Source organism: Salvia splendens, chromosome 3, assembly GCF_004379255.2.
Source record: "Salvia splendens isolate huo1 chromosome 3, SspV2, whole genome shotgun sequence".
In the NCBI taxonomy this organism is placed as follows: Eukaryota; Viridiplantae; Streptophyta; class Magnoliopsida; order Lamiales; family Lamiaceae; genus Salvia; species Salvia splendens.
The window spans coordinates 41,431,193-41,571,571 of NC_056034.1; the positions used below are offsets into that span (position 1 = coordinate 41,431,193).

The 140,379-nt window shown below is 38.1% G+C and overlaps 21 protein-coding genes and 3 pseudogenes across 23 annotated transcripts; 16 read left to right on the forward strand and 8 right to left on the reverse strand.

Moving 5' to 3' along the window:
• The first annotated feature begins 3,086 nt into the window (after positions 1-3,086).
• On the forward strand, positions 3,087-7,866 carry LOC121796416 (dihydrolipoyl dehydrogenase 2, chloroplastic-like). Of its 2 annotated transcripts, XM_042195282.1 has the most exons (5): positions 3,087-3,732; positions 3,828-4,288; positions 4,555-4,668; positions 4,744-4,806; positions 7,765-7,866. In XM_042195282.1, exons 2-5 carry the CDS (start codon positions 4,259-4,261, stop codon positions 7,792-7,794), a joined length of 237 nt encoding a protein of 78 aa, XP_042051216.1. In that variant the 5' UTR covers positions 3,087-3,732; positions 3,828-4,258; the 3' UTR covers positions 7,795-7,866. The 2 variants fall into 2 exon arrangements, with proteins under 2 accessions (XP_042051216.1, XP_042051215.1); XM_042195281.1 differs by lacking the exons at positions 4,555-4,668; positions 4,744-4,806; positions 7,765-7,866 and having other exon boundaries at positions 3,828-4,423.
• Positions 4,822-8,637, reverse strand: LOC121796415 (putative late blight resistance protein homolog R1B-16). The gene is made up of 2 exons (XM_042195280.1): positions 5,712-8,637; positions 4,822-5,200 (listed from the first exon to the last, which is right to left on the reverse strand). Exon 1 carries the CDS (start codon positions 8,450-8,452, stop codon positions 5,729-5,731), a length of 2,724 nt encoding a protein of 907 aa, XP_042051214.1. The 5' UTR covers positions 8,453-8,637; the 3' UTR covers positions 4,822-5,200; positions 5,712-5,728.
• A 31,592-nt stretch (positions 8,638-40,229) lies between these two features.
• LOC121796453 lies at positions 40,230-40,815 on the forward strand (annotated as a pseudogene).
• Positions 40,816-56,531: 15,716 nt separating this feature from the next.
• On the forward strand, positions 56,532-66,376 carry LOC121794025 (annotated as a pseudogene).
• A 3,287-nt stretch (positions 66,377-69,663) lies between these two features.
• On the forward strand, positions 69,664-70,495 carry LOC121794048 (major allergen Pru ar 1-like). The gene is made up of 2 exons (XM_042192056.1): positions 69,664-69,894; positions 69,984-70,495. Exons 1-2 carry the CDS (start codon positions 69,711-69,713, stop codon positions 70,283-70,285), a joined length of 486 nt encoding a protein of 161 aa, XP_042047990.1. The 5' UTR covers positions 69,664-69,710; the 3' UTR covers positions 70,286-70,495.
• A 699-nt stretch (positions 70,496-71,194) lies between these two features.
• LOC121795356 lies at positions 71,195-71,989 on the forward strand (annotated as a pseudogene).
• A 1,989-nt stretch (positions 71,990-73,978) lies between these two features.
• LOC121797476 (major allergen Pru ar 1-like) lies at positions 73,979-74,818 on the forward strand. Its single transcript, XM_042196238.1, has 2 exons — positions 73,979-74,230; positions 74,360-74,818. The coding sequence occupies exons 1-2, from the start codon at positions 74,044-74,046 to the stop codon at positions 74,659-74,661; spliced, it is 489 nt and encodes a 162-aa protein (XP_042052172.1). The 5' UTR covers positions 73,979-74,043; the 3' UTR covers positions 74,662-74,818.
• Positions 74,819-76,843: 2,025 nt separating this feature from the next.
• LOC121797477 (major allergen Pru ar 1-like) lies at positions 76,844-77,907 on the forward strand. Its single transcript, XM_042196239.1, has 2 exons — positions 76,844-77,090; positions 77,404-77,907. The coding sequence occupies exons 1-2, from the start codon at positions 76,904-76,906 to the stop codon at positions 77,703-77,705; spliced, it is 489 nt and encodes a 162-aa protein (XP_042052173.1). The 5' UTR covers positions 76,844-76,903; the 3' UTR covers positions 77,706-77,907.
• A 1,141-nt stretch (positions 77,908-79,048) lies between these two features.
• On the forward strand, positions 79,049-84,595 carry LOC121797478 (signal peptide peptidase-like). Of its 2 annotated transcripts, none has more exons than XM_042196241.1 (12): positions 79,049-79,123; positions 80,381-80,475; positions 80,989-81,104; positions 81,196-81,347; positions 81,458-81,543; positions 81,909-82,036; positions 82,213-82,263; positions 82,427-82,513; positions 82,608-82,677; positions 83,131-83,267; positions 83,382-83,459; positions 84,326-84,595. In XM_042196241.1, exons 2-12 carry the CDS (start codon positions 80,436-80,438, stop codon positions 84,395-84,397), a joined length of 1,017 nt encoding a protein of 338 aa, XP_042052175.1. In that variant the 5' UTR covers positions 79,049-79,123; positions 80,381-80,435; the 3' UTR covers positions 84,398-84,595. The 2 variants fall into 2 exon arrangements, with proteins under 2 accessions (XP_042052175.1, XP_042052174.1); XM_042196240.1 differs by lacking the exon at positions 79,049-79,123 and adding an exon at positions 79,613-79,748.
• Positions 84,596-85,341: 746 nt separating this feature from the next.
• Positions 85,342-88,620, forward strand: LOC121797044. The gene is made up of 8 exons (XM_042195780.1): positions 85,342-85,578; positions 85,920-86,041; positions 86,491-86,565; positions 86,629-86,696; positions 86,880-87,005; positions 87,474-87,518; positions 87,999-88,240; positions 88,309-88,620. Exons 1-8 carry the CDS (start codon positions 85,342-85,344, stop codon positions 88,441-88,443), a joined length of 1,050 nt encoding a protein of 349 aa, XP_042051714.1. The 3' UTR covers positions 88,444-88,620.
• On the reverse strand, positions 88,603-89,512 carry LOC121796096 (major allergen Pru ar 1-like). Its single transcript, XM_042194832.1, has 2 exons — positions 89,252-89,512; positions 88,603-89,115 (listed from the first exon to the last, which is right to left on the reverse strand). Exons 1-2 carry the CDS (start codon positions 89,433-89,435, stop codon positions 88,814-88,816), a joined length of 486 nt encoding a protein of 161 aa, XP_042050766.1. The 5' UTR covers positions 89,436-89,512; the 3' UTR covers positions 88,603-88,813.
• Positions 89,513-93,609: 4,097 nt separating this feature from the next.
• On the forward strand, positions 93,610-94,776 carry LOC121793709 (major allergen Pru ar 1-like). Its single transcript, XM_042191751.1, has 2 exons — positions 93,610-93,870; positions 94,286-94,776. The coding sequence occupies exons 1-2, from the start codon at positions 93,687-93,689 to the stop codon at positions 94,582-94,584; spliced, it is 483 nt and encodes a 160-aa protein (XP_042047685.1). The 5' UTR covers positions 93,610-93,686; the 3' UTR covers positions 94,585-94,776.
• Positions 94,777-95,558: 782 nt separating this feature from the next.
• On the forward strand, positions 95,559-96,684 carry LOC121796098 (major allergen Pyr c 1-like). The gene is made up of 2 exons (XM_042194834.1): positions 95,559-95,865; positions 96,113-96,684. The coding sequence occupies exons 1-2, from the start codon at positions 95,684-95,686 to the stop codon at positions 96,396-96,398; spliced, it is 468 nt and encodes a 155-aa protein (XP_042050768.1). The 5' UTR covers positions 95,559-95,683; the 3' UTR covers positions 96,399-96,684.
• Positions 96,685-96,809: 125 nt separating this feature from the next.
• LOC121796097 lies at positions 96,810-98,845 on the forward strand. Its single transcript, XM_042194833.1, has 2 exons — positions 96,810-97,918; positions 98,467-98,845. Exons 1-2 carry the CDS (start codon positions 97,450-97,452, stop codon positions 98,502-98,504), a joined length of 507 nt encoding a protein of 168 aa, XP_042050767.1. The 5' UTR covers positions 96,810-97,449; the 3' UTR covers positions 98,505-98,845.
• A 4,053-nt stretch (positions 98,846-102,898) lies between these two features.
• On the forward strand, positions 102,899-103,725 carry LOC121793457 (major allergen Pru ar 1-like). The gene is made up of 2 exons (XM_042191461.1): positions 102,899-103,230; positions 103,306-103,725. Exons 1-2 carry the CDS (start codon positions 103,047-103,049, stop codon positions 103,602-103,604), a joined length of 483 nt encoding a protein of 160 aa, XP_042047395.1. The 5' UTR covers positions 102,899-103,046; the 3' UTR covers positions 103,605-103,725.
• Positions 103,726-104,672: 947 nt separating this feature from the next.
• On the forward strand, positions 104,673-105,584 carry LOC121793458 (major strawberry allergen Fra a 1-2-like). Its single transcript, XM_042191462.1, has 2 exons — positions 104,673-104,925; positions 105,058-105,584. The coding sequence occupies exons 1-2, from the start codon at positions 104,742-104,744 to the stop codon at positions 105,354-105,356; spliced, it is 483 nt and encodes a 160-aa protein (XP_042047396.1). The 5' UTR covers positions 104,673-104,741; the 3' UTR covers positions 105,357-105,584.
• A 90-nt stretch (positions 105,585-105,674) lies between these two features.
• LOC121797479 (WD repeat-containing protein 43-like) lies at positions 105,675-110,279 on the reverse strand. The gene is made up of 12 exons (XM_042196242.1): positions 109,993-110,279; positions 109,341-109,484; positions 109,108-109,223; positions 108,524-108,678; positions 108,233-108,321; positions 107,545-108,091; positions 107,238-107,342; positions 106,635-106,786; positions 106,472-106,551; positions 106,203-106,308; positions 106,013-106,087; positions 105,675-105,936 (listed from the first exon to the last, which is right to left on the reverse strand). The coding sequence occupies exons 1-12, from the start codon at positions 110,080-110,082 to the stop codon at positions 105,796-105,798; spliced, it is 1,800 nt and encodes a 599-aa protein (XP_042052176.1). The 5' UTR covers positions 110,083-110,279; the 3' UTR covers positions 105,675-105,795.
• Positions 110,280-114,019: 3,740 nt separating this feature from the next.
• Positions 114,020-114,745, reverse strand: LOC121797045 (putative B3 domain-containing protein REM4). The gene is made up of 2 exons (XM_042195782.1): positions 114,544-114,745; positions 114,020-114,459 (listed from the first exon to the last, which is right to left on the reverse strand). Exons 1-2 carry the CDS (start codon positions 114,743-114,745, stop codon positions 114,020-114,022), a joined length of 642 nt encoding a protein of 213 aa, XP_042051716.1.
• Positions 114,746-116,900: 2,155 nt separating this feature from the next.
• Positions 116,901-118,389, reverse strand: LOC121797046. Its single transcript, XM_042195783.1, has 3 exons — positions 118,090-118,389; positions 117,652-118,004; positions 116,901-117,404 (listed from the first exon to the last, which is right to left on the reverse strand). The coding sequence occupies exons 1-3, from the start codon at positions 118,136-118,138 to the stop codon at positions 116,901-116,903; spliced, it is 906 nt and encodes a 301-aa protein (XP_042051717.1). The 5' UTR covers positions 118,139-118,389.
• Positions 118,390-120,090: 1,701 nt separating this feature from the next.
• Positions 120,091-123,265, forward strand: LOC121797480. The gene is made up of 7 exons (XM_042196243.1): positions 120,091-120,579; positions 120,988-121,185; positions 121,276-121,548; positions 121,652-121,754; positions 121,854-121,972; positions 122,085-122,261; positions 122,362-123,265. The coding sequence occupies exons 1-7, from the start codon at positions 120,283-120,285 to the stop codon at positions 123,109-123,111; spliced, it is 1,917 nt and encodes a 638-aa protein (XP_042052177.1). The 5' UTR covers positions 120,091-120,282; the 3' UTR covers positions 123,112-123,265.
• Positions 123,266-123,551: 286 nt separating this feature from the next.
• Positions 123,552-126,243, reverse strand: LOC121793710 (probable protein phosphatase 2C 34). Its single transcript, XM_042191752.1, has 6 exons — positions 126,057-126,243; positions 125,500-125,774; positions 125,070-125,378; positions 124,587-124,704; positions 124,278-124,510; positions 123,552-123,948 (listed from the first exon to the last, which is right to left on the reverse strand). The coding sequence occupies exons 2-6, from the start codon at positions 125,740-125,742 to the stop codon at positions 123,751-123,753; spliced, it is 1,101 nt and encodes a 366-aa protein (XP_042047686.1). The 5' UTR covers positions 125,743-125,774; positions 126,057-126,243; the 3' UTR covers positions 123,552-123,750.
• Positions 126,244-129,392: 3,149 nt separating this feature from the next.
• On the reverse strand, positions 129,393-131,069 carry LOC121794000 (CST complex subunit TEN1-like). Its single transcript, XM_042192012.1, has 3 exons — positions 130,877-131,069; positions 129,890-130,040; positions 129,393-129,702 (listed from the first exon to the last, which is right to left on the reverse strand). The coding sequence occupies exons 1-3, from the start codon at positions 130,978-130,980 to the stop codon at positions 129,583-129,585; spliced, it is 375 nt and encodes a 124-aa protein (XP_042047946.1). The 5' UTR covers positions 130,981-131,069; the 3' UTR covers positions 129,393-129,582.
• A 1,883-nt stretch (positions 131,070-132,952) lies between these two features.
• Positions 132,953-133,519, forward strand: LOC121797047. The gene has a single exon (XM_042195784.1). The coding sequence runs from the start codon at positions 132,953-132,955 to the stop codon at positions 133,517-133,519; it is 567 nt and encodes a 188-aa protein (XP_042051718.1).
• A 3,341-nt stretch (positions 133,520-136,860) lies between these two features.
• Positions 136,861-138,018, reverse strand: LOC121797481 (ethylene-responsive transcription factor RAP2-3-like). Its single transcript, XM_042196244.1, has 2 exons — positions 137,796-138,018; positions 136,861-137,535 (listed from the first exon to the last, which is right to left on the reverse strand). Exons 1-2 carry the CDS (start codon positions 137,959-137,961, stop codon positions 137,018-137,020), a joined length of 684 nt encoding a protein of 227 aa, XP_042052178.1. The 5' UTR covers positions 137,962-138,018; the 3' UTR covers positions 136,861-137,017.
• Positions 138,019-140,379: the final 2,361 nt, after the last annotated feature.

Consider the following 140,379-nt stretch of genomic DNA (forward strand, 5'->3'; position numbering starts at 1 on the left):
GAGAATCATCAATAGAGTGGCTCTGATACCACTTGTTGGAATAATTGAATGAACAATTACATAAAGCTCTCTATGATGATTAACCAAGAACGACGGAGAAGGAGCATAAACTGTAGAGCGGAAGCGTACCTTGATCCATAACGAATTAAACGGTGGAATTGCTTTGCAGCGGCTATGGATCTTCCAAACGATCAGAGACGTCCTTCACAATAGTCTGCCGAGAGAATACAGAGATATTGAACGTTCTTCTGACGTCTGGGGACCATAACCTAATCTTATATTTATATAAATATAAGAACCTTTATTTTCTATTCGGTCCCTCATCAAATAGAAAATCACAAAATGGTATCTACACTTATTTCCATAACAAATAAATACACTTTAGCCCAAACTTTAATCCTTAATAGATCACTTTAATTGGGCAACTAAAAAGATAGCCATACACATTAAATTAGTCATGTGGAAGCCCAAAAATTCCAACAATTGCATGTATTTCCCTTGTCGTTGGTCACCTACTACACACACAAAAATAACTCAAAATTATACCAATCTCAGTCTTTTAACTTTTGAAATAATACATGTATTAATGTATAATTGGTAAATTAAAAAATAAAATGAAAGAAAAAGTGATCGGAGCATATTAGTGGAAAAGGGGTTCCCTTTCATTGTAAAAATTTCCAAAATGAAAAATATTTAATTTTAAGAGACTCACCAAAATAAAAATAGTTTCTATTTTTTAAAGAACGAAAGTAGTAAGATCTAATTCATAAATACTTAGTATAAAAAGAGAAAGAAAATGTCTAACTAATCAAACCGACCCAGAGACGACTATCAATAAAAAAATACAAACAAATTATTCTCGTAAAAAAGATGATGACAAAATATGATTCCAATTCTTCACTTATAAATAGATACTGATGTAAATCAAATAGTGCTAATTATACTCAAAGATTTCTCCTGATTTTTATATGAAAATCATCTATTAATTAATTATTGAAGTTTAATTATTTTATATTAATTGACATATTTTCATGTAGAATGATTTACGTGTGGGTGGATAGCAAATTTTGGATGAACACAACTCCTCCTGCATGGACAACAACAAGCACACTTCAATTTATGATCTAAATGAATTTGTTATGTAGCTGGACGCGCATCGAATGTGTTGCAATTATGTGAGAACGTAGTTAGGCACAGAGATTTATGAAAATTTGTATGTGTATATGCAATGCATCACGTGGAGCAACCATGTTTATTGGCAAAATTATATAAAGGGGGGCCCATCAATTATTTGCAAAATGAAAGAAGCCCAATACTGTGTGACCTATTTTGAGGAAAGGAAATAAAAACGTTCATATAAAAAGGGGGAGTAAGAAGGCAGCACCAGTGACGCCACTTTTTTTGAGCAGACGACACAGAGAGAAACAGAGCATTGAGCAATTGAGGAGAAAAAGAAAACCGCAGAAGCTCTAGATTTAGCGTGAGGAAATTAAGAGAGAAGAGAAAGGAGAAAATTTCCGCTATCATCTACTCCAAATTTACTCCATGGTTTCTAGGGTTTTATCTCCATTTATCATTGTTCCTGGTTTAATTATGTTAGGCTAAGAATCTTGTGTTACTCCAAACACGTAATATGACATTTTGATATCGTGATTTATTCTATGCTCGTTTTTATCTCATGTTCGTTATTATTACTTATTTGATTGAATGAATTTATTACTTTAGGTGCATCCTTAGTGATAATGATGAAGTCTTGATTTAATGCCTCTTTAGCTTGAATTGAGATGGATTGTGGTGGTAATTCTGTACTTTGAATCTCGCGCTTTCGTAAGGTTCTTAGGATTATTGAATTTGGTTTAAAGAATAAGGACTTGTTTGATAGCCCATGGAGGATAAAAGGGGCCCAGTTAGTAATCAAGGAATGGAGGGCCCGTTGGCCAATATTTGTTATCACTAACAGCCGTTTGATAGGCAAGATATATTGCCTACTTATTCTTTTGTCATTGTTTGATACATATTATCGAAAAATCATGATATGCTACAACCATATACTACAAATCAATAAATTAGAAAATGTTGTCTATAAAAAAACCAAAAATGTAACCATATAATTTTTTCCATCATAAAATAATGAAAACAGTCTAAACTTTACGATTTTTCAGACATATTTTTATAATTATGAATTTCATACCTTTTTTTTACTATTTGATATAAACTTAAAAAATAAAGATTTTGATCAAACTAATAAAATAAATAAAAAGAAAAAACCTTCATTAATAATCTTATTACTTGGGTTGGATTGTTGGATTTCACCCTCTAGCGATTATAAACATTTTCAAATACTAGTATTTTATTTAAATTTTATATTTAATCAGAAACAAAGAATTATAGTCCGACATCTTCCAATCCAAATCCCAATTTGAAAGGATCCATAACCCTCGGATGAATTGCAAATCAGAATTCAATATTTATCGAATTCCGATCATTCGATTCCCAATTCAAAGGCGCTGAATCTCCGCTTCTCGCCATGAACCCTACGCTGTCGCCGCCGTTCATGGCGGACACCGCCTTCTCGCCCTCCGACGACGGAGACGGGAGCATCGAGGACGCGTGGCACGACAACATCCAATACCTCCTCAACATCTCTGCCATCGGAGCCCTCCCTGCTCCTCATCTTCATCTTCGTCAAGCTGCGGAGCGACCACCGCCGCGTTCCCGGCCCCACCGCCATCGCCTCCAACCTGAGATGCAACTGAGATGCACAATTGAATTTGAAGCTAGGGTTTGAGAGCAAATGAACTCAAAAATGGCGTATGTGGGAAGATTTGAGAAACCACCAAGTGGAAGAATGAAATTTGCGTGCCTTTTGTGGGTCCAATAATTGATGCAGCTTATTTATCCAAAAAAACAGCCCAAGATAATAATCTGTGCATTTGTTGCTCAATCTGCGGGCCTATGCGGGCCAGAGTACAAAAACGGGCTGATATGGTGGCCCAACAAGGGTATCAAATGAACGAAAATAACTAGATACTAATCTATTTCTTGGCTATGCAGGCTATCAAACGACCCCTAAGTGTTTAGCTATTCTTTGACTAGTTGATGTTTAGCATGATTAGTGCTTGCATGTTGATTTATGTTAAATTGTCCCGAACGTATGAGATAGAATTGAATGCATATGATTAATCCATGTCTTGTTTACAAGTGTTTGGAGTAACAATTGTCTCACTTGTGTTAATTTAAATTCAACTTTATTTTTCATTATTTTCAGAAAACAAACTTCAAACAAAAATATTCATCTTTACTGTTATTTTTATTTATTTGGAGTTAAACGAACTTACCTTCCATGTGGATCGACACCTTAAATTACTACACACAAAGCTGTACTCTTGCAGTGAAGTGGTAATATTAGGGATAATTTTGTGAACTTAAGTGCATATCTATTCTGATTTAAAAAGACCTAAAATTACACATCAGATACTCCCTTGCCGCACAAAACACAACTAATTTAGCTAGCTACTTATTCATAATTTCATCAATTTTTATTAATCATGGCACCAATTACGGTTGATCAAGAAATCAGCTGCTCACTCCCACCACAAAAATTGTTTAAAGCTTTTGTGGTTGATGCAGACAAACTCATGCCCAAAGTTATACCCAATTTCTTTAAAAGCTTTGAAACTATAGAGGGAGATGGAGGAGTTGGGAGTGTCACGCTTGTTACTTTTGCAGAAGGTAAAATAATTGTTTTTTCTATGATAAAAACGATTTTTTTTATGTAGTAATGGTAAACATTTTTTTCTAAAAGAAATTTGAATTGTAATTGGAAGGAAGTGATATGAAGCCGGCAAAGCACAAGATTGTAGAATTGGACGAGGAAAATCATGTGTTCAAGTACAATTTGATCGAAGGTGGTATTTTAGGAGAAGATCTCGAATCAGTATCCTATATTTTAAAATTCGATAAGGGTGGTGATGGTGGTTGTGTCATCAAGATTGCCTCAACATGCCACCCCAAAAAGGATGACCACGACCATGGCATAAAAGAGATCATCGAGAAAGGCAAAGAGACAAACTCAAAAGTCTTGCTAAGACACGATCCCTACCGGAGATCGTATTATGGTTCAGTTTCTCATAGACTGTGCATTGCACTGTTTACAGTACACTGAATGAATTTTCACTTTATCAGTCTGAAAGTATAAAAGACGGTCTGTCTTGACAATGTGGAGACACAAAGGGGATTTGTTCGTGTTGATGAGCGCATGAGAGTGATTGATGCAGATGGAAACCTGGTTAGTTGGTCATGTATTTGTCACTGGAAACTGTTTACAACAACCTCTATTGTGTTTTACACAACACTTGATCTCACACCTGTACTGCATTGCATTGGTGATGCAAATGCTAAATTGATGCTCGCCCAGCGCTCAAGGAATCGGAATGCTGTTATCCCTCATATTTTCCTTATCCCTCATATACCATGAACAGGAATCGGAATGTTCACGATTTTTATTTTTCAATTTTTTAGCATTTCATGGATAAACCTTTTCTTTTTATGCAGCTGATATACAGACCTGACACCGGTGAAATTCTTGGCGTTCACATTTTCGGGATGCACGCTGCAGACCTCATACACGAAGCATCTAATGCTATTGCACTAGGAACCAGAGTCCAGGTATGGGAATGCTCAAAGTTAGCAATCTTGAAAAGTCTGGAATATCACTTATGCTTGTATATTGGTACCTCACAGGACATAAAGTTTGCCGTTCATGCACACCCAACTTTATCCCAAGAGCTATATAAATCAGCAAAGGTAAGCTTCTGAGATATTGGGATCCAATTATTATCACTCAACACACACCAAATCACAAAATATTGCATATATATGTACTGAAAAACTCTCTTCACTGAAATCCCATGGTACAAGTAATACTAAGTTAAAGTAATACTAACATCTAAGCTAAACTTAAACTTAAGAGAATATTCTCCACTCACTTATTTTTATACTTATTTTATTTAAATTACTATCTCTCTTATTTTATAACAACCAAAAAACAAAAACAATCACAAACTAAAATCCCAAAAATAGTTATGGAATGAGAGGTACAACTAAAATCCCACAAATAGCTAGCATATCACCCTTTGCATCTTCTCCCTCTGATCGCTTTCTCGCTCACAAACACCACCAAAACTTGCAGCAATAAAACCTAAATCAATTCAATTTTTGCATTAATTCAAGCTTTCTGACACAAGATGAAAAATCACCCACAAAATTATAACACAAGCTGAAAATAGTACTAGTAACAAGCAAGAAACATTGGCAGGGACCAGGAGATGTTTAGGAGCATATTGCAAGCAATGTAACAATGGCAGAAACTGAAAAACACAGGCCGTTTGCTATCAGATTTGAGGAAAAACTACATACTAATACATAGCTAGACAAGTCTAACAATTATAAATCTATACACATTTCATTACACAACATACATTCAGCTCAAACTATTAGAAATGGACCACATAGATTGACAAAATTTAAGAGATTTTAACACAAACAAAGAGTGATTTCTTGCGTGTGGTTGAAAATATTCGAATCGTTACACCATACGAACGACAGTACATCACAAGTTGTAATCAAAAAAATAAATAAACCAACTATGCAAGGGGGAAAAGAATAGTAAGGAACAAATAGTATAGTCACAAATTGAGCACCATATTTACCTTTTGGGGTCGAACTTCTAACGTATATTCAATTTGAGGTCGAAGTTGCCGTACTCTTCTTGCTGCACCTTTAGAATTTGTTGTGCCGAGGCCACTATAGAAGCGCCGCATTCATAAATACTAATTTCTTGGAGAGTCGGGATATCTCCAATGGCGCTGGGGATTTCCTCTAGCCTATAGCATTCGAGTACAAACAGCTCCCGGAGTTTAGGGAAGTTGGTCTCATCAGCTTTCCAGTGCACCAGATTTAAGGATTCTAACTGTAGGAATAACAGTGAGCGGAATTCACTTCCTTCTGTCGCCTCCCACTCTTCCTCTGCCTCTTCTTCTTCCTCTTTCTCTGCCTCTTCTTCTTTCTCTGCCTCTTCTTCTTTCTCTTCCTCTGCCGCTGCCTCTTCTTCCTCTTCCTCTTCCTCTTGCTCTTCCTCTGCCTCTTCCTCTTCCTCTTCCTCTCTTTCAAATACACATTTATATATTCTCAGCACTTCCAGATTTGGTAGTGTACACAGAGTTGTCAACAAACTCCTAAATACTACACAACTACAAAGACTTAACTTTCTAAGATTAGATGGAAATCTAAGTTTGTGCAGAAAACGGCTACCATCTTTATCCAATCGAGATTGGCAATGCAATATTTCGAGCTTGTGAAGATGGCTAAGATCAACTTCAATGTTTGGTGAGTCTTCATAATAGATTCCCAACTTAATGATATTTGGTATTCCTTCAAAAAAGCCACAACTAATCAACTTAGGAGTTATCAACACAGTGCTAAGAGTCTGCAGCTTCTTGATCTCAAATTTTATCTTCCTGATTTGGATTATTTTCCCCTTCATCTTAATATGTATTAGCTCATACATATCCCATAATTCAGATGTCACATAGCGCATAAAGTGTGGACAAATCAAGGTTTGCAGATTGTGCAATCTTGATATTCCCTTAGGTAACCTCGAAGAGCAGTTGATAGCTAAGTAGCGTAGGTTCACAAGTTGTAAAATTTCTTGTGGGAACTCCTCCAATAACATACCCATTATATCCAACACCCTAACTAATCTTAATAAGCCAAAAACAGGAGATATATTAATCTTATCATTAGTGCATATAAAAGATCGGGCAAGTGACATTAATTGTGGTGAAGCACACACATCATCCATTTCATATGATGACTCAACACTTACACGCCGCATGGAATCCTTAACGTGTAAAAACTTCTCCTCATTAGCTTTCCTTATGCATAAATCCCTCAAAAGATCATGCATTGAGTAACTCATTGGTTCCCCATTAGACCTTTCTCGTGTAACCACAAGTAGATTCCTCTGCACGAGTGCATTTAAGTAATCCTTAGCCACTTCCTCCAAACTCTTATCACCATTAGATTTCACAAATCCTTCAGCTATCCATAGTCTCGTAAGTCTAGATCCCTTAATCTCGTTATCTTCTGGAAAAGCTCCCATATATAAGAAACACGGTTTCAAGTAAATGGGTAAGTGGTTATAACTCAAGGAGAGTATATTGGAGAACCGCTCATCTGATTTAACTATGGAAGCTTTTACATCTGTTGAAATCTGCTCCCACACATCTTTTGATCTTTCGACCTTTGACCATAGCCCTCCTATCACATGAATGGCAAGAGGAAGCCCACCGCATTCACTCGCAATCATAGTTCCTATCTCTTGTAATTCAAGAGGGCAATCCTCTTCTCCAAATACAGTTTGGCGAAGTAGATCCCAACTTGCATCCTTATTAAGCAGTTGCATGTCATGATGTAAACTCTTGGAGTTTACAACATATTGGGCTACATGAGATTCCCTGGTCGTGATCACAACTCGACTCCCGTTATTGTTGTTTGGGAGATACATCCTTATCTCATCCCAGAACTTGGTGCTCCATATATCATCTAACACAATCATGTATTTGCGCCCAAACAACCTCTTATACAGTATATCTTTCAACTCATCTTCATTACATCCATTTAGTTCATCATCAATCTTTTCATTTGGGCGACGAAGAAGACTTAACAGAATATCTCGCATATTGGGGAGTTGTGAAATTGCAGCCCAACCACGATAATCAAAGTGGGAAATAACGAGTGGATCATCATAAAGATTTCGAGCAAGAGTGGACTTACCTATGCCACCCATCCCAGTAATAGGGATGATCTCCAGCTTGGTCTGCATATTTGTAAGTCGATCCTTCAACTGCAACATATCTGCATCAACTCCAACCAAATTGTTCTTGGAGCTCGACAAAGGTACAGCAACCGGCATCTTAATTTCGTCCACCTCCTCAAGCTTAACAGATTGAAGTTGTTGCATTGTTTGCTGCACATTTGGTGATAGATCATGCGAAGAAGAAGCGCCACTCGATGATGAAAGGCCAGTAGAGTGTGCCTTGCCCTCGACATGCTTCACAACTTGTTCCGTTGCAGAATCAAGCTGTTGTAATACTCTCTGTAGATATGGTGTGGAGAAAGTAAGCCTTGTGCCTCGAGTGGTGGAAAGCATTTTTCGAACAATGTGTGATTCAATAATATCTTCAGCTTTATATGAAACATCTCTGATTCGGCTCTCCAAATTAATTGGTATATTGGCGAGGGAAGACTTTTCAAGAATGTGAAGCAGAGATTCAGCTTTTTGGAGAAGGGATTGGAGTTGTGGTGTGTTGCCATCAACAATCCAAAGTGATTCTTCAGGATTAAGGATTCGTTGGATGATGGTGATGAGTGATTGAAGATTGTATGCCATTTTTTAGATCTGTTTCTCACAAGCAAAACACAGCAAGGAACAAAGCTTGTTGCAAATAAAAAATGATCACAGTTTGTTGATCATTTGAAATTTCTTAGTGATGACCTTGAGGTCAATAATACTTATTTTATTGAATAATTAATTGGGTAGTTGGCTATAATTTTATAAGGGTGGTTGTAGTTTGAAGTATATCCATATTGCTTGAATATAACAAAAAACATTGTTCCTGAAACTCATTTGAGAAATCCGTATTAGTTTTGTAGAGTAAAATTACTCACTTTTATAATATTAACTGATAAAATATGTTTCACAATATAACTAGGACGGTTTGTCATTATTACAAACTCCATAATCCATAATATATTAGGTGCATTTGGTTGTTTCGTGTGAACAAACAATAAAATATTGTGGTGGCTAAATTATCTTTTTCCCGGTAGTTGGGTTAATGTCTAACTAAAATATTGTGGTGGCTAAATTATCTTTTGCCGGGTAGTTTGGTTAATGTCTAACTAAAATTCCAAAATAATAACTTACGAACAGTCATTAAACCAGGGATTTTATGTTTGGGGACCTAAGTCTTAGATATTTTTCTATGTTAGTTTTGCCGAAAGATGTTAGCAGTAGGGAGTTGTAAGAAATATAGTAAATGAATAACGAGAGAGAAAAATTAAAGGGTGTATGTGAAATGAAAAATATTAAAGGGTTTTGATTCATTGGTGGTACAACACGTGCACAGAGAAGGGAGTTTTCCTGCTGACTTTATGTCACATTATGCTTATAGGATTGATAGATGAATGCATGTGTTAGAAACAGTCCCTATGGAGCTCCGTAGTTGGTTGTTGCATGATAGAATATGCGTTTCTTATATTTGGTAGTTTTGTTTTGTTTTCGGGCTCTGCCTGCGTTTAGTTAAAAAAAAATAATTAATCAAATACATATTTCTTAAGAACAAAAAGAATAGTTTAAATTAAATTTATTTACATTATATGATATATTTACATATTTAATCTTCTCAAAGTCCATAATAAAAACATAGAGAAATTTTAGTAAATAAGCCAATATGCAGAATATGTTATTTCAATACAAAAACTACTATAAATATATAACATAGTAGAATTTTGTAATTATACTACTAAAAAGAATATTTTGCAAAAATAGAAAATGTAAAACTGAAAAACAGGGAAAAGAAAACAAACTATTAAATAGTGTATGAAACATTTGCTTTTTGGCATGAGATTTTATGTAGTATCGTTTTGTGAGTTAATAAAGAGAAATAAAGTAGTAATGATGTCATTTCTGTTTTAAGAACCGTTTCATTTTTAATATGACAACCAAAAAAGAAAACGTTTCATTTCTAACGGAACAGAGCATGTATATTGAATAAAATAGAAAAACCATAGAAAAATTTATGAAGAAGCTGCTAGAAAATAATACCAATGATGCAAGGGCAGTAACAATATTTATGAGTATACTGCATATAAACAAATGGAGCATGCTTTTTTGATTTTTTGGAACATTATTAACGTATACACACTTTGAGGTCGTCGTTCCCGGACTCTTCCATCTGCACCTTCTTAATTTGATGCGCTGACTCTGCTACTGAAGCGCCACATTCATGTATTTCAATTTCTTGGATAGTTGCGATATCTCCGATGGCACTGGGGATTTCCTCTAGCTCATGACATTTTTTTACAATAAGGTGCTCAAGTTTAGGGAAGTTGCTCTCATCAGCTGTTATGATTAAAATTCCGGAACGATACGAAATCGCGTCGAACGTCGCGGGAGCTTTGCCCGTCGATCAATCCGGCGTCAAATTCTAGGGTTCGTGCTTTGTGCACGAAGGAAAGAACGATAAATTGCAAAAAGGTATTTTATTTCTTGAGGAAAAGAATGAAATAGACGCCCTATTTATAACTAATTTCCTAAGCTAATTACGGTAACTAAAATATTCTAACTAATAAAAAGATTCTAACTAATCAAAAAAGGATTCTAACTAATTAAGGATCCTAACTAATGAAGGACACCTACTTAACGAGGGACAAAATCGCCATACCGCACGGGTCTCCTCGTCATCCTCCGTTCCGATCGGTCTCGACGCGACGGTGCCGCTTGTCGATGCTCCGTCGCCACGTTTGTGTCGACGTCAAGTTCTGCCTCGTGTGACGCCTCGCTCTCCTTTAGTCTCGCCGACGGGGGCTCGTAACAACTCCCCCCTCCTTAGAATGCTCCTTGTCCTCAAGGAGAGTAGGGAACTTCCGTTGCACCAATTCGACAGGCTCCCACGTCGGGCTATCTCCCGAATCATCTGACCATTCTAGCTGAACCTCCTCGACAGTCGTCCCCTCACGCCAAACCGTCCTCCTATCCGTAACCCGCACCGGTCGCGCAACAGGCTTACCTTTCGCGAATACTAGTGGTAGCTCCGAGTAGACCCCACTGTCACTCTCCAAAAATGACTTCAATAACCACACATGGAACACATTATGGACACGGCTTCCCTCGGGCAGTTTCAAGCGGTAGGCCACCTGGCCAATCGTTCCAGTACCTCGAAAGGACCATAGAAGTGTCGAGATAACTTTGATGATAATGGCTTCGCCACCGAATGCTGTCTGCATTGCTGCAGTTTGAGTAACACCTTATCCCCCACGCCAAACTCCACGTCGCGACGATGCAGATTAGCCGCCTTGCGCATTCGCTGCTGCCCCCGTTCCAAATTCTGCCTAAGCAATGCAAGCGTCTCGCGGCGCTGCTGGATTTGTGCCACCACATCTGGCGGTGTCGTCGCCGACGGTTGCGCCATGATCAATGGTGGGGGCTCGCGCCCGTACAGAGCCTCGAAGGGCGACCTTCCAAGTCCCTCGTGATGGAAACAGTTCAAGGCGAGCTCAGCCCATGGCCAAAAATTCGCCCATTTAGTCGGTCTATCTGCGGTTAACGCCCTGAGATACTGCTCCAGTCCTCTATTCCTAACCTCAGTCTGTCCGTCCGTTTGCGGGTGATATGCCGTGGAAAAATGAAGCTTAGTGCCGCTCAGACGCAACATTTCCTCCCAAACATCATTTAGGAAAACAGGATCGCGATCCGACACCAAAGTCTTAGGAAACCCATGGTGTTTGACCACCGTTTCGATGAACAAGTTTGCAATCTTCAATGCATTGTAGCGAACTGGTAGCAAGGCGAAGTGAGCGTACTTCGAAAGACGATCTACCACAACCATGATGCCCATGTAACCTCGAGATGGTGGAAGCCCCGTAATGAAGTCCATTGACACATCCTCCCAAACTTGTAAAGGAATCGGGAGTGGCTGTAATAGACCTGCGGGTTTTTGAGTAGAATATTTTGTAGTCTGGTAATCGTAACAGGAACCGACAAACTTTTTAGCATCTTTACGCATTCCTTTCCAATAGAACGAGGATGCCGGGCGCTTAAACGTCCTGTCCACACCCAGATGACCAGCTGCTGGGGATGAGTGATGTTCGTGCAGTAGTGCTGTTTTGGCCTCGGAATCACGGCTCACATAAACGCGACGTTTATAGTACAGTAATCCGTCTACTAAGGAAATTGCTCGGTCCGCCTTTCCGTGCTGTAGAGCCGTCTGTAACTCGATTAAGTCCGGCGTGCTTTGTGTTTCTTGTCGAAGAAGTGCCCAAATATCCGGAATCGGATGCGCAATTGCCAGCAAAGCTTGCCCCATTTCTTCTGCCGAGGTCGCAGGTTCGCTGTTCACCCCTGTTGTCACTGTCGATCCCTCGTCAACTGGGGTCGTGGTATCACCATTAGAAACGTCGACCTCCCGCCTAGACAACGCATCCGCCACTTTATTAGAAGCCCCGGTTTTATACTCAATGCGGAATTTGTAACCCATCAATTTTCGGGCGTAAAACTGTTGATCCGGAGTCTGAATTATCTGCTGCAGCAACTCTTTTAGGCTCTTCTGATCGCTGCGAATGACAAATTCCCTGCCCAACAAATATTGTCGCCATTTCTGTACTGCTTCTACGATGGCATATAATTCCTTAAGATAGGTCGACGAGACTCGTCGCCTCGGTCTCATCTTCTTACTGAAGAATGCCAACGGATGTCCTTCTTGGAGCAAAACGGCCCTGATTCAAAAATCCGATGCGTCAGTCTCTAAGTAATAAGTCCGCTCAAAATTCAGAAGCCGTAGGACAGGGGCAGATGTCATTGCCTGTTTTAGTGCCGCGAAACTGTCAGCCGCTGCTGGAGTCCACACAAAATTATCCTTCTTCAATAGTTCTGTCAACGGTCCAGCGATGGAAGCATAATGAGCAACGAAACGACGGTAGTACCCTGTCATGCCGAGGAACCCCCGCAATTGCTTCACTGTCGTTGGCGCTGGCCATGCCACCATTGCTTCGATCTTGGACGGGTCGGCTTTCAGTGTACCCTCCGTAAGAAGATGGCCTAAGTACTCCACCGTGGTGCACACAAAAGTGCACTTTGACATCTTCACAAAATATTGGTGAGTCTTGAGGATAGCCAGAGCCTCATGAATGTGACGGGCATGTGCCAGCAGCGAGGGGCTATAAATAAGTATATCGTCAAAAAACACTATCACCGATTTACGCAAGAGAGGTCTGAAGACTTCATTCATCGCTACCTGAAATGTCGAGGGTGAGTTAGTCAACCCGAATGGCATCACTAAAAACTCACAATGTCCGTCATGAGTATGAAACGCGGTTTTGAAAATATCCTCGTCGTTCATGCGAATCTGGTGGTAGCCAGACCGTAAGTCTAACTTTGTAAAAAACCTTGTTGTCCCTAATTCATCGAGCAACTCGTCCGTCGTTGGGATGGGAAAATGATCGGGGACGGTCGCGGCATTCAGTGCTCTATAATCGATGCAAAACCTAAAGGACCCATCCTTTTTCCTAATTAACAGTACCGGTGAAGAGAACGGGCTTTGGCTCGGGCGGATCAATCCGGACTCTAACATCTCCATCACCTGCTTCTCTATTTCATTTTTCTGGAAATAGGGATAACGGTACGGCCTCACATTAACCAGTTTGGTGTTCGGTAATAGGTGGATTTTATGGTCGAAGCGCCGTCTGGGAAGCATGCCCGTCGGCAGACCAAAAACCTCGCCGTGTGCTTCTAGCACGCTCCAAACCTCGTCTGGCAGATCCCGTGGAAAAGACAGGTTGTTGTAGGCCTCTCTCGCCTGCTGATCCGCCGTCGGTGCTTGTATCAACTCATACATCGCCGCTCCACCTTGCAGCGTTAGGAGAGTCGAGAGTGTCCTCAAGGAAACTTCTTCCGCTGAAGGCGGAACGAGCTTAAGGCACACCTACTTCCCATTCCAGGTGAACTCTAATGTGCCATCGACATAGTCGCTTGTCACTCTGCGCATTTGTTTGAGCCAAATCCTACCCAAAATCATATCTGGACCATGCACGGGGAGGATGTGTAGGTCGACCAAGAAAACATGCTTCTGAATCACCACTCTGGTCTGGATGCTGGCGAAGGAACACAGCAAGGACTCGTCGTTCCCTACGTACACTCGGAAGGGCCGGATCTGCCGGAGGGGAATGGCTAGTTTCTCCGAGATGTTGGGGTGCAAAAAATTGTGGGAGCTCCCCGTGTCCACCAAAATCCTTACGGGTCTGTCGCCAATCTGCCCCCGCAATCGATGTCGTCTTCCTGTTGCCGCCCATCCAGTGCATAGATGTGGGACAAATCCGCTGATATTACAGGCGGCTCATCTTGCCCCTCCTGTAGGTCCTCGGACTCCTCGTCTGACTCCCTATCCGTCCCCATGTATACCAAAAAACGGCCCCTGCAGGAGTGGCCCGCGACCCACTTTTCAAGGCAGTACCAACAGAGACCGAGCCTAGAACGTTCGGCTCGCTCAGCTGCCATCAAACGCACCACAGGTAACTTGCCATACTCCGATCCCTTGGACAGAGGGGGTCGATTCTGTTGATCGAGGGTCGCCGGCAATGCTAATTGTTGCTGGGGATGGACCTGCGGTCGCGGGTCACGGTTCTGCCAATTACGACGTTGTCCCCCCGATGCCGGCGGAGGGCGCTCCACGCAACTGTCGTACTTGGTTGCTAGAGCCATTGCTGCCGCCACCGTTGACGGGTGCTGATGTTTAACCTGATTCTTAACTGGTTGCTGAAGACCCTCGACATAAATCGGCAGCAGGATATATTTCGGTACCCCGCGAACCCGGTTAAGCATTGTCTCGAAAGCCGTGTGATATTCCGCCAAGGATACCGATTGACATAACTTGGCAATCAGGCCAATGAAGTTCTGAAAGTATTGAGCATCAAAGCGTCGGCGCACGTCCTCCAAAAAATCCGGCCACCGAACCATCGGGTTATTCTCGCAATAGTTGAAAACCCATTCCGATGCAGGTGGGTCGAACAACATCACCACATAGTGTAATCGCTGATCGTCGGGCATCAATAAATGCTCGAAATAGTACTGTACTCTTGAAATCCAATTCGCCACATTCGAGCCATCAGAGCGTGGTTGTTGCATCTTGAATTGCTTCGTGAACTCGGGCTGCTGACCATAAGTTTGTCGCAACGCAGGATTATCCCAACTCGTCGGTTGACGTTGGAGATGCCCATCCGGACTCAGCCTCGGAAGGTCCCACGACGTAGTGTGCGGACCTGTCCAAGAAGTCAATCCAGGGTTCGGAGTAGGCTGCGGCTGCCACCCTGGGAACCCCCCGAGGCTGTCGCTTGTTGCCCAAGATTGAGGCTAGTGTTCGGCTGAACCCCAAGATGAGCTCCGGTCAACGCCGGCTGAACTCCAAGAATTTGGCTAGGGTTCGAAGGAAACCCTAGAAAGCCACCCGCGGTTGAGTTGCCCAGCATGGATAACGAAGCTCCGGTCTAAGACGCGCCGGTCGCCGGTGGGTGGAGAGGCTGTGCGAATCTGCCAGACGGAGGTTATGGATCTGGGCGCTGGGGCGCGCTCGTCGCGACGGGGCCGCGGTCACGCTGGTCCTTCAGTTTCAACTCTTTCAATTCAGCCTCCATGTGCGCTAACGACGCGAGCACGTGCTCCATCGCAAGAGACCCCCGTCCAACGACGTCGTGGCCGGCGGTAGCGGTTCCAGACCGCGGATAGTCATCGGTTTGGTGCGTTTCGACATACTTCCGTGAGTTCAGGATGAAAGCACCACTTGTTATGATTAAAATTCCGGAACGATACGAAATCACGTCGAACGTCGCGGGAGCTTTGCCCGTCGGTCAATCCGGTGTTGAATTCTAAGGTTCGTGCTTTGTGCACGAAGGAAAGAACGATAAATTGCAAAAAGGTATTTTATTTCTTGAGGAAAAGAATGAAATAGACGCCCTATTTATAACTAATTTCCTAAGCTAATTACGGTAACTAAAAGATTCTAACTAATCCAAAAAGATTCTAACTAATCAAAAAAGGATTCTAACTAATTAAGGACCCTAACTAATGAAGGACTCCTACTTAGAGCTCGGACGTCGGCGACGGGCGACCGGACGTCCGCCATTGTGGCAAAAGGGGTCGGATACGCCCATCAAGGTAGGACGTCGGACGTCCTCTGATATCCGAGAGACGTCCGAGTGGACGGGCTCCATTGTGGGGTGGGGGTAGGACGTCCGGTATTTTTGATTTTTGATTTTTTTAACTCTATATATACGGCCCGTTGAACTTCATTTCATTCGCACCACTTGTGTTAACAAGTTTCTCTCTCTACATCTCTATTTTCAAGTATATCTAGAATGGCTAGTGACAGTGATAGCGAGGATGAAATCGAGGTCGCTGTGGAAGGTGCGATAGATAGGCTGCTACAGCAGATGGAGCAGCGGCGACAGCAGGCGGCGGTACCTCGTCCGATCTATCGTCGAACTACAGTACCCCGTGACCGCATTGCTGCACATATTCGGTTGTATCAGGACTACTTTGCCCCGCAGCCGCGTTTTGGGGATGCCTTATTCCGGCAGCGTTTTAGGATGCATCGCCCGCTGTTTATGCATATCGTGGGTGCTTTAGAGAGAAGCTACCTGTATTTTAGGATCAGGGAGGATGCAGCGGGCAAACCCGGACTCACGCCCTTACAGAAGTGCACTGTCGCAATCAGACAACTGGCGTACTGCGGCGCGGCCGACATGTTCGACGAGTACCTCCACAGTGGCGAGTCGACAGCCATCGAGTGTCTGCATAATTTTTGCGCGGGCGTGAGAGCGATATTCGGGGAGCTGTATCTTCGTAGTCCGAGCCCCGAAGACTGCCAGAGCCTGATAGATGTGCACGGGTTCCCTGGGATGTTGGGCAGCATAGATTGTATGCATTGGGAGTGGAAGAACTGCCCCGCCGCCTGGAAGGGGATATACACTACCGGCTTCAAAGCCATGCATCCCACGATGATCCTTGAAGCTGTAGCTGACTACTGGCTGTGGATATGGCATGCTTATTTCGGAGTCGCCGGGTCAAACAACGACATCAATGTTCTCCAGTCGTCGCCCCTGTTCAACGATCAGTGCAATGGCGTTGGTCCCGCTATCAGTTTCATCGCCAACGGCAACCAGCACAATATGGGATACTATTTGGCGGATGGGATATACCCAAACTGGCCCGTCTTTGTGAAGTCAATCAAGCATCCGCTCGAAGAAAAGAAGACATACTTTGCGAGCCGTCAGGAAGCAGCGCGCAAGGATGTGGAGCGGGCATTTGGTGTGCTCCAGAGTCGATGGGCGGTAGTGAAGGGCCCTGCACGACAGTGGTATATTCCCAATATCGGCGATGTCATGTACGCATGTATCATAATGCACAAGATGATTGTCGAAAACGAAGCTGAGGAACTGACTCAGTGAACCAATGAAGATAATACGGGTACAGGTCCAAGTCACGGCGTGGCCACCGCGAATGTGAATATGGGGGTACCTCATGGAGAGAGGTTCAGCGGTTGCGTGCATTTGCCGACATGCGGCAAACAGATGCCCATGTTCGACTTCAGCACGATATTATCGAAGAGGTTTGGGCGCGGAGGGGTTGACGTTGATGTATGTTTTCTTTAAATCATGTATGTTTTTTTAGTTAAGTTGTTAAATTGTTTTGTTTAATGAAGTTGTTAAATTTTCCCGTTCTTATTCGTGTTGAAATTTTTAGTTCCGTAAACGTAAATTGCATAATAATTTGTGAATTTGTGATTTATTTTATTGCGGGAAGTCCTAGTGAGAAGGGCGATGGGAAGGGCGAATTGTGCACGGGAAGTCCTAGTGACGTGGCAGTGGGATGGGAAGTCCTAGTGACGTGGCAGGAGGTATTTTTGGGAAGTCCTAGTGGATGTCCGAGTGGGACGGGCAACCACTGGAGATGCTCTTAACGAGGGACAAAATTGCCATACCGTGCGGGTCTCCTCGTCATCCTTCGTTCCGATCGGTCTCGACGCGACGGTGCCGCTTGTCGATGCTCCATCGCCAAGTTTGTGTCGACGTCAAGTTCTGCCTCGTGTGACGCCTCGCGCTCCTTTAGTCTCGCCGACGGGGGACCTGTAACATCAGCTTTCCAACGCACTAGATTTAAGAACTGGAGATATAGATAATGCAGTGACCAGAATACATCTCTTTCCGTCACTTTCCACTCTTCTTCCTCTGCATCTCCCTCTCGTGTGACGCGGGATCGGGGTTGGCGATGGGGGGCGGCCGCGGCTTGTGAGGAGGATGTCGCCTTCGCCTTGCCCTTGTTCTTCGCAGCCTTGACGCCAACCGGACGCCGGGAGGACACCGGTGTGCCGGAACTCTCTTCCTCCTCGTACATCGTCCGGTTGAGGTCCACCGGATATGCGCCGCTTTCCCTGCTCGTGTAAGCACCTGCTTCGGTGGTCTTCGTCCTCTTTGGCGCAGCCGATGACAGAATCCCGCCTTGGAACTTCTGCTTGTCCTTCAAGAGTACCCAGATTTTGAAATGCTTGAAGTCGCTGTACAATGACTGGTACGACAAAAGCGCTCTATCGCGCACATCGCTCAAACTCTCGCCGCTTCCTAGCTCCCTCAAGCACTTCTCGTACTCCTTCGAGAACAGGTTGACTTGTCTCTTCACCTAATCCCAATGCTTACGGAGCTGCTCCCTATGGCGCTTGTACGCGCTCGGCGGCTTCGCCTCATTGTAGCGATCGGCGATGCGCTCCCAGTACGCAACCTGCTTTTAGTTGTTGGCAAATACCGGGTTCTCCGAAATATCCACCTAGCATCTCGCCAAGACGAGGGTTTCATCCGGTTGGTAGTTCGTCCTTCCGGGGGTGTACTCTTCATTCGTTTCCGGAGGTGGCAACTTGTAGGCCCATTGCCGGTTCCGCTTCTTTCTGGCAGGGGCAGCGGCGGGTTGGAGACGGCTCCATGTCGGACAGACCGTATGAATCCGTACTGAATTCGGGATCGTACTGGGTGTTGGAGTCGAATGACCGATATTCATCAGGGTCTGTACCCGGCCAACGTGCACCACCCCCAAACATCGGACTATTCGAATTTGGGTATTCACTGGAATCCATTTTATAGTGTAATTTGAGAGTGGAAATGTGAATGAAAAATGTTAAAAATGAATGTGGATTAGGGGTAATTATATAAAAAAAATTCGCATTTAAAAAAATAAAAACAAATGAAAACGCGTTGCATCGTCTGCGCCATCGTCCGTGTCGCCAATAGTGGGTAGACGATGGCGCGGACGATGCCCTATCGTCTGCAGGCGATCTATCGGTCATCGTCCGCACACCCACAGTGGCGGCGGACGGCCTATCGTCCGCCCCATTGCAGATGCCCTAAGAGATTTTAACACAAACCAAGAGTGATTCTTGCGTTTGGTTGAAAATACCCAAATCGTTACACCATACAAACAACATACTTAAATCACAAGTTGTAATAAAAATAAATAAATATACCAACTATGTAAGGGCGAATACTATTGTGGAACAAATAATATAGTAACAACTGGAGCATGTATATTTACCTTTTGGGTTCTAACGTATATACAATTCGAGGTCGAAGTTGTCGTATTCTTCTTGCTGCACCTTTAGAATTTGTTGAGCCGAGACCACTATAGAAGCGCCACATAATTTCAAGAATATTCGACTGTCCTCTTATATCAGATAGTGGTTTAATAGTTATATTTTTTATAATAAAATAAATATATATTTTTTTATTTTAGAGGAATGTGGATCATATTTTTTTATTATAATAAAATATGAGTTAGATAAATTAGTAGAATGCTGAGTTTATTACCAAAAGTAGTACTAACAAATAAGAAGTTATTAGTAGACGGATGAAAATGACAAAATAAGAAGTTTATTAGTAGACAGAAGGAATAATTAATCTTTACGGTATTTAGATATTGACGATTATATTTATTTGAGTGCGATAGCTCCTACCTCTCTCATTGATATTAATTATTAATTTCATATATGTACTATTGTTCATTAAATAGCTAATAAAGACGGTTAGACATGTTCAATGTATATTATACTAGTGTCCTTAGTTTCATAAGGTAAGGAAACTTCCGTATTAACGTTCCAACCTTTCACGATAGGTAGCCAAAGCCAATTTAGATTGTGAAATACTCACTCCATCAGCCATCAGGAGTCTCGGTTTCACTATTTTAGTCTGTCTGGAGCCTTGTTCACTTTTTCTATAAATGGTAGGTAGACCTCACATCTCACTGCCTAATCATTTTATTATAAAATTAATATAAAAATGAATTTCATATTCCACTATCTTTTTCCACTCATATTTTATGATATTTTTTTAATAAGAATAAATGTTTTTATTATTTTTCTTAATTATTCAAATAATATCATAATTATTTTGAGAATCACCAAATAATCGTTTTACATATGGATGGTCCAATTGTAAAGGTATAAAACTTCGTAGTTTAATACTCCCTATACAATTTTCAAATCTTGTAAGATTAACCAAAAATTGGCCATAATTAGTTTCATAATTTAAGTTATTATTATTATTGCTACAATTAAATACTCTCTCACAAATTACAGGGATAGTTAGATTTTAATAAAGGGGAGGTGTAAATAATCATTTTTACATCTAGGAACAGGTTAGGACGAAAAAAATCACAATTATACAGAGGAATATTGTTAGACTTTAATAAACGGAGGGCTAAACAATATATTTAAATATAGGAACAGATTAGGACCAAAAAAATCACAATTATACATATGTATGAAAAATAAATACTAAGCTGAATATAACAATTCAAATAAACAATTATGTGGATGATTTTGGAGTCGTGTGCCCAATCGTCTTGCTAATAAACTTCTTTATTTATGAACGGAAAGTCTTTATAAATTACGCAACACATTTGGCGATCTAATAAGATGCCAATTAAAATGTAAACCAATAAAGTATTTTCAATTTTTAATATTGTTTTAGACCATGTAAAAAATGGGACGATGAAGGGGAATGGTGTCCATTATAAACATGGATTGTTGATTAATTGGGTTGATAGATTGTTGGACTATTATTTGTGCCTGAGAATTATTTTGGCTCATATGGATGACTTGGGCTTGTGGCCACCCTAGCCCAGTTTCCGGATGATATACCCCCTGCCCACTCTACTCACCGCTTGACATTCTAAACTCTCTCATTCTCTCTCTGTTCTCTCTCGCGTCTGTGTGATTCCCTTCTTTCTGTCTTCTTCTCCGATGAGTCTCCGGTTGTTTCACGATGATCTTTCACGGTTATTTGAGTGATTGATCTTGTGTGAGTGTGGGAAAGTAACTGCTTCGGTTGCTTGGGTGTTGGAGAAACTAGGGTTTCTGTTTCGAGGGTTTCTTGTGAGTTTGTGGTCGGAGAGTTGTTAGATCTAGTATATTAGAGTGGTTTGGGGTTGGTATCCGGTGTGTGAGGTTAATCACTGGTGGATTCAACGTTGCTCCATTGAATCTGGTTTCTGGAGAATAGATTCGTACAATTAGCGGGTGGTTGAGCCATAGCTAAAGATCTATTCGACTCCTTTGGTTTTCCTTGTTATTTCTGCACTGATTTGTATTACTCTTTCAGATCCGAGAGGATCTTTGTTATTTTACTAATTAGGGTTTTGAGTGTGCAGGTTCTCGGTGGTCCAGTGGTGCATCCGGTCAAGGTTGCGTGGTCCAAGTGTAATAGCTAGTTATTGTGTAATAGCTAGGTTTCCTTTTGTATAAATCAGCCGCGTGGGTGAGAGTTTGGCTGAGCTCTCTTGTATAAGAACAAAGAGGTCTCGGTAAATAGTGAACCCGGACTTGTCTGATCCCTACATGGATAATATTATAATTTGATACAAGTATTACTCTACCGGCCATTGATGATCAAATGATGCACATGAGGACACTACACTGCCAATAACTGAAGTACATATCCAACCGTTTCAGATTAAGAATCAGAGACCACGAAGAGCAACAAGGCCTCCTGAACGCTATCAGGACTATCTTGTTCGTTAACTGCACTACCTGAAAAATAGGAACCAAATTAGTTTCAGCAAAACCCTAGCAACAATCACACATCCAATTTTGGAGAAAAGAAACCGAGAGATGTTGGGAGAAAAAGAGTGAGGCAGCAGTGGATGTGAAAGAGAATTGGCGACGTTAGGAGCGTGAGGGCTCTGGTTCAACCGAGCGCAGCGGCGGCTAGGCTGCTAGAAGAAGGCGGCAGCCGTATACATCTAATCACAACGACGGAAAGGCGATGAGTAGATACATATGTCATATAAGAATATAAATATTGTCACGACCGACAATACATCAATCGCGAGAGGTAATGAGGAGAACAGTAGATCTATGAAAGAGAAGAAAATTTCGGCAGTCTGTAGTCGTGGCATTTTGATCAGCAACGGCTGACCGATCGATGACGGTGCTGAGAAGGAGACAGCAGCAGTGCAGCATCGACACCGGTGACGATGAGCAATGGAGACGGCGATGGTGCCGCGGAGCGATTAACGGCGACGACTATTGATGCAGATGAGTAGTGAGAGAGATTAGGACTTTCGATTTGGAGGTGAAATCTGGTGGAGCGATTCGGGAATTGGATGTGAGACCGAGACAGGAGGAAAAGGGGCGACATCGGTGCTGGAGTTTCACGGTGATGACGGAGGTAGAGCTGAGCCATTGAACTCGCCGACGGAGTTCAGATTGGAGGGCAGAATAGAGAGATCGAGAAGAAGGGTGAAAGAGAAGGGAGTTGCTGCTCAAATTTTGGGGGAAGAATAAAAGGAATTGAGAAGAGAGATAAAGGGGGTTTGACCGTGTGTTTTGCGTTAGAGCATCCACAGTGGTGCGGATGTCCCGGCGGACATCCCGACGGACTTCCCAAAAACACCTCCTGCCACGTCATAAGGACATCTCACTACACAATAATGGACATCCCAAGGACATCCTGACGGACATCCACAATAATAAAAATTCATAAATTCACCAAATTAAACAATTTACGAAATTAAACAATTTACGGAATTAAACAATTTACGGAATTAAAATTTCGACATGAATACGGAGAAAATGCAACCCCTTTATTTAAAAAAATACATAATTATTAAAAAAACATACATATTTATTTAAAAAAATACATATTTAAAAAAACCTCCAGCTTCGACAAATGCGGCCCCCGTCTCACTCCTCGTCGTCCCCGCCACTAGTCCCCTCGTCGCTACTATCGTCCATGTCTCCTATCCCCAAATCGCGTCGCGTACTGTTGATGACATCCTTCAGCATCGACCTGTACACGCGGTCGATCGTTGTCCGCCACTTCTCCATTGTACGTAACAGGGATTCATGTTGCGCGATGCGAGTGACTGAGGGGAGCTCGAGATCGATTTGGGAAGGAGATGCCGATTCAACCTCGGCGGACCCGCTGGCGCTTTCCCTAGCCATCTGCTCCGCGAATTTTTGCCCAACCGGCCGACGGTGGCGGGCCGATGATTGAGGTGTTAGGAACTCTCCCTCAGTGCGATGGGGGGTTCGTGGGAACCAGCACTGCTATTGTACTCCCCGGAGGCGTTGATCTTCGTTCGCTTCGGCCAGCCAGCTTCAACACCCGAACTAAACTTGGCGGAAGTCTGCACCACAAGATAGACCACCCAATATTTGAATTCCCCGAAACCCAATTCACTGTCGATGTACTTCTGGTGAGACAGAAGCTTCACATCCTCGGCAGACATGTCGCTGATTGCCGTGCAGAGGTTATTTGTGTAGATGCCGGCAAATCGGCTGAGCTGCATCCTCAACCGCTCCCACTGTTTCCGGCATTGCTCTCCGCCGTGAGGCTTCCCACCTGGCGGTTTGAATTGGAGGTAGCTTTGGCTAATGCGCAACCACATCCTGTCGATATGCTGGTTAGCCCCGACGTAGGGATCCTCGACTACACTGATCCGGGCCTTCGCTAGCGGGACGCATTCCTCTATGCTCCAGACGGTCATCTTTCTCCCACCGGATCCCTCCCCCTTCTCATTGGCCCATGCCCCTCCCTCGTGCCCCGCAGGAAAGGTAGTGCCCCGTCCCCTGCCCTTCCCTCTTCCTTGCCTCCCCCTCCTCCCTGCCACCGTTAGCATCTCAGTGGGAGTTTCCGGACCGGAGATATCCCCAACTCCTCAAAAGAGAAAGTCTCAATGCCAGTGAACTGATTCTCCAAATGAGTACTCGGGGGGTTGTCCGCAGACAATAAATCTATGTAGGGGCGATAGACATTGTCCCCAGGTGATTGGGGGACCCCCTTGCCTACTACCCCCGCAGCGGCAGGCGAGCCCCTGTATCATCCCGGGCATTTGGGGCATCTTCCCGGGCATTTGGGTCATCCCGGCACTCATCCCGGGCATTTGGGGAATTTGGGGCATCATCCCACACCAAGAAGGGTACATATTGTAGTACTCGCGCATCATCCCGGCCATTTTGGGTTGGGGCATCATCGGTGCCATTCCGGGCATCATCCTGGGCATCTGTGCACTTTCGCCAACGGGAAAAGTCGGCGTTTGTGACTCGCTCGTAACGGGGGAATCATTATCGTGGTGCTCCATTTATCTTTAAAAGAAAAGTATGTAGAGAGAGAAACTCGTTAAAACAAGTGGTATGAATGAAATGAAGTTCAACGAGCCGTATATATAGAGTTTATAAATAAAATAAATAAATAAAAAATCAGGACGTCCGTTGTGTCAACGCAATGGCGGACGTCCCCGAAACACTGCGGAACTCCGGTGTCCGCAACGGACGTCCGTATCAGTGTGTATGCTGCCTAATAGCGGACGTCCCGCGAGGACGTCTGGCACGCCGGTCGGACGTTCGCAGGGACGGTTGCCGTTGTGGATGCTCTTAGAAAGAATACAATGCTAGCTCCATTAGTTTCATGTTTGCGCCTCTCTCTTTTTAAATTATTTGAGGTGGAGTTGATTGAATGATCTACATGGTTTGGGCCGACAATTTTGGGAAAGAACATGGGCTGGATTAATGCTATGTTTCGAGCCAATGGGAAATTGATGAACTGCGTTTTAATCAAATGTAGCCGAGGGAATAGGATTTTGGGGACGCGAAAGGATGAAATCAATGTTATAAAGTTGTGGGAAATTTCAGAGTTTTCTAACTAAGATCAAGGGTAAGAAATGCATGATTTGTTGAAACTAGATTATTTCTCTTAAAGTTTAATATTTTGCATACTATGTTCTTTCAGAAAGGTTTATTTTTGCATGCTATTTGAGAACAGAGCTGATTGACAAGTGAAGGATTTAAAAGAACGATGCGGGCTTTCTTTTTAAATAAGGACTATGTTCTAAATATTTTTATGTGAAAATGATACGAATATTTGTCATGTCGTGTTTTGTTTTATTCTATGGAACCTATTTGATGCGACTTTTGCCATCTATGGATAATCGAATTCGGGTCTGACTAGGGAGTGAGTCCCTACTCAGGCTAGTGTACACCGATGGAGATCGTGTGCTATCTCTTCGAGTTAGCCGGTATAATGACTTGGAATGTGGCCACATTCCTTGTCATCAATGGTTCAGATATGGTAGACATCTATGAGAAAATGACTGATCAGTCGACTTTTACGACGGAAATGATTTTAGTGTCTAGAGTATTTTCAAAGTTAAAACCCCGAGGCCACTCAATGGTGGCATGATAAATACTATTTATAAAAATGTTTTCGGCATGAGTTCACTAAGTGCATCAATATTTAAAAATGTGCAGGTTGAGTTGTGACGAGCGCAGTGGGTGTTGAGCAGAGCTGGTGAAGATTTTTGTTTGCTTTTAAATGTTCCGAATATATTATGCATTGTGTTTGCTTTTAAATGTTCCGAATATATTATGCATTGTGTTTGCTTTTAAATGTTCCGAATATATTATGTCTTCATACATAATATTATTCTTCTCTGGAATGTTTTCGCTGAATATTGTATTGTTGAGATATTATCCATTAGAGTTGTCAATTGGTGAGATGATACTCTGATTTTGTAAAAACTCATGGATTAAATATGTCCGGTCAATGGATTTTGACCAAATAATAAATGTGACGAGACATTTAATTTTGCGAAATTAAATGATATAGCGTCGATCTACATTTTACGTAGATAAATATAGTATATTCACTTTCTCTAATCCGATTTCCGGTGAGTGAGAAATAGTGGATTAAAGTTGGGCATAATTAGCTTTTAATTAAAGCTTGGTGCATGTGCTTAGGGAATAATTAACTAGTGTTAATTATCCCACATTGGAGGATTAATACATCTTTTAATGTGTTTAAATTAAATAACTTTATGTTACTTAATAATTATAGTGGATTAAGATGGGTGAAAGAGCCCACACGCGCGCACACGCGCGCGCCGCCGCCGCCGCCCGCCCGCCCGAGCCCGAACCCGTGCTCGTGCTCGTGCTCGTGGTCCTGGTCGTGGGCGCGGGCCGCTGGCCTCGGGCCTCGTTCTCGATCTTGGCAATTGGTCTTTGGGTGATCTTTGGGCTTGGGGCTTGGCCCAAACTATTCTTTTTAGACCACCGCCGAGTCAGCAATCCAAGTGGCTTGACACGTCGTCAAGCGAGGCACAGTCACGGCTGCCACGTGAGAAATCCACACGCTCCACATGCGAAAGGCACACTCCTGCCACACGCCTGTAACCGACGACGGTTACGAATCTGCCATGATGAGCCTTCATGGCTTGGTTGACCCTGCATGGTGGCTTGCCCTATAAATAGGCTAGCCATACCACTGCATTAGGATACACATACAATCATTCTCTGCATAAGCTTTCTCCCTCTCTCTGCATTGTCTTTCTGTCGAAGCTCTGCCATCTCCTCCATCCAGTTCGCCGGAGCTCTACTGATTGCGGTGCTGCATCAAAAGAGACGTAGCCGTTTTACCTTTGGAGGCGACACGCCAAACCGAAGAGCACTACCGGGGCGTATCTCATCTTGCGTGAAGAGGCCTCCTCGACTCGGCTTTCATACCATACTGGTTTAGTTTTTTCGATTTTCTTTTGTAATTCCATTCAGTTTAGTGTCTTCTTTTCTTTCTTTTGGGTTGTATTACGCCCGGTTGTTATCTTGTAATCCAGAAACCAACAATCGCAAGACGAGATATAACTTGCCTTTGAAGGAGTTTGGACCTATAAAACTGAACTAAAACTTTTGAAACTTTAACACCTTTTGCTGGAGATGTCTACTGAATCCAACACCGCTGCTGCCACCACCACCGCCGCCATTTCCTCCACCATGGCGACCACTGCAACGGCCAACACCTCGTCGATTCCGACGATGATGCCCACTCCCGGGCGCTATCCATCTTCATCAACAACCCTTGGGAGTTTGTTAACCCCCTTGGGCTCACTGGTGGTTCCACCTTTGGTGGTTCGGTTGGTTCCACTTTTAGTGGTTCCTTCGGACCCTTTAATGGATCGAGTGCTGGGGCCTTTGGGTCTCACACGAATGCTGGGGCCTTCGGGTCTCATGCGGGTGCTAGTCCCTTCGGGGATAGTGCGACCATGGCGGGCTCTATGCCCAACATGAATGGTGGGGGCTCTATGCCCAACCACGTTTTTGGCTCCTTCGGGGGCAACGGAATTGGTTCCTTCCAAGGACCAAGCGCGGCACCTTTGGCACCAAGAATGATGCCACCTGCCGAGAAACCACCCAAGTTTGGAGGATCTGACTTCAAGAGGTGGTACCAAAAGATGTTGTTCTACTTGACAACATTGGGCGTCGCCAACTTCCTCACGGAGAACGAGCCGCCCGTGCCAAGCGACCAAGAGACTAGGCTCGAAGTCATGGCGGACTATGAAGCTTGGAGGAAAGGAGACTATCTTTGTAAAAATTTCATTCTAAGTGCATTAGATGATAGTTTGTACAATGTATAATCCAATGTAACCACATCTAAGCAAATGTGGGAAAGCCTAGAAAAGAAGTATAGCATAGATAATGCTGCAGGAACTGAACAAGTTGTAGCATCCAAGTTTATGGACTACAAGATGGTCGATTCTCGACCTGTCATGGAGCAAGTCCAAGAGCTCCAAATGATCATCCACGCTTTAATGGCTGAAGGGATGACCTTGCCCGATAAGTTCCTAAGGTGCACGATCATTGACAAGCTTCCTCCCAATTGGAAGGACTTCAAGAGCTATCTAAAGCACAAGCGAAAGCAGATGACCCTTGAAGACTTGATCGTGAAATTGCGCATTGAGGCCGATGTGCGCAAAAGCGACCAAAAGGCTAAGGGCTTCACCCCACTTGAAGCCAAAGCCAATCTGTTGGAGCGGGGCGGTCCCTCCAACAAACGCCCTCGCCCAAACCGTCCAAACGACAAAGGGAAGAGAAAGCAGCCTCCAAAGAAGTTTGAAGGCGACTGCTACAAATGTGGCAAACCAGGCCACTTTGCTAAAGACTGCCACAGCAAGAAGAAGAAGCCGGCTGCCAACGTCGTTGAGAAGGAGTTCAAGGACTGGGATTAAAACGACCTCATTGCTGTGGTCACTGAAGAGGTTAACCTTGTTGATAACAATGGTGGCCGGTACATCGACACCGGCGCTACTGCTCATGTCTGCTCAGATAGGAGCAAGTTTTCCTCCTACACTGCTGTCGAAGGGAGAAAGATCAACATGGGGAATCAAACTTCGTCTGAAGTCCTCGGAGTTGGTGATGTAATACTCAAGATGTTGTCTGGCGTCTCAATCACCTTGAAGGATGCGCTGCACGTTCCGGACATCCGGAAAAAACTAGTTTCAGGATCAATACTAGTGAATAAGGGTTTTAAACTTGTATTTGAATCCAATAGGTTTGCATTGTATAAGTTTGGGAAGTCCCTCGGAAAAGGTTATGTAACCGATGGACTTTTCAAGCTTAGTGTAGCGACACTTCGTGTCCTAAAGCCTTAGGCTAATAAGAAAGAAGCATCTACTTCTTCCTACTTGACTGAGTGTACAAATTTGTGGCACTGCAGATTGGGACATGTAAGTTCAAATGCCATTAAAAGACTAGTAAATCTGGAGTCAATAAAGGCAAATGAAGTTTACACCAAAGATAAATGTGAAATTTGTCTTGAAGCCAAAATGGCCAAGTTACCGTTTCATTCAGTAGAAAGAAACACGAAACCCCTTGAACTAATCCACACGGATGTGTGTGATTTAAAGATGGTGCAAACTAGAGGTGGTAAAAAGTACTTTATCACTTTCATAGATGATTGCACAAGGTATTGCTACATTTATCTTTAAAGAAGTAAAGATGAAGCAATAGAAGCGTTCAAAAATTATAAGAACGAAGTTGAGAATCAACTTGGTTGTAAAATCAAAATTATTCGAAGCGATAGAGGAGGAGAATATGTAGCCCCGTCTGAGGAGTTATGCAACGCAAGTGGTATAATTCATCAAACAACTGCTCCGTATTCACCACAATCTAATGGTGTTGCAGAACGCAAAAATCGAACTCTAAAAGAGATGATGAATGCACTGCTACTGACTTCAGGATTACCTCATAACATGTGGGGGGAACCTGTTTTGACAGCCAACTATATCTTGAATAAAATACCTCTCAAAGGAAAAGATGTTACTCCTTATGAGCTGTGGAATGGAAGGAAGCCATCCTACAAATACCTCAAAGTGTGGGGGTGTTTGGCAAAGGTGATGGTTCCTCCGCCCAAAGAAGTTACAATTGGACCTAAAACGGTTGATTGTATCTTCATTGGATATGCACTTAACAGTAGTGCATATCGATTTGTTGTTCACAAGTCTGAAATATCGACTATAACAGTAGGAACAACAATTGAGTCAAGGAATGTCGTATTTCTCGAAAATACATTTCCTTGCAAAGACAAAGAAAAAGTCGTAACCAATTCTGAGACAAGAATTGAAGAAGAAGCCACTAGTTCTAAACCAGTGGAAGAAAAAGCCACTAGTTCTAAATCAGCGGATGAGGAACCTAAATCGCGCAAGCGTGCAAGGCCCGATCCGAATGATACAGTACTAAGATGTGGTAATAGGGTCAGAACACCAAAAACATTTGATCCTGACTACATTGCTTTTATGTTAGATGAAGAATCGACATCTATAAAAGTAGCCTTCGATGGCCCAGACGGGTTGCATTGGAAAGAAGCTGTTCAAAGCGAAATTGATTCAATTTTGCTAAACCACACGTGGGTGTGGGTTGATCTACCTGAAGGTGCGAAACCTCTAGGTTGTAAATGGGTACTTAAAAGGAAATTTAAGGCCGATGGAACAGTGAATAAGTATAAAGCCCGACTAGTAGTAAAGGGTTTTAAACAAAAGGAAGGACATGACTTCTTCGATACCTATTCACATGTAACAAGGATTACATCTATCCGAGTGCTTCTCGCTATTGCTGCATTGCACAATCTTGAGATTCATCAAATGGATGTAAGGACCGCGTTTCTAAATGGTGAACTAGAAGATGAAATCTATATGGAACAACCCGAAGGGTTTGTAGTACCTGGATAAGAGAAAAAGGTATGCAAGCTCGTAAAGTCTCTATATGGATTAAAACAAGCGTCATTGCAGTGGCACTTGAAATTTGATAACGTGATGTTATCAAATGGGTTTTAAATCAACGAGTGTGACAAATGTGTCTACATCAAGAGCACTAACAATGGTCATGTTATAGTGTGTCTATACGTTGATGGTATGTTAATCTTGGGTAGCAACACTCAAGTAATTAACGATACAAAGGCCATGTTAAAGACATGGGTCTAGCCGATGTAATTCTTGGAATGAAGGTTCTAAGAACAACTGATGGAATCATCTTAACACAATCACATTATGTTGAGAAGATATTGAATAAATTCAAAGCCTATGATGGCGCGCCGGTTAAGACTCCAATTGAACTCGACGTTCACTTGAGTAATAACAAAGGCGAGCCCGTTGCACAAGAAGAGTATGCACGGGTCATCGGGTGCATTATGTACTTGACTAATTGCACTCGACCTGACATTGCTTGTGTTGTGAACAAGTTGAGTCGTTACACGAGCAATCCAAGCAAAGATCATTGGAGAGCTTTTGTGAGGGTTTTGAGATATTTAAAACATACTCAAAATCATGGGCTACACTTCTCGAGATACCCCCCGGTACTTGAAGGGTACTGTGATGCGAATTGGATATCTGATAATAGAGACTCACTTTCAACAAGTGGATACATCTTTACTATTGGGGGTGGTGCTGTATTGTGGAAATCCACAAAACAGACATGTATAGCCCGATCAGCAATGGAATCGGAGTTCATTGCCTTAGATAAGGCTGGTGAGGAAGCCGAGAGGCTTAAGAACTTCCTTGAAGATATTCCATTTATGTCTACGCCAGTGCCACCAGTGCTAATCCACTGCGATAGCCAAGCGGCTATTGGAAGGGCAAACAATGGTTTCTATAATGGTAAGTCTCGACATATACGTGGACGACATAACACCGTGAGACATTTGATCACAACTGGCGTGATTACAATTGACTATTTGAAGTCAATAGATAATCTAGCGGATCCGCTAACCAAAGGGTTAAACCGTGATCAAATGAATAAGTTGCTAGAGGGAATGGGTTTGAAATCCACAAACTAAAGAATTGTCATAGTGGTAACCCAACCATGATGACTGGAGATCCCAAGAACTTGGTTCAAAGGGACAACTAAGCTATGAGAGTTCATGAGAAACATTCAACTATATCTATTCCCTAAGAGCAATAGAGTGTTGGAGAACTTGCCTAGTGGTAAAGGCTAAGTCTAAGACTTTTAATGGTTCTTAAGGATCTCAAAGAGATGGAGTTCTCAAAGAGACCAAGTATGGCAAGGTACTTGACTAAGAATCACCTATGTAAGTGCGAAGTTAGGTCGCTTCATAAAACGTACTTATGAATCCAAAGTGGTGTCCAAGACCGCAATGGACACAAAACGTGAGAACGGATGAGGTTGAGGTGTTTAAGCGTTAACACCATTGTCTCGGTGCACGCCGTGGGGGATTAGTTCAAAGCATCGCGCTACTAAGCCGCCTGTGTATCCAATGGTGTCGACTATGGAGGGTTCAAAGTCAACAACTACCTATCCTTATGCTTATATATCTCTCGAGGGTTGAGCTTGTGTCTGCATGCATATGCATTTGGATATTTCCACTCATGTGGGGGATTGTAAAAAATCATGGATTAAATATGCCCGGTCAATGGATTTTGACCAAATAATAAATGTGACGAGACATTTAATTTTGCGAAATTAAATGATATAGCGTCGATCTACATTTTACGTAGATAAATGTAGTATATTCACTTTCTGTAATCCGATTTCCAGTGAGTGAGAAATAGTGGATTAAAGTTGGGCATAATTAGCTTTTAATTAAAGCTTGGAGCATGTGCTTAGGGAATAATTAACTAGTGTTAATTATTCCACATTGGAGGATTAATACATCTTTTAATGTGTTTAAATTAAGTGACTTTATGTTACTTAATAATTATAGTGGATTAAGATGGGTGAAAGAGCCCACACGCGCGCGCCGCCGCCGCCGCCCGCCCGCCCGAGCCCGTGCTCGTGGTCGTGGTCGTGGTCGTGGGCGTGGGCGCGGGCCTCGGGCCTCGAGCCCGATCTTGATCTTGATCTTGGCAATTGGTCTTTGGGTGGTCTTTGTGCTTGGGGCTTGGCCCAAACTATTCTTTTTAGACCACCGCCGAGTCGGCAATCCAAGTGGCTTGACACGTCGTCAAGCGAGGCACAGTCACGGCTGCCACGTGAGAAATCCACACGCGAAAGGCACACTCCTGCCACACGCCTGTAACCGACGACGGTTACGAATCTGCCATGATGAGCCTTCATGGCTTAGTTGACCCTGCATGGTGGCTTGGCCTATAAATAGGCTAGCCATACCACTGCATTAGGACACACATACAAGCATTCTCTGCATAAGCTCTCTCCCTCTCTCTGCATTGTCTTTCTGTCGAAGCTCTGCCCTCTCCTCCATCCAGTTCGACGGAGCTCTACTGATTGCGGTGCTGCATCAAAAGAGACGTAGCCGTTTTACCTTTGGGGGCGACACGCCAAACCGAAGAGCACTACCGGGGCGTATCTCGTCTTGCGGGAAGAGGCCTCCTCGACTCGGCTTTCATACCATACTGGTTTAGTTGTTTCGATTTTCTTTTGTAATTCCATTCAGTTTAGTGTCTTCTTTTCTTTCTTTTGGGTTGTATTACGCCCGGTTGTTATCTTGTAATCCAGAAACCAACAGATTTTTATTCGAGCTATTCCAATTATTTCTAGCTTTGGTCGAGTTTTGTTAGTGTTTGAGCTCATCAAGATCGGATTGAGCTGGTGGAAGAATCAAGTCAGGAAATAGCCGTTGGGAACCGAAACAGAAACTAGCCGTTGGAAACGGTTATAACCGTTTTCGGCAAAAGGAAGCTGTTCGCCAAAAGGTGTTCGGCAAAAGGTGTTCGCCAAAAGGTGTTCGCCAAAAGGTGTTCGGCAAAAGGTGTTCGCCAAAAGGTGTTCGCCAAAAGGTGTTCGCCAAAAGGTGTTCGGCAAAAGGTGTTCGCCAAAAGGTGTTCGCCAAAAGGTGTTCGGACAAAAGGAAGCTGTTCGGCAAAGGAAGCTGTTCGGCAAAGGAAGCTGTTCGGCAAAGGAAGCTGTTCGGAAAAAGAAGCTGTTCGGCAAAGGAAACTGTTCGGCGGTTTTTCTTGATCGGTACTACTTAAGGAAGTTGCGATTCATTCCAGAACTAACAACAACAGAAATCAAAAAGTGATAGAGAGAGAATTCAAGAGAGGAAGTGTTATCTTTCAGCTGTGCGTTTTTAGCTCTCGAAGCAAGAAGTTTTCGGGCGAGTTGAGGGTTTTCCATCTTGTAAATTCTTGAGAGTTTTGAGTGCTCTTGTGTTTGTAATCTCTCGAGTGATCAATAAAGAAACACACCAGATTCTGCCCGTGGATGTAGGCTTACGCCGAACCACGTAATTCGCTTGTGTTCTTCCTTGCATCTTGTCATTTCATTAATTTCCTTTTCGATCATCACAACCATAGGTTCGTTCTTCACAACGTGGCGCCGTCTGTGGGAACTTCACCCACTGAATTGATCGAGAAGGCACAAAGTTTTGGGAGTTCTTTCTTTGTCCTCAAGAAGGCGCTCAACCTGTTTGAATAATGGCTGCAGCAAGGTTTGATGTTGAAAAGTTCACAGGCCGAAATGATTTTGGTCTATGGAGGCTGAAGATGAAAGCAATCTTGATGCAACAGGGTTTATGGGAAACCCTAAATGGTGGAGGCAGTAATGAGGGGGAGAAGCCCGAGCCTGATGAAAAGGAGAAGGCAAAGGCTCAAGACAGAGAGTACAAGGCATATAGTACCTTGATACTCAACCTCAATGACAGAGTCCTCAGAGAAGTTTCAAAGGAGGAGACAGCGGCTGGAGTTTGGTCCAAGTTGGAGTCATTATACATGGCCAAATCTTTGGCAAATCGGCTGCACCTGAAGCAGAAACTTCTCACTTTCAAGATTGCTGATGGAAAAGGTGTGTTGGAACAGCTCGAAGAATTTGGGAAGTGCATCGATGATCTTGAGAACATTGATGAAGAGATTAAAGATGAGGACAAGGCTCTGATGTTGTTGAATTCCTTGCCACCAAGTTATGAGCATTTCAAGGATGCTATACTTCTTGGTAGAGAGTCCAAGATTGGATATGAAGAGGTGTACTCTGCTCTAAAGCTCAAGGAAATCCAGAAATCTAATCCAAAGTCCACTGAAATGGTGTCTGAGAGTCTGAGTGTTACTGATCACAAGAAGAATGTGAAAAGAAAGTCACAGAAGAAGCCATGGAAAAACAAGACAGCTGACTGGAAAGAGACCAGATCATGCCATCACTGCAAGAAACCAGGCCACATAAAGAAGAATTGTTGGGTTTGGAAGAAGAAGCAGGCCGAGGAAGAGAATGGCAAGAACAATGCTGATATTGCAGAAGAGTTGGTGGTCCCGGAGGCTCTGTGTGTGACTGAGGACATGGAAGAACTTCCATGGATCATGGATTCTGGATGTAGCTTCCACATGTGTCCAACTAGAAGTCATTTTGAGGAAATCAAGAATGCAGCTGGATCAGTTTTGTTAGGAAATGACCAGATATGCAGAATCAGAGGAGTTGGGTCCATCAGGCTTAGACTTCATGATGGCTCCATCAGGTTACTCACTGGTGTGAGGTTTATTCCAGAGATTAAGAGGAATTTGATCTCTATTGGAGTGTTGGATGCAGCAGGATATAATTGCATATTGTCTGATGGGATTATGAACATCGTCAAGAATGGTGATGTTGTTATGATGGCTGAGAGAAAGAGAAGCCTATACTATCTAAAGGCAAGTGTGGTTACTGGATCTGTGAATCTGGTATTAGACTTAAGAATGTGGCATCTCAGACTCGGACACTTGGGAGAAAATGGAATTAAAGAATTGGCCAAGAAGGAGCTGATTAAGCTGGAAAATCCCAATGAGCAGTTGGGTTTGTGTGAGCAATGTGTGCTCGGAAAGAGTAAGAAACTGCCCTATGGGAGAGGAATTCACAGCTCAAGGTCACCTCTAGACTATGCCCACAGTGACTTGTGGGGCCCAGCTACACCAGCTTCATTGGGTGGAGGTAGATACTTTCTATCCATTATTGATGATTTTTCTAGAAAATTATGGGTGTTTATCTTGAAGGAAAAGTCAGAGACATTCATGAAATTCAAGGAGTGGTGTAGGGAAGTGGAGGTGGAGAAAGGGTGTTCTTTGAAGTGTTTAAGAACTGATAATGGGCTGGAGTTTCTGAGTGGGGAGTTTGATTCTTTCTGCAAGCAGAAAGGTATGAAGAGGCATAGGACATCTCCATCTAATCCCCAACAGAATGGAGTCGCTGAGCGCATGAATAGAACCATCCTAGAGCGAGTTAGATGTATGCTCTTTGGCTCTGGAATGGCTAAGAGATTCTGGGGTGAGGCTGTGAGTATGGCAGCAGTTCTCATCAATAGAAGTCCTTCTTCAGCTATAGCTTTTGACACTCCTGATCAGAGATGGTATGGAAAGGCCATGGATTATTCGAATATGAAGATTTTTGGTTGTATGGCTTATGCACACATCAGGCAAAGTAAGTTGGAGCCAAGGGCCTTGAGATGTGTGATGATTGGATACCAAAGGGGAGTGAAGGGCTACAGGCTGTGGTGCATAGAGCCAGGAAATCAGAAAGTTATTATCTCTAGAGATGTGCAATTTGAAGAAAGTAGGATGCCATTTCTGGAAAAGGCTCAAGAGAGCCAGAGGCCATCTCATTCTGAGAAAGAACCAGAGCCTGAGAGGATGGTGGAGATGGGTGTTCCAGAACCTGAGGAGGCTGAGGAATCAGTTCAGGTGGAGGTTTCTGGAGCAGATAGAACTGCTGAGCCTGAACAGCAGATGGGAAATCATAGTGAACAAGAAGAAGCAGGTGCTGATGTGTTGAACCCTGAGCAGCAGGATTTGGGTGACTATGTTCTAGCCAGAGATAGGGTCAGAAGAATCCCTAAACCATCTACAAGATACAGTGAAGAAGAATACTTGCTATATGCACTATGTGTTGCAGAAAACATAGAGTATGCAGAGCCTTCAAGCTTCAAGGAAGCTATGAGTTCTAAGGAGAGCAAGCAGTGGATGGAGGCTATGATAGATGAAATACAGTCCCTGATCAAAAACAAGACATGGGTGCTTGTGAAGAGACCTTCCACACAAAAACCAGTGAGTTGTAAGTGGATATACAAGAAAAAATTGGAGGTTGAGAACAAGATTAGGTTCAAGGCTAGGCTTGTAGCTCGGGGGTTCACACAAGAGGAGGGAATAGACTATAATGAGGTATTTTCTCCAGTGGTAAAGCATGCCTCAATCAGAATTTTGCTAGCTATAGTTACTCAAAGAAGTTGGTTTTTGGACCAACTTGATGTGAAGACAGCCTTTCTTCATGGAGAGCTTGAGGAAACTATATACATGAATCAGCCAGAGGGATTTGTGATACATGGGAGTGAAGATAAGGTTTGTCTACTAAAGAAAAGTCTATACGGTTTGAAGCAAGCAAGTAGACAATGGCATATCAAGTTTGATGAACATATGCAGAGTATGGGATTTATAAATTCCAGATATGATAGTTGTGTCTACTTCAAATCAAAGTCTGAGGGACCTGCTGTGTATTTGCTATTATATGTAGACGACATCTTGCTTGCTGGACCAGATAGACAGGAGCTAGATAGGGTGAAAGCCTTATTGAAAAAGGGATTTGAAATCAAGGATCTGGGGAGTGCTAGCAAGATTTTGGGAATGGATATATTCAGAAGTGCAGATAAGAGGGTGTTGTGGTTGTCCCAAGAAGGCTACATTCAGAAAGTACTGCACAAATATCAGATTGACAAGAGTAGAACAACCTCAGTTCCACTATCACAACAGACTAAGCTGTCCAAATCACAATGTCCCAGAAATCAGCAAGAAGAAAGAGAGATGAGCCAGATACCTTATTCCAACATAGTTGGGAGTGTGATGTATATGATGATATGCACAAGGCCTGATATTTCTCATGCGGTAAGCGTGGTGAGCAGATACATGTCCTGTCCGGGAAGAGAGCACTGGTTGGCTTTGAAAGGGATTCTCAAGTATCTTAAAGGAAGTAGTGATCTGGGAATAATGTTCAAATCAGAGAATGAAGGAGATAAGGATAGCATTATTGGGTTTTGCGATTCAGATTATGCAGCTAACCTTGATAATAGGCGCTCACAATCTGGGTACATATTTACCTTGTTCGGCTCCGCGGTGAGCTGGAAGTCTAATCTCCAATCCGTGGTGGCTCTATCGACGACGGAGGCAGAGTATATAGCTCTTGCTGAGGCAGTAAAGGAAAGCTTCTGGCTTAGGGGTATAGTTGGTGATTTTGGGGTGAAGCAAGAGAATGTTGTGATCAAGTGCGACAGCAATAGCGCGATTTGTCTTTCGAAACATCAGACATATCATGAACGCAGCAAACATATAGACGTGAGGCTGCATTTCATTCGAGATGAGGTTGAGAAGGGTGCGGTGAAGATTGAGAAGGTCAGCACCGAGCACAATGCGGCTGATGCACTTACTAAAGCCCTACCGAGATCCAAGTTCCGACATTGCTTGGATTTGGTTGGGGTGGTCCGAAATTTGTAAGTATGGGAAGGAAGGTGGAACTGGTGGTGATGGATCTTAGATTGCTCAAAGGTGGAGGATTTGTTAGTGTTTGAGCTCATCAAGATCGGATTGAGCTGGTGGAAGAATCAAGTCAGGAAATAGCCGTTGGGAACCGAAACAGAAACTAGCCGTTGGAAACGGTTATAACCGTTTTCGGCAAAAGGAAGCTGTTCGCCAAAAGGTGTTCGGCAAAAGGTGTTCGCCAAAAGGTGTTCGCCAAAAGGTGTTCGGCAAAAGGTGTTCGCCAAAAGGTGTTCGCCAAAAGGTGTTCGCCAAAAGGTGTTCGGCAAAAGGTGTTCGCCAAAAGGTGTTCGCCAAAAGGTGTTCGGACAAAAGGAAGCTGTTCGGCAAAGGAAGCTGTTCGGCAAAGGAAGCTGTTCGGCAAAGGAAGCTGTTCGGAAAAAGAAGCTGTTCGGCAAAGGAAACTGTTCGGCGGTTTTTTCTTGATCGGTACTACTTAAGGAAGTTGCGATTCATTCCAGAACTAACAACAACAGAAATCAAAAAGTGATAGAGAGAGAATTCAAGAGAGGAAGTGTTATCTTTCAGCTGTGCGTTTTTAGCTCTCGAAGCAAGAAGTTTTCGGGCGAGTTGAGGGTTTTCCATCTTGTAAATTCTTGAGAGTTTTGAGTGCTCTTGTGTTTGTAATCTCTCGAGTGATCAATAAAGAAACACACCAGATTCTGCCCGTGGATGTAGGCTTACGCCGAACCACGTAATTCGCTTGTGTTCTTCCTTGCATCTTGTCATTTCATTAATTTCCTTTTCGATCATCACAACCATAGGTTCGTTCTTCACAAGTTTCGTTGTTTTCCCCTTTCTTCCCCGCTTCCTTAGTCATCCCCTAATCGAGATCAACTGTGTTTTCTATCCTTAGAAAATGCGGGCGTGACAATCTTTGCTTTCTCTCTCATTCAAACATTACTCAAACTCAAGAGTGATCGACAGACATTGAATCTGCGACGCTCCCTAGTCCATTCACGCCGGAATATAATCATCGGAACTTTGATAAGGACGTTTGCCTTATCATAACGTTATAGTCAAAATATGCAACATAAGGTTATTAAGATATTGTATTAGTGTTGAAAGAATAATTATAATTATTTGACAATTATCCATAATACTCCTAATAAAATAATAAATCTCGTTATCGGATTCTTTTATTCAAAGCGACCGAATTACACAATTAGTTTTTCTATACGTACACTTAGTTATTTTATTCAAACCTTGTAAATATATATATGGATAAACACTATATTATATTTGCACACGCATTAATACTCCCTCTGACTATAAAAATAGTCTTCCTTTTCCATTTTGGGAGCCTCATTAGTCATTTTCTATTTTTGGTAAGTTTTTTATGTGTGAGTTCCATTTTCGATTAATAATATTCTAATAATTTTTTAATTTAAAATTGAAATATTTAGTAATCGAGGAATGCAAGGATTTGACTAATAGTAATAAACTTCGAACAGATAAATTTAAAATTAAAATATTTAGTAATCGAGGAATACAAGGATTTGACTAATAGTAATAAATTTTCTCAGATTATCTTAATTCTTAGTTAGAGCTTCTCCATTGCACGGATGTCCCACTCGGAAATCCACTAGGACTTCCCAAAAACACTTCCTGCCATATCACTAGGACTTCTCATCCCACTGTCACGTCACTAGGACTTCCCCTGCACAATCCGCCCTTCCCATCGCCCTTTCCACTAGGACTTCCCGCAATAAAAAAAATCATAATTATTTAATTACGTAACGGAATTATAATTTTGATACGGAATACGGAAAAATTGCGAATGCTGCATTAAAAAAATTACATAATAAAAAAAATTAAACTCGGACGTCCGACCCACGCCACAATGGCGGACGTCCGCCCGCCCGTCGCCCGGATATCCGAGGACATCCGACGTCCATACGGGACATCCGTATCCGAGTTGCTTTGTTACAATGGCGGACGTCCCGGTTGCCCGTCGCGGATGTCGGACCGGACGTCCTCCATTGGAGATACTCTTAGATATCAGTTTTTTAGTGATAAAGAATGCAATACTAATGGACAATTTTAACCTTATCTTCACTATAAATAGGAACATAGTTTCTCATATTGAACACACAGCTCAATTGGATTTCTTCTCATTTAATTTGATCTTTTTATCATCATGGATGTGATTGTTGATGAGAAGTACTCACGTGTTCAATTCCACCTGCTAGGATTTTCAAAGCATTCATTGTTGATGCACACGATCTAATTCCCAAGATTTTGCCTACAGTTTTTAAGAGCATCGAATATATATACAAATGGAAATGGTGGACCTGGATCGATTATGGTTTTTTCTTATTACAAAGGTACATTACACTAATATTATAGTAGTACTATATATTCGTCGTAGTTACTTCCAAAACCATCTAATATATACACACATCATATACTATATATTAGGAGGTGAAGTGAAGACCATGAAGCATAGAGTGGATGAACTCGACGAGGAAAATCTTGTGTACAGGTTCAGTATACTTGAAGGTGCTAATATGGGTGTAGGTTTTGAGTCTGCCTCAGTCGTGATCAAGGTTGAAGTTGGTCCTGATGGAGGTTGCATCATTAAATCCATCAAAATATGTACCACGAAAGGAAATAACGAGAATGAGGTTCGGGAGGGTATAAAGAAAGTTAAAGAGAATATTATTGGTGGATTCTTCTAAGCTGTTGTGGAACACCTACAATCCAACCCCGATGCATACAACTAAAAATGAAATTTCTAAAATTGTGATGCCTTTGTATTCTAAAATAAAAACATAAAGTGTGTGCAATTGTTGCATTTGTGTGTGATTCCAAGTAAATGGTGTGATTTTCAAATAAATTTGGTGGCCATCTTATTTCCTTTTCATGTTCGTGTGATCATTGTTATGTTGTACTTTTGGCCTTCACATATTATCAATAAATTGTTTTGCTTTTAGAATTCTATCCCTCACATGACACACACGTAAATAGCAAATTAAAAAAATATTTGATAACCATATTAATGTAGAAAAAAAATAGGAAAAGTTTTCGCAATATTTTGCATCTAATTAAATACTACCATCTCAAATTTAGCGTAATTACACTTACAACTTTACAAGTCAATGAGCTATGTGACTAAAATACAAAGTTGAGTAACATCTCAACTCTAGCTTCAATTAAAGTGGTAACTTACTAAGTCTATGAGAGATATGACTGAGCATATTTATTTCTCCTAAATGAATGGAGTACCTTTTATATAGAGAAAGCGACACCAGATAGTCAGACAAAAGAGTCCCTTTGGGGACATCCGATAAAATTGGAACGATAAATCAAGTCAGACAAAAGACATGGCTGAATGTTGGTTCCTTTGTCTGCGAATTAAAATACCATTTTTTTAAAATTATGGTCCGTCTACGAATAAGAGTCCGGTTTATTATTACCATAAATGATAAAAATATCAACATTCCACTTACTCATTTACTCACGCATCATTTAATTAAAATTAACTTTGACCCACATATTTATATATAAATGGTAAAGAGAAATTTCATTAACTTTTTATACCTATTTTTCTAAACATTTCTTATATCTGCACTAAAAAGAAACGAGACTCCTAATATTGACACCCGTTGATCCAGAAATCAGTTGTTCAAAGCTTGTGGTTGATGGAGACGAACTAATGCCTAAAGTTGTACCCAATTTCCTTAAAAGCTTCGAACGTGTAGAGGGAGATGGTGGAGTTAGGAGTGTCACGCTGGGGTTTTACTAAAATGATAATCACGATTAAAATGACAATGTTCAATCAATGAGAACCCTTAGATTTAGGAGCATATTCAACTTGAGCATGTCACGTGGCAAGCTTGTTTGCCTATGTATCGCAGATTGCTTGATTATCTCTGATTTCGTATCGTAGATTGATTAGGGCTGGACAAAAATACCGAAATACCTAAATACCACATTTATCGTATTGAAAAAATACCGAAAATATCGGTTTTTTGATATACCGCAATTTTTGTTATGCTATCAATTTTCCTATACCTGTATTTCGTGATATACCGAATATTTGGTATATAATGTAGAATCGGTATACCGCGGTATACTAAATCCTCGGTGCATACTGAAAAATCGATACATGTTGAAATATTATATATGTTATATTATATTTAATTTTTTTATATAATATAAAATAGAATTAAAAAGAAAAAATCTCTGAAAATCCTACTTTTAAATATTTTTTTGTATAAAAGTGATTTTTTTTGCATAACAGTACTACGATATACCGTAAAAGTACGGTATACCGCAATAACTGTAAGGTAACGGTATCAACAATTAACGATACCGAAACTTCGGTACGATATTTTGTAATACCGCAGTTTTCGATAAGGTATGAGGTAATGCGTTCTCGGTACGGTGTACCGTACCGATCCACCCCTAACTGATTGCTTGAGTATAGGGGTGTGCATTCGGGTTTCGGTTCGGTTTTTTGTCAAAACCGAACCAAAACCGAAAAACCGAATTTAGTTCAAAATCCAAACCGAACCGAACCCGAAAAACCGAAAAACCGAAACCGAAAAACCAAAAACCGAACTTAAAAAACCGAAAACCCGAACAAAACCGAAAAAACCGAAAAACCCAAAAAAATATATATAATATTAATATATATATATATATATATATATGTAATTTATTTTATTTTATATGTCACGACCGCCCATACTAGGGGTGTTACAAACGAGGCGATCGTGACCTAGGGTCAAACATTTAAGTATAGCATTTAAGGATAACAGTTCATAAGAAATGCTCAATTAGCTTAAAAGAATAGTATTTTAGTTCAAAAATATATATATATAGCAGCGGAAATAAGGTTTCAAAGAGAGTCAAGGATGACGCCTATGTATGAAGACACAACGCATCCAAATTCCCTATGCCGACTCAACATCCACCGCAACATCCCGCTCAACCTGCACATATGGAAAACACATGCAGGGCTGAGTACTTGTTGTACTCAATGGGCTCATGCCGAAAACATTTTCATAAAAACAGTTATGTCATCCATACCAGTGATCTCGAGTTTTATGTAGTTAAGAAATATCACGAGAACACAAAAATATTTCAAAGTCTGGCCAGACAATCAATCTCCCCACTTTCTCATCAATCATTCAATCACATTCTCTTTCCATAATGCGACGAAAGTGTGGCCACACTATTCGCCCACGAGACCGGCCGACTAGCAAGGACGGCTCACGATCCCACTTGTGTACACAGCCTGATAGGGTTTGCGGCCCTACTCAGACCCGAATTCGTTTCATTCATTCATTACAGCCATATAGCCTAACGGAGCAAGCTCAGACGAACTAGGCATCAGGCAACAATCTCATAAACAAAACAAACATGGCATGACATAACACTTTAAACCACCCTTATTTCTCCATAATCATACATTTGAAAGCGTAAAAGATTTTAGTAAAAGAAAGCCCACCTCGTTCTCTTAGCAATTCACACCCCAACTTAGCAACTCTCGATCCTCGAGTTCACGAGTACACAACACCCTTGTCAATGACAACACAAGTCAGCCTCACACAACATCATCTTACTATGCATGTCCTATCGCTTCTCTCTCGTCGTTTTCCTCAATTTTCCAAACCCAGCATACGTCACATAGGTGTAAGACACGCGTAACACATTTCAACTGATCACAAGTGATTTCAACATTTAAACACGTTTCTTGGACATACATGCATCATATAACACTTTTAAATCTTGAAACTAGGTGCCATTTTAATAAGGCAGAAAACTGGCAGAATTGCGCGACCGTTTTATAAAAATTACTATAAAATCACCCAACCTCAAAAGATGCTAAATTTTGGTCACAATACAGAGGACACATTCAAGTTCATCCATGAAAATTTTCATATCGAAATCACGCCGTTTAGTCAGTCATTTCACATATTGAACTCTCTGGTCAGAACATATAATTCTAGCAGCACTGCGCAGTTCATTTGAAAAATTCATCGTAAATTCATACGATTTCCAATAAGGCTGAAATTTTCACAAGACTCAGAAGACACTTCAAATTTATATCTAGTTCAAGAATCACATCGATCGGAGGTCATTTGGTCGGTCAAACAGATTTCGAAACATTCTGGCCGAGAACACACGTTACTGGCAGAATTGCGCAGTCAACTTCAAACATTTTTCAAAAATTCATTTTTTCGACAAAAAGGGCTGAAATTTATACGAGACACAGAAAACATCTTGAAGTTTACTCAGTAAAAATTTCATAGAAAAATTCGTTCGTTTGATGGGTCAAATACAGATCATAAGTCACTGGTCGTGCATCACAGATTTCTGGTTCAAGTTCGAAAATAGGGTTTTTAAAACTTCCACAACACAAACACCGATTTTTCATGCTCGATAACACATAATCATGCTTACACGTTCCTCATACACATATTTGCACATAAACTCATATTATTCACCAAATATTTCAATCCAACACACATGATTTCAATCAACAGCGCAAAATCAAACAAGTTCTTACGAAACACACTTTACCTCCCGTTAAACTTGCGATCTATCAAACCTACACCCTCTACATGCTTGTAGGACTCAAGAACATGGTCAAAACGGGTAGGATGATAGAAAGTGAACAATATACCTTCTTTGACACAAAACGAATCGGTAGAACAAACGTTGACACGATTCGTCCCTCTCCCTTCACCGCTGCCGCCGCTGCCACGAATCCGCCATCGCGGATCCGCCACCATCGGCTCCTCCCTCTCTCTTCTCTCTCTCGGGTTCTCGATTCATTCGTAGAAGTAAAAGAAATGAAAGAGGAGGGAGGTCATATTTATAGAAAAAAATTTCATAAAAGACAAAAATTCACGTCTTTTCGTTTTGATGTGACGAGTAATTAATGCGGCGTTGAAAAATGTGCCTGATGCGACGTGGTTCTTATCCACTTGGAAAACGTGCCTGATGTGACGCGATTCTTATCCAACTTTTCGTCTCGATTTGTTGTCGAAAGTGTATTTGATACGTGGTTTATTCTTTCGTGTAGGTAACGATTTAACGGGTCGTTACATTCTACCCACCTTAACAGAAATTTCGTCCCGAAATTTGATCGTCTTACGTAAACAACTCGGGGTACTTTTCTTTAATTTCATCTTCTAACTCCCACGTGGCTTTCTTGGAACCATGGTGTTTCCAACACTTTCACGAATGCTATCGACTTGTTTCGCAACTCTTGTATCTTTCGATCTAGGATTGCCTCTGGCCTTTCCTCGTAGCTCATGTTGGGGTTTAGGATCACTTTTTCTTGACGAATCACATGCTTGGGGTCAAACACGTACTTGCGCAACTGCGACACATGGAACACGTTGTGCACATTCCCAAAACTGGGAGGTAACGCCAAACGATACTCTACAGGACCTACTTCATCGATAAACTCGTACGGTCCTACAAAGCGCGATTTCAACTTGCCCTTCATTCCAAACCTCACAACTTCTTTCGTCGGGGATACTTTTAAGAACACTTTGTCACCAACGTCGAATTTGATTTCCGTTCGACGCACGTCAGCATACGACTTTTGCCTATCTTGAGCTTCCTTGATCCTTGCGCGGATTTGATGCACAATTTCGGTCATTTCCTTTATAGCGTTGGGTCTTAACATCTTCCTCTCGCCAACTTCATCCCAATATAGTGGGGATTGACACTTCCTGCCATATAAAGCTTCATACGGAGCCATATCGATCGTCACTTGGTAGCTATTGTTGTAGGCGAATTCAAACAACGGCAGAACAGTTTCCCAACTTTCCCCTCAATCTAAGACAACGGCTCGTAGCATATCCTCAAGCGTTTGAATCGTCCTCTCTGACTGTCCATCCGATTGCGGGTGATAAGCAGTTCTGAAGTTCAATTGCGTGCCCAAATCTCGTTGCAAACTCATCCAAAACTTTGATGTGATTTTCGTATCGCGGTCGGACACAAAAGTCTTTGGCACTCCATGCAAACGTACAATCTCACTCACGTAGATCTTAGCTAATTTTTCCGATCCATAGGAAATCTTTAATCGGTAAGAAGTGCGCGCTTTTAGTCAGTCGATCGATAATCACCCAAATCGCAGTGTTGCCCTTATGTGACTTTTGCAAACTCATCACGAAGTCCATGGCTATATGCTCCCACTTCCATTCGGGAATTTCGAGTGGTTGCAACTTCTCATATGGCCGCTGGTGTAAGGCATTCACTTGTTGGCACGCTAGACATCGTTCCACATGTGACGCTACGTCTCCTTTCATCCCATTCCACCAAAAACGTTGCTTCAAATCTCGATACATCTTCGTACTTCCTAGGTGAACAGTATAAGGCGTATTGTGCTTCACTTATAATCTCATCTTTTAGCGCCTCATCGCTCGGCACACCCAATCGTCCATCGTACGTCAAAACATTACCCGTCTCCTCACGATAATGATCGAGCTTCTCGGCTCTCACCTTCACACGAAATTCTTCCAACTTCTCATCACGTCGTTGGGCTTCTATGAGCTTGGTTCTCAAATCTGACTCAATCACTAGCGTCGTTATTCTTTCTCCTACTGTCTCGGGCTCTTTTACTATTTCCAATCTCATTCTATCGAATTCGCGAATCAACGCTTCCTCTGGCGTTAGGAAATAAGCTATTTGCGGTTGGTTCTTCCTACTCAAAGCATCGGCTACTGCGTTCGCCGTGCCCGGATGATAGTGAATACCACAGTCATAGTCTTTCACGACTTCTAACCAATGTCATTGTCGCATGTTTAGCTCCTTCTGCTCGAGTACTTGAGACTCTTATGATCCGTATAAATCTCACATCACACTCCATAGAGATGGTGTCTCCAAATTTTCAGTGCGTGCACTACTGCTGCTAGTTCCAAATCATGAGTCGGAAAATTCAGCTCATTCGGTCTCAACTGTCGGGAAGCATATGCTATCACCTTCCCATCTTGCAGTAACACGCATCCAAGTCCTACTTTTGATGTATCAGTAGAGACGGCGAAGTCCTTGTTGGCTGCCGACACCGTTAGAACAAGTGCTGTGGTCAACTTTTATTTCAATCGTTGGAAACTCGCCTCGCATTCCGGCGTCCAAACCTCTTTGATTCCTTTCTTCAACAATTGTGTCATTGGTCTCGCGATTTTAGAGAATCCCTCGATGAAGCATCGGTAGTATCCCGCCAATCCCAAGAAACTGCGGATTTCACTCGGCGTTTTCTGCGATTTCAAATTTTGCACAGTCTAAACCTTTGCGGGGTCTACTTGAATCTCATTTGCCGTCACGATATGACCAAGAAAGTTCACTCGAGTCAACTAAAATTCATATTTACTAAACTTGGCATAAAGCTTCTCCCTTCGTAACGTTTCCAACACAGTTTGCAGATGCTCTCCATGTTCCTCCTCGTTCTTCGAGTATACTAAAACATCGTCGAAGAAGACTAACACGAACTTGTCAAGATACTCGTGGAAAACTCGGTTCATCAAGTCCATGAAGACGGCCGGGGCGTTGGTCAGCCTAAATGGCATCACTACGAATTCATAATGGCCATAACGAGTGCGAAAAGCAGTTTTAAGTACATCCTATCGTCGGACCTTTAGTTGATGATATCCCGACCTCAAGTCCATTTTTTTTTTTGAAAATATGCCCGCTCCTTGAAGTTGGTCAAACAAATCATCAATCCTCGGCAGTGGGTACTTATTCTTCAGGTCATCTTGTCGAGCTCACGGTAATCGATGCACATTCTCACCGTTTCATCCTTTTTTCTTTACGAACAACACCGGCGCTCCCCACGGTGTCACACTAGGTCGGATAAAACCCAAATCTAACAATTCTTGCAACTGAATCTTCAACTCTGCCAACTCTTTAGGGGCCATTCGGTATGGCGCCTTCGATACTGGCGCAGGCCCTGGTTCCAAATCAATAGTGAACTCTAATTGTCTGTCGGTTGGCGGTCTAGACAAAGCTTCTGTAAAACACATCGAGAAAATCTAGTACTACTGCCACTTCTTCCACTCTCAATTCCTTCCTTTCCTCTCCGTTCAAGTACACAAGATACGCCGGACGCCCTTTCCTTATCATCATGGTTGCTTGCAATGCGGAGATTATAGAGGTTTGTCGATTTAAAGAAATCCCTTACAAAAAAAAATAGTCGGCTCGTCGCCAGGAGTTTGAAAAGAAATTTGCCTCTAGCTGGTGCATCACTTTTACGCATGTCTGAGTATAGAAACTTATTCCCCCGTGTGCATTCGAAAAGCTCAACCCCTCCCTTTTCTCCAAGTCCAGTATCAAGAACTCGAAAATTGATCATGCAGTCTTACTTGGATATGAACTGAATTCAAAATTGTAGCAACACTGCTGAAGGTGTCTTAATCAGAAAGGTTGTAGAATTAATCAAGAAAACAAGAACAACACTTCTAGTTCGACTCTTTTAGATCTCATCACCAACTTGCAGAAATTGGTTTGAAAAAATAAGGCAGGGTCTAAGTTTCATTGATCTTGATCATGTTCATTCTGGAAATTAAGGTTTCAAATAAACTCATAAAGGTTGAGACTTTACTTCTGACGAGAGCTCGAAAGAATATGAGATAGGCCTTGAAAATAGGATGAAACTGAATCAGGTCTCAAATTACATAGTAGGCTGCCAAATAAGATATTTCAATTGTCAAATCAAATTTGCAAAATCAATGAATGATGGTTCACACATGTCATGACATGAGATGATCAATCGTGGGAGGATTTAGAAGCATAGACAAATGTCATGAGGTAGCACTGATCATGGTTCGACGACATCATGTTATTGAATAATGATGTCACATCAATGGATTCACAGGGTTGCAACCAACGTGAAGTGAACTTTTTTTAGGAAGATCGGCTAGATCAACCACGTTAAGGAAAAAGAGACACAATAGCCTTAACTTGGTGTTGCAGAAAGAAAATCATTGAGCATGAAACAATATGTGTAGTGAAACTGAGCTAAAAAAATTTCACTTCTGCAAGGAAGAACTTGCCGCATGCATAGTTATGAAATAAAAAGGTGTACAAAAGTTCCAAGAAGAATATTCCATCCTTTGAAGAAACATGTTTGGGAATGGGATCGTACTGAAAGTCATAACTGCAAACAACTTTAGAAATGAAGCTCAAAGGCGGAAGTTCATAAAGTCAAAATATTGTCCTTACAAAAGATGAATCAAAGAAGACTACTAATCAAGATGTCCAAAGTTACAAAGACAAGCACAAATTTTCAAGAACTGAAAAATGAGTCATGACTTGACATAGGAAAAAGAAATAATGAGCATTACTTGCAAGGTTTGAGTCAAACAGAGTCTTAAATTGAACAGGGCTCCCCGTTAATCGAAAGAACGTAGAAAGAATTTCTTAGGATCCAAGTAAGTACTGCTGATTAAAATCATTCATTATAGCCACGAGGGTCACACTCTCTCGTTCATCTTTCTGAGGCCGAACATGGTAACATCGTTCTACGAAATTGCGGATTCCAAGTTGAGATTCATCGTGTCGTTACAACTAATAACAGTAGTCGAAAGCCATATCTTCATATATTCCTTGCACGTGATAATCGTCATTTTCTTAAAACGTTGTAGTTATACTCGCGCTCTCAACATGCTATAATGGTCGTTTTCACCGAATCGCTACTTTTGACCGAAGATCGGATTTATCTATTAGATCGCAGGTATGATCTCTACATCCATTGTAGGATCATTTCGCATCTCTTCTAGCCTCGAACATTTTCTCGTTTGGAACATCTCTTCAATTTGCACTTCTTCTTTTCTTAAACTCTTTATCATATGCTACGTCCTTTCGCATTCTCCTTGTTCTCGTCATTCAGGGAAAAACGATTCTGAATTTGTAATCATTCGATAAAGTTCGAGTTCACACCACATATTTCCATTTGTCCTATCACTCGGAAAAGTGATATTGCAGTTGTCAACAACTAAATTCGATATCAATTAATCTAACATACTTCTTAGGCACTCTATGTTCGCATACAAAGTTCATAGCGTCATTCCAAGAAATAGAAAAATTTCATGGTCCACTGGTCTCCATCCTCTATCTCGATACTCTAGTCTCATATCTCGATAATTTGGAAATTTCGCCCCACTTTTCATTCTCGTTCGTTTTCATTGCTCGGGAAAGCAATAGGTGAGTTTTCAAATTAGAACTACGGTCCGCGTGGTCAACTAGGTCTACATCTTCGGCACTCTAAGTTCACGACACATTTCATCATCTCGTAGATAGCAAAATATCACAACAAGTACTATAACACACGACATTTTCACATCTCAAAGCAAAACACTTTCACACTTCTCATTATCATTTAAAACTTTTGAAATAAAATTTTCTTCAGACTCTCACACTTTCATCAAAATTTTCACATCTCACTTTCAACTTTAGAGTAAAAGTTTTGACTCAAAACTCAAAACATACTTGAACATCCACTTTCATACTTCGCACCTCATAACATATATAACATCACACTTCCATAGCTAAATTTTCCAATCGAAAAGGAATTTTTTTTTTATATAAATTTTTTTTTTTTTCAAATTTTTTTTTTCATTTTTTTTTACAACTTTCCACAACATAAACATTTTTTTCCTCAATCAAACTCCACTAGACAACGAGTCATTAATATTACAAAACATCAACCACAAAATCCTTTTTCCATTTTTTTTTTCTACATATCAAACCATGCAAATCTTTCAAAACTCATAACACATTTGTATTCCAAACAAAACACTCATGCACTTCACATATATGTTTGAAACAACATTCTTAGATTACTCATTTATTTTCTAAAAATTTTAACATTCTCAAAACAACTCATCAACTTTCGTCATTCATGTAAAACACTCCATCATCCTATGTTGACATGCTCACGTCGTAGTACTTTCACACATATAAAACATACTTAGTCATCATACTAGTCTTGCTCATGCTCCATATAATCACATCATAACAATATCATGATCAACATACCACACGTGCTTAAATTTTCATGTCAATCGTACTCATATTCCACATAATCATATCATCAAAATTCAGCTTCACGTATAACATTCATTCACATGCGTACACTTGCCAAAACATCCTCATCATATCATCATCAATTTCATACATCTATCTCACATTCTTTCAACAACTTAAAACATACCTCACTTTCTTTGGTTGAGCGTGATGCTTTGGATGTTGAGCCTTCATGACACTCCAATTTAAGGTTTACTATTCTAGACTTAAGGTGAAAGAAGACTCTCGGACCAGAGCGAAAGAACGAAGCTCTGATACCACTCTGTCACGACCGCCCATACTAGGGGTGTTACAAACGAGGCGATCGTGACCTAGGGTCAAACATTTAAGTATAGCATTTAAGGATAACAGTTCATAAGAAATGCTCAATTAGCTTAAAAGAATAGTATTTTAGTTCAAAAATATATATATATAGCAGCGGAAATAAGGTTTCAAAGAGAGTCAAGGATGACGCCTATGTATGAAGACACAACGCATCCAAATTCCCTATGCCGACTCAACATCCACCGCAACATCCCGCTCAACCTGCACATATGGAAAACACATGCAGGGCTGAGTACTTGTTGTACTCAATGGGCTCATGCCGAAAACATTTTCATAAAAACAGTTATGTCATCCATACCAGTGATCTCGAGTTTTATGTAGTTAAGAAATATCACGAGAACACAAAAATATTTCAAAGTCTGGCCAAACAATCAATCTCCCCACTTTCTCATCAATCATTCAATCACATTCTCTTTCCATAGTGCGACGAAAGTGTGGCCACACTATTCGCCCACGAGACCGGCCGACTAGCAAGGACGGCTCACGATCCCACTTGTGTACACAGCCTGATAGGGTTTGCGGCCCTACTCAGACCCGAATTCGTTTCATTCATTCATTACAGCCATATAGCCTAACGGAGCAAGCTCAGACGAACTAGGCATCAGGCAACAATCTCATAAACAAAACAAACATGGCATGACATAACACTTTAAACACTCTTATTTCTCCATAATCATACATTTGAAAGCGTAAAAGATTTTAGTAAAAGAAAGCCCACCTCGTTCTCTTAGCAATTCACACCCCAACTTAGCAACTCTCGATCCTCTAGTTCACGAGTACACAACACCCTTGTCAATGACAACACAAGTCAGCCTCACACAACATCATCTTACTATGCATGTCCTATCGCTTCTCTCTCGTCGTTTTCCTCAATTTCCCAAACCCAGCATACGTCACATAGGTGTAAGACACGCGTAACACATTTCAACTGATCACAAGTGATTTCAACATTTAAACACGTTTCTTGGACATACATGCATCATATAACACTTTTAAATCTTGAAACTAGGTGTCATTTTAATAAGGCAGAAAACTGGCAGAATTGCGCGACCGTTTTGTAAAAATTACTATAAAATCACCCAACCTCAAAAGATGCTAAATTTTGGTCACAATACAGAGGACACATTCAAGTTCATCCATGAAAATTTTCATATCGAAATCACGCCGTTTAGTCAGTCATTTCACATATTGAACTCTCTGGTCAGAACATATAATTCTAGCAGCACTGCGCAGTTCATTTGAAAAATTCACCGTAAATTCATACGATTTCCAATAAGGCTGAAATTTTCACAAGACTCAGAAGACACTTCAAATTTATATCTAGTTCAAGAATCACATCGATCGGAGGTCATTTGGTCGGTCAAACAGATTTCGAAACATTCTGGCCGAGAACACACGTTACTGGCAGAATTGCGCAGTCAACTTCAAACATTTTTCAAAAATTCATTTTTCGACAAAAAGGGCTGAAATTTATACGAGACACAGAAAACATCTTGAAGTTTACTCAGTAAAAATTTCATAGAAAAATTCGTTCGTTTGATGGGTCAAATACAGATCATAAGTCACTGGTCGTGCATCACAGATTTCTGGTTCAAGTTCGAAAATAGGGTTTTTAAAACTTCCACAACACAAACACCGATTTTTCATGCTCGATAACACATAATCATGCTTACACGTTCCTCATACACATATTTGCACATAAACTCATATTATTCACTAAATATTTCAATCCAACACACATGATTTCAATCAACAGCGCAAAATCAAACAAGTTCTTACGAAACACACTTTCCCTCCTGTTAAACTTGCGATCTATCAAACCTACACCCTCTACATGCTTGTAGGACTCAAGAACATGGTCAAAACGGGTAGGATGATAGAAAGTGAACAATATACCTTCTTTGACACAAAACGAATCGGTAGAACAAACGTTGACACGATTCGTCCCTCTCCCTTCACCGCTGCCGCCGCTGCCACGAATCCGCCATCGCGGATCCGCCACCATCGGCTCCTCCCTCTCTCTTCTCTCTCTCGGGTTCTCGATTCATTCGTAGAAGTAAAAGAAATGAAAGAGGAGGGAGGTCATATTTATAGAAAAAAATTTCATAAAAGACAAAAATTCACGTCTTTTCGTTTTGATGTGACGAGTAATTAATGCGGCGTTGAAAAATGTGTCTGATGCGACGTGGTTCTTATCCACTTGGAAAACGTGCCTGATGTGACGCGATTCTTATCCAACTTTTCGTCTCGATTTGTTGTCGAAAGTGTATTTGATACGTGGTTTATTCTTTCGTGTAGGTAACGATTTAACGGGTCGTTACATTATATATACTAATAGAATATTTATATATAATATAAAATTAATAATACATATTGTATATATAATATAGTAGAATTTATTAAAAGAATATACTATATATTATATATAATATAATATATTAATTAATAGAATATATATATAATTCGGTTTTTCGGTTTTTTTCTTCGCCCGAACCGAACCGAACCGAAAAACAGAAATTTTTGTATTTTCAAAACCGAACCGAACCGAAAAACCGAAATAACCGAACCGAATTTCAAAATTTCGGTTTGGTTCGGTTCGGATATTCGGTTTCCGGTTTTTTTGCTCACCCCTACTTGAGTATCACAGATTATCTTTTATTTCGTATAGCAGATTGCTTGTGTGTAGATTAATTTTGTTAGTGTTCTTTCCTTTAACGGCTTAATGTTTTTAGTAGTATAATATAATTTATTATAACTTATTTTTTTATATATTTATTTAAATTAACATTTTATTCTAAAAACTAATTAATTATATCACTTTTAATTTGGATCTCTCATGTATGCTATACTTTATTTCATTCCTTTCAACTTAAAAAATATGAAAAGCCTATGGTAAAACTTTAGTTCGAAAAGCCCGCCTCGTTCGTTTAATTTTCTAAATTTGAATTCCTTACGTTGACTTCAATTTTGTCCGCGGAGAGATCCCTTCCTTGAGTCCATGCTTCTCTTCTCTTTCATTTATTTTTGAGGTTGTTGGCGATCCCAAACTGTCTTACTTCAAAATTAATCATAGTAGTTCATCCTTCCAGTTTCTCCTTAATTAATCCGGCCCAGGTAACTAAATTAGAGCAGCCCAACATTACTTTAAGCTCCTTGCTCTTTCTTGTCCAGCAGCCCAAATAAGTAGAAAACTCAGCCCAATACTTTGAATAAAATTAGCCCAAAGCAATTAATTTCCTCTTGTGAAATACTAAACTTATCAACCCATTTTACTCACTCGTGGCCCAAAACAAAAGGGTCAGCAACTTCCATTTTCATCTATCAAACTAGAACCCTCTCTCTTTCGAACTCCGGTCATCTCCCAAGCTGCCGCTGCTGTACCCTATTCGTCGGTCAGAATGCAGCGTCGTTGTCATCACCGAGCAGCCGTTGCTGGGGTGTTATTGCAATTTGATGAAGCAGTTTTGGAGTTGAAGACTGGACCTATCGAGCTTACTTAGAAATGGGCTGAAGTCATGCAAAAAGAATGGAAATGAAAACTGGCCCAACTACTTTAAAATATAAGGATATAACAATAAATGGATTCCAAATCTTAGCTTTTGTTCCTCTCGTCTAGCTAATATACTCATAGCTATATAACCAATCTAGTTGCTAGAAATATCCATAAATAAATGTTCTTCTTTTGATCCTTCAACAAAACTCCACAAATTGACGAAAAGCACAAACGCAAAAAATTTGTTCCAACTTTTAACGTCTTTTCGTGATCAAATAAAAAGGTATAATAAGTCGGGGTGTTACAGATAGACAAATATATCAATTTAATACACATTCCTCTTTTCCATACTATTCACATTTTTTTTATTTTATGTCGTAAATTTAGGATTGATAAGACAACACTTAATAAAAGAACGCTTAATTAACTCAAATATATTAATTAAATGTCTTAATTCTTACTTAAAGTATAAATAGTACTAATAGTTTAGGACGAGCCGAAATAGAAAAATTTGGGTATCATGATCATTTTTTCCGAAATCTCTCGGAGACAGGGAGGGAGTACGATTTAGTGGCCGTCCTCTAAAATCCTCATATGAGAACATATAACTAACTCTAAAAATATCCTAAAATCCTCATATGGTCTGTCTTTACTAATAAACTTTATAAATTATGGGCAACACATTTGCCGATCTACTTAAAAGCCAATTAAGTCTTTCTTAATTTTACTAAAATTTAATGTTGAATATTGAAGTAGACCAGGTATTTTGGTAAAAATTGTGACGATAAAGGAGAATGACGGCCATTATAAATAAATATGCATAATATTATAATTATATAGTCAAAATATGCGGATATAAGGTTATTAAGATATTGTCTTAGTGTTGAAAGAAAAATTATAATTATTTGTCAATCATCTAGAATACTTAATAAAATAATGAAATATTGTAATCGGATTCTTTTTATTCAAAGCGATCGAATTAAAACAACTAGTTTTTGTTGCGTACGCTTAATTATTTTATTCAAAGCTTGTCTACTCCATATGATTATATAAAACATTAATCTATATATAGTTGATGTCTCTATTTTGCTCACTTATACTTCTATAGACTATAGTTCATTATTATCTCGCAAATAAATTTTTTAAAAATAATCGAGTGAATTGAGGTGTCTTATATAGGAGAGAGTGGGAATTGAATTTTTATAGGAGAATGAAAAATATAGATAAACACTATAATTATATTTACACACACATTAATTTAAAAAAAAAGAACTGAACATATAAATTTAAAACTAAATTTGTTAGTAATCGAAGAATGCAAGAATTTGACTAATAGTAATAAACATGCTTTAAATATTTTTTGGATATTAAATTAGATAGCGGTCTACTTAGATTATCTTAATTCTTATTTAGATATCTGTTTTTAGTGATAAAGAATGCAATATTAGTTGACAATTTCAACCTCATCTCACTATAAATAGGAACATAGTTTCTCATATTTAACACACAGCTCAATTAGCTTTCTTCTCATTGATCTTTTTATCATCATTTAATTTCTTGGGAAGAAAAAAGAAAATCATGGGTGTGATTGTTGATGAGGAAGCAATCACATGTTCAATTCCACCTGCTAGGATTTTCAAAGCATTCGTTGTCACACAATCTAATTCCCAAGATTTTGCCTACGGTTTTTAAGAGCATCGAATATACAAATGGAAATGGTGGACCTGGATCGATTAAGGTCCTTTCTTATTACGAAGGTACATAATACTACTATGTTATTATATAATATATTTGTTGTAGTTACTCCCATGACAATCTAATATATATATATATATATATATATATATATATATATATATATAGGGTAGTGTTATTCTCCTTTTCTCCCCTTAGATTTAAGTTTCTTCTCAATTTGGAGCGTTGGATCAGGAGGATTGACGATCCGGATGAGAAGCTTAGATATGATCCCGCAGTTTATTATTTGAGGCATTTCGTGCATCATGGGGGTGAATTAGTAAATTAATATACTCAAAACTGCCTAAAACGTCATGTGCGAAATTTAAGCCCACTACTGTCCATCTACTCTACACAGCATTAATCACTAAACGAATTAACTCACAATCTCTCTCCCGCTTCGTCTCCCCAATTTCCAACCCCTTTCAAAACCCTTGCTGCTCCCTCTCAAGTTCTCGCCGTTTTCTAGGGAATTCAATCGGTGTCTGCTTTAGTGTCCAATAACCCTTCCGATTTTGAACGAGATTCTCCTGCGGTCAAAGAGGTGGTAGGGTTTGTCGAATATTACTGTACTGGTTTACTTTCTGAGTTTCGTAATGCGTTTTCCCTCATTTTTGCACGTAACCCACCACCCAAATCACGATTCACCCGATTATCACCATAAATTTGTTTATTAAATCTTAATGGGTTATGTTTGTATGCTGTTTTGCGCAGATTTCAAAAATGTCTAAAAGAGGACGACCGTCAATTTCACAACAATCGCAGAAATAGGGTGAGCAATCAATCTCATTTGCATTTTGAATACTTGGACTGTTGGACTGATTCTGTGCTTGATGTATTGGGTTTATATAAAATTTCATATGCGCATTTTGTAATCGCGTTTGTACATTATTTACCTAATTAAGTGCATTAATTACCCTTAAGTAGCCATTATGTGTCTGCTACCGGAAATTAGTCTACGAGTGAATGCAATGTTAGTGTGTTCATGACTCTAATGGATCTGCGCATTACAACAGTATTTATATGCATTACAATATCCTGTGTCATGCATCATGTAACTGCTGTTTTTAATTGTCGAAGATTTAATGGAATATGTGTATGTGCATTACTTGTTGTAATCTCTGCATTATTTGCCTATATGAATGCATTATATTCACTGGTACAACCTTCAACCAACTGTCGTTGGTCATTGGTTAAGTAGTGAATGCAATAGTTTTATGCTCATTAATTCAATGACTCTGTTCATTTATTGTCTATTTTTATGCACTATATATCATGTATCATACATCATGTCACTGATGTTTTATATTGTAAAAGAGTACATGGAATATTTGTTTGGTCATTACCTGATATAATCTCTACATTATTTGCCTATATGAATGCATTATGTGCGCTGGTAGAACCATCAAGTGACTGCTGTTGGTATGCATTATATTTCATGTTCCATGATGCATGTTGCTGTTGTTGTATAAGGTTAAAGAGTCAATGGACTATTTGTATGTTTATTACCTGATTTGCAAAGTGCTTTGTTTGTCTGTTTGAGTGCATGCATTATTTATCCTATTTTGTGCATCATGTGGCTGCTGTTGTAAATGGGTCAAAGAGTGAATGGAATATTTGTATGTTCATTACTTGACCGGATCTGTACATTATTTAGTTATTTTAGTGCATTATTTATCATGGTTGTCTGCTTTATGTGACTGTTGTTGGACATGGGACAATGGGTGATTGCAATATTCATGGTGCATTTGTTGATTTATCCTGAACATTATTTGATTATTAAAAGGCATTATGTATTAGTTTTTAGCCAGTATTTTGATGCTTCTGTACAAGAGTGTATAAGTGAATGCAGTAAAACTGTCCACATTAATTTATTAAGTTTGTACATTATGTAACTAATTGTATGTTATTATTCTGTATGTTGTACATCATCAAAGCAGCTAAGATTGGACATCGACGAGGCGGTCGATGATATACTGCCAGTAGGAATTGGCCAGAAATTCCGGGAGCGAGTATCAGAGGCAGGGACTAGTACAGCTCCGGAAGATACGGAGGATAGGAAACTAAGGGGTAGAAACGTCGACCATCTCGAGTTTCTGAATTATATAAAGAGTTTAAATCCACGGCAGAAGGAACCAGTCACGGAACTTATACATGAGTCTAACATTGAATGCAATATTTGTACATTATTTAGCTATTTCAATGCATTATTTATCATGTTATATGCATCATTAGATTGCTGTTATACATGAGTCTAAGAATGAATGCAATATTTGTATGTTCATTACTTGAGTGACTCTGTACATTATTTGGTTATTTGAACGCACTATTTATCTTGTTTTATGCATCACGTGGTTGCTGTTGTACGTACTAGACCCTAGCCCCTAGGCTTGTTAAACCCTTAGGGAAAACAAGAAACGTGCGCCATACATCGAAACACGGCACAACTTAAATTAAACGGGTCAGGATAAATATTCATTCCATAGTACAAATAATGCATTACAGAAACTAAACAACGCATTATACTATACTAAGATGTACATTATGTATGTCTGTTTTAAAAAATACCTACGCGCTATGCATGTGCAACCCGAGATGAATTACTGCAGCTCGTGTATTTGGACAACGTTTTTTAGACTTAGAACATACTACACCCTAGCCCCTAGGCTTGTTAAACCCTTAGGGAAAACAAGAAACATGCTTAAAACATCGAATCACGGCACAACCTAAATTAAACGGATAAGGATAAATGTTCATTATATACCACAAATAATGCATTACAGAAACTAAAATACGCATTATACTACACAATATTTACATTATGTATATCTGTTTTAAAATATACCCAGGCGTTATGCATGTGCAACCCCAGACGAATTACTCCAGCTCGTATATTTGGACAACGTTTTTTAGACTTAGAACATACTACACCCTAGCCCCTAGGCTTGTCAAACCCTTACGGAAAACAAGAAACGTTCGCCAAACAACGACACACGGCACAACTTAAATTAAACTGGTCAGGATAAATGTTCATTATATATCACAAATAATGCATTACAGAATCTAAAATACGCATTATACTATACAAAATATACATTATGTGCAACCCCATACGAATTACTGCAACTCGTGTATTTGGACAACGTTTTTTAGACTTAGAACATACTACACCCTAGCCCCTAGGCTTGTTAAACCCTTAGGGAAAATAAGAAACGTGCGCCAAACATCGAAACACGACATAACTTAAATTAAACGCGTCAGTATACATGTTCATTACATATCACAAATAATGCATTACAGAAACTAAACTACGCATTATACTATACAATATGTACATTATGTGGGTCGACGACCGAGTTCACGTTCACCAGCACTTCAAAGTCCCCGAGTTGAACAATTCAACTCACCAGCGCAACCTCTTCTACCGCCGCGTTTGGCTCTACCTCACCTCCCTCCCGTCGCTCGAGGACTCCGATTTCACCAACCTCTGCGTCGGTAAAAAATCAAACGACATCATTTTATCGCTCGACGACAAACAGACGATCAACGATGATTTCCTCGGCGCAAGAGTCTCGTGCCTGAATCGCTGCAACCCCAGACGAATTTCCTGCTAAACAACGTTTCGGATCAGCGATTGATCTGAAAATAATTTACAAAATAAAACGTGGAGAAATGGAGAAGGAATGAAACAAAATCTGATCCACGACGATTTCCTCGGCGCAAGAGTCTCGTGGCTGAATCGCTGCAACCCCAGACGAATTTCCTGCTAAACAACGTTTCGGATCGGCGACTGATCTGAAAATAATTTACAAAAAAAAGTGGACTAATGGAGAATGAATGAAACGAAATCTGAACATAATTTGGTGAAAAACCGCAGACGGAGGAAATTATGGACCTTCCATAACCAACTAAATTAGTGCATCTCTATTTTGCCCTTTTCACTTTAAAATATGATTAAATTTAATAAATTCAGCCAATGATTTAAACCATTGGATTAGGAGAAATCAACGCATAAGATTAAGAAGGAGAAAGGAGGAACTATAGGAAAAGGATTTGAATACAACTATATATATATATATATATATATATATATATATATATATATATATATATATATATATATATATATATGTATGTATAGGGTGCATTATAATGATAACCCCAATTTCTGTAATAACCCTATAACTAAATCTGGACCACACATTTTTAAAATCACGTGGTCTAGATTCAAGCTTAGATTTACTTCATAAAAAAAAGCGCGGGGGTAAATATGTCATTTCGCTCATGACAAAATTTACGTATCCAAATTTCGCTCATTTAATTTCTGAATTTCGCTCATTTTATCATTTTATCAGTCAGTCAAAAGTATCATTTTATCAACTCAGAGTATCATTCTATCCGGCAAAACTATCATTCTATGCAATAAACCTAACATATATCATTTTATCATTTTATCAATCAGTCAAAAGTATCATTTTATCAACTCAGAGTATCATTCTATCCGGCAAAACTATCATTCTATGCAATAAACCTATCATTTTATCATTTTATCAGTCAGTCAAAAGTATCATTTTATCAACTATATCATTTTATCAGTCAGTCAAAAATATCATTTTATCAACTCAGAGTACTATTCTATCCGGCAAAACTATCATTCTATGCAATAAACCTATCATTTTATCAGTCAGTCAAAAGTGTCATTTTATCAACTATATCATTTTATCATTTTATCAGTCAGTCAAAAGTATCATTTTATCAACTCAGAGTATCATTCTATCCGGCAAAACTATCATTCTATGCAATAAACCTATCATTTTATCAGTCAGTCAAAAGTATCATGTTATCAACTCAGAGTATCATTCTATCTGGCAAAACTATCATTCTATGCAATAAACCTAACATATATCATTTTATCAGTCAGTCAAAAGTATCATTTTATCAACTCAGAGTATCATTCTATCCGGCAAAACTATCATTCTATGCAATAAACCTATCATTTTACGTGATATTTGGCAAAATTCAGAAATTAAATGAGGAAAATGACAGTTTTAACCCCGCGCTTTTTTTTATGAAGTAAATCTAAGTTTGAATCTCAAAACTATCATTCTATGCAATAAACCTATCATTTTATCATTTTATCATTTTACGTGATATTTGGCGAAATTCAGAAATTAAATGAGGAAAATGACAGTTTTACCACGCGCTTTTTTTTATGAAGTAAATCTAAGTTTGAATCTCAACCGCATGATTAGAAATATGTGTGGTCCAGATTTGGTTATAGGGTTATTACGATATTTAGGGATTATCATATGATCACGATATATCTATATAGAGTCGTGATCATATGATAACCCCTAAATATCGTAATAACCCTATAACCAAATCTGGACCACACATATTTCTAATCATGCGGTTGAGATTCAAACTTAGATTTACTTCATAAAAAAAGCGGAGGGGTAAATATGTCATTTCCCTTATTTAATTTCTGAATTTCGCCAAATATCACGTAAAATGATAAAATGATATATGTTAGGTTTATTGCATAGAATGATAGTTTTTTCGGATAGAATGATACTCTGAGTTGATAAAATGATACTTTTGACTGACTGATAAAATGATAAAATGATAGGTTTATTGCATAGAATGATAGTTTTGCCGGATAGAATGATACTTTGAGTTGATAAAATGATACCTTTGGCGGATAGAATGATAGTTTTGTCAGATAGAATGATACTCTGAGTTGATAAAATGATACTTTTGACTGACTGATAAAATGATAAAATGATATATGTTAGGTTTATTGCATAGAATGATAGTTTTGCCGGATAGAATGATACTTTGAGTTGATAAAATGATACCTTTGGCGGATAGAATGATAGTTTTGCCGTATAGAATGATAGTTTTGCTGGATAGAATGATAGTTTTACCGGATAGAATGATACTCTGAGTTGATAAAATGATACTTTGACTTATATATGTTAGGTTTACAGCATACAATGATAGTTTTGCCGGATAGAATGATACTCTGAGTTGATAAAATGATACGTTGGCTTATATATGTTAGGTTTACAACATACAATGATAGTTTTGCCGGATAGAATGATACTATGAGTTGATAAAATGATACTTTTGACTGATAAAATGATAAAATGATACTGTGACAAACACAGATTTTGCATGTTTTTAAGGAATAGATTTGACTTGTTTTAAATGTCAATCATGCAAATTATGTTCTTAAATTGCATATGTTATACATTTGGTATTTTTGACGTGTTTGTTGATAAATGATAGAAAATGATAGAAAAGGTGAAAAAATGTCAAAGTGCAGCAGCCTCTATTCGAGCCCATTCTGTAAGCGATTTTGAAGTCCAATCAGTGCCTACTAGATACCAGTCTCTTCGTCTTCGAAAGACCTTCGCGTGGATACCTTAAACATCTAAATCGGAGTTCTGTGGAGATATTTATGGCCATTTTACAAACATCGCGCAGTGCAGTCAAAATCTGGCGGAAATTAGGCGGAAATTCACGGAAGAAAAGAAATTATTATTGTGAAGCCAAATCTCTCCAATTTCTTGTAGGGCACGAAATTTATCAAAAATAAACCTTTTTCCAGCCTATAAATACCTCTGAACCTAATTCATAATCTTTATCTCAGAGCCTCCAATCCTTCTCCCTCTCTACACCTCTTTCCATTCCATAATACACACATAATTCATCCATCTTCCATTGGAGCGGAGCTCTGCAGATCCAGTCAAGAGAAGACTGAAGATTGAAGATTCAACCTTGGGTTTTATCAATTTCTTTCATGTCTCGTACTTTATTTGTAGTTTTTACTTGTCTATGAGTTAAACATCAATTGTGGAATTTTTGGTGAAGATATTCGATTAATTTTCCTTGTTAGCTCTTGTAGTTATTTGATTTATCCTTGCGCTTTCTATATTCAATTGATTAGCTACCTCTTGAATACATGTTAGAGTTGATTAGAGTACTCGGGAGATGAAATAATTGACTTGGAAAAAGGGATAATTCACACCTTATTTCAATAGAACTCGGGAGAGTTGAGGTTTTGAGTGAGGTCTTTGATCTTATATGCTTTTAGGAGTTAGGGGTTTAAGGGTTAGAAGGGGACTTCAATCCTATCACCTAATCTACAGGTTTCTCACCTCGGGAGGGGGTTTAATCTATAATTGTGATCGACTTAATAGCTCTGGAGACCGTAATTCAAGGAAGTCGATTGTGTTTTTGGATCCTAAAATTCTACATTCTTAAGCCTGCTTTGTATTATTTCTTTTTATGTTTTATGTTTTTTTGTTTATTTCTTTCAGCCTAGTTTAATTAATCAACCCTAAAATCACGTGTCTCTAGATAGTATATGACGCTTAGTATATGGTAGTCAGTTGCAATCTTATTCCCTGTGTTCGATATCCGGTACTGACCTTTAGCTATACTAGATCTACCATGTATGCTTGTAGGTATTTTTAGTGCTAATAAATAGTGGATCAAGTTTTTGGCGCCGTTGCCGGGGAATATTATTGCTTTAAGCTGATATTGTAGAACAGTTGATAATACTAATTTGGAGTGCAATATTTTGTATAATTTTGTTTTAATTGTTTTTATTTTATTTGTTTTGCAAGGAGCACGAAGCACAACAATGGATTACTCTGCGCTCCTATGGAAGATGCAATTATCTGCTACAACACTTGATATACTCCGTAGAGCGCGGGTGAGATATAAATAGTGCATCATACTCACAGCAGATAGAATGATAGTTTTGCCGGATAGAATGATACTTTGGCCTATATATGTTAGGTTTATTGCATAGAATGATAGTTTTACCGGATAGAATGATACTCTGAGTTCATAAAATGATACTTTTGACTGATAAAATGATAAAATGATACTCGCATCATATAGAATGTTTTTTAGTTGATAAAATGATACTTTTGGCGTATAGAATGATAGAATGATACTCTAAGTTGATAAAATGATACGTTTGCCTTATAATGATAGTTTCGTCATTTTTTAGGTCGAAGTGTCATTTTATCGACTGCGAAATTAAATGAGCGAAATGATAGTTTTACCCCTCCGCCTTTTTTTATGAAGTAAATCTAAGTTTGAATCTCAACCGCGTGATTTTAAAAATGTGCGGTCCAGATTTAGTTATAGGGTTATTACGATATTTAGGGGTTATCAATATAACGCACCCCTATATATATATATATATATATATATATATATATATATATATATATATATATATATATATATATATATATATAGGGTTGTATTATATATCAAACTAGTTTAATACATTAAACGCCAAACACATCATTATATAATAATACGGAGTTCATTATAACTTTATTTGTAGTTCATTATAAGGAATTTTGAGATTTAAAAATAATGACATCATCATGCATAATTTAGAAATTTGAAGTTCATTATAAGTTTGTTATTAGTTCATTATAATGAACTCCATGTTATCATATAATGATGTTGTTCCGCGTTTAAGGTTTAAAAGTGGTTTTGTATTGATCACAATCATATATATATATATATATATATATATATATATATAGGGTTGAGTTAAAGATAGAACCATTCTTAAGTGTAGAACCTAGAACTCTACATATTTTATTCATTGGATGAGGAAAAAATGACGGTCAAGATTAAAAATCATACAAATTAGACTATGTTTTCACGATATTCCGGACTCAACATGTGAAAAAACTCACATGTTGATGGAAGAATGAATGAAACGAAGAAGAGTCCATGCATGCTTTATTTTTTCACTTATCTGCATTCACCCATTAATAATAGTTTTGGTTGTAATGGGAAGTTACTGTGCAAATCAACACCATTGGATTAAAAGATCTAACGACCTCCGTTTGGCATTTGTTCTACGTTTAAGAATGGTTCTATCTTGATCACAATCCTATATATATATATATATATATATATAGAGGTGTGATCAAATACAAACTCTCTAAAATACAAACTATACAAACTATGTCACCGGAGTGTACAAATTCTGTCAACGGACTATACAAATTCTGTCACTGGGGGTCGATGTCAACGGAATGTACAAATTATGTCACCGGGGGATGTACGGAGTGTACAAATTCTGTCGACGGGGGTGTCCAAATTCTGATTTTTCGATGTCAAAATGTTGACATTAGAAAAATCTCTTATATTAACCGTTGATTAATTGTATTATGTGAGTATGATTAAAGTTTGTATAGTTTGTATTTTAGAGAGTTTGTATTTTATTACACCCCTATATATATATATATATATATATATATATATATATATATATATATATATATATATATATATAATAGGAGGTGAAGTGAAGATCATGAAGCATAAAGTGGAAGAATTGGACGAGGAAAATCTTGTGTACAAGTTCAGTATACTCGAAGGTGCTAATATGGGTATAGATTTTGAGTCTGCCTCGGTCGTGAAAAAGGTTGAAGCTGGTCCTGATGGAGGTTGCATCTTTAAATTCATCAACACATATACCACGAAAGGAGATAACGAGAGTGCGATTCGAGAGGGTATAAAGAAAGGTAAAGAGAGTGTTGCTGGATTCTTCCAAGCTGTTGTGGGACACCTACAATCGAACCCCGATGCATACAAGTATAAACGAAATTAAAAAAACTATGATGGCCTTTTGGTGTATTAAAATAAAAAAGATCAAGTGTGTGCAATTGTTGCATTAATGGTGTGATTTTCAAATATATTTGGTGGCCATCTTATTCCTTTTCATGTTCGTGTGATCAATTGTTCATGATTTGCTATGTTGTACTTTTGGATTTGACATATTATCAATAAATTGTTTTGCTTGAAGAATTCTCTGCCTCGTACACACGTAAATAGCATATTAAAATGACACCTAATATCACGAAACTTTCAAAAAGTTAGGTTTTTCCCATAAATTTTGAAATTGACAAATAATATCACGAACTTTACCCCGAGTTTGTTATTTCCCATCAATGAAAAAATTCCGGCAAATAATACCATGATAAGGATTTTTTTCGTAATTTCTCGACAACAACTTCGAGAGTTTCAATATTTTCAATCTTTGAGAATAGCTTTTCTTGAAGCACACCCTCCAAATTTGTTCTTCAATCTATTAATATAGTCGTAATTTTTTCACTGGTGGAAAATAACAAATCTAGGGTAAAGTTCGTGATATTATTTGTCAATTTCAAAATTCTTGGGAAAAACCCAATTTTTTGAAAGGTCCATGATATTAGGTGCCAATATCCCTAAAATTTACTACTCCCTCCGTCCCGCTTTAGAAGTCCCGGTTGAGTCGGACACATGTTTTAAGAAAGTGTTTAAGTGGGTAATAAATAAATGTTGTAGTGGATGTTGGGACCCACTTTTAACTGAGTGTGTAATAAATAAATGTTGAAGTGGATGTTGGGACCCACTTTTAATACTTTTTTACTTACTTTGTAGGCATTTTTTATTAGTTTATCTCAACCGGAACTCATAAAGCGGGACGGAGGGAGTATTTGATAACCATATTAATGTAGAAAAAAAATAAGAAATGTTTTCGCAATATTTTGCCTCGAATTAAATACTACCATCTCAACTTTAGCTTGAATTATACTTTCAGAGTTCAAGTCTATGGGATATGTGCTAAAATACAAAGTAGGGTACCATCTCAACTCTAGCTTCAATAAAAGTGGTAATTTACCAAGTCTATGAGAGATATGACTGGGCATATATATAATAAATGGTATGAGAGATATGACTGGGCATATATATAATAAATGGTACTCCAAGTCCCATCGTTCCATAGTAATAGAAGCGTTTCTTTTCGGCACGTCATTTAAAAAAATTTATATTAAGTGAGTTAAGTAAAAGAAGAATAAAGTAGGAAATAAAAAACGTAGATAGATGAAGAAAGAATAAAGTAAGAGAGAGTAACGTAAGTGAGAAGAAATGAGTTTGACTTTTACTAAAAATGGAAATGACCAACTACTATGAAATATACTAAAATGATAAAATAACTCTACTAATATGGAACAAAGAGGAGGTACCTTTTATATATTTCCAAGTAAAAAAGAATTCCTATTAAGTGTTAAATAAATAGATAGAGAAGCGACACGATATAGTAAAAAAGGCTACATGGCTGAATGTTGGTTTCTTTGTCTGCGATTAGAAGTCCCAATTTTTTTTTTCATTTTGGTCCATCAACGAATAAGAGTCCGATTCATTATTAGTACCATAAATGATAAAAAAAGACACACATTCCACTTACTCATCTATTCTCATACTCCCTCCGTCCCCAAAAAAATATGCACTTTGGGTAAAGTACGAATTTTAATTCTAAATTGGTAAAGTAAGAGAGAAGTAGAGAGAAAAAGTAATTAAAGTATTATTAGTAAGGAATGAGTCCCACCTTATTAGAGAGAAAAGAGTTTTCAAAATTGGAAAGTGCATATTCTTGTGGAACGGACTAAAAAGGAAATCGTGCATATTCTTGTGGGCCGGAGGGAACATCATTTAATTTAAACTAATTTTGACCCACATATTATTACTCTTGTATATAAAATAGTAAAGAAATTCACATTTCACTAACTTTTCCCACCTATTTTTCTGAATATTTCTTAAACCCTCGTCCCCAAAAGAGATGAGACTCCTAGTAATCTGATGTCTCTGGTTCCTCCTTGAAGAATTTGCACCTGTCAAATTAAAAAAAAACCAATGAAATTAATCAGTTTGAAGAATTATGGAGAATTTTGGTGAATCGGACCAAACCGTCAATTTTGGCCTAATTAGAAGCGAAGTTAATATTTTTATATGCACAAGTAACTTTACAGGCTAACTTCAAACTAATAAATCAAATTAATTTGGTTGGCATAGCAATATAGTGGTCCAGAGGAATGATATGTGAGTACTATTTTTTATGTGTGTACTCTTCTCAATTCAACGTTGTTCATTTTAATTTTATATATTTAGTTTGATTCTAATACATTAAAAAACGTTATTGAAAATTTTGACTTCACAAAGTTCATAAAAAGCAAAGCTTGATTTGTTATTTTATTAATTTATTTAAAATTATAGAGAAAGAGAGCGAATGAGTTTTAATTTTTTTCAATTTTGTGAAATTAAAAATTTTAATAACATTTTTTAATGTATTAAAATCAAATTAATATATAAATCAAACCGAATAATACTAAACGTGTTTCAAACGAGAGTGATACTCACATAAGATAGATAACATATCATTCCTCTAACGATTAATATCCGAACTAGATCCCTATGTTCAATCTATCGTAATATAATCTTTAAATTAAATTAAATACTACTATTAATTACTAGTATTATATAAAAACAGTGCAATTAATTTTAGTATATAATATACCAGTAATCTAAATATGCGGCTGTGAACGAGATCGTTGGGCACTATTAATGACTAACATATTATTTTATGGTCAAAATATGCGGATATTACTAAGTTTATTATAATATGCGCAAATGGAAAATACTGAGTATTGATCGGATAATTATAAACAAATCTGTCGCTTATATAAATTATTTTATAACCAAAACAATAAAATATCGTCATCATAAATGCTAGTTTTTGCTCCAAACGGCTGAATTAATTGAAAATATATTTACAAAAAGATTCTCTTTTTTTGTACTAACATGTAATACTACTCCATAATCCATGAGATCACGTCAGTCCAAAAGATAAAGCTTGAAACTTCGAAAAACTGATATATGATAAAATTAGACCCGTAACAAAATTCTTGAAAGAAAATTCTGCGATATTCGATTAAAAAACGGTATTTTTCCTTCATCTTGATTAGCCTTCTAGAAATTAAAATATCGAATTAAATATGTCAAAGTCCTAGGAAATTTCAATAAAGAATGCCAACCAAAATTGACAGATTTTATCCACATCTTCACTATAAATAGGGTGATTGGTTCTCCTATTGAACACACACTACTCATAATTTCCTACTCTTCATTGATCTTATAAAGAGAAAAAAGAGAATAATGGGTGTGATTGTTGATGAGCAAGTACTCACATGTTCAATTCCACCAGCTAGGTTTTTCAAAGCTTTCTTTGTTGATTCCCACAATCTAATGCCCAAGATTTTGCCAACAGTTTTCAAGAGTATCGAATACACAGAAGGCATTGGTGGACCTGGATCCATCAGGGTGCTTTCGTTCCACGAAGGTACATATGTGATTTTATTATTATATGCTAGCTTAGATATATGTGTGATATAAGATCAAAGCATTCATTTTTGGCTTATGGTGAAATAGGAAATGAGGTGAAGACCATGAAGCATAAGATCGAGGAAATTGACGAGGCAAACCTTGTGTACAAGTTCAGTATCATCGAAGGTGCTAACATGGGTGTTGATTTTGAGTCCGTCAAATGTGTGAACAAGGTTGAAGCTGGTCCGGATGGAGGTTGCGTTCTTAAATCAACTGTCACATACAACACAAAAGGAGATAACGAGAATGTGATTCAAGAGAGTATCAAGAAAGCCAAAGAGGGTCTTGTTGGATTCTTCCAAGCTGTTGTGGGACATCTACACTCCAACCCTGATGCATACAACTAATTGAAAAAGCAAGATTTCAAAGAATAAAGATGGCCTTTTGGTATATTAAGTGTGTGATATTTCGTATGTTGTGGGTTTCTAAATTAATTGTGTGATTTTCAAATAAAATTTTGATGGCCATCTAATGTCCTTTTAATGTTTGTGTGAACACAGATGTTATATTGTACTTGTACCTTTGAAAAATGATCAATAAATCATTTTACTTGAGTATATCTCTTTCTATGAATTACATATATGTACCGGTTGTTCTCTTAGTTTCATGGTATTCGGTGATTGAATCGCTAGGCTATAATACTTCAATAGTATTTTTTTTATAATATAATCAATAATATATTAATATCTATTAAGTGTTTAGATAAAAAGACAAGAAGTGAAATATTGATATCAATTTCTAAAGAATATCAAAACATATTTTACTAGTATCTGAACAAAAAGAAAAAAATCCCTAGTCTAGGAGAAAATTTTCCGTACTCTAGAAATACCACATGACCTAATGAGTTGGTATGTTCAACAAATAACTATTTGACAAATGGAACTCTAAAAAAGTCATATTCCAACCATAAAGAACTATACATGAAAAAATTAATTTAAATCTAAATTCAATTATTTCTTTAAATTATAGAAATATCTCCAAAATATTTTAAACCTTCCTCGTATCATAAAAGATGGTTGTGTAAAAAGGAATTGCAATTAATTTTAATATACAGCCTGAGACCAGGTCTAATTTAAGAGTGTGGCGCTGAACGAGAACATAAAAGAATAAAATACTTTGAAATATAAAAGAACAAATCATGTAAAAGTCATAGGAAATTTTGATAAATAATGGCAACCACAAATGACAAATTTTATCCACATTCCACTACAAATATGGTCATAATTGGTTGTTCTCATATTGAATACACACAACTCAATTAGTTCCAACTCTTCATTGATCTTATAATACAAGTTGATTATTTCCTTAGTAAGAGAAAAAAAAATAGAATCATGGGTGTGATTGTTGATGGGCAAGTACTCACATGCTCAATCCCACCAGGTAGATTTTTCAAAGCTTTCTTTGTTGATTCCATCAACCTATTGCCCAAGATTTTGCCTACAGTTTTCAAGAGTATAGAATGTATAGAGGGTAATGGTGGAGCTGGATCCATTATAAGTGTTTTCTTTCTACCAAGGTACATATATGAGACTTAAAAAAAAATTATGTTAACTTAACTATACAAGTGAATATAAGACCAAAACATTCATTTTTGGCTTATGGTGAAATAGGAAATGAAGTGAAGGTCATGAAGCATAAGGTCGAGGAAATTGACGAGGCAAATCTTGTGTACAAGTTCAGTATAATAGAAGGTGCTAATATGGGCGTTGTTTTCGAGTCTGTCAAAAGTGTTAATAAGGTTGAAGCTGATTCGGATGGAGGTTGCATTCTTATATCAACCGTCACATGTAATAAAAAAAGGAGATAATGAGTATGTGATTCAAGAGGGTATCAAGAGATCCAAGGAGAGTCTTGTTGGATTCTTCCAAGCTGTTGTGGGATATCTACACTCTAACCCGGGATGCATACAACTAAAAAAATAAGAGTTCAAAAGATAGAGATGACATTTTTGTATATTGTGTGCAATTTCGTGTATTGTGAGTTATAAATTATTTGTGTGATTTTCAAATAACTTTTGATGGCCATCTTATTTCCTTTTGATGTTTGTTTGAGCAATTAATTATACTTGTACCTTTGGAAAATGATCAATAAATCATTTTGTTTATCTCTTTCTTTCACTAAAATTATTTCTGTAGTTTGTTCTTTGGCTTTCTTGCATTGGGTAATTAGATTAAAGAATATAAAACATCACATATTCACCTTAGCAAATTTTAACAATACCTAAGGTCCTTGATATAGTACGACAAAGGTTTAGATCTGCAATTGGCACAATTTGTTAGTGCATCAAAACACATCAACTTTAGCATTGAATGCACTAATTGTCCCAATTCTTTCTTTTTCTTACTTTCCACTTTTTTCATCTTTTTTATATTGTTTTGTATTTAGACTAAAATATTTTTTAAACTTCAATTATAAATATAATAATTACAATTTTTGTTACTAGAATAAAATGATCTCCTAAAATATTTAAAATTCTAGTACTAATATAAGCTTTAATTAACTATTTATGAAATCATTAATTATAACTAACAACTGAAGTTAAAGAAAGTAGGGGTAACATATTTTTGACCTGATCATTTTATTTTAAGAATATTATAATTAACAATATCATAATAATTTTATTACTATGTTATTAGGGAGTATTTAAAAATATAAAATTATGTGCATATGTTGAAAAATCTTGTGCATTGCAATTTGTGCTGTGATTCTAGAAATCATCTAGAAAGAGTATTTGCCTGACAAAATTACTTGCAGCCTCTCATTTTAACTAGTTTGGAATTAAATGTTTTCAATCAAATGGTATTGCTAGTCAAGGTCATTGTTACTAGTCAATAAAATTGACTCTAATAATAGAAATTCCAAGTATTATTAAAGGGATGAAAAATATATTTTTATCAATTTTCTAGACGTTCGACCATCCCGATATACTCCTTCCATCCGTCATTAGGAGTCTCATTTCTTGGTGGCACCGGTTTTAAAAAAATGTTTAAAAAAGTGAGTGGAAAAAAGTTAGTGGAATAAGGCCCCACTTGTATATATTAGTTTTAAATGAAATAGGAGTAGAATGAGTTAGTGGAAGGTGAGACCCTATTACCATTTATGGTAAAAGTGAACCGGGACTCCTATTTGTGAACGGATTAAAATGAAAAAACGAGACTCTTATCTGCGGACGGAGAGAGTATTTTAAGAAATTTATCATAAATAATCACATTTATTGGATAAGATGTGTCACGGATAGGCTAACATGATAGTCCTCCGTCCCAAGTTACTTGAGTCGTATTCTATTTTGGGTTATCCCAAGTTACTTGAGTCATTTCTCTTTTTGGCTAAAAATAAATCATCTAAGCACATTTTTATTCTTTTTTTACTCTCTCTTACTTTATTCTCTCTTCTACTTTATTTAATTCAGTAAACACAACTTTCTTAAATTCCATACTGAAAAGAAACGCCTTAAGTAATATGGGACGGAGAGAGCACATGGAGTCAATCAGATATGGTGAAAAAGATGTATTTTGGAAGACAAAGACGATAGTCACGAAAAATTAATAGCAGTAAAATGAAAAAAAAAAAAAAAAAACCAAAAAGCAGGTAAGGCTAAACTTTTCAATATAAACTGATAACTATTCTAAAAATTGAATTTAATACTCTTATCGCTCTTTAGACCCCTACTCTACCTAACCAGTATTGCATCAAAAGGGGTTAACTAATTTTATAGTTGGATTTTAAGGGCTAATTATATTTTTATTGTATGTATAAAAAACACGATCTCTGATTCTCTAAAATGTGTAGAAAAATGAAGAGCTTTTAAAAAAAATGTGCAAATTATTGGATAAGCTTGTCATAAATTCAAAATAGTTTGACTGGAAATCCGTAAGTTGTCCAGAAGAAAAGAGGACAAATGCAAACCCATTAGGTAAAGAATTAAATGCTAGTACTATAAATTAATTGTATAGTTAATTGAGTGATATGACAATTTTAACCTTGCCTACACCAATATATATAGACGGCCATTTGTTCCACCACAAATCAACTCACTCTTTCTCCCTAAGAATTCCAGTTTTACTATAACTTTCTTCAGTTGTTAGTTTGAATTTATTTGGAAATCATGGGTAGTGTGATCGTCGACGTGCTACAAATCAGCAGCTCAATCCCTCCGGCAAGACTGTTCAAATCATTCATTCTCGACTCCGACAACCTCATGCCCAAGGTGTTACCGGGCTTCTTCAAGAGCTTCGAAACAGTTCACGGTGACGGCGGCGCTGGTACCGTCAAGTTGATCACTTGGGCTGAAGGTACCTACTCTTTATTTACTTTGAAGGTTCAAATATTTCATACATTTGTCGAGGGTAATATGGGTATAATAATATTAGTAATGAAGGGTGTGTTTTAACCTTAAAAATTCATGTATTTCGCTCCAACAGGAGACCAGATCAAAAGCGCAAAGCATAGAACTGATGAGATAGATGATGCAAATCGTGTATTCAAGTACACTCTGGTCGAAGGTGGAGCTCTCGAAGATGATTTCAAGCTCGTCGCTTATGACATGAAGGTTGAAGACGGTCCAGATGGAGGGTGTGTATACAAGGTGACTAGCAAATACCACACCAAAGGAGATAACCACAGTGTGATACAAGAGAAGATCAAACAGGGACATGAAGGAGCTAAGGCATTCTTCCATGCTGTTGAAGCTTACCTCCAAGCAAACCCCAACGAATACAACTAAATTGGAAAAATTATAACTAGCCTCTGTTAATTTTATCAGTTTTAAATAAATTATGGTTGGTTTTGTTGAGTTATGTGTTGTCACTTTTTCAATAACATGGTGTGGTATGTGGAAGAATGTATTGATAAAAGTATATTAAATTTAGTTTGTCTTATTATATACTCGTTTATAATGTTTAATGTTCCACTGTCTTTAAATCTTACTAAAACAACTTTATTTTATATTTGTGGAGATAATATATTAATGGGCAAAATAGAACAGTTGTATACAAATTATGTGCACTTGTTAAAGATACAATATATTGCTCTAAAATTTCCTAAATAGTACCCCCTCCGTCCATATGTAGTTGAATCGTATTTCTTTTTGGATTGTCTCGTTGTAGTTAAGTCATTTCTTTTGTTTTTTTAAGCAAAAAACAATGTATTTTTTCTCTTACTTTACGCTCTCTTCGTTTCTCTCTCTTTTTCCTTTTCTATTTTATTCTGCCTTCACTTAACTCACTTTTAACATATTTCTTAAATCTCATGGCAAAAAGAAACGCATTTACTATAAAGAAACGGATAATACACTAATACTATCGAACAGTGAAGTTAATAATTGGGTCGGATATATTAGCTTTTACGTGCAATAGTATCTAGTTGGCTTCCAATACTCTTTGTGTCCTGCTTAAAATGAAATGTTAATTCATTACTATATTTTTACATTATTTTATGCGATGCCATCATGTAAATTAAGTGAAAAGATAAAAATGAAGAGAGAGATGATTTTATAAAATATGTAGTACAGTACTATCACTTTAGATTGAATATTTCAAAAAAATGTCTACCTGTTTGAATAAAGTATTCACTACAAAATAAAAGCTCTTTACCGAGCACTTTTTGTGTTTGGAAATTTCCAAGCATTTTGCAATTGGTGGATGTGGATCATTCTATATGCTATAAGCGCCTTATAATATTTTGGATTTGCAATATTCTTTTAATAACCATTATGTTTAGTATCTCTATGTCCGCCACTAATTGTCACACTTTGACTCGACACAAATTTAAAAAATGTACTCATGATAAAAAGGCAGTTGAAAAAGTGAGTTGAATGTGAGTCCTATTTTTATATATTAATTTTTCAATAATATATGAATGTAATGAGTTAATAGAATGTGAGGTCCGTTACCAAAAATAGTAAAAAATAAATGTGGCAAATATTGGCGGACGACCATAAAAGAAACTAGAGATAACTAATGACAAAAAAAGGAGTATATTATTTGTAGAACTGATACTTAGTTTTTGGGGTTTTGTTTTTGACAAGAACCGTGCCTTTGTAGTTAAAGCGGAGTATGAAAACTAAAGAATAAATTCATTTTCAGTTTCACTCGTTCAAAGGATATAGATAAAGCGAGCACATTCGTGTTCACAAAGAGCTTTGTTTTATGGTGACTATTTAATTTTTAGAGAGATACATATGTTGTGTTACTTGTTAGTTATTATTATACGGGTTTTCGATGTTGGCATTCGTCAATATACGAGAAATCCTCTAGAAAGAAAAAAAAATTGCCTATATTGCAGCCTCCCTTGTTGACCAATTTGGTAATAAATTTAGTTGGTTCTCAATATCCTTTTTACTAGTCAATAAAATAGACTTATTCAACAGAAATTCCTATTTTGGAATGATGAAAACATAACATTTTTATCAATTTTCTAGACATATATTAGTAAGTTGCGAAAGTTAATTAATTATGATAAATAATCATATTTATTAGATAAGACATGTCCATTGACTTAGAAAATTGTGTCTTTGTGAGATAGGATCTCGTGATAAAAAGTTGTCATCGTGTTGAAGGGTGTGACATGAGGAATGAAAAAAAAAACTATACTATTGAAGTTTAGGTGGATAAGTAGTAATAAAAGAAATAGGTAGAGAGATGACTGACCATTTAGAAAAGTGTAAATTAGATAAAGTTTGTCATAAATTCAAAATAGCTTGACTGGAAATGACTACTTTGTCTAGAAGAGAAGAATTCAAATGCAAACCAAAGAGGTCCAGATTTATATATATATATATATATATATATATATATATATATATAATAAATATAATTGTATAAGGGAGAGTAATATGACAATTTTAACCTTGCCTACACTATATATAGATGGCCATTTGTTCCACCACAAATCAATCCAATCTTGTTCTCTAAGAATTCCAGCTTTATAATTTTCTTGAGTTGTTAGTTTGATTTTATTTGGAAATCATGGGCAGTGTGATCGTCGACGTTCTACAAATCAGCAGCTCGATCCCTCCGGCAAGACTATTCAAATCATTCATTCTCGACTCCGACAACCTCATGCCAAAGGTGTTGCCGGGCTTCTTCAAGAGCTTCGAAACCGTTCAAGGTGACAGCGGCGCTGGTACCGTCAAGCTGATCACTTGGGCTGAAGGTACCTACTGTTTATTTATTTTGAAAGTTCAAATATTATATACATTTGTCGAGGGTAATTTGGGTATAATATTATTAGTCACGGGTCAAATGAATGAATTTATGGTGTGACAATCACTGCCTTTAGATAATTCATAGATTTGGATAGAAGTCTTACCGTGTTTAAATGAATGATGGACCGAGATTGGATAAATCAAACATCAATAATATTGAAACATAACCTAATCGATCTTGATATATCAAATAGAAGTAATTTATACTCCTATATAAAAAGTAGAAAATAACTTCAATATTCTTGTATTTCTGTCAAATAGGGGGCCAAATCAAGAGCGCAAAGCATAGAACTGATGAAATCGATGAGGCAAATCGTGTATTCAAGTACACTCTGATCGAAGGTGGAGCCCTCGAAGATGATTTTGAGCTTGTCTCGTATGACATGAAGGTTGAAGACGGTCCAGATGGAGGTTGTGTGTATAAGGTAACTAGCAAATATCACACCAAAGGAGACAACCAAAATGTGATTCAAGAGAAGATCAAACAAGGACATGAAGGAGCTAAGGCATTCTTCCATGCTGTCGAAGCTTACCTCCAAGCAAACCCCAACGAATACAACTAAATTGGAAAAATTATAACTAGCCTCTGTTAATTTTACCAGTTTTAATTAAATTATGGCTTGTTTTGTTGAGCTTTGAGTTGTCACTTTTTCAATAAAATGTTGTGGAAGAATGTATTGCTTGAAGTTTATTAAACTTTGATTTGTCATATTATATACTATATGAATACATAATGTATAACTCTTGTAGTTGTTTTCTTTGTTATATTTAATGTTCCAATATCTTAAAATCTTATTTTACAAACATAACTTTATTTCATATTTGTGAAAATAATATATTAATTTGCAATATAGACAGTTGTATTACGTACAGTTTTCAAATTGATATACACTACATTGCTTTAAAATGTCTATAAATATGGAGTAGTTATTATCACTTATATCGAATCATGAAATTATTTTGTGAAGTAATAAGGGCAAAATAGAATAACTTACGTATAAATTACTTTCTATTCCGAATTAATGCTGTATCCAAATTTTAGATAGAGAGACTATTATCTACTACTTGTTAAATTTTCAGAAAATAAATGGTTTTGAATTTAAATTATTACTACTACTATTTTATAATTTTGACATTTTAAAGTATGTTGTTGGGAAAATTAATGAGGCATGAATATGATAATATGTCAAAAGTTAATCGATCGGAATTTAGGCGTAGGACCAATTTGTGTGCCAAATTTATGAATAGTGATCGTAACATAATTTTTGCCTACACCATAAATGGCCGTAGCTTCGGATTAATTTTTGTGTCATGCTTCCTAAAACGCCTTTACATATATATATAACTAACATATACTATTAAAATCAAAGCAAAGTTTCATTTTTTCTGAAAGTTTTTCAAAAAGTGCCTATGTGCCAAATTTGGTGAAATCTTTTTTTTTCTCCTTCTTGAATTTTTAAAATAGTAAGTAATAAAAATAAGTTTAAAACCTTATTTTAGGGCCCAATATAGTGGATTCAAAACCCAAATTGCATAAAAATTGGATTTTTATTATGGTAGGTGATGTAATGTGGATATTTTGGAGGTGGATTTTTTTCACTTTTTGTAGTAATTAATAAATAAAATAGATAATAAGAATGCTTACAAATAATAATAACATAAGATATATAATTTATCATTTTTCTATGTGGATTGCTATATATAATTATGGCAAATGAAATTTACAGCATAATCTATTTTCAGATTTCTTACAATAGAAGAAATTGTAGATTATTCAAAATTTATTGCAGTGAGATGAGCAATTATCTGATGTGGCAACATGTTATTGGGAGAATGACCGTTCAGAGACGTGGCTCTAGAATGCCTATTTATTGATTTTTCTTTAGTTTCTTATTTCTACCGCGTTAAAAAAGAGGAAACTGATTTTTTTTCTGAGTGAAATTCACACATACTGGAGGTGTCAAGCGTTCATATTTTGCAGGTGTGTGACAATTTATCTACTGAATTTGATTCTAATTATGTTATCTGTGTTTATACATGTGTTTATGCTTTCCTCTTAATTTCTTGATGATAAAATATTGTTTTTTATTTAAAATTTTCTGTTTGCGAATTCTTAATCAGAAACATCATCTTCCAATTTACAAAAGAACTAAGTTCATTTCTGAACAGTTGCAAATCACATAAAAATTTGTAACCGTAATTATATAAATACTCCATAAAACACGTAGTAGTGGTTTATAATTTGTGTATAAAAAATTATAGCTCATACATAGATTATTTCTTACGAATTTTAGTCGACTAAATTTACTTATTTGAACTCTGTTATCAGCATAAATATTAAATATATCTATATTTTTAAAATTCTAATTAATTAAATTAAAAATTAAAAAAAACATTTAGTTTGACGAATTACTACTCCATTGAAATGCAATAAATGAATAATAAAAACAAAAGGCCTAAAGTAAATAAATAAATAAATTTCCATTTCTCTCCTCTCTCACTCTCTCACCGCGGCCGCCTCAGCCTGTTTTCTTCCTTATTCTCGGCGGACCGACCACCGCGTCAGTTCCCCCGCCGTGGACTTGTTCTCGCCGTGTTCTTCTCAGGTCAATTTTTCTTCGCCGATGTTGCATCTTCTTCTCCATCGGCGCTTCTTCTTCCCTTCTCAGTACACTCTTTGTTGGATTTTGTAGTGAGATCTAAGATTTCGAATTGATAGATCTTAAAATATGAATAAGAAGATTTGTGAGATATCGAATTTAATGTCAAATTGTTTGAATTTTGCATTGACTAATGGATGTTATGTATATATTCGTGGAAGTTTATTGATGTATTGTGATCTGTGATGTGTAGTTCACACCTCGAGGTTTCTCTCTATCAAAGGCTTATTTAATCTACTAATCGAGAAAGACAATTTTTGTTGTCATTCCTCAACAGCACTGTGTTATCGAGAATACTCGGCTCGTTTAGAATCTAGTTATGGTGATCATACAATGCACAATCAAGTGATATTGTCAGCTCTCGAGATTCATGTGCCAACTATATCTTTTATACTTAAGACAACGTGTTGTTAGGGTTTAGGTATTCATGCATGTTTATAGAATAAAAAAAGTGGTGAGCAGAAATGAGTGATGATTAAACATGAACTTATATGGTATAATGGTGTCCTGGAGCTCAAATCTTATGTTCCAGTGCTTTATTTCATGTTATTAATACCTCATCTTGCATATTACAACAGACACACTGTGACACTATAGATTGAGGGACGATTCAAGTTTTCTGAAGTAATTAGAATGAAGAACCATGAGCGCCTTGCTAATTTGGCTCTGGCAGGTATGTCATTTTCTGTTTCATTGTGTTTATATGGTCTCATGAAAGTGAAACCTGCTGTCTTTCTTTAATTTCTGTACCACCAAATGAGAGTTATGAACTTAATTTGAGTTGAAGTGAAAGTGAAGATGGGTAGTTTGCCTTAACCTCATTGTTATTTGTTTTACTGGATGAGTGTTTTGTGGAAACTTGGTTGACATTCCTCAACTTTTATACTATGTACTTGTGGGAATATTAATTTCACTTTATTAACCCCATCATATTTTGTACCCCAACTTGATGCAGTGGCTAGTCCTAAAATCATCAAGGATAATTTTATAAGCTATTTCTTCCTCTGGATTTGGGAACAACTTGGTCAGAGAGTGTTGTATATGTATTCCTAGGCACTAATGTTTCTTTGAACTTCCATATTCATTTTCGTGAAAATGTGTATTTGTAAACTGTGTAGTGTGAATAAGTTTACACATCGTGGTATCTTCTTTTGGTACATTCTGACCTCATGCTTTATTGTTACAGCTTTGACCCTTGCCCCACTTGTTGTGAAGGTAGACCCAAATTTGAATGTCATTTTGACAGCTTGTCTAACTGTCTACGTGGGATGTTATCGCTCTGTTAAGCCTACTCCGCCATCAGTAAGTTGGATTCTATTACATTTCCATCTGATAAAACATGTGGCTTGAGCCTTGAGGAATATGTTATAAATCACAAAATTAAATAATTCAGGAAACGATGTCCAACGAACATGCCATGCGGTTTCCATTGGTTGGGAGTGCAATGTTGCTGTCACTATTTTTACTTTTCAAATTTCTGTCAAAAGACTTGGTTAATGCAGTTTTGACGTGCTATTTTTTTCTACTTGGGATTGCTGCACTAGCGTAAGCCATTCATACGGATTATATCTCATTTAGCTTAGTCATCTTTATTGGTTTATCTGGCTTTATTATGATGTTATATTAATATTCCTTACTTTGTGTAAACTTTGTAGGGCAACACTGCTGCCTGAAATTCAAGGATTTCTACCCAAACCATGGAATGATAATGTTATTACATTTCGTTTCCCATATTTTAAGTGTATGAACTTGCCAATAACTTTGTATTGTTTTTTTCTATCATCTAATAGCAAATTTATGGTTATCTCGTCACAATTTTCTCTTGGGAATCCCCAGTTTGCTGCTCATTTCATTTCGGGTATTCAACCAAAGATAATACCCATATATCTTAGTTGACTTGGATTATAGTTTAGAGTTGTATCTTGGCTGTTTAGTACCAGAATAGTTTTCTAAATTAAAACATTCATTTTAGAATGCGAGTTATATTTTTTATACCCAAAAAGGTTATGGGAGCAATTAATTGTAAACACTGGAATACTGTTTAATCTTATCGACATTTTGTTGCTTGTAATATGCTGGCATTCTTATTTATATATTTGTTCGCAGCTTTGGAGTTTGAGTTTACAAAATCACAGATAATTGCTGCCATTCCTGGAACCTTCTTTTGCGCTTGGTATGCTAAGCAGAAGCATTGGCTAGCTAACAATATCTTGGGGCTCGCCTTCTCCATTCAGGTTATAACACATTACAATAAGTGATATTTTATCTCTGTGCATCCGACTTACTATATGACTCTTGTGGATTAAGCTGGTGCACATTGAAACTTGAGATCTTAAATCATAATAGTAACATTTATCTGTAGGAGTAGCTTTTTTTGACCATTTTCATTTCTTCTACATAATAATTTCAGGGAATTGAAATGCTTTCACTTGGCTCGTTCAAGACTGGAGCCATCCTACTGGTAAGTATATATTTTTATAAAATGAATGGCTATCACATAACCACCTAGCTTCTCAACTCCATTTCTCTATGAGCCTAGAGTGAGATTTTGGATTTCTTTTTCTGGCAACTATTGTTTTCTCCATTCCCTTCTGTACTTAATGCATATATTCTACCAATAACAGGCTGGGCTTTTTGTGTATGACATATTCTGGGTCTTCTTCACCCCAGTTATGGTTAGCGTTGCGAAATCTTTTGATGCCCCAATAAAGGTGCATACTTGAACTTATAACTTGTTTTACTTAGCTTGGCCGTTCCTAGTTAAGACTCAGAATTTTGAAAACACTAATACTTTACTTATTGCAGCTTTTGTTCCCTACATCAAATTCTGCTCGCCCATTTTCAATGTTAGGACTTGGTGATATAGTGATTCCTGGTATGAACTTTTCAGTTTCAGCTATTGATTAATGATTTGGAGTACCTTATTGTTTGTTATCTACTTGCACAGCAGATTTCAATAATGTGCACATGAGTATAGCATCACACCATGTATTTTTTTCATTTACTAGCAAAATGGTATGTGGTGTGATTCATGTAAGAGTTATGTATTTGAATAAAATAGTTTTATATGCATATATATGTATATAGATGACAACTGTAGATAAGTGTTATTACAATTTTGATTAATTTAGATATCACAGTAATAGATAAGAGATACTTCTACTATTTAGCTCTGTTACTTCTTTTTCATGTTTCATGTATATAGGTGGCTTGGAATGGGTATATGACTATTCTTCCTTTGTTCATTTCATAGGCATTCTTTGTGTATGAGTAGGACTGAATTACCTTCTAGCTCAATCAGTAGTTTAATTTGGCTTGTACTTTTCAGGGATTTTTGTAGCATTAGCTCTTAGATTTGATGCCTCAAGAGGGAAGGACAGCCAATATTTTAAGAGTGCTTTCCTAGGATATACAGCTGGTCTGGTCGCCACAATCATCGTAATGAACTGGTTTCAAGCTGCACAAGTGCGTAATCTCCTTGAAAAGACTGGATTTGGCCCAAAAAGATCATTTTCATTTATACTATACTTTTTACTTAATCTTAGTCTTTGTGTTTTTCAATTCTAATTAATTGTCCAGCCTGCTCTGCTCTATATCGTGCCTGGTGTCATTGGATTTTTGGCTGCTCACTGCATATGGAATGGTGAAGTTAAACCCGTAAGTCAGTTATTCTTTTGATTTTTATTTTAGTACAATATTAAAACACCCTCCATTATGGTGTATTTCATGTTAGTGTCGTTTCTTTATTTTCCGAGGAAGGTAAATTTGCATATAAGCTGGTCAATTTAGAAACGTGTGACACTATATCCAATGCGGACTTTCTGATACAGAGTGATAGGTTGGTGGACCGTGAATTCTAGAAAATGTCTGGCATAAGTAGCATAATGAACCGACATCAGAATAACTTGGCTAAAAAAATAGGACGAAATTAAGAAAGTAAATGGACAACTCCTTCCAACAAGGGAAAGCCCTTTTTCCTACAAGGAAAGCCTCTGCCACTGCCGTTCAACTACAATGGTAGATAAATTAGTAATATCTCCAACTTCTAGTCTTATTCATGAAAATAATAAAGATAGTGATAATGGTTGCATTAAAACAACTCTCTACTTTCACAGAACTGTCATTTATTAATGATAATGATAATGGCTGCATTGAAGATTCACCACTCCCCCACCCATCCACTTACTTGCCTCTTCAATACACACCAAAGTTGGGGGTGTATCACTTTCCTTGATGTTAAAAGAAGTATTTAGAAATGGATTATATGAGTTCCACCTAAAGAGGTGGAATAATGATTATTATTTGGGATATGGTTTTATTTATTTTAACCGTATCCTACTTTATATCTACCGAACTATCTGTCCTTCAAACTGTACACCCTCATAGTAAACTTGCTTTAAGAGTTGTCATTTCTATTTCTAGATTCTGGAGTTTTACATTGAATTTTTGGCCTAGCATTTTTGTTTTCTTAAGATCTTCTGAGTTAGTCTCATAGTATAATATGAGTTCACTAATTTATGCAGTTGTTGGCATTTGATGAATCGAAATCAAAATCTGAAGAGACTGATGAAGACTCTAACAAGAAAGCAGACTGAGGCTTGGTTGGTAGACGAGACGCAACTTACAGACATGGCTGAAGACTTTCGTAGTCGACTAACTTGAAACAGATTGTTATACCTGATCTTTGTTATTAGCTAAAAGCGTATTAGCCCCTCGTACCCTGCCCAGGCCGATATAAGAATTTTGATGTGAATCTATGACCAGATTATGTTGAGGCTTTTAGATATGATCCATATTTGGTTTGGGAATACTACAAAGAAAAGAAATAGAAAACATAATACATATACATCTATTGTGTTAATGGGTGCAGATGGGAGAAGAAATATTGTGAACTTAGGGCGTATTTGAGACTTTTACTGAGAAATGGCCTAATAGACGAGATGAGATAAACAATATAGGCCAAAACAAAAGAAGAATACTACTCCATGATAGTGATTTCTAATTTGAAGGTATGAGATGTACTATAAATAATTAATATTATAAATAGTCACACATTTAAAATATAAAATAATAGTAGTACAATTTGCGTTCGGATAAATTTACTCGATATGTAATTAATAATTATACAAAAAGTTCAATACTTTTAGATAAAAAACGAAAATGCGCAGAAGAGAGGTTGATCCTCATTCTAATGCTGACATAGATGCCTTTTGCCACAAAACCATTTAAGCTTTTATATAAAAAGATCACAATATATTACACCATTAAATAATAAATTTTGGGTATAAAGTTGTATCTCTTATTTTTTTTTATAGACAAGATTATAAATTAAATACATATTCGAGACTTTTACTGTTTGATCAACTCGTATACACATTGTTCTCCTTTTTTTATAGATGGGTAAAAGATTTAGAGCAACCCCAATCGTCCGCCCGATGCATCGGGCGTTCGGGCGGACTATCGTCCGCCACTGTAGCCATGCGGACGATAGGCCTCTCGACACACGGATTTCAGCACGGATTCGTACGAGCTCTCTGACATGGAGCCGTCCCCCACCCGCCCCTCCGCTCGAGGTCACACCCCCGCTGCTGCCACCGCAGCCGGCCCCGCCTCCCCCGTCGTCGCCTCGGCATCCGCGCCCAAGGAGAGGAACAGACACCGAGCTCAGAAGTTGCCGCCTCCGGAGGTGAACGAAGAATTCTCCCCAGGGAGGACGAACTACAGCCTCGAAGAAAGCGTTCTTTTGACGAAGTGTTGGGTTGATATGTCATTCTGTGTAGGTTCTAGAAACAAATGAGACATGTACCTTGACTTTCTCCGGGCATACTACAACGATGTGGCAATATTTTAAAAATCATACTGCTATTTTAACATACACTCGAGAGATTGTCCACTTGACCACTGAATATTTTCTCCCGGTCTCTAGTCCTGCTTTAAAAATCGCTTCTAAACTAGGGTAGTTGAGAATCGATAAATCCAAAATTTTCAAAATGATCTGTCATTTTATAATGAAAATAAACTCTCCCTACTTCACTAATTTTTGCCCATTTTGGGAATTTTACCGCAGGAAATTGGTAACTGATTTAAAAATTATTTTTAATTAACTTAACTAATTAGGTTGATTTTAACTTCGCCGTCCGCCTCTTTCACAGCGCCACCCGTCTCCTTCCACACCTCCACACTCTCATTCTGTGCCGGACCGCCGGTGAAACTTCCCGTTCCTCCTCCTCCTTCAGCATGTAAGTAGCAGACCACAGAAGCTTTTATTTTCTCTGGTCAATTTTTTTTAATTTAAGGAAAAGAATAATTCAGGCATGCCTCTTAATTGGCACTTGATCGAGTATATATATTTTTTTCAATGTAAATCATCAATCTCAAACCAAGTAGCAGATCCATGGATGTTTGTGTTGGTTGCAATTCAGTATGGTGTGCCTAATTTTGTTGATCTTGAAATGTTTTTAAGTGTTGTAGAGTGTAGATTTAAGTTTTTGATCATGATTGTCTTTCTGTGGAGAATTAACTTGCATTACGAATGTTCTACTTATTTAGAGAAACTCCATCGAGTATAATTACATTTCTTTTTGAAGTAGCTATATTATGTAGATAGATTAGGTAATCTTGTAATGTTATGTAGGATACATTACAGAGCTATCTCTTATCTGTGGAGTAATCAACTTTTTCAATGCAGAATGGGAAATGAAGAGCATGTGCAGCGAGACTCCAAGGAGAAAATCAGTGCTATATATTCAGATTTCATGATGAAGTAATTGTATTTTTGGTCATCTTTTGGGTGTGAATCTCAATAATCACCCTTTTTTGATGCTAGGATTGCACATTTTGATGGACTAAGGTGTACGGCTAGCTGTGTTCTTGTCCGCTTCCAGCAAGCACTTGGTGGGTGAATCTGCTTGACTTGGTTGTGATTTTCATAACTCGTTCTGTTCCTAGTTATCTGCAACAAGAGTAGCAATTCGAGAGTTTAGCAACTTGATTCCAATCTTACTATTAATAATTGATGAATGATGTTAGATGGTAAGCTCAACAGTTAATATTGATCTACCTGACCTGGGTTCTTAGGGAGGCCTCCAATCGATAAGACATCTACATTGGTGGAGCGCAATGTTAATGCTCATGGATCGAGAAAGGTGATGTCTTATTTTGAAGCTGTATTTTCCAACAATCATGACAGGGTACAAAATGTGGGTAAGTGCAAGTCTATTAGAACTTTCATCTGATATATACAACCAATTACCAAATAGTACTCCGTATATAGTTTATTAAATTTATGAGTGAACTATTTTTGTATATTTATGTTTAGGTGAGTTATATCTAGCCATTTGGTGTCTCACAAGTAAACAACTTTTCTCACACCATACTGACTTTATGTTTAATTCCATGATCTTAGATGTATGTATCTTTTATGTTATGTATGTGTATGATTCGTAATCATATTTTTTTTTCATAAGATTAGAAGTTTAAACATCTAAAAATCAACATAACAGCGTTCACAATTCAATCTTAAACTAAATATGCCAGATAGTAGAGCTAGATATCTTTTGAACTATCTTCTTTCTTTGATTCTTGTTGTATTGTAATTGCCGTTGGGTTGCTTGGTTTTGGTATTGCAACTCAATCTTGTTGTTTCTCTTGATAATTTTGGATATTGTGCAGAAGTGCATACACACCATCTTGGACTTCAATACTACATAAGTAGAGGTAGTTCTTTCTCAGATTTTTTTATTGCTTGGGATCTCTTTCAAGAGAGAGCTGTTATAAGATCTCAAAGCTGCGCAATTTCTTATCTTTATGACCTTTTGTATTTGCAAGGTCATTTGTATTATGCAAGTGTGAAATAACAAGCTTTCTCTTGAAAGTCAATAATTCATGGTTATCCTCTTAGCCGTGTTATATAAAAGAACCTAAGTGCATAATTTTTGGAAAGTCATTGGGTTAAAAGTTCGTGTGACTTTTACTTATATCAGTACTACGAAAATAAAAAAATATACTTTTGCCACATCTATCTCTGTTTTCTTCAATAATAGTGTTGGGTTTTGGGTTAAGCACGTTATTCATGTAGTAATCAATTTGCATGAAGATTATATTCCTTTCATTTGTTCTACACTGCAGTAGCTATATTTTTTTGGTTGTGATTTTCTGATTTTAGCTAATTTCTGCAAACCAAATATGATGCTGTAGCTAAAGATGTTCTCGATGAACTCGAATCCCTTCTGGGAAAGGCAGCATCTGTCGTGCAAACTTCAAACGATAACAACAGAGTAGATAATAGCTCCAACTCAGTTTTATGTATTGCTTCAACTGAGCAAACTGCAAATGAGAAAGATGAAAAGTGTATTGTACAGGGAAGACCGGATCTTGCAGACTCTGGTAGTATGATGGCTATCGTATACAGTATGTTGAAACAAGACTACACAATGCAGGTACACGTCCTCGTCTTTAGCTCTCTGCAACGGTCACAAAACGTTTCTTGACCTATCGTGCTTTGCAGGCCCGAATTGTGTGCTCCCTCAGCCACAAGTTTTCGCAGGAAGAACTGGAAATCTATTGTCAGATGTGGTCTCTGCGGCCATTTGTAGACGACGACATAATGCGTAAAGCGTGGAATTTTTTCCCTGGACGCTGAGGTTCACCGGCGGCTCATTGGAGTGTGGTGTTTGGTTGTATGAAACTCTTCTTTTGGTGAAGGTGAAAATCTCTTTCTTGTGTTTTTCCTCTGTTCCTCATTTCTAGTTTGGATTTGTATATCAATTTATTGGATTTAAAATAAATTTTTTTAAATGAATTTATGGCCTTCCAAATATCTTGAATTATTTCATTGCAATCAATACAATACATTATTATCAAACCAATTACATTCAAACTGCGAAAGGACAAAAGTGCCCTAGCCAACAAAAGCATAGAAATACTCACACACCTTTTACATATTCAAACAAATACCTTCAAACACAATTATTCCACTCAATTTGATATTCCATATATTTTTGGCATTTGATTTAGTTGTATTCATGGGGGTTGGCATGGAGGTGAGCTTCCACAGCATGGAAAACACCCTTTGCCTTCTCTTTCCCTTCCTTGATCTTCTCCTCAGTGATGCTGTGGTGGTCGGTCTTGGTGTGGTACGAGCTGCTCGTTTTCACCACGGAGCCACCATCAGGACCAGGTGTCACCTTCACGACATACGAGATCGACTCGAGCTCGTCGCCCAAAGCATCGCCTTCGATCACGCTGTACTTGTAAACAAAGTTGGCCTCATCGACTTCGTCCACGCGGTGCTTGGCGAACTTGAAGGGACTGTCTGTACATATGTATAGGATGGCATCATTAAAATACAATGGAATTTAATTTAATAGAATAGGATTCATAATTAATCTGACTACGAGAGAAACTAATTTGACAGTTTCTCTCATAGTTAGATTAAAACTAGTACATACTGTCGCCGAAGGTGATCAACTTGATGGTGCCAGCTCCGCCATCGCCTTGAAGGGTTTCGAAGCTCTTGAAGGCGCCGGGGATGACCTTAGGGATGAGATTGTCGCCGTCGAGGAGGAATGCCTTGAACAACCTGTGTGGTGGGATTGTGGTGACAACCTCATAATCGAAATTCACTACACCCATGATATTAATTATATCTTTGATTTAAGAAAATAATTAAGTTTAAGCAAAGAATGAAGCAAATGGAGTTGTGTGTTTAAGATTTGTAACAAGAGGCCTTATTTATAGGTGAATGAATAGATGGTATCTTTATCAATATTTCCACTATATTTTTGTCCATACTAAAAGTCTTCTTTGCAGTGCCAAGAATGCAGTTTCACTATGTGCATGTGAAAGTGAAGTGTTCCATTTTCAAATTTTTCATTTTCTCAAAGTTTCAATGAAACTACCTTTCTTTTGCTTCTAGAAAAGTTAATTTTGCCTGTCATATCATGGTTATTTCAGTATTCTTTTTCAAATGCATTTATGCTATGATAAAATTTCTAGGAGTGACACTGACTATAGTTATAGTGGAGACAGTGGAGTACTTACTATTTTTGCGGATAAAATACTAGTCACTTTATGATGATCAAACCATTTAAGATGATTAGCAAATTAATGTTAGTATTTTTTTCATTAACGAACTTAACATTCAAAATACGTACCTCCGCCTTATCCAAAAGCAAAAAAGCAAACACTTTGTAAAAATTATTTGATAATTTTACTGAAGTGGAGTAGGTAGAAATAGCTAAAATAAAATAAAAAGTAAAAAAAAATCATGCAATCCTAATTTTTTGTATATTAGTTTTGTGGGACATGGAATAAAGTTTAACAAATGCGAATCAAATTAAAGCCGCCTCAATTATTTATTCCCCTATTGCATGTGTGAACAATACAAAAACATAAGTTTAATGTTTACCAATAACTAATTCTGTCCTCACCTTTATGATAAAAGTAATGGCAATGAAAATATGTCACTTATATAGCATGATGATTGATGAAGAATTATTGAATATTCACAAATAGCTCGGACACATCATTAGTGTCCTTGTCCGGCTAAATTAATTGTATATAGCCTCAAATGTGTCTATCTACATGAGGATATGAATCTGAAGGTTAAAGTAGGCTCAATAAATCAGATAAGCAAAACCAAAATATATCAACCAAAAATTATATCAGTCGTGGTGATATTGAGCCAGGAACTGATATAGAATCGTAAATAGATATGTCACTACAAAAAACTTATAGTATATTTTAAAGATACAAAAATTGAGACGCTATTACTATCATTTGAAAATGTTTAAAATAAAAATAATTTAGGACGCAAAAAAAAGCGTTCATAAGTTGAGGATAAATTATCTTAATCTTTTGCTTTTAGAACGCTTCTATTTGTCTTCTAATTTTATTGAGACACCAATAATAAGAACACTTTATGAAGCATTGATGATATAGTTAGACACATAAACTAGAGTCCTTAATAGCATTAAAAAGCGTCATTAACCTTTTTTGTTGTTGTGGTGCATTTTGTGATATCAACTAATATTAACATATTTGCATTGATATGATTTTATGTTTTAATTTTAAAAAGCAGTTCCAAAATTGAACTATTTCCTATAAATATAAATATAAATAATAAGTCAAGATTTTAAGCACATAAATTTTGACCAACGTTCCTTAGCCAAAAATCCATGTGTAATTATGGAGGCAGATTTTTTTTTTTGACAAGTTGTATTTTTATGTGAATTCAAGAATATTAGAAGAATTTAATTTGATTTGATGTGGGAATAGGAGTTTTCGCATAGAATGACTATTGATTTAATAATTTCATAAAAATCCATAAAATCCAACGTGGTCAGGATCACATGCATACACCTAACTAATTGAAAAGCAAATTTATACATTACTTATTTAACAACTTGGATTAGTCAGTTGAACACGTCAATGTATAGATTAGTAACTTGATTTGTGCTTAATTACTGCATTAATCAATGACCTGATTTCAAGGTTAAATAAAATTTAAATACTCCATATATAGCGTTGCACTAAATCAACAACATGCTTACTTAATTTTCACTCCTATTTATGAGTAAAACATGTCTTGGTGCCTCAATTTCGGGGAACCTATTACCAATTTAATTTAGTTTATAAAATAATCAACTTGTTATAAATTTTCAACCGCTACACATTGTCTAAATCAAGTGATCATTTTTATTGATAGTGTGTGTATCAAACAAAATTTGTAGTCATAGTTTCAATTAGAGTAATATCTAAAATTTTTTTTAAAGCGGAATATATATAATACTTAGTCATTAATTTGTATTTTTATGGAAAATAAGTCACCGACTACCTACAGATGGTCCCATTATATTCTATTTGACTTGGCATTCAATCTTATCGACATGGTATTATTAGTATTTTTTTTCCGTCCATCAAAATTGAAATTATATCACGGACCTTAATTATTTGAATAAATATCTAATAGACATATAACATATTTTTTAAAAAACATGAAACTAAAACCGAGGCGGCTTCTGTTTATGTGTATTTGTTGTTAATTCTTTTAATTAAATTAATTTTTAAATCTATTAAATGTGGGTGTCAACTTTACTTTAGTGTATCTATTCACTAGCTTTTCAAATTCTACCTTCTATTGCAAGTTGTTTTCTTTCTACTACGGATTTGTTGAAGTTTTGAAAGTTACATTCATACTGATGACTATATTATGTACAAAACATGAATGCACGGCATGAGGGGCGTTACGTTGACAACACGCTTATAAGCTTCATAGTTAGACACGCCCACGGTTCGTAAACCAGCGGTTCCGGTTTCGAGAAATGTGGAACCGGAACCGAACCGTGAGGCTATCACAGTTCCGGTTTCGGTTTTCCGGCGGTTTTTTTTTTACGATTTTTCACGGTTCCGAACCGCCGGTTTCCGACCGTTTTTCGCGGTTCCAGCTAGATTTCACGGTTTTCCGACGGTTTTTCACGGTTCCGGTTTGGAACCGTCCAGAACCGGTGGTTCCAGCACGGTTTCGGTTCGTAAAATTTGGAACCGGAACCGACCCGCGGTTCATAATATGGCGGTTCCGATTCAAGAAAAAAGTCACGGTTCCGGTTCGGAACCGGAACCGACGGTTACAGTTTTGCGGTTAACCGCCGGAACCGAAAACCTTGGGCATCTCTATTCATAGTCAGTTACTTGTGCACATAATTATTAAATGCCTTCATCGTATATATATTTAATTAATGAAGACTCACCGTGAATATGAGATTAATGAATAGTAGTTTATTGTTTGATCTAATAACTTCTTGATTTAATTCACTATTACAAACTTACCAAAAATCGGTTTAGAGAAATTGAATAAACCATAATCATTTGTTAGAAACGCAGATCGATTCTGTACTGTTTAATTTTGTAAAATAAATCATTGTCTCATAAGACTCGATCAAACTGCGTTAACCGTATACGATATGCAATAATTTTTTTAATTAAATATTGAACTCACTTTTTTCGGAGGGGAAAAACATTTAATTTTATTCTGATTAAAACCGAACAAACATCTCGGAGCCAAGTTCGACTTGCATATCATTACACCTTGAGACAAAAATAACATAATAGGCCAACTAATGTGATATCATATTCTCATTTGGTTCATAACATTTCACTCAATGGGTATTGCAATTTGCATCTATACGATCGCATCATATGTGTAAATTAAATTTTCAAACTTACATCCTAACCTAATAGCACGTGAGATTGTAATGTAATCCAACCTGCAGAACTTCTAGAAGAGAAGCAAATTCATGGATACATACTTATTAATCATTTTAATCAACGTATAAAATACTACCTACCCCACATGCATAGAGAAATTCTTAAGTATATTTCTAATTCTTAACAAATTATACATATATGTAGTCTGATCTGTAATAGTTGGTACACCATTTATAAAATATTACTCCCTCCGTCCCAAGGTAGATGTCACACTTGAGAGATGACACAAGATTTTAGAAGATGTTATTTTGTGTGTTAAGTGGTGAGAGAAAATATAATTTTATAATTGATGTGAGAGTGAACTTTTTCCAAAAGAAGAAATGTGACATCTTTTATGGGACAAGTTAAAAAGGAAATTATGACATCTACCTTGGGACGGAGGGGAGTGCTAATATGTATATAAAAATATAGACTGCTATCCCGACATAGACAAAAGTAGTAGCATGATTAATTAATAAAGATGGGATTATTTTCTTTTATGCCAATATTAACCCTAAGTTCACCTATAAATAGTGCATTTGTTTCCAACCTTAAACTCACAACTCAACCTTACAACACATTAAAACTCTTCTTCTCTTCCATTTGTTCCAACATTTTTCAAATTAGGACATTATCATCATGGGTGTTGTGACCTACGAATACGAAGTCGTCTCCACCATCTCACCATCTAGGTTGTTCAAGTCGTTCATTCTCGATTCTGACAACCTCATCCCCAAGGTCGTCCCCGGGGCTTTCAAGAGCTTCGAAATTCTTGAGGGCGATGGCGGAGTTGGTACCATCAAGTTGATCACTTTTGGTGAAGGTAACTACTGCTATCTCTATTGTACTTTCCTTTTCGGGTTGTCACATTTGACTTAGCATGCTTTACTTTCGGTAATCACTTTACATTACATTATACTACTACTATATTTATATGTGAGTCACACACCTTTACAATACAATCTTGCTTTGGAAATGTTTGAGGAACTTTTAAATCTAATGCAATTAGATTTAAGTATAATAATTAGTCTCTAAGGGCAATATTGTCCTTTAAGTCATTTAATTCCAATTGATTTTGAAATACTATAATGTAGCCATTGTCTTGCTTTCTTACGTAGAAATTAAATATCCAAATGTGCATGACAAGTTAAATAGAAGATTATCACTTACCAAATTGAAAAATAAATAAAAACAAGTGTACCCACCATCTAACAACTTGTATGTATATGATCGTATAGGTAGCCAATTCAAATTTGCAAAACACAAGGTGGAAGAAATCGATGAGGCCAATTGCACATACAAATATAGTGTGATTGAAGGCGATGCTTTGGGAGAGGAGATCGATTCGATCTCGTATGTCGTGAAGGTCGATGCTGGCCCGGACGGCGGCTCCGTGGTGAAAACAACGAGCTCATACCACACCAAAACGGAGCACCACAGCATCACGGAGGAGAAGATCAAGGAAGGGAAAGAGAAGGCAAAGGCTATCTTCCATGCAATTGAGGCTCACCTCCATGCAAATCCTCATGAGTACTAGTAATAATTAATAAATTTAAGGGAACTATCAATGTTTTCAAAATTTCCAAGAAATAAATTATATAATGTGGTCGTTTGAAGTTGTATTTGTTTGTGTTTATGTACAAGGTGTGTATTTTTATGGCATCCTTTATTTGCTTGAAATGTAATTGGTTGAAGAAATAATTATATATGTTTTTATCTGCTTCTGGAATATTTATTTGTTTATTAATTATATTGAAAATTTTAGATGTTAAAGGTAATACAATTAATAATGAATTTCTATATATATAGAATTGAAGAGTTATTAGTGTAAGCATACCCATAAAAAGAATAAAATGCTAGTATATTTAATACTGGACTAAAACAGAATTATTGACCGGTTAACTTTGCAATTTATATGGCCTTTAAATTAATTATTAATCAACTAAATACCTTTATTTATACTATCAAGAAAATGGTATTATTTTATTATTTATATTCGAAATAAAAAAAAAGAACAGGTTGCAATTAATCAGTATTTTGTGCAGTTAGCTTTGTTGGAGCTTGTTATAGAGAATTGTGTCCCAATGCTCTTCTTTTTAGATGGCTTGAACATTTTTTTCTGTTTATAAAAAAAAATCAGTATTAACGTGCGACATTTTCACCTATGTGAATTTAATCAAATAAAAAATTGAGATACTATTTCATATCAATAAGTTTTTTCTATTTTCTAACACGTGACATAAAATTATGTCTTTTATGACGTCATTTTATTTGAGAAGATCTAAAATATCAATTCGAACACACTACGCAACTTTAATTAAGTGGCTAATCAAAACATTAACTTTACCTCATCATAAATGAAAGTGGGACATTCTAAATTTCCTATCAACAACCATACTATTCGGCTGGTATTCAATATGCTCATAAACTCATTTATTTTGATATCTACTTATCTCTAATGGTACCTTACAATTCATGCCATCAAAAGATTTAAATGGCTGCAAAAATTTGTTGATACATAATCTATGATATCAAATTACATATATAAATTCCCATCTCTCAACACAAACTCATTCATATTCAATTGATCATCAAGTATATTTCATTAGTAAAAGTGATCTAAAAAATTTCACAATATGTCGACTGTGACATTCACGGAGGAGTTCACCAGCACCGTGGCCGCGCCGCGGCTGTTTAAGGCGTTGATCGTCGACGGCGATAACCTAATTCCCAAAATTGCCCCTCAAGCCCTCAAAAATATTGAGATTCTTGAAGGGAATGGAGGCCCTGGAACCATCAAGAAAATCAACTTTGCAGAATTTCTTGCTTTTCTTTATTAGATAATTACATTTTTAGTTTGATCAAGAAATATAAATTAAACTAATTAGTTTGTTGACCAATTTTTTTTTTTGCATTTTACATTAAATTCTATTTCTTGACCAACAAATTTTGTCCAAGGCCTATCTATACATTTGAATTTCGCTACAATTTGTTTAACTTGTTCGTTACAATACGTATCAGGTCCTTAACGCAACAAAACTAAGTTCGGTTTATGTTACATGCACAGGTAGTGAATTCAAGTACATGAAGCATAGAATTGATGCTCTAGACGAGGCAACAATGACGTATTCTTATACATTGATCGAAGGCGATCCATTGATGGACAAGCTCGAAAAGGTTACTTATGAAACGAAGATGGAAGCTAGCGAAGATGGTGGTACCAAGGGCAAAAGTGGTAGTACATATTATACGAAACCGGGTGTCGAGATCAAGGCAGGGAAAGAGAAAGCAGCTGGTTTGCTTAAGGCTGTGGAAGCCTATCTCTTGGCCAACCCAGAGAGTTATGCATGAATTTGTGAAGATGAATTTTCAACGAACTTGGCTATGTATTGTGTTTTGAGTTTGTTTTTGCCCAACCTATGTATGTGAATTGTTGGAAGGAAGATCCCCAAAATATCCTGCACAATTGAAGCAAAGATTACATAGAATCAAGGGAGAAGATCAGGGGAAATCAATCACACCAATTAGGGATATTATACACGGTTCTACCATAATTAAGCTTACCTTGTATAGCTCTCATTAGGCCTATATTAACAGTGTACCAAAGTTAGTGTAAATACACAAGAATTATCCCTAATACTCAATTTCTACATGGCATCCGAGCAGGGGCTCAGGAAATTATCATCATAGCCCAAACCTATACCTTTCTCGACCAAGAAGGCGAGAACAATAACCAGCCAAAATGTCTGAAGACAAACCAGAGACGGTCGAACCAGTGGCCGAGAAAATAAGATCGAGCAAGAGTGTTACCGTAGCCTTCAAACTAAACGGCTCAAACTATGCATTATGGGCGCGTTTAATGAAGGTATCCATAGGCGGCCGAGGAGTCTACCGCCATATATCCGGTGTCCCACCTCCACCACAGCCGGGGGAGAAAGGGTATACCGATTGGGAGGAGATAGACTTGATAGTCTTCTCCTGGATTATCGACAATATGGAAACCAACATCATCGCCGACTTTGCGCATCACCAAACGGCGAAAGCACTATGGGACACGTTAGCCGTAACTTTTGCAAGTTCGGCGGATTCGTATCTCATATACGACCTGCGAGACAAGGCGAGCAGAGTTATACAAGGAGAATTAACATTGGAAGCATACTGGAGTAGACTCCACTGATTGTGGATCGACATTGATCGATGCCCACACAAAACAGTAAATTGCTGCGATAAAGGGATAGCACAGTACCGAGACATCAAGGCCGAATTGAGATTGTTCAAATTTCTTACCGGATTAAACAAGAAATACGACTGGATCCGACGGGAGATCCTCAAAGAGGATCCCTACCCCTCAGCCGACGTAGCGTACGGATGGGTGAAACGGGAGGCGGCTCGACTCAAGATCATGTCGCCGGCGTCCGAATCGACCTCCATCGCTGTCGGGAGTAAGACATCATCGGGGGTCGGATTTGGGTTCGGGGCACGCGAATACCGTCCACCACAGAACAGAGGGCAACCATCGACGCAACGCAACACCACCAGCCGCCGGGGAAACAACCTTCCGGACAAATCCAAACTTTGGTGCTCCCACTGTGGAATGCAAAAACACACAAAGGAGACTTGCTTCCAATTAGTAGGATATCCAGAGTGGTGGGAAGAGGAGAAGGCCGGAAAGGCGAAGGTCGCTATCGGGACAAACAACGGAGGCCGAAATCAGACAGAAGGGGAGCGAGAGGCAACAACCTTTCAAGAAAGGAAAACTGATACCGGAGGTCTCCTAACCGACGGCGGCGGACGCAGCGAGAGCAGCGGTGGAGGGAAACCAGCCGAGGCGATGATCGCCTCATTCAGACTAGACGGCGGGGAGACAGGAGGTAAAGGGTTAGGGTTTGCAAGCCCTAACCCTATTGAACTCGATTCTGCTATTAAATCCCCAAGTTTTAGAAAATCAGAAATTCAACCCCACTTCAGAAAATATACCATTATTGAACCCCAGCATGTTGATAATTATAAAATTGACCCCCAGCCTGTTAGTAATTGCGTTAGTAATTGCATAAGTAACCCCATTATTTGCAAAAATTCATTTGCGCCCCTAGAAAATCTTTTATATGCTTTTGAAGCCCGGGATGGGAAAATTAGTAACCAGACAGGGTGGATTTTTGACTGTGGGGCAACCGACACTATGTCATATGATAGGAATGATTTTTTGGAAATTCATAAAACACCCAAATCACATATTAAGACTGCAAATGGAGGGGTAACACCAGTGGAAGGGGCAGGAACTATAGAAATCTTTCCTAACGTACATATTCCCAATTGCCTCTATGTGCCTAAATTGTCTCAGAAATTGATGTCGATAAGTCATGTGACTAAGGATTTAAACTGCTCACTCCTGATGCATCCAAACTTCTGTATGTTGCAGGATATCCGGACGGGGAAGATTATTGGACGTGGCACTGAACGTCGCGGGCTCTACTTTGTGGACGAGATCGCTCGACGAGATGGTGCGGCGATGCTTGCTCACGGGTCCACTGATCGAAATGCTTGGCTCTGGCACCGTCGGATGGGACATACCTCTCCGGGTTATTTGAAATCCTTATTTCCTAAACTTTTTGTTCCTAAAGATTTTTCTTGTGAAGCATGCGTTTTGGCCAAGAGTCACCGAAACTCATTTAAACCTAATGATACTCGTCTTGAGACTGTTTTCTCTTTGGTTCATTCTGATGTGTGGGGCCCAGCGCCTATAGGAACAAGCTTTGGATTTAAATATTTTGTGATATTTATTGACGATTGCAGTAGAACTATGTGGGTTTATTTCATGAAACACAAATCTGAAGTATATGATAAATTCGTGTTGTTTTACAAAATGGTTCAAACCCAATTTCAGACATCTGTCAAAATCCTTCGTTCAGATAATGGGGGGGAATTTTTAAACACTCCAATGACAAAAATTTTTGAAGAAAATGGGTTAGTACACCAAACCTCTTGCTCACACACACCAGAACAAAACGGGGTGGCAGAACGAAAGAACCGAATCATCCTAGAAATGACCCGGGCTCTCCTATTTGACTCGAAAGTACCACCATCTTTTTGGCCGGAAGACGTAGCCACATCCGTCTACCTCCTTAACCGACTTCCCACAAAAACCCTAAACTGAAAAACTCCTCTCGATCACCTATCCACCCTAACCAAAATTCCCCCTGCCTTATCCTTACCACCTAAAAATTTTGGGTGTTCGGTTTATGTCCATGTTCCCAAGCACGAAAGGAATAAATTTTCACCGTGTGCCATTAAATGCGTCTTCATGGGGTATGGGATTAACCAGAAAGGCTATAGGTGTTATGACCCAAAAACTAAACGAGTGATTACCACCATGAACTGCAACTTCTTGAAAATGAATTCTACTACCACCTTGGGACTCAGGGGGAGAGTACGAGACAGGGGGAGACCCGAGAAAATGACTCCCTTCGGTGGTATGTGCCAAGTAACTTCGATTCGGACCTAACAGAACAAGCTGGCACTGTTCCTGAGCCGATCTCGTCCACAGGGACGACCCCGATAACGCTTCTACCGCGTTCCTCTGATCCAACCGTAACGGAATCTGAGGTAATATCTAGTCCGAATCATGAAACTTCAGATACTGTTTCTGACTCACTTGGTACAAAAGAAGAAGAAGAGGAAGATACTACTATTGATCAGGATACAGGGCAGTATGTGCTTCCGCCGCAGAGCACGAGAGGAATTCCGCCCAAGAGATACTCCCCGGAACCCAGAGAAAGGAAAAGTAGGTACTCAGTGGCCAACTTCGCCGAAGCCAACATATCCAAAATGGCACGGGCATTCCATGCAGCACTCTGTGAAGAAGACATTCCTAGAACCTTTGAAGAGGCCTTCAGAATCAAGCACTGGAGGGAAGCTATGCTAGTCGAAATGAAAGCGCTGGAACGGAATGGCACTTGGGAAGTAAGCCCTCTGCCCGATGGGAAACATACAGTGGGCTGCAGATGGGTCTTCACAATTAAACGAAGACCAGACGGAAGTATTGAACGATACAAGGCGCGGTTAGTAGCAAAAGGATACACGCAGACCCAGGGAGTGGATTATTCTGAAACATTCTCCCCCGTTGCAAAGATGAACACAGTACGTGTATTGCTGTCTATCGCAGCAAACAAAGACTGGCCACTCCATCAGTATGACGTCACCAATGCCTTCCTTCATGGAGAACTGAAGGATCCTATTTACATGGACGCTCCACCTGACTTCACAGAGGAATTTGGGCAAGACAAAGTGTGCAAATTAAGGAAGACTCTGTATGGGTTAAAACAGTCACCGAGGGTCTGGTTCGGGAGATTCACGGACGTAATGAAGCGTTATGGATACAAGCAGAGTAACTCAGATCACACCTTATTCACCAAACAGAGAGGAGAGAAGATCACTTGTCTTATAATCTACGTGGATGATATGATTATTACAGGGGATGATACAGAAGAAATGGACGATCTCAAGGGACATTTGGCTGCACAGTTCGAAATGAAGAATCTAGGAGATCTCAAATATTTCCTTGGGATCGAGGTTCTCAGATCCGGAAAAGGAATCTTCATTAGCCAACGGAAATATGTTCTCGACCTCTTGACGGAAATGGGGATGCTAGAGTGCAGACTGACAGATACTCCCATTGTACAGAATCATGGCCTCCAAATAATCAAAGGAGCCGTATCAACTGATCGTGGAAGGTACCAACGGCTTGTGGGAAAGCTTATCTACCTATCCCACACTCGACCCGATATCGCATACGCAGTTGGGGTACTTAGTCAGTTTATGCATAACCCACAGGAGGAGCACTGGGAGGCGGCACTTAGAGTAGTGCGCTACTTGAAGGAAACGGCCGGACATGGGGTACTGTTCCGAAAAAATGGACATCTTAACATCCATGGATACACCGATGCAGATTGGGCCGGAAACCCAGTTGATAGACGATCAACAGGAGGATACTTCACATTTGTGGGCGGAAATTTAGTCACTTGGAGGAGCAAGAAGCAGAAAGTAGTGGCTCTATCAAGTGCAGAGGCTGAATTCCGAGGCATCAAAAGTGGACTCACGCAGATTCTATGGCTTAGAAGGGTGATGAAGGAGCTGAACCTCGGATCACAAAAACCGTGCAAATTACTCTGTGACAACAAGGCAGCAATCAGCATTTCAGAGAATCCGGTGCAACATGATAGAACCAAACACATGGAAATTGATCGGCACTTCATAAAGGAGAATCTTGAAGAAAAGATAATAGAAATCCCATATGTGAAGTCCGAAGATCAATCTCAAACACGTGGAAATTGATCGGCATTTCAGACATCCTGACTAAAGCCGTATCAGCCAAGATCTTTCAAGAAATGTTGAGCAAGTTAAACTTCGGGAATCCCGTCGCTTAACTTGAGGGGGAGTGTTGGAAGGAAGATCCCCAAAATATCCTGCACAATTGAAGCAAAGATTACATAGAATCAAGGGAGAAGATCAGGGGAAATCAATCACACCAATTAGGGATATTATACACGGTTCTACCATAATTAAGCTTACCTTGTATAACTCTCATTAGGCCTATATTAACAGTGTACCAAAGTTAGTGTAAATACACAAGAATTATCCCTAATACTCAATTTCTACATGAATTGGGTGGAAAATAAGATGTTTCGTGGTGATGAAATGGATATGTTTTATTTCGTTTTATATGGTTATTCATAGACCAAGTATCTTATGATAATCTATTTCGATTGCTTTGGTAGTATGAGTATTGATTTAGAGAATTTTTTTTATATGACATTAATGGTTTCTTTATCTCAAATCAATTAAATAAAAGATGATATGTTTATAGGGTTGAGTTATTATACAACAAATATTTATCATATACTATAATACATTCAGATGAAATACTATGAATTTGGAGTGAGTTAAATTGAACTCAAAACATGAAAATTTTGTTACATATTGGACTTGAACGGTGGTCCACAAATTCATATAGTAAAGTGTCAGATTCATTGTAAATCTTCATGATTTAAGGGCTGTACCTCCATTGAGATTTATATAGCGTATGGATTAATATAAAGATAAAAGACATTTGGAAAGGCACGAGAATTAATGCATAATACGACCCACTTGTTACCACACCTCATTAGGGCTGGTTTTCGGTCGTTTCAATTAAACCGAATTGAACTTTCAATTAACTGAAAATATTTTCATAACAAGTACTCCCTTCGTTCCATAAAAGATGTCACGCTTTTCTTTTTAGTTTGTTTACAAAAGATGTCACATTTTCCATTTTTGAAAAAAGTTCCTTCTTACATTAATATAAAAATTATATTTTCTCTCTTTTATTTGACACACAAAACAAAAACCTTCTAAAATCTTATGTCGGTATAGTTAGGTGCATCAAGTGATTGGATGCCATCATGTTCATGCCGACACTTACCTAATGTAATGGTGGGGCTGGGTGGTGCAATTAATATCATTATTATAAACTCATTTCTAAAACTCTTTCCAACATTTATTATATTTTATTGTACAGGGATAATAATCTCACATTTTATCAATATAAATTATTATTTATATAATAATATTGCTCAAATAATTAGTCTGCAAAGAATCCGGAAACTTAATCCCATCACCTCGAGATTTTCCAAGAAAATCTTCACATGGTATCAAACATGTGTAGCCACCTAGTTTCTTAATTACTTGTTAAACCACTAACTAAAACTAATATTCTCAAATCACATTTAAGCAAAAAATAGTGATTTAACTAAAAAGGACTTCTACTTCACATGGGAAGGTTCCCTTTGCACGTTGAATGGGTCAAAAATGAGGTTCCCATTATGAAAGACTACTTATTTTCTTCAAGTCAATTAGAGTCATTTTCATCTTCCTCCTATTCCCTCAACTCAAACCCCCTCCCATTTCAACCCATTTGAATCATATTCCCATCTCAAATTTTGTGTGGAAAATACAAGAAAAAAAATGGGGGTGATCAAAGTGTCACAAACCTTTAGAACAAAAGTGACCCCAAATAGGATGTTCAAGGCCTTGATCCTTGATTCTCACAATCTTGCTCCCCAACTTATGTTTTCATCAATCAAGAACGTTGAAATCCTCGAAGGCACCGGTGGACCGGGAACCATCAAACAAATCAATTTCACAGAAGGTGTGTTTTTCAATATATTACTACTAGAATTTCACTTTTTTTTTTATTTCGATTTCATAAATAAATTTTTTGCAGCGAGTCCGTTGAACTACGTGAAGCATAGGATCGATGAGCTAGACGAAGAAAAGTTGATGTGCAAGTACACATTTATTGAAGTGGATGGATTGATGGCTAAGCTCGATCGCATCACACATGAGGTGAAGTTTGAGGCATATGGATTTGGAGGGTGTCGTTGCATGATTACAAGTGAATATTATACAAAGGATAATATGGAGATTAAAGAAGAAGATATTGAACAAGGCAAAGATAGAGCTGTTGGAATGTATGAAGTTGTGGAAGCTTATCTTTTGGCACACCCTCATGCCTATAATTAACATTTTTTTGGAGTATTGTAATTTGTATGTATGGTTATTTATGTCTTTTTTTGGTTATTTATATTTTGTGGATTTTTTTTCTTGATTCAAGCAAAAACATATATATATTGAAGGTGATGAATTTCATATGGCATACCAAACGAAAGGGAAGTGGGCTTCAAATGCCTTCTTTGGCGGAACGATGCCGTTTCATTTTTGGGTTGATTGCATCGTAATCTTTGGAAACCATATATACTTCATTTCTAAGCAATGTTCGAACTCCGTTTCTTTTTTACACAAAATAAATGTTCATAGGCACAATACAGAAGCAGATCAGATTAAAAAAATTGAATCAACAACAACAAAAAAAAAAATCAGCGTATAGAAAAAAATTAACGCTAATGTTCAAACTCCGTTGCTCTCATTTGCCATATACAATAAAAAAATACTAATAAATAAATTATTTTGAAAAATAAAACAAAGAAAAGTTGGCTTTTGCATATTTCGAAATATGTTTATGATTTTTGTGATTAATGCAACAAACTTCGTTAATCAAACGTATACGCACCTACAATTTTGTGCGTGTAAATATCTCGACCTAAAAGTCTTAACTATAAGAATAGTTATTTAAAAGGATTAAATAAAGGAAACCCAACAACCAAAAAAACACACATAATAATCAAGTGGTTCAATTCCCTCTTTTGATTTTAGGTTCACAAGTAAGAATCAAGGGCTTACATATATACTAGTATAACAAAATCATTCAAACTTAAAAAAAAATTTAAAAAGTCAAAATTAATTTGGCGTCAACATAAGTGGTCTTAATTCCACGTATATATTCCAAATATAAAGCAGCCGGTGTAGAGAAAATGTGACATAAACATCATTATGAATTTTATTTTATTTTATTTCATTTCATTTTTGAAAATTCAAAGGTGTGTAAACAAAGAATTTCCAATCCCCACAACTTTGAAGTCTTTGTATAACTCGTGTTCAATATAGATCAAGTGCATTGTTAACAAACCTTCACACACCTATAAATATACAACTTATTTCCATATAATTATCACTAATTTTTTCAATATCATATCTCATATAGTCATATTATTCTCTCTCTTGAATAAAAATATATCTCGTACTATTATAGATTTCGCTAATATGGGTGTTACGAAAATTAGTCAAGAATTCGCTAGCCCGGTTGCCCCGGCACGTGCATTTAGGGCATTGATCCTAGAATCGAACACCCTATTGCCAAAACTCCTACCACAATTCATCAAGAGTGTTGAATTATTGCAAGGAGATGGAGGAGTTGGAAGCATCGAGCAAGTAAATTTCACCGAGAGTAAGCATTTTTATAAACTCATGTCTCATTGAATTATTAATTATTTCATGATTTTCATTTTTTTATAATGTGAATATTTTGAAAGTTCCCTATCTTAAGAAACTAAAAATCTTAAATTGTTAACTCATACAGCTAGTCACTTTAAGTACATGAAGAACCGTATCGATGAACTAGACAAGGAAAACTTCGTGTGCAAATACACGATGGTTGAGGGCGATGCATTGGCCGACAAGATCGAATCGATCGCGTACGAGATTAAGTTCGAGAACTCCAATGATGGCGGCTGCGTTTGCAAGATGACGAGCGAGTATCGGTCGTTTGGAGGGTACGAGGTGAAGGAGGAAGAGGTGAAGGCCGGGAAAGAGAGTGCCATGGCTATATACAAAGTTATTGAAGCCTATCTCTTGGCAAACCCCAATGTTTTTGCCTAGTTTATTTGTCTAGTATTCAATAATTTGATTGATTATTGTGTGTTTTCACCTTATATTTTATTGATTGATATTGTTTTCAATTTTAATTGTGATTGTGGTTGATAATGAGATTTTTTTTAATTTGTGGGTTAAGTTTGAATGCATAAAACGGTATTTTTGCATTTGTAACGACAATTATATGTCGATATTTTAAAAGAAATGATTATGAAGATTGTGGGATTGATTTCATTAGTTGGTGAAGTGATAATCCATGATGAGAAAAAATGGATTATAAACTGATAACTCTATAGACTAGAAAATCTAATTATACGAACAAAATGCTGTTAATGTTGTGAATATTGATTAAAACAAAACTGTTTAATATGAATTGCATAACTGCATAATACAATGGTGACAAAATTTGGGGTTAATCGCTTACCCTTTTCTATTACAAACATGTCTAATCATCACTCTCACTGTCTGTCTGAGAATCATCATCAACTCCATAAACAACTTCATCGACATCTTCATCTTCGCTTTCATCCTCGTGCTCAACATCACGTTCTGAGACAAGACTCTTGTTGTTCACAGCCTTGTCAATCTGTTCACAATGCAAAGCTCATTAGCACAGAAACAATCAGAGGGAAACTCGGTTTACATGAACTCGAAAGATTAACCTTAGCAGACACGAGTTGCAAACGACCAGATAACTGGAGTAAAGAGTTCATTGCTGGTGCTTTGGCGTTGGCAAGCTGAAGACGGAGTGTACATAAAGTGAGTCATAAGCCAAAAAAGGACAATATTAAGTAATTCTAACGTATTGATGATAATGTTCTTGGATATTTTGAGTAATATTCATCAGTTTACCTTGTATAAGGAATCAAGAAATTTTGGTTCCTTAGATTTGATGAAACCACTGTGACACACCAAAATACAAGATATCCAAGGGAGAACATACTTGCTGCTGTGTGATCTGGCAAAAGATAACTATATTAAGGAGGAGACGAAATATGGATTTGAGAAACATATTTTATTCTGCAAAATTTGGGTAATAATTTGCAAGTGCAGGAGCTAAATTGAATATTATCATAGCAAAGAACATCACATTCGAGTTCCGGGATTTTCAGAGATCAGACCTGGATTGCCAAACATCCACCAATCCTTTTAAAAGGTCGAATGCATCACTAGGTTCCAGGGACCAAACAGTAGTCTTCACCTATAGAGTTATGGACAAATTTATCATACTATATCCGAATATCTGGAACAGACACGAGCTTAAAACTTCATCATAAAGAATACCTTTTTCTGTGGTGTACTTGCATCAAGATTGATGCCCTTCAGGTATTTAGAGACCAATGTCGAGCTTAATGCATCATCCATACTGCTGAGTATCCCTAAAGATCTCAGCTGATCCTCCATGCACAGCGTAACAGTGTCTAATTCATCTTTTTCTGGATTGTACATAGCATGAGTCAGATAATCATTGTGCATCCGTTCCTCTCAATCAATTTACGAAGAGACAAGCATCATGCAGTGTCACACACTATATTCCAAGATCACAACAGTTGAAAAAGCAGTGTGTTGGTCTTTAAAACTTCATAATCACTATGTAATCCTTGTGACAAATGCCTCAATGACACAAGGCCTACTTGTAAAAAGCAACTTTAATCTTTATTGCTTTCATTTGCATGATTCCATTATAGTAATTTGCAATGGAAGATTTGCTCTTTAAGTAGAGAGCACAGAGAATTTATAATTTGCAATGGAAGATTTGCTCTTTGAGTAGAGGCTAGAGAGCACACAGATCTTTTCAAACCATTGACGTGGTTCTTATGAAGAAACAAACAAAGAAAATGAAGCATAAAATAAATAAGAGAACGGGGTGAATTTCTCCATGCATACCTTTGACTCCAACAGGTTTGGCTTCACTCTTTCCAGTAACCAAATCAAGCATCTGAGGCACAGGGCCTAATGCACCCCCTATGTTTGAGGGATCGAGAGCAGTAACTGTTCAACATATATGTATACGTACATAAAAGTTAATACCGCATTAAGGATAAGATAGCTACATTAATTAACATCACCATGTTTGATAATAACAAGCAAGCAGATGCACATTTGAATCAAGCTAATGGTAATGGTGATGCCATATAGAGTTTCATAACAACCAAGGATGCATCTTATTGTGTAGAAGGAGCATCTGACTTGCCTTCGTTACGGATGTGCGAAGTTTTTCTAGAATTTTGGGGTTTGCTGGTTGGTAATAGGATACCATCGTGTGAAAAACTTAATTGTAAGTCTGTTCCAGGCTGAACCATAACTTTTTCAAATGTTGGTTTTATAAGCAAACCGTATGCGAGGAACACGTGACCAGATGCAGGCATAGAAATATTCTGTAGCTTTCCAGCAAATACATTGGGAATTCCCCCCTTGTGTTTCTGTAGAACTTCATCATCAGAAGGTACGAATATCTTTGTAGGTTTAGAATTGCGCAGCTCATCAATAGTCTTCCCATGCCAAAAATAGCAGACACCAATTTCCGATATAGCCAAAACACATAGACTGGCATCATGTGCATCGCCGGCGTTGACAAACTTGCTGTCCAAGAATACAGCAGGATGGTCCATCGCAAGGACAACGGAACCAGATTTCTTTTTGCTACCATCAATTTCCCAAACTGCAATATATCGTTCTCCTACTGCTGAAGAAAGCACATATTTGCCATCTTCGGAGAAAATCATGCATCTCACAGCTCCCTAATATAAATGGAGAAATATGAATGATCTATACAAAAGGCTCGAAAAAGTGAAAGAAATTAGCAGCAATTCATATAGAAAAAAATTTAATTAATAAAGTTAGTTATTGTAGGAACTAAAGAAAGGAAACTATGAGCTCACGGGATGGCCAGAAAATTTCTGCAGCTTTTTATGGTTTGTGGAATTGAAAATCTTTAACTGAGATGCCGCAGTTGCTATCATTCTCCCATCTGATTAGTGCAGTAGCCAACCAGGAATCAATGAGTAAGGAAAATAACAAATTCTAGCAAAAACTTATAAGAAGACTGCAACAGCCATAGAGGAAGGAAAATTGTAAACCAGTTTACAGGCTTTGAAATGCAACAACTTATCAGTCGTTTATGTTGACACTTATACATTGAAACTTTCTGAAAAAAGGGATGTGGGAAGTACCTGGGGAGATAGCTAACGAAGATATGGCCCTTGAAGCAGCACTGAACTTATTTAACAAGTTCCCTGACATTGCTTCTATCTCACAAACCATTCCATCTGCACCCGCCGTGTAAATGTGTGAGCCATGTGCAGGAAATGAAATAGCACTGACACCCCTGCCAATTTTAACAGAGAAGAGCAAATAACTGATTAGCACAAAAACACATGCATTTATGCTTAAATTTTATGGATGTTGAAGATGAAAGCACGACAGAAAGGTCCCCGTAAGGATGTAATTTCAATCATTGCAACCATTACTTCATTTTCCTATACTAACCCTTATTGATATATAAACAAAAGGACAGTCATGTTGTACTAAAGCTAAAAGTACAAAAAATTTAGGGCCAAGTCAGCTTTAATTAAATTTAAAAAAAAAAGACGATGCAAGTCATCAAGCTAGTGTCAGTGTTTGGACAAAATAACAAAGGACGAACCATCCAATTCCATGATGAAATTAACAATTTCATATCACACTTATCCAGATTTAGTATCCCGCGAAACTCAAATACATCAAAGATTAAAGAAACTAGCATATTGATACTCACCCTGGATGGCAATTGTTAACCCTCCATTTCAACTGACCGGCAGCCACATCCAACGCGAGAACATCCCCACCTCCAGTCCCCAACAACAGCAGGGAACTCCCAAGCTTTCTTTTCTTCTGAACAAAGAAGTTCAACAACATTCAATAATCAGTAACATATATAAGCTAGTATGCATTGATAGAAAAAAAACTATACAACAAATTATTTTAACAATATATGCTCAAAAACCGAACCTTTTTCTCCAGAGAAAACCACTTCATACATGTATAATCCATGGAAAGGTGCCCTCCCTCCTGATTCCCAAAGACACTCTTCGTCTCTGTCGAATCAAGATCAGCAAATTCAGACTGCACCTGATTCTTCGCGGTGTCCCATATCTACGAGTTTGACAAACTAAATTATTATCCACATCCAAATCTCCTATCTTACGAACTACTACCCAGCAAATGAATGCATGTAGGAACTATGTAATAGCATCATATTTCATTGTTTTTATAAAGGGTGTAATTCAGTCAAATACTGTCGTGCTCAAGCTTCATTTATTTAGTATAAATCCAAGCCTCGAGCTTTATTTTACAAATAGTTTGAGACTGTGAGCTTATTCGATCCCACTGAGCTTTCTAAATTTAGATAGATGTTTCAGCTATTTTTTTACCATTAGGTTCTTTTATCCAGTAAATCAGTAAACAAGCTTAAACTGAGTCGAGCTCTGAATAGCTCAGGAGTAAGTTACATCCCTAATTTTGATACAACGATGAATAAAAAATCTAACAACTCAACAACCTAAATCAAATTAAGGAACACTACAAACAAACAGTAAAAATCAATCACATTTTTCAACAATTTATAGCATTTAAAAATCGATGGAGCATGAAAGAAACGCACTTTCACCCGACCATCACCGAGAGTGATGGAAAACAAGTCCAAATTCGGACTGAATGAGGTTAAAACATCTCTTATATTTGACGACACCATTCTCTTTTTCGAGCTGTTCCTTAGTAAGTAGAATGAAGAAAATTAATCACTGCTGCAACACACCACCACGAGCCCGGAGAAGCAGACGGACGGAGAGGCAGGCGGGGAGGTGTCGCGGCGGTGCGGCACGCAGGGCAAGTTTCGCCGGTACGGGGGAGAGAGTGATTTTGGAGGCGCGCTTTACAGTAAGGGTTTGTGGATTTAATTATTTTAGGCTTTTATATGTTAGTGCTATAATACAGGTAAATATAAGCGGAATGTTATATTGCTAACTTAATACTTAATTGGTAATTACAATCAAATAATAGTCATTAGATATTTAAATCAAGAACCTAGATCATCAGATCCGGTCAATACGATCAATAAAAACGCCAATAACGGCATTAAGATCAATTTACAACAAATCAGTCGTAACTAACTTTTGAAAAATATCTCTAAGCTTTAAATGATTATAAATATCTCAATTTAAATTATTTTTTCACTTATAAATTTGAAACAATTATGGAACATTTTGCACTTCACATACAAAGCGAGTTAACAACATCCGAACACAAATAACGGAATGTATTAAATCGAAACACGAATGAAACTTTTTGTATGATTTATGTAAACTTCAAACTTTTTGTATTAATATGGAACAAATGTGAAATATTTATGTATTTACCCCTATAATATGGAACATCAATTTGTGTTATGTTTAAAAATTGAGTTCTTTTTTATTTTAGTAAAAAAAATTAACAATAGTGATTTTAGACAAATATTATCAGTTATTACTAAATGTATTGATGGCACCTATTAGAGAGAGGAAAAACATTTTATAAATTGAATTGCGCTTAATCATCTTATTTTACATGTTTATTGTACAAAGTGAATAGAGTTTTATTTTTATTATTTTACATGTCCATTGTACAAAATGACTAGAGTTTTATTTATAGTAAAGTAAATAAATAACGGTTGACCTATCAAACTAATTATTTCTTAAATTGGTGGACCATTTACAAATTATGATTTAATGAAATTATGGTGTCCTTTTATTTTCGTACATCGCAAAGCCATGGCCGCATTTCTTATTTAAGCATTAAATTTATTTTTACTATTTATTTTGACAAGTAATTTAACGCATATGCATTTTTGGCCACTAATTTGACATTATTTTAATTTGGGATCGTAATAGTCAAATTTCCTTAACAAAACACAACAAAAATGTGTAAATCATCTTATTAGTCAAATTTCCTTAACAAAATACAGATTAATTTTGTAAAGTAATCATATGACACATAGGATTCACCCGCACCGTCAAACACAGGATAACTCCACTCCTCCACCACATCCCGCTAAGGGCTCGCTTGATTGGCCCGATAGGGTGAGATAAGCACTCTTATCTTGGGCTTGTCTAGAGTTTGATTGCCCTGACAGTGTTGCACAACGACCCGGGATACAACCACCAACCCGGGCCGCATTAAGATACGAACACAGTTTTTAGGGGTATGCGTATCAGGCTTATCGGCTCCGATACGCCTTATGCCGTCATTCCCGATTGTCGGATTGTCTAAAAGACCCCGCATATTGCCGATTGTATGTGGTGTTGTGGGATTATAGGCTATAAAATAGGGGTTGTTCGAATTGAAGTTCAGACGGCTAATTGGTAAGAATTTCGATTCAGTTGTTCATTAATTACATAATTGACCCTTTATTGCAAACATTGAATTGGTGTGTTGGTTATTTTCATCGGAATCGCGCAGCAAACTTTTTTCGATAGTGTAACCGACGGTCAATGGATAATGGAGGGGATGTCGGTGAGGTATGTGAATTCCATAGCGCACCATTGTTTACGCATTTGAATAGATCTGAATGTGTATGTTTCCATCTTTTCTGTGATATGGATTGAACGTAATACGAATTGGTAATTTTTTTGGTATATGCACCTTCTAGTTGATGCTTGTAGTATAGGTTGTTGTGATAGAAATAAGTGGTAGGCATAAGGTTTCAAACGATTGCCTTCGCTGTGTAAGTTTATACTAGGAATCTGAAAACTCGAATTGAAGTTTGCATTGTCTATTATGGACGGGTTGATCAGGTTTCATATACACAAAATGACATGACGATCGTGTTGATTTTGCTTGAAGAGGTTATACGCAACTATCAAATTAACCTGCTGCTGATCTCTTTGATGATATCATTGATTTGCCCTAAAAACCGCAAGCGTAAACGTTGGGATCGTCTAAATCAGTCATTGGTTTTAGATTCTATTCCGGCTCATGTACGTCAGCTGGATAGACTAGTGCGTGTAACAGATAGGGCATGCGTAGATAATTTACGGATGGATAGGAACACCTTTGGGCATCTATGTCGCATTCTCCGGGACCAGGTAGGATTAATTGATCAAAGACTAGTCAGTGTGGAAGAACAAGTAGCCATGTTCCTTTGTGTGCTAGCACATCACAAGAAATCTCACATCGTTGGGCATAATTTCATGCGGTCGTCTCAGACTGTGTCAAAGTACATACACATTGTACTCCGTGGTATTCTCACACTACATAGTATTTTTTGGTGAAGCCCACCCCCATAGATGAAGATTGCCCTGGGCGTAGGTGGAAATGGTTCAAGGTACATATACAGATTGTAATGCTTCCTTAAATCTTCGTTATAATGCTTGATTGTTTTTGTTATCTATATACAGGGTTGTCTTGGTGCTTTGGATGGTACTTATATCAATGTGCGTGTTCCCATTGCTGATGTTCCTCGGTACCGTAATCGTAAAGGCCACATCACTACCAACACATTGGTCGTGTGTGACCCCAAGCTCAGATTCATTTATCTATTACCCGGATGGGAGGGCTCTGCGGGTGACTCGCGGATTTTAAGAGATGCTGTCAGCAGACCATTAGGCCTCAAAGTTCCCAAAGTTAAGTTTCATATAGTTGGTTCAGTTAATATCACTTGAATTCGTAGCAAGTTTTCTGATAACACATGGTATCCAATTACAGGTTGCTACTACCTATGTGACAATGGATACCCCAACGCTGAAGGTTTCTAGACTCCTTATAAAGCAGTTCGATACCATCTTAAGGAATGGGGCGTCGGTCGGCAAGCTCCCCAGAATGCGGCAGAGCTTTTTAACCTCAGACATTCTAAGGCGAGGAACGTCATCGAACGATCGTTTACCGTGCTGAAAATGAGATGGGGTATCCTCCAATCAGCAAGCTTTTACCCGATAGACGTTCAAACCGGCCTAATAATCGCATGTTTTCTACTTCACAATTACATACGAAGTCAGATGGTGGTTGATCCTGTGGAGGCTGAGTTGGTAAACGAGGATTGTGATGACGAAAGTGATAATGAGCCTCCGTTGGTTTGTGATAATATCAGCAGTGTGGAACCCTCAGCAATATGGAATACAAAAAAGGATGATCTGGCAAGGGCAATGTGGGCCGAAAGAAATAATGGATAGGTAGTCCGATTGTTCTGAAATTGATTCTTGAGTTATGCTTTCCTTAAATCGGTTTGTAGTTTGGATAGATTGTTTTATGTATTACTCGTTTGCTTGTATGAATTCTAAACAATTTTCTACTCTGTTGTAACGTGACATTTTTCCACAGAAGGGAGACATCAAATTTTTAAGACTTGGTGCTTAATTGTTTTAAGGGAGACATTATTTTGTATTAGTATTTGTTACTTCAAGTTTCGTAATTGCGATATTGCAATATTAGAATTTGATGCATACAATTTGATAGATGAGAGACATCAGCTAGTTTGATATTCGAGTTAATCACATCACATACACAGGCGGCAACATATTAACTTAACATCGACTGTAATAACAACACTAACTGAAAATTTGGTGAAATTTAATCACCTCGACACAGCCGAAACACATATTGCACCCACTATTACATACTCCATACGTAAAACAGTTTCACATCATTCCTAATACTTATTAAGGCCGATCAAACCACACATAAAACTGGACGTCAATCCGATCAATGAGCTTGAAATGGCAGCGCGTACCAACAACAATGTTGTTGGCAATTTTGAAACGTCGCCATCCACGTTTCACCCAAATCTTGGTGGCACTGTGGTCAAAAACAATGAACCATGAGTCTCCGTTGATGTTGAAGTAAACCGGATCTTGCAGTGATATCATCCGAATGTGGCGACGCCAAAACGCCATCGGAATCTCTAGAGAACGGGAAATGTTTGAGCTGTCCAAAGTTACAGTGAAAGTCGGGCAACCATCATCAGCTAAAACCTCGGGGTCCGGCACATACTCTTCCTCATCGGATGAGTCTCCCCCATCCGTGTCCGATGGCACATAGTCGTCTGACGTTTCCACGTCCGGAGCACAACTGTGTTCCGAGTCTCCGTATACACCTTCCTCTGCGACGTTAATGCATAGCAAATAATTAAATACAGAGGCAACCATATATCTAACAAGATTAAAGTTGGTCTACGGGAATTGACCTTGTAAATCATTGAGTCGAGGACATCCCGTCCTCGGGTTATAGCGCTTCACATGGAATATGCCCGCATCAACCATAGTGAATGTAAGGACGTCATCGTGAATAATGTTGTTCGCGAGACAAAATTTGGCCCAACCAGTGTGGAAATGGCAACCACTCACAATGTTCAGGAGTCTCACGGGCCAACTCCTTCCACACGGCATGACTAGACGACAGTCAAACATTAGCCGTGATCCATGTAGAGATACAAATTATGGTGGTATGCGCTGCAAATAAACGACCCACCTACTTCAATACAACCAACATACGATATAAAACAACCAAGTACATACGAAAAAGGATGAAGAACTAACCAACTCAGTCAGACAGTGCTCTATCGAGATTTTCTTCATGAACGAAGGGAACCGAGGGTAATCCATAGACGCAGGGAATGTTTGGTGAAATGTGGATGGGTGCTCTCGATATTGTACTAGCTTATTTAACCACCCTCAACCACAATTGTCACTGTTGCAAGACATGGATTTGATAAGCCATATCACTGCCTCAATGCATAAACGCATGCTGTCAGGTGTCTATACAACAAATGGTGCATAGTATTTGGAATTATATGCACAGAGCTTGCTTATAGAATTGGAGAAGTGATTCATCACGGGTGGAAGCTTTACAATTTGTCATGTTGTGGTCAAAGTGTATGTTTGTGGAATTAATATATCTACTACCTGCCAACATCATTTCCAATCAAAGCTAGGTAAGATAGACAATATTTATTGCTCAACCACAATTCATAAATTCCTTCGGTAGAAAAGGGTGCCCCCCTTTGTGACAAATATCATCTACAACAATTTGCCCAGCCATCGTCACGAGCCAGATTTCTATTTACACAATGAGCTTGAAAATACCTCAACAAGCAATGTTCTTCTATAGGGGTAAGTGGACCCAAGAGATGGATGCCATGCTCCTTTCGACGCTGATCACTCTGAGGACCGGACGTGAATGGGAAGATGGCAATGTGCCGGCCGAGGTGCTCCGCAATGTCCGTGATGTGATCAATCATCCTTTTGGATTGGATCTTACAACCGACGATATATCAGTGCGTGTTAAATTATTGAAGGCTAGGTTCGTGTGTTTAAAAAATTGGTCAAGACTAACGGTGTCCAGTGGAATAATCAAGACCGAATAGTGGCCGCAACGGATGAGACGTGGAAGTTTATATTCAAGGTTCGTAGAAGCACATGTGTTTTTTTCCTAAGTCCAGAAAATGTGTGCTTTTTAATAGGAAATCATGAACGCGCATCCATTCATTAAATATAATGCACTCTGTTTGCGTAACCTTGCATGGTAGAGGGATGCTTCGGCGGCGGCGTATTACTATCGTGACGAGCCAGATTTCAGCCTTCTTGCGAGTTTCTTTGGCCCGTACGACGTCAAGGTTGAAATCCCCGACGAGGTGATTACAATTTTAGACAACAGTGCGGAGGTCATAGTGCTTTCTGACTCCGACGTCCCGGAGGCGCCAATGCAAAACCGGCTAATTGATTCACCCGCAATCTCTGACGAAGCGACATCACCGATGCCGGTCTCCTCAACGTTTGTTCGGCGTAAGCTCTTTGAAGCAGACAAACCAAGCTTCCATGCGCGTCCCAGTACCTCATTGCCTATTGTGTATAACACTGAAAAAATGGTCAACTTGTCGCCACCCGATGGAGAGTCGTGCGCTTCTTGGAGTCCTTCCCCGAAATAAGGTTATGGTGCCCTGAGGCGCCAACCATGTGTCGCAACCTTTTGTTTTGTAGGTCTATGGAAATGACTAGTTTTGTGGTAGGAATGGTTCAACTTATTTAATATGAAGTCTTTTAGTTTATCTAATCTTTGGGTGTGTACTGGGAAGCCTCATGTGTGTACATGAACCACTTAATCAGAACACTACTAAGCAGACATTAACAAAGAAGCTAACATTATGAAATAAGGTTCCATAAAAAACTATGCATAACAAAGTTTCATGTTCAGGTAAAGATCACAAAATAACAAAAAATGCATACAAAAGCAGGGCCATACACAAGAGTTCCCAAATGCTACTGCTGCCCGAAACAAAACCACCAACTGCTGCACCATGAAAGCAAAAAAACATTACCAACCATTTCGTCACCAAGATCAGCCTTGCAACATGTTGCCGGATTCCAATAGGTCGAAGACAAACGCTGCACGAGCAGTTTCCGGCAACCCCCGAAACAGGTCAAGTAGCTCGGGTTCTTTGACCAGCTTCTTACTCACATAGAATTGTAGCTTAAGAGATAAGCCGGGTAGACCTTTCAGTTGGTCAAAGACCTCAGCCCGCTTATTGCTTAGATCGAACTCGTATCATATTCTCTTTGAAATCTCGGTCAAACGATCATTAGTATCGCTGTGAAGCTGTCCCATGAGCGTTAGCACGCCGTCCATCTTGTCTTCGACCTTTCGCTTCTTCATCACCTTCTTAGTTAGTTTTTGTTCTGGACCGGACCCCGACCCAGATGCAGCCCCCACGGCATGTGGTTGACGCACCCCCGCCCCCGAAACTGTCCCGACATCAACACCAGCACTAGATCCAGGCACTCCACCCTCTGTTACAGATTGGCTGTCGTCTATCATGTCTGGAAGGATCCCGTCCGGGATTGGCTCGTCAGGAAATAGCTCTGCAAACGTCATGTGGGGGGAAATGGCCTCATCGACTGGAACTTCATTTTGTTGGCCGTATATTGTACCCGCAGCAGCAGACACGTCTATACCACGTTCACCATCCGCACGGTCCTGACCAAACACCTCATTCCAGTCTTCGTATTGAGGCCACGATTTGTTCCTCATGTACTTCGCATGTCTGTCTTTCTGGGTACAAACATCCAAAGCAAACATATCAAGATTTATAAACGCACTGATCACTCCAGCAGTAGGCACGCATAGAGAAAAAAAAAACCATTTTCCAAACCCCAAAGCAAATAGCACATTACGGACCTTGCTATAAAATGAAGATTTATATAAGCAGTGATCAATTCAATGTTATGAATCCTAAGCAGTAGGCACGCAGGGAAAAAAACCATTTTGCAAACCAAATATCAAATACAACTATACATACCTTGCAAAAAAGTGCCCACTGTTCATCATCGGCTTCAATTCGGTATGTACCATCCGAATTGAAGCCAATGCCACTGTGGTTTAGCATCATCTTTAGTGATCCATAACTCCTCTTCCAAGTAGTTATTTTGGAGTAGATGTGCGGGTGTGGGAGGATATCGGTATTTGGAAATTCACGCTTAATCGCCTCCCTCGCGCGTACCAGGTAACCAGAGCGAAACCCATTGTCGGATTTCCATCCATTAGCTGCCAACTCCTTTAGAGTTGCCATTAGGATCTCTTCTTCACGGACCGACCATATGCGTCTAGACCTGTCAGCTTTTGAGTTCCTATTCGGATAGAAGTCGTTGCTACCTATTGCTCGAAACAACTGATGAATCTCGAATTTTTGAGTATACATACCATAGTAAACGATTACATGAATCAAGAACAACATTACCCTCTGGACTTCCTTCGTTCTCGCTAACTTCATGGTGTTGAGAGGCCATAACACCCAAAATCTACCAAGAGGCAGAAGCAACAATGCACTATAAATCCTATACAATCGCTCAAACACCAACATACCAAAAAATCAAACACCAACATTGGAGAAAGTATAAACACCGCTCAAATGAACCCAGATTTCATACAGTTTTACAGCAATAAATTCCAACGAAGGCCAAATGAACCCAGATTTCATACATTCACAGCAATCAACTTGGTTAATCATTGTAAATTAAGTGGTTCGAAGGAATGCATACCTGTCAATATGAAAATTAGGGCGAATGGCGATGGGAATTAAGTAGTTCGAATGCCTTTTGCCTGATATCTGCGAGGTCGTTCGTCACCAACGTGGTTCTCGGCGAGGCGCGGGAATGATTTGGGCGGAAACTTGAATACACTCTATTTAGGGCTGCAAGGACAAAATGGGGTATTGAGTAAAATTATGAGGACAAAACAGACTATTTAACATCTTATCATACATTTTCTATTGCCTAATCAAAGACAATAAAATAAACCCTAAAAACAATATCAGGGCTATCAAACATCATACTCAGATAAGGCCTATCACACATATCATGCAAAACCATATAAAAAAACCCTATCTCACCCAACCCTATGTTGCCAATCAAACGAGGCCTAAGCGTACGCGGCATATTGCCCCCAATATCCAACGCAATGCGCACTTAACCTCAAATGACAATACTAACCCCAATAAATTATCCCATCCATTAAATTATTCCATGTTTTATTTGAAAAATATGGAGTAAAATATACAGTATTAAATATGTTTCAGTTTCAGTTTTGCTTTTTAGTTCACGATTTATTATCCTCCAAATTCTCTAGCGTCAATATTGAAGTTATTAAAAGACAATTAAATGAAAAAAATGACGAGTATGAAAAATAAAGTGAATAGCACTTGAAGGACCTATATATGTAGATGAGGTATGCTTAATTTGTATTAAAATATTAATGGAACGAGGACAAAAAAGAGGAATTGTGCGTATAAAAATATTAACTCACCATTCAGGTATTCACCTATTATTTACAATAATATAATATATAGATCTTATTTCCAGTTATTTACACACTAATACTTATTCACATAGTAAAAGAAGTGAATAATATTTTTAAGGGATGGATAAGATATTTGATTCAATTCAACACAGAAAAATAATTGATGTTTAATGGAAGGCTAATTACGTCATTATGCAGAGGCGTTAAGAGCATTCCCAACGGTGAGCAGCAGCTCACCGTCCGTCCTTGCCGCTGGCAAGGACGAGCTCCGCCACCATTGCGCTCTTGCCGCTGGCAGGGCGCTGCTCTATGCATAGAGCACGTCCGTGCCAGCGGCAAGAGCACGAGGCGTGACGTGGCAGCTTCTGATTGGCCCGTTGATTTAACATTTATTATTATTATTATTATTATTATTTAAAAAAAATCGAAAAAAATCTGAAAAATTCAAAATTAATAAAAAAAATATCGTCTCACTCCCTAATAAAATATATCCATTTTTTCCACACTTTTAATTTATTTTTTTCATTATTTTTACCCCAAAATTCATACTTTCATCTATAAATACTCTCATTTCAAACACAAAAAAAGACACTATACTAAACAACTCTCTCAATCTCAATTTTTAGGATTTTAATTATGTAATTTTTAATTTTTAGGAGTTTAATTATGTAATTTTTAATTTTTAGGATTTTAATTATGTCGTTTTTATTTTATTTGTCATTTGTAATATTATTTAGGTTTTTTAATGAATTTTAGTATTATGGAAATGTTTTTGTTTAATTGAATTTTAAATTAATTGTGCTCGTCCTTGCGGAAGAGCACAACTGTGGGTGTTGTGCTCTTGCCAGAAAGCAGGCATGAATATTACCGCCGGGCCCACAACCGTGCCGCTGGCAAGAGCACGGTTGTGGATGCTCTAAAGCTTCAGTGATCGACTGTAGATTGTTGAACCCCCTTTCCCCAATTCTTCTCACTCTTGCAAAAATCAATTAATCGATCAACAGATTATTATGCCACGAATTATAGCATAATCTCCGAATCTATGTGATTTGCAATTTGCATGTTTTGCATAAAGCGAGCAGTGATTAAGGGTTAACTATTATTTGGTTGCTGATTTGGTCGGACCGGAGCTCCGATGGCAGCCACGACAATGGCGACGGCGGTGGGGGCAGTGTTGCTGCTGTACTACGTGGTGAGCCGGCGGATTTCGGCGGCTGCTGAAGGGGAGGATTCTGCCGGTGGCGATTGCTCGAAATCGAAGAGCAGATCGGTGAAGAAACGGCTTTCGCGGAGGCCGGCTCAAGCGCCGGCGACTTGGCTGGAGACGATTTATACGATGTCGGAGACGTTGAGGTTTACGTACGCCGAGACGTTGGGGAAATGGCCGATCGCTGACTTGGCTTTCGGGATTAATTATCTCATTCGGAGGCAGGTGAGAGCTGTGAATCTATTTTGGTTGAAAATTGAAGGTTTTCAGCTCGATTATTGATATTGAGTTGCTGTAAACTGGTGTATCCTAGATAATATGCTGAATTGTGTCTATAGATGTTGCGAAATGCTGTGCATAATCAATTTAGTTCTGATCATTTTTTAGAAATGGTATTGTTTTTGCAGCAACGACCTAGAAAGATGTTTGATCTTAATGTAGTTTTTATGTATTGATCTCAATGTTGCAAATTCAGTTATTTTTGGTGATTGGTACTTTCTCTTGAGACATGTGTTATTGATTTTATAGTGTGTAAAGGCAAATTAGTCAAGCTTTACTAGGAGGAAATTTTGAGTATCTTTCATTATTGAGAATTGCTTTTGGAAGTTATTGATATATTGGGTGATCTGGCAGGGTAATTTGCAGGTTGCAAGTGTGTATGCGGGAGAAAAGGCTGTGCAGCTGAAGGGGGTTGATATCATTGATCAGTTGTATTATTACTTAAGATTGCTAACTCTTTGTATGTTTTTCTCGAAGAAGCCATTTCCGGTGTTTTTAGAAACTGCTGGGTTCACTGAAGCGAATGTCCTACTTCAGAAACCCAAAGCAGGGGTATGTGATAGCGTTTCTATGCAGTGTGTATCATTTGTGTCTGTATCTCAGACAAGTTCAAACCTTTGAAGTGTATTTTTCTCCTTGCAGATTCTGAAACCGGCCTTCACAACTTTACGTGATGAAAACTCAAAGTGCTTCCTTCTCTTGATCCGTGGCACTCACAGCATTAAAGATACATTGACTGCAGCAACAGGTGCAGTGGTCCCTTTTCACCATTCAGTTTTGGATGATGGTGGTGTCAGTAATCTGGTTTTGGGATATGCACATTGTGGAATGGTTGCTGCTGCTCGATGGATAGCAAAGCTGAGTACTCCTACTTTACTCAAGGCTGTTGAACAAAATCCTGACTATGAGGTCAAGGTAGGACTGTAGGAGACGTTTTTTCTTCACTCTGTCTTGTGCAGTAGTCTTTGTTCAAGTGTGCATTTTCTTTGTGTTCTACAAAGTTTATATTTGATTTCAGATTGTTGGTCATTCACTTGGTGGTGGTACAGCTGCTTTGTTAACGTACATTCTCCGGGAACAAAAAGAATTTTCAGCAGCTACTTGTTTTACTTTTGCCCCAGGCATGTTCTAGTTTAGTTCTCTAATTTGCTTGATGATGCTTATTAGTGTAGATTGATCGTGTTATATAATTTATTATTTGCACATTGTCTTTCTTTCAGCTGCCTGCATGACGTGGGAGCTAGCAGAGTCGGGAAAACACTTTATTACCACAATAGTAAATGGTTCTGATCTGGTGCCCACATTTTCAGCGGCGTCTGTTGATGATCTTCGTTCAGAGGTACTGCTGATTATCATATTTTCCGGAAGACATTTGAATATACCATTGTCGTGTTTTACTTCTATTACGCTTGGTTCTTTGCTTTAAGAACTCCCCACCCTTTCTATTTCAGGTGACTGCTTCGTCTTGGATAAATGATCTTCGAGATCAAGTTGAGCGCAACAGAGTTCTGAATGTCATCTATCGGTCTGCCACTGCTCTTGGGTCTCGACTACCTTCAATGTCGAATGCTAGAGCAAGAGTTGTTGGTGCTGGTGCTCTTCTACGACCAGTCTCAAGTGGCACTAAGGTCTGCTGCAAAATCTTGAACCCTTATCTCATTCATAAAATGACATCATTTGTGAGAATTTTTTTTCCTAAGAAATCTGCCGTTTGACTCATTACCATAGGTTGTGATGAAGCGTGCACAAGTTGTAGCCGAAGCAGTTGTTAAGACCCGTTCTTCAATATCACTATGGGCATGTATGGGACCCAGGCGACGTGCTGTCTCTTCTCACTCGGATGCTAAAGCGGATGATCTACCCGAGGCTCCTCTTATAGCTGAGACAACATCTGAAACAGTTATAACTGAAGTAATAATAAGCAGCACTGACACGAACAAGGTGGAATACTGTTCCTCTAGTGAAAATGGGACCACTGGGCTTGACGAGACTGATGAAGAGGAGGAGAAAGTTGTTGATGCATCTACGATTGAGGAGATCTCGGAAGGTGAATTGTGGTATGAGCTGGAGAGAGAGCTTCAGAGGAAGGAGAGCGAGGTACATGCCGAGATACAGGAAGAGGAAGAAGAGGAGGAGGCCGTGGCAGAGGAAATAACCGAAGAGGAGAAGGCATTCTCCAATGAAGTCGAAAGCCATGCAGCCATTTCGCCTTCTGATGTCTCTGACAACATCCATTTCTACCCTCCCGGGCGGGTCATGCACATCATCTGTACGCCCTCCACGGGGCCGAGCAGTCAAGAGCATGACGTTGAGGCTGAGGAGAAAGTCGGGTTGTACGAGACGCAGAGAGAATTGTACAGTAAGCTCCGATTGTCGAAGACTATGATAAATGATCATTATATGCCTATGTACAAGAAAATGATGGAACTGTTGATTAAACAGCTAGAAGAGGAGTTAGATTATGATTATGTTTCATGAATAGCTGAAAAAATGGAGTAAGGTTATATTGATTAATTGGGTATATAAAATGTCATATATTCCAATTTTCCAGCTTATATTCCCCAGATGAGAGTGAACATGTAGCCCTTATTCAACAATGAAAATCAATAGGAGTTTTCAATATTTTTCTGTATGATAATTTTTACTATTTTTTTTAGATTATACATGTTTGAGCTGTTGAGAAAGCTCTCATCTTGGCATGTTGCGTTTGAACCCAATGAATAATTTCGAACATGTATTAATATTAATCTCATAAGAAAAACATGCACATTTGAATTGAGAGAAAAACACACTCACATCATCTGTCACATGTGGTTTGATAAGTAGGGTTGGAGGGAAAAAAAGTCCAAATATTATTTGGAAGATGGTGTGAACTTTTCCCAAAAATGGAATTCTTTAGGCGAACTAAGTTCTAATAGTAGTAGAAATAGCCAAAAATATCTTTTTTTGGTTACAACTCTTTCATAGATGTGACCTTAATAAAACAGAAAGATCAAAATAACTCTTCATAAGCTAGATCAATGAGTGTCCTTGATCTAAAAACATGTATTTACAAGTAATTGAGAGAAATCTGCAACCACTGCACGACTATCTAATAGATGCGTCCGTGGCTCCCATTCACGGGGTAGTCTGCTTGCCGGGAGAAGCTGAATGATGAAAGAAGAGACAGACGGCAGAGATGTCATCCATCACAGCACATCTTCCCCTGCGTTTCCATGCACAAGCTGCATATTCAACCAGCCTCTTTGCAGATTCATCCCTTTTTGAAGAAGCAACAATCTCCACTGCTTCTTCATTGGAAATCACATCCCACACCTAACAAAATCATAGTTATAATCAAGAAAAATCAATTCTTGATCTCTAAAACATAGTTCAAGTGCATTGCTGTTTCTATGTAGAAGTCCAAATTTCAATTTCCAATGATCAATGCCATAAATTTAGATCATACCATAATAATTATAAGTAACATTTTCTCAAAATGTATCAAGAAATCTTGAATTTGAAGCATTGTTCAAGAGCATTTAATATTTTCAAGGATTATGTCCCAATTTTATGGCAGTTTAGGCGTCTAATTTCACGTCTCAAACGCACAAAATATCATAGATTTGAAGCATGGAATGATTACTAATAGCATCTATACATACCCCATCTGTTGCCAAAATAGCAAACTGATCCATGCTGCTAATGCACCTTTGTGTTATCTGTGGCTCAGAGATTAGGCCAAAGTCTTTAATATAGTAGTCACCAAATGCTCTCGATACAGCCAAGCCTGGGCCTCTGACCCCCTGCCCGTTTGGCAGCCAGACCCGATGCACCCCTGGCTCATCCGGGCAGGAGTAAGTTGTCCCTCCCGACTTCTCTATCCGTTTGCGCTCATCTGTCGCAATGGACACACACATCAAGATCTTGAAACTGAATTATTGTTGAGGCAAGAGGTAAGAATAAGGGCAAACATGGTATATTTGGTTTGTGGTCAGTTGTAAGCTGAGTCGCGACCAAATTTCCTTCGTCTGAGGTAGTTGCTAGCACAGCCCGCGAGTCGCCCACATTTGCAACTATCATGAGATCACCCTATGGAAAAGAGGTCAACAGCAATAGCCTTAGATCACATTTTCTTTATGTTTGGAGAAACTTGCTAATCAGCACTTATTTTCAAGAATCATCTATGTCATCCAATAACTAAAAATCCACTTATTTACAACCATGAAAAACCAAGAACTTTTCATGATAATCGTGTAATAAGAAATGCATAAACACAACAAACTCTTTTCTAGAAAATCTAAATGTGACAAAGATCAATATCTATTAATAAGCTAACCATGAAGCCAAGTTTGTAACTTTCATGATAATGACTATGAAATAGGCCTATGCATAACAAATAATGCGCTAATCTCTCCCTGTTGATGGCTAAACATAAAGAGGAAATCGCGGTTTACCTGTCTAACAAGCGCCAAGGAAGTGCAGCCACTGTGGAAAGAGTCGATTGCAGAATGTCGCTCGAGTTCTTGATCAACTGCAGCACAAGCCTTATAGAAAGACTGCTCCCACACGTCAAACTGGATCTGCTTCTTCTCCGACTCCAAGATGCAATCCAAGTCGCCTGCATTGAGCTCAACGGCCTCTTTCCAACTACAGAGAAGCAACGAAGGCAACAGCTCTCTAACAGTTTTCGACACAAAATGGCCCCATGCTCCATGTCCATCAAAGACTCCACAAAAATCCATGTCTTCTTGGCAACCAAACTCCTAAAAACACACAATAGTACTAATCAGAAAACCAAATAAAATCCATTTCAAGAAAATTTGGGATAACTTTAAACAGTAGAGTAGTAAAATCAATCAATATGCAGACTGATCATTTTCCTACCTCCCACACAATGAAGCAATCTTGATTGATTCCCTTTTTGCCTCGTTTTGAGTAGCTAGAAGCGAAGGTTTCGCTCTTCCTGCCATTAATGGAACCAGAAGAGGTCAGCAGCCGTTCATTCCTCTTTGCTTCCTTTAATAGAACAGCCGCTGCCTCCCTTCCGGTGCTAAGCCTGCTCTTCTTTTCAGTTCTATTTGATATGTTTTTCGATAGTGTGTTGAATATATTGGATAGCTGCACCATCTTGTAATTAGAAGCAGAAATCAAGCTCCAGTCTGCAAATCCCATCATTTGAAATATGAGTAAAACACATAAAAATTGAATCTTTAATAAAAAGAAAGCTTCAGGGATCGAAAGAAGGCATTCCAAGGCGATTAACATCTCTTCACCAGTGGTAATATTCAAAATTCTTGAATCCCAGAAAAATCTTGTAAATCATTTGTCATAACAAACATTTTTGAGCAAAATCTGATCTTTTTTATCTGACAGATTAAAAATACAAGTTTTCATTCACAAATAGATTTAAAAGAAGAAGAAAAAAGCAACATTAGAGTTACCTTTGTATTTGTATATATAACTTGTTGAGATTTAGGAAACTCCACTCTCCGGCAAGGCTCCGGTGAAGGGCCGGCGGTTTGAGCTGAAATATGGATGAAGAGATGATAATTCAGAAGGGTTAAACTCCATTAAGTAATGAGTGTGTGCTAATCATATATATAGTGTATATATATACATTACATATACATGGTTATATGCATGCACACGTTACAAATCTAAGCTCTGTGTCAACTAATAAATTTCATTATCGAAACATATAAAGTAGGAGTATATAATTTGTGATTATTTCTTTGTATTTAAATTTATAAAGTTTGTTTTTCCAACTTCACCATTTCATTTTGCCATATGATAATATATTTGATTTTTCTTATCTTGTATCACAGGCATAAAAGTTGAATCTTTTACGTCTCTATTTAGCTAAGCCAAAAGAAAATAAATCATTTCTAATTGATCGTTTATAAATTTTAACAAGTAATGTATTACTTTCTAATTAATTTATCGAATATATTTATAGAGAGATAAATATGAATTCAATATGTTTGAATGATATCAGGTCATAATAACCAAAAACAAATTCCGGTCAGACCATCCACAACCGTGCTCTTGCCAGTGAGCACGGTTGTGGGCCCGGCGCCACTATTCCTGCCTGCTCTCTGGCAAGAGCACAACACCCACAGCTGTGCTCTTCCGCAAGGACGAACACAATTCAATTTAAAATTCAATTAAACAAAAACATTTCCATAATATTAAAATTCATTAAAAAACCACAATAAATATTACAAATTACAAATAAAATAAAAAAGACATAATTAAAATTCTAAAAATTAAAAAGTACATAATTAAAATACTAAAATTAAAAATTACATAATTAAATTCCTAAAAATTAAAAATTACATAATCTCCTAAAAATTAAAAATTACATAATTATTGGCTAATATTACCCGTGGAAGACTACTGATCCGGCGGCACTAACCCCAATTATTTTTGGAGACCCAATATCATGGCCTCGTACGTTTGAAGTTGCGTGGGGGTCATAGTTGACCTATCGGCCATATTGAGTTGGCCTAAGAGCATCCACAGCGAGTTGTTCGGGGGTGGAGGTGGCGCATAGGGAGCGGGTTCGGCTCGACGGCGGTTGGCCGTCGCCTTCTTCCTTCCTTGCGGTCGGCGTTGGGAACCGCTCGGTCCGGCGTCGGGGCTACCCAAGTTAGCTCTGGCGAGTTGGTTAGCCACTTCTTCGGAGTCGGCGTCGGATAGGGACACCGACCTTGACCGTTTGGAGGAGCCGCTAGAGAAGGATGTTACGCCTCCCATATACTTCGGGTGTGTCCGCGTATCCTACCAAACGTTGAGGTACTTGAACGACTTGCAGTTCATGGATTGGTAGGTGCTCAGCGCGGCAGTGATGATGTCGACCTCGCTCCGGCCGCTCCCGACATTCCGCTGTTCCTGGAGGAAATAGCCATTGAACTTGTCAATTTCATCGTTGGCTCGGCCGATGGCGTTGCTCACCATACTCTCGTTGCGCTCGATCGTTCCCGGTGGCTGGTTTTCATTGTACCGGCGAGCGACGCGCCACCAAAAGTGCTCGCCGGATTGGTTCGTGCCAACCACCGCATCTTCGGAGATTTCCATGTACGCCTTGAACAATTTATCCATCTCCGCCAGAGTGTACGGTGTGCGGACAACGCGAGTAGGAGGAGTCGGAGTTTGGGAGGGGGCGGTCGGCCTAGGCTCCGGTGTCCACCCGTATCGCCCTTCGGAGGCACCTTGATCGTCGATTGGGTATGGCCGGTAGCCACCCGAAAACGCCCGAACTTTGGGTTTGAGGAGGGGCCGAATATTCCGTTTCCGGACTAGGAAACGGTCGTGAACCGAACCATTCGGGGTTCTAACCGTGAGAGGGCGGGTGGTCATCGCCTTGGCCGGACATTGTTATGTTGTAGGGTGGAAGAAAGATTGAGAATATATATGAGAGAATGAAGATGAGAATGTATATGAGAGAATGAATATGAGAATTGTGTAGTTTGATGTGAATTTTTGGGTGTGAAAGTAGAGGTATTTATAGATGAAAGTGTGTATTTTTGGGGGGAAAAAAATAAAAAAAATTAAAAAGTGGTAAAAACGGTAATAAACAGATATATTTTTTTTGGGAAGTGAAATTTTTTTAAAAAAATTTAATCGATTTTTTAATTAAAAACCGATTTTTAATAAAAAAATATTCAAAGGCAACGGCATATCCGTTGCCCAATCGCCGTTCGCCACGTGTCCCGCTAGCTGGCACGGCGCTGCTCGATCGAGCAGCGCCGTGCCAGCGGCGCGGACGGACGCGGGGCCCGGCACCACCGTTGTGCATGCTCTCATATCTATGAATTTTCTCAATATAATGCTGCACCAATAGACATGAGAAAACTATTCAATGACTCATAAAGTAATGCATTTATTTGTACTATTAGGCTAAGGTCGACGTAGAAATTTATTAATTAAATTCGCACTGTTGATAATTGACTAATAAATTAATCAATTAATTGTTGTGATTAAAATAATGCAAACCGTAGTAGATCAACAGAGGAATAGATTAAGATATCAAGTTAATTATGGCCTACCATCTGTCCCTACGCATCATTGGAGACTAATTATAAATTAATTATTAAATGATAGATAGCACTGTATGAAATATTATATTACGGCGGTAATAAAATAAATGAAATTGGTGGCTCACAATTAAAAGTCGGTAATAAATTATGCATTTTGCAGTTGTTAATCTTATCACAAGAAAAAAATTAATTTAGTATGTGAAAAGTTTGTCTTAACAACATAGAAGCAAACAAACAATAAAAAAAATATGGTTATGACTTTTCTTTTTCTTAGTATATAGAATTAGTTGGGTTGTTAATACTTAATCGTGATTAATCACACTAATAAATGGACATTAATTATGATTATGTAGGGTTAGCACATCTAATCTAGTGAATTGTGACATCATAGTACCTAATCTATGCACAAAGCATAGATTTAAAGTCGTCTTATATCCTTAGTGATGGACCATAGAATTTAAGAAAAGTGTTCATTGTGTGTTAGATTTTCTTAGTGAATAATGGCGGATTAATTAATTTTAAGAATGTAAGTGGGTTTAAAAGAGAAAAGTATTTTAGAGTTGAATTAATTTAACCATATCATTTTGCAAGTGGGGAGTTTTTATGTATATCTCTTGAGGTTTTATAGTAAGAAAAACAAAGCTTTATGTGCGATTTTCACAATTTTAATCGATTTCACACAAGTGTTCAATTTATTTATGATAAATAGTTCATTGATTATACTTTTGAACCATATGGTGAACTATGTCAAAATTAAACTCAAATTACTTTAGCCAAAGTGTATCATGAGTCATGATCACATAATAAACAATATATTGATCCATCAAATAATCTAACATTGAACTCCTAAGTTCTAACCACGAGCATAGATCAAGGGCAGTGGAATTTGATCCATCAAATCTTGCTTCATGGCAGTTACAATCCGACATTAAGATGTTCGAATGTCTGCTTGCTCGGCTTGAAAATGTCTTACGAGCTGCATTGTCTGATGGTAGAGGTTAATGTCCAGTCCATCAACATTTCTTCCAACCCGAGCCTTCAAAATTCCCTGAGAAAAAGAAATCATCTATACGGTCAAGCAACAGGCGTACTGCTGTCTTTCACATCCACCACCAACGTATAAATCCGAATTCCATAGCAGAACACCAGCTAGTACAACGAACAAGTGGATGATCATAGACTCGGAGACTAGAAAGTTTACGGGTAAATGGAAATGAGGCAATGAGCCGCCTTACCTCATTATTTGGCTCAATCTGCAGTTCCCCGATGAACTGGTAGAGAGAACCTGGGCGCAGATTAAGGGTCAGGTACTGTGTGTCGACCTTTAAGCTAGCATCTCCATCAACGATTATAGCCACTGCCGTCCCCAGATCATACTCTTGTAACCTATAAATGCAAAGAATGATGTCATTCTTCCCCAATTTTGTTTGACACGGTTGTGAAATATGCGTAAATAGAGACAAAAATTCAGGATCTGATCAAAGACCTCTTCATTCATGATGGGATCATACAAAAATTCAATTCTAATTTCTACAAGATAAAGGCTAGCTAGACTAAAGCTACTATCTCCATCAACAGTAACATATACTACCGTCTAGTCACACTCTCGTATCCTGGAATAACAAAGAAAGATTTGATCTTCACAATTGTTTTTCATGTGATTGAGAAATATGCACAAACAAAGATATACTCCTATAAGGCTATTGGCTAAACGAACTGCAAAAGACGTACCAACGAAGCCCTCTTCATTCACAGTTGAATCATACAAATATCCAATAGAGTATTAACTTACACAAGATAGGAAGCTAGCTAAACTTATTACTCACACAGTGGAAGTTCTTCATACAGGCTGCATTTTATACATACAAAATAAGGCAAAAAAATCACCAAACAGTTCCAATTAGCTATCGTATCGTATAGGAGTGAGTATATATCACTCTTCAAATCTTGAATACTAAAACAGCAACTAGTTTCTCACATGTAGGGGAGGTGTTCGATAAAATGCTCAATCATACTATTGAAAAATGCAGCAGAAAGGAATCTCATAAATGTGTAATACTATCATCAATCAAGAATAAGTCTTTTACTTAGAAGACATTTTAGAATTCCAAACTTAGAAGCCCTACATAAACAATTACTACTACTATCAAAATAAGCAGAGATTTCGAAAAGATAATCAAACCACAGCCAATAACAGAGAGTGAGCTTGATCGAATACTTACTTTCCAATAACCCTAAATGAGGCTCCTTGGTTGAAATTTGGGGAAGACGGGTTCAATTCTTGTAAACGAACCAAAGCACCAGCACTAATTGTAGATGCATCCATGTTCAATCGGTTCTGCAAAAGTAGTGAAGCGGGAATTAAGGTTTGGCCTTTGGGGCTTTGGCTTTCTCCCTCAAATACTACAGTTTATAAAAAAGAAATCTTCTATTGTTTGATCCGATTCCATTTAAATAAAACATTTTCTACTATAAATTTACAAAAATGTACTTGTATTAAATAGGTAAATATCACTATTTTAATTGTTATCACTGATTATCACTCGATTCTAATTTTAGCTTAAATTATCTCTATCAATATATCCTAAATTTCTACAAATACAAATTTATCCTCAGACAAATCTTTTACTCCCTGAAAATCAAGGATTATTCGTGTACGAAATAGTTATATGGGAAATACATTTTCACAATCTCGATATAATTACAAATACTTAAATATTTTCATATTTTTTTCTAAAGAAAATATACACCCTTCTTTCTAAGTTGATCAATTCGTATTTTTTTGTCTAAAGCTAAATAATTAATTTTCTCATTTAAAAAATATTAAAATTTTTAATTTCTATTACTTTATTATCTTTTTATTTATTTATTCACTTTTTATATATCTCATTAAATACCATATTTTTAAAGGATTTTGGTCTCTACAATCAATAACTTTTCCAATAATATGTTATTTCTCATGAACTTTAAAAGTGACGCGAAAAACCATAAACTTTGGCAAAACACGTTTTTTTTTACCAGTCTGACTTGATTAAAAAAAAACGGTAAAATGCCACCTACGTGGAAGTCTATGCGTACACACCAAAAATTTAAAACCTTACTGCGTTCTTCATTTTTTAGCTTTTTTCTGATAAATCTGAGAATTTGGCTAACAAATCATAGTTTGAAGCTTTATAGGTCAGGATATTTCGAATTGGCAAAATTGAAATGGTCTGCGTGTTTGGAAAATGTTCTACATATTTTAGAAAATGACTGATTTACTTTTTTTTTTATTAAATATTTTAGTTTTAACCCTAGAGTTTTACACACTATACGTCACGTGAAAAAAAGTGGCAACAACTATCACTAAAAATGTTATGTAATCCAGTCGGATCTGCCTTTTGACATGTTAGGAGAAAAAACAACCAAAATTAAAGTTTATAATTTTTCATACTACTCCCTCCATCCCGCACTACTTGCACTTATTTCCTTTCTTGGCGTCCCAAGTTATTTGCACTCTTTCCATTTTTAGTAACAATTTATACCTACAGCCGTAATTATTGACTTTGTCTATCACTCATTCCTTAATCTCCGTGCCCAAAAGGAAAGGTGCGAGTAGTGCGGGACGGAGGGAGTATTTTTTTAGTTCGTGCTAAATAAAAGATTTTTGAGATTTGTGACTAAAATTCCTATTTTTAATTGTCTCGATTAACTTGATGGGAGAATATTTGAGCCTTGTGCAGTTTTGTCTTAAGAAATAGGTGGGCCCAAAGCTTGAGAGCATTGAGCCCAAATTGTTGGTCAAATAGCCCATTTTACCGGGAAATTTTGAATAAGAACAAAATATTCCCTTCCACAATTTAGAGCATCTCCTTGGCTCGGCGAGCGAGCGGCTCGCCGATTTTTGGCGCTCGCCGAATGACTCGCCGAACTATTGCCGCCGGCGATCGCTAAATCGGCGAGAATTTCGGCGAGGGTACACTGATTCTCGGGCGCTCGCCGATTCTTTCGCCGATCGGCTCGCCGCTATTGCAGCCTCCCGATCGGCGAGCAACCAACGAGCGATTTTTTTTTTTTAATTTTCGAAACACTATATATACGCGATTTGCTCGAAATTTTTATTCGCACCACTTGTTTAAACGAGTACTCCTTATCTTAATTTCTGTATAAGATCAACAACAACGATCAACAACAACGATCAACAACAACGCTAAATGAGTAACGCTTCCTTCTTCTCTTTTTCATCTTACTTCGAAGAAAAATCTCCGCCAAAGCTCCCCAATCCCCAACCCTAATTCTTTAATTGACCGTGAAATTCAATGGAGATCGCCATCGTTTCCGACGCGATCTTATCGATCGCTCACTCAGCGCAGTCGCTAGGCTTTTCGAGCCTCCTCCTCAATCGCCCGCACAACGTTCTTTCCCTCCACGACACGTCACCGGATCAAGCATCGCAATCGCCGCCTCCGTTCCAAATCTCGGCTGCTTCTCCGCCGCCCACGCGGACGCTGACGAGGCGGCGGCTCCGGAGATCCCGCCGCGTGAAGCGGAAAATCGCGGCTGATGATGGCGGCGATTTCAGCAACGAGGATGCGCGTTTTGTTTTTGGTGGTGATGGAGGGAATTTCAATAATGGTGATGGATATTTTGGGGGAGGTGGTGGTGGGGGCAAGGGGTGGAATTTTGGTGGCTACGGAGGGGCTAATTGGGAAGAGTATCCGAATAATTCGATACATGATCCGGCGTTTGATGTTGTTTATGAGGTATTGTGCTGGATTGCAATGTCAAATTGCTTGCATTTTGCGGTGAAAAAGGTGGTTAAGTTGGTTGCTGATGGTTTTGGTGATCGGGAAAAGCTACAAATGCAACTGACTCCGGTCTGCTAGACGATTGAAATGAATATGAAATGCATTAAATAAGTTTAGGTGGTTTAGTTTTCTGTAATTGGTGTAAATAATGGTGTGTAACTGTGTATATATTTATCTAATTGCCTTATTGAATCATAATTTGCTATTAATGCAATTTGTACAAACTATTGATTTAGAGATTGTTTATCTGGAATAATATAGCAGGGCCTGTCTCATTCACGATTGTCGACTGACCTAGATGAGCCGACTGTTGTTTGAATATAGCATTTTTAGAAAACTTATTCAATCCTTTGGTCGTAGAGTTTTGAAAAGATTAGTCATGATGAGTTCCTTATTTCGACTGAGTTTTGCACTTTTGCTTGGATGTTGGCTGCAGATTGGTGTAGGATTCATGAAAATGTGATTCGCATTTTAGGAGGATATTCTATTTGTTGATCTGGCTACACCTGAATTTGTAAATGAAACTATGATTTGCTGGGAGATTGAGGATTTTGTTTGTTTTACTGAATCTTGGGATTATTTGTAAATTTTGGTCAAGAGGTTGTTAGACTTTGTGACAAAATGTTAACGTTTGCTAATTCTTTCCCGTGGATATTGCTCGTCTTTGCAGATGCTATGCTATCTAAAATTGGTACATCTAGCGCAGTTAAAGTTTGAATAAGATCCAATATTTGCTTGGGTTAGACACCGTTTAAGTAGACAGTATTATGCTACTGGGTATTGTTCCAAGATCAGACTGGAAGTCTTTATCTGTTTACATTATTTTGTCATGATGTATTTACTATTTACTGTATCTCACATGCTTCTTGATACTGTATGTGGTTTGAATTCTTTCATCATTTGTGTACAAGAGAATTAACCAAATCCTTAGATTTGTATGTTAATGGTGTTGGCCTTCACTATTTTATCAATTACGAAAACCAATTGCTCTGGGAGGTTCATATCAAGTTCTTTCCTTTGGCTTAAGGCTTTTTATGTGTATAGTTTGTCTACTCCAAGATTTGATAACTTTATGATTTGTTTATCTTCAGTAAGATGTTGGCTATTGATATTGTATTTTCTGAAGACTGAATAGGCTACTAATGAGTAATGACTATATACATGTAGAGAAAGATGAGCGAAGAAAAAGTTTTTCCAGTTACATGACTGACTTGCTTTTTGCCAAGAAGAAGAGTATGTTATCTGTTACGGACTTAATGTCCCACATCAGTCGTAAGAGCAACCAGTGTGGAGTTTACAGAATAAATGGGCTATCTCTCCTAATAGGATAGTCTTTTGGGATGAGTTCTCTTGATTGCTCTAGAACATTATCCTCTTCGTAACTTGTCTGTTTTTATGGTATAGTTTTCTGCATTTAGTAGTGATTAGTGATCAAGTATCTTATAAGTCAAGTGATTTACATAGTTTATTTTTGATTGACTTGTCACTTCACTATAGAACATTAGAACTAGCTGTAGATGTAGAAAAACTCATCACTTTGATGAAGAAAAGGGCTAAGAAATGATCAATTTGATGACTGTTTCAGTTCTTGTTTATTATAAACATGATATAGCATTCATAGAAATGGGTTGCGAACTTGCACAATGTCTGAATCTGGAGAGAAAAACTTACTTGAACCACGGGGTATAGGAGGAAATCCTATCCATGATTAGATTAGTTGATTGATTAGAATATGAAATGTTTGATAGTATTTTATAACCAGTTTTCTCCAAAAACCAAAAGTAGGAATAATTTTGATTGATGACCCACTGTCTTAGGAAATAATTAATAGTATTATGCAGATGAAGCTTCGAGCAGTTGGGAATATCTTTTGATTAATGACACTAAATTTCAGGAATAAGCTTTGGCATATTGGAACTTGCTTGCATATGGTTGGCCCTATATATGGCCCCACTTAGATTTTCATTTGATGCATCATCTCAGGTTCATGTATCTCCCCTTTATGTGTCCCATTATTTTATTCCAATATTAATAAATCCATGTTGTAGCAAGGTTTTCAACTAGGAATTATTAATCCCTGTTTGTATCACCCATCCTTCACATACATCATGATCATTTATTAAGCATTATTTTTCTTTATACATGATGCTAATGTGATAATTGTGGTCTTCTATCTTTGTGCTACACTTCTATGAAATATAGTTGCCCATGTTCAGATTTTACTGATTGCTGGATTTGTTAGCCCTGCATATGACTCATTCTTGATTTGGTAAAGAACATTATATATTTCTCTTGAAACTTTGAAGAACATACAACTGCTTTGTTGAAACTGTAATGAATGATGTAATCCCTTTTCACCACTAATCAGTTTTATCAGCTTAAGCAGGTGATGGCCCTGTTTTTTGGTATATGGATATCTAATGCTCTCATTTTCCAGAAAAGATGTTGAAGTTAGCAGTGGCAGATTGGACTATTTTGACAGCTTTGAAGTCTGGTAAATTTATTCAAATTTATCGTTGAAATTTTGTTGGGTCCATGTAACATTATGCAGGTATTCTTGGTATATATTTCAAAGTTTGTGTAGATATATTTGTTTACTTATTTATTGCCAAATAGTCCCCTTGGTGCATGAATGGAGTGCCTTTCTATGCTTGCGGTGTCACTTTCCTTGCAAAGATGTGAATTTTATTTTACCCCCACCAAAAGTCTAAGTGAGACTGGAATACTTTTTTTGTTAAGATTGGAAGTCTTTTCCTTTGAAATCTAGTTGTTCGCATAAGCTCCAACTGCATGTTTAAATATGTAGAGCTGCTTCTTCTATAGCTTTCTGTATGATTAAGTATAAATTTCTAGACCAAAATTAATACTATTGATTTTAGATTTGGATGTGAAAATCCACGTCAGACTATACGACTCTTCTCCCTCCCTGATCCTTTTGATTTGCTATTTATAAACAGTGAAGACGTCGTGTGTTGTCATATTAGTAATATTGAATTTATTATTTATTTGCTCATAATGAATGATTGGAGCCTACCATCAATTAAGGGAATGGCACATTTATTTTTTCAAGGACTCGCGTCATTTTTGTTTTTTTAAACTATAGTATGATTTAAATTAGTGATTTGACTGTACATTGTATGATTGTGTTAGCATTATTCGAATTATAAAGCACACCTTTCGTCCCCATTCAACCGTCATCATGTACTATATTATTTTTTATTAAGGCAGCCACTAGATTCTCAGATATATAAAAATGTTACTACATGGTATAATCTCAAGAAACACTCTATTATTGATATCTCTATTTTTGCACAAGATTCGTCCGTACTCCTATCAATAATTTATTAAGGATGACTGATTGGTAAATGTCATGAATTCGATTTGGATATTGTTGAATTAAACTATCAAGAGCACACACATAACACACTCAATATTGTAATAACACCTTAATTGGAAAAGTTTGTACATTGAAAAAGGAAGCATAAAGCGTCAAATCTCTCACAAACACAACACAAGTAACATAGCATGCATAGTTTTATTTTGGCTAAGTTTATTACTCCCTTAGGATTGATCCATCTAGAAGAAAATATTGCTTTGTCCTAGTGCAACAAACTCATCCATCAACCATCCATCAACCAAGCCAACCGGCTCATCCAACCCGAACACGGGTGGCTTGGGTGTCTGAGGATGAGTCGGCTCCAACCCTAAGAAGCTTTCCAAGCTCGACAGCTCATCCTTGATCGCCTGAGACTCTATACTCTCGAAGCTGTAGTTGGCATCTGGGCTCAGCACATTTGGCTGCTCCGGAGCAACCACGCATAGCCTCTTGGGCGGTGGTTGCTCCGGTGGCATTGGTGGCTGATCATGATGGTCGGGAAAGTTGAGCTTGGCCTTGTTGCCTCGGATGCGCCTAGCTGCTCTATCATAGGCTCGGGCGGCCTCCTCCTGCGAGTTGAAGGTTCCGAGCCACTCCCTAATTCCCTTCTTCGGGTCACGGATTTCGGCTGCCCATTTTCCCCATGGCCTCTGCCTTATGCCTCTATACTGGCTCTTCTTAGGCTTCACATTGCCTTTCTCACTCTTTTTACACTTCTCTATATAAACATAGATTTTTATTTAAAATTATAAAAGCTATATAGTGAAATTGAAGCTCTATGCTAGTTTGCTCTCACCAATTCAGCAATTTCCTACTTATTTACTTGGTGCAATTCATTCACATTAATTGTTGCAACATATCATTGGCTAGCACAAGTTTATGACTTCAAAAATAATTGCAACACCACAATCACAAAGTTACATATTCAAAACCGGTTTTTGCCTAATAAATTAAAAATAAAAAACACAAAGTTCTAACCTTTAGTGATAGAGGATTGTTTGGGTTGATTTGGGACATCATCATTTGAGGAATTGAAGCCCCAAAGCTCAGAAATGGAATCAATCTGAGCCCAGAATTCATCTGGACTTAATTTGCCTTTTTTCTTGACGATTGGATCATCTGAAATTATTGAACCTCCACACATCTTTTCATGTATTCCTTCAACCAGAGAGAGAGAGAGAGATGGGGAGAGGGGAATGAATTCTCTAGATTTATAGAGGTTAGGTTGGCTATGATTATAATTATAAAAAAAGAAAGGACATATGTTACAAATTTAAAATGATATTGCAATTTAATTATTTTGGAAGTTTGTGATCGGACGGTGGAGATTGGGCAGGCCGGATTTCGATGGCTGGATCTTAGGTGATGGTGGGCCCTTGCGTGATGTCAGAAGTTGGATTTGTTAACTTTTATTTTTATTTTCCTTTAAATCCTTGCAAGTTGGTAACTAGGGAAGAAGAAGTCACATGGATAAAAGTTACAGTAGTAGTACTATATTGGAATCTAGGTTCGATTTTATTTCTGTGTTTTAATAGATTGGGTCTTACTAAAAAAAATTTTATACTCCTTACAAAGAAAAAAGTACTACTAATAATTATTTTAGGATTATTGAGAAAATTTGGAGATGGGGTAGCATGATGTTTTGATTGGATCAATCAAGTTATAAAAAGTTGGTATTGGTGGTGTTATATACTCCTATAATTTTGATATCATATAGTAGTATATTAAAATTCCCAATAGACTCCTCTTATTTCCCTTTATTTGGAGGTTTAGTATTCTCAATTAAACAATTATAATGACATGCAAAATAATCCATCAATTTTTTTTCTTGGGTTGGATTTAAAGATTTTTAATTTCTTTTTTCTTTCATAATACTATATGATTTACAAAATTTCGATTAATTCACAGATCAAAAGGCTCAAAAGTTAAGAAAAAGTTTCTCATGTTTTTCGAAAATGAAATCTTCAATAGTTTCACTATTTCGTCAGTTCAAATTAGAAAGGAATCATTACTTTTGAACACGTTCTATTGTAAGCGTTTGTTATTTTTTGGACGCACGTATTAAAGAAAGCCGTATTTTGCGTTTAAAGTAGTCCTACTATTAGAGCATCCACTGTAGGACGGATGTCCCGACGGATATCCCGACGAACTTCCCAAGAATACCTCATACCATGTCATAAGGATATCCCACTGCACAATGGCGGACATCTCGATGGACATCCACAATAATAAAAATGCACAAATTCACAAAATTAAACAATTTACGAAATTAAACAATTTACGAAATTAAAATTTCGACACGAATACGGACGGAGAAAGTGCAATGATAATTTCATTAAATAAAAAATATATAAAAAAGTACATTTCAGCAACAAAAAAATCTAAACAAGTTACATTATAAATATCAACGACGATCCCTCCGCGTCCATAGCTCTTCAATTATATCGTTCTGAAGTCGAATATGGGCTTGTCGTTGGCGCATGTCGACAAATGCACGGACTCGATCGGCCTCTTCATGGGTATCCTCATACGTACATTGTCGGTGGCCACGCCGTGGCTTGGACCGGCAGCATCAACATCATCATTGGCCCAACCAGTCAGTGCTGGACCTTTATCTTCGACAATCATGTTGTTCATGATAATACATGCGTACATGATATCAGCGATGTTGTCAATATACCACAGCCGCGATGGACCCTTCACTGCCGCCTATCGATCCTAGAGCACACCAAATGCCCGCTCCACATCCTTGCGCGCTGCCTCCTGACGACCCACAAAATAGATATTCTTTTCGTCTGTTGCGCATCTGATCGTCTTCACAAAGACGGGCCACATAGGGTATATCCCATCCGCCAAATAATAACCCATATTGTGCTGGTTGCCGTTGGCGACGAAACTGACGGCCGGACCAACGCCCATGCACTGGTCGTTGAAAAGGAGCGACGACTGGAGGACGTTGATGTCGTTGTTCGACCCGGCTAGTCCAAAATACGCATGCCAAATCCATAGCCGGTAGTCAGCTACCGCTTCAAGGATCATCGTGGGATTATTGCCCTTGAAACCGGTAGTGTACACCCCTTTCCAGGCGGCGGGGCAGTTTTTCCACTCCCAATGCATACAATCTATGCTGCCTAACATTCCCGGAAACCCATGCTGACTCCCGTGCATATCCATCAGAGCTTGGCAATCTTCGGGGGTTGGCTTCCGTAGATACCTATCCCCGAATATCTCCCTAACGCTCTCACAAAAATACTTCAGACATTTGCGGGCAGTCGTCTCGCCGATGTGGAGATACTCATCGAACATGTCGGCCGCACCTCCGTATGCCAACTGCCTGATTGCAGCAGTTCACTTCTGTATGGGCATGTGGCCGGGTTTACCAACCGCATCCTCCCTCATCCTGAAATACTCGTATCGACGCTCTAAAGCACCCACGATACGCAGAAATAGTGGACGATGCATCCTAAAACGTTGCCGGAACATGTTCTCCGCAAACCGCGGCTCCAGAGCGAAGTAGTCCTCATACAACCGACGGTGTGCAGTGATGTGGTTCCGGGGTACT

Bases quoted from the DNA above. Each gene is read 5' to 3' on its own strand.
- LOC121797476 (XM_042196238.1), top strand. From the start codon at position 74,044: ATGGGTAGTGTGATCGTCGACGTGCTACAAATCAGCAGCTCAATCCCT. The intron at 74,231-74,359 runs GTACCTACTCTT...TCGCTCCAACAG, and splicing joins GTTGATCACTTGGGCTGAAG to GAGACCAGATCAAAAGCGCA.
- LOC121797477 (XM_042196239.1), top strand. From the start codon at position 76,904: ATGGGCAGTGTGATCGTCGACGTTCTACAAATCAGCAGCTCGATCCCT. The intron at 77,091-77,403 runs GTACCTACTGTT...TCTGTCAAATAG, and splicing joins GCTGATCACTTGGGCTGAAG to GGGGCCAAATCAAGAGCGCA.
- LOC121793710 (XM_042191752.1), bottom strand. From the start codon at position 125,742: ATGGTGCAGCTATCCAATATATTCAACACACTATCGAAAAACATATCA. The intron at 124,705-125,069 runs GTAAACCGCGAT...TCTTTTCCATAG, and splicing joins CCTTGGCGCTTGTTAGACAG to GGTGATCTCATGATAGTTGC. The intron at 123,949-124,277 runs GTATGTATAGAT...TGATTTTGTTAG, and splicing joins CTATTTTGGCAACAGATGGG to GTGTGGGATGTGATTTCCAA.
- LOC121793709 (XM_042191751.1), top strand. From the start codon at position 93,687: ATGGGTGTTGTGACCTACGAATACGAAGTCGTCTCCACCATCTCACCA. The intron at 93,871-94,285 runs GTAACTACTGCT...ATGATCGTATAG, and splicing joins GTTGATCACTTTTGGTGAAG to GTAGCCAATTCAAATTTGCA.
- LOC121797046 (XM_042195783.1), bottom strand. From the start codon at position 118,138: ATGGCCTCTCAACACCATGAAGTTAGCGAGAACGAAGGAAGTCCAGAG. The intron at 118,005-118,089 runs GTAATGTTGTTC...TTCGAGCAATAG, and splicing joins GAACGAAGGAAGTCCAGAGG to GTAGCAACGACTTCTATCCG. The intron at 117,405-117,651 runs GTATGTATAGTT...GTTTGTACCCAG, and splicing joins AGTGGGCACTTTTTTGCAAG to AAAGACAGACATGCGAAGTA.
- LOC121797047 (XM_042195784.1), top strand. From the start codon at position 132,953: ATGGAGATCGCCATCGTTTCCGACGCGATCTTATCGATCGCTCACTCA.
- LOC121797480 (XM_042196243.1), top strand. From the start codon at position 120,283: ATGGCAGCCACGACAATGGCGACGGCGGTGGGGGCAGTGTTGCTGCTG. The intron at 121,186-121,275 runs GTATGTGATAGC...TTCTCCTTGCAG, and splicing joins TTCAGAAACCCAAAGCAGGG to ATTCTGAAACCGGCCTTCAC. The intron at 121,973-122,084 runs GTACTGCTGATT...TTTCTATTTCAG, and splicing joins TTGATGATCTTCGTTCAGAG to GTGACTGCTTCGTCTTGGAT.
- LOC121796416 (XM_042195281.1), top strand. From the start codon at position 3,549: ATGGCACCAATTACGGTTGATCAAGAAATCAGCTGCTCACTCCCACCA. The intron at 3,733-3,827 runs GTAAAATAATTG...TGTAATTGGAAG, and splicing joins GCTTGTTACTTTTGCAGAAG to GAAGTGATATGAAGCCGGCA.
- LOC121793458 (XM_042191462.1), top strand. From the start codon at position 104,742: ATGGGTGTTACGAAAATTAGTCAAGAATTCGCTAGCCCGGTTGCCCCG. The intron at 104,926-105,057 runs GTAAGCATTTTT...TAACTCATACAG, and splicing joins GCAAGTAAATTTCACCGAGA to CTAGTCACTTTAAGTACATG.
- LOC121797478 (XM_042196241.1), top strand. From the start codon at position 80,436: ATGAAGAACCATGAGCGCCTTGCTAATTTGGCTCTGGCAG. The intron at 80,476-80,988 runs GTATGTCATTTT...TTATTGTTACAG, and splicing joins TGCTAATTTGGCTCTGGCAG to CTTTGACCCTTGCCCCACTT. The intron at 81,348-81,457 runs GTAAGCCATTCA...TAAACTTTGTAG, and splicing joins CTTGGGATTGCTGCACTAGC to GGCAACACTGCTGCCTGAAA.
- LOC121797479 (XM_042196242.1), bottom strand. From the start codon at position 110,082: ATGGTGTCGTCAAATATAAGAGATGTTTTAACCTCATTCAGTCCGAAT. The intron at 108,092-108,232 runs GTGAGCTCATAG...CATTTATATTAG, and splicing joins AGAAATTTTCTGGCCATCCC to GGAGCTGTGAGATGCATGAT. The intron at 106,552-106,634 runs GTATTCTTTATG...ATAACTCTATAG, and splicing joins CAAGTACACCACAGAAAAAG to GTGAAGACTACTGTTTGGTC.
- LOC121793457 (XM_042191461.1), top strand. From the start codon at position 103,047: ATGGGGGTGATCAAAGTGTCACAAACCTTTAGAACAAAAGTGACCCCA. The intron at 103,231-103,305 runs GTGTGTTTTTCA...AATTTTTTGCAG, and splicing joins ACAAATCAATTTCACAGAAG to CGAGTCCGTTGAACTACGTG.
- LOC121796415 (XM_042195280.1), bottom strand. From the start codon at position 8,452: ATGGCATACAATCTTCAATCACTCATCACCATCATCCAACGAATCCTT.
- LOC121797481 (XM_042196244.1), bottom strand. From the start codon at position 137,961: ATGTGTGGAGGTTCAATAATTTCAGATGATCCAATCGTCAAGAAAAAA. The intron at 137,536-137,795 runs GTTAGAACTTTG...ATGTTTATATAG, and splicing joins ACAATCCTCTATCACTAAAG to AGAAGTGTAAAAAGAGTGAG.
- LOC121797044 (XM_042195780.1), top strand. From the start codon at position 85,342: ATGGAGCCGTCCCCCACCCGCCCCTCCGCTCGAGGTCACACCCCCGCT. The intron at 86,697-86,879 runs GTGGGTGAATCT...CTGGGTTCTTAG, and splicing joins CCGCTTCCAGCAAGCACTTG to GGAGGCCTCCAATCGATAAG. The intron at 87,519-87,998 runs GTAGTTCTTTCT...ATGATGCTGTAG, and splicing joins TCAATACTACATAAGTAGAG to CTAAAGATGTTCTCGATGAA.
- LOC121796096 (XM_042194832.1), bottom strand. From the start codon at position 89,435: ATGGGTGTAGTGAATTTCGATTATGAGGTTGTCACCACAATCCCACCA. The intron at 89,116-89,251 runs GTATGTACTAGT...ACATATGTACAG, and splicing joins GTTGATCACCTTCGGCGACA to ACAGTCCCTTCAAGTTCGCC.
- LOC121794048 (XM_042192056.1), top strand. From the start codon at position 69,711: ATGGGTGTGATTGTTGATGAGCAAGTACTCACATGTTCAATTCCACCA. The intron at 69,895-69,983 runs GTACATATGTGA...ATGGTGAAATAG, and splicing joins GGTGCTTTCGTTCCACGAAG to GAAATGAGGTGAAGACCATG.
- LOC121797045 (XM_042195782.1), bottom strand. From the start codon at position 114,745: ATGCCGTGTGGAAGGAGTTGGCCCGTGAGACTCCTGAACATTGTGAGT. The intron at 114,460-114,543 runs GTCAATTCCCGT...TTAACGTCGCAG, and splicing joins TCGACTCAATGATTTACAAG to AGGAAGGTGTATACGGAGAC.
- LOC121796097 (XM_042194833.1), top strand. From the start codon at position 97,450: ATGTCGCCGGCGTCCGAATCGACCTCCATCGCTGTCGGGAGTAAGACA. The intron at 97,919-98,466 runs GTAAAGGGTTAG...TGTATGTTGCAG, and splicing joins AGACGGCGGGGAGACAGGAG to GATATCCGGACGGGGAAGAT.
- LOC121794000 (XM_042192012.1), bottom strand. From the start codon at position 130,980: ATGGATGCATCTACAATTAGTGCTGGTGCTTTGGTTCGTTTACAAGAA. The intron at 130,041-130,876 runs GTAAGTATTCGA...TTGCATTTATAG, and splicing joins TCATTTAGGGTTATTGGAAA to GTTACAAGAGTATGATCTGG. The intron at 129,703-129,889 runs GTAAGGCGGCTC...TCTTTTTCTCAG, and splicing joins AGATTGAGCCAAATAATGAG to GGAATTTTGAAGGCTCGGGT.
- LOC121796098 (XM_042194834.1), top strand. From the start codon at position 95,684: ATGTCGACTGTGACATTCACGGAGGAGTTCACCAGCACCGTGGCCGCG. The intron at 95,866-96,112 runs ATTTCTTGCTTT...TGTTACATGCAC, and splicing joins AAGAAAATCAACTTTGCAGA to AGGTAGTGAATTCAAGTACA.